Source organism: Anabrus simplex, chromosome 4 (assembly GCF_040414725.1).
Source record: "Anabrus simplex isolate iqAnaSimp1 chromosome 4, ASM4041472v1, whole genome shotgun sequence".
In the NCBI taxonomy this organism is placed as follows: Eukaryota; Metazoa; Arthropoda; class Insecta; order Orthoptera; family Tettigoniidae; genus Anabrus; species Anabrus simplex.
Window position 1 is genome coordinate 427,427,165 of NC_090268.1, and position 144,179 is coordinate 427,571,343.

The following is a 144,179-nucleotide window of genomic DNA, read 5'->3' on the forward strand; positions in this document are numbered from 1 at the left end:
AATTAAAATCCAGTCAATTTGAGCTTAGAATTTTGGTTGCAAAAGAATTAATCCAAGTTTATTTCGTTGGCAAACTTACAAAGGCCATTCAAGAATTAACGAGCGGGAGGATATCAAATGAAAACCTAACCGTTATTTCAAAAGTATTGCGCAGCACTCTTGAGGCACTTTTCCCACGACGGCACAAGGTGATGAAAAGCCGTCTCATAAAATTCATAGGGCTGCGTTGCGAACCAGCTCCGAACGTATTGCTTGACGTCGGTGTCCGTGGTAAATGGTTTGCCTCTCAGAGCCTTCTTTAGCTCACATCGGATTCTTTGGGTGGCGACGACCCTGTATGCTTCCACTGTAAACTTCGTCGTTCTGACTCGAGTCCGAAGAGATGACACCATGTCTCGTCTCCAGCGACCACGCGTGACAGGAACTCATTCCCTACCTTGACACAGAGCAGCAGAAGCTCAAGAGAGAGGTCCATTTGACATGCTTCCTGTGCTGATTGAATACTCTGAGTCACCCACTGTGCGCACTTTTAGCGAAATTTCTATCTGTCCTTAACGATGGCGTGAACACTTCTGACGCTCACTACGACCTCTGCGGTAATAGCTGCTACCGTAACTCGCCCGTCTTTCATAATGAAGGCATTCACCTGCTGGACAACGGCATCGGTAATGTGGTGTGGCGTTCTAGAGGGTGCATCATCGGTCGACGACATGCGTCCTTCTCTGAACCTCTTGTGCCATGCCTTGACCCTTGCAACGGGCATGCAGTGCTCTCAGCACATTTCTACAATTCTTACATGAATTTTCATTGCTATCAAACTGACGTGGGACTCGGTTATTCGCATAAGTCCAAGGCTTGCTGAAAACGTTCTGAGCGTGTTCGTTGAAAATTTAATAAAGCAGAATGCTACCACTACTTACATACCGCATAGTCCCAGTGAGGACCTCTCCTCTAACCGGTTAGGGACAACCGATGGATGTATAGTCCTAGCCGTCTAAGCAAGAGGAGGGCCATGACACATAATAATTCCGAGATGCCTACTCCCATTCCATAGCAACTAATATACCGACCTTCAGGACCGTTTACTAGGCCATTCACCCGTTTCCCATGGTTCACGAACTAGGACATGACTGCAATAATCCATACCGCGAACCATTAGTTTTGATTGATTTTATTTTGTGAAGCATTTTATAAAACACCCTAGTTATTAATGATCAGTCAATCCGAAGAGTTCTGGAGAAACGTAATAAAGTCATGGAGACTCTATTTGAGCCAGAGTAAAGAGGGAAACACAGAACAGTTGATGCATGGGTATAAGTACAGATATAAAACAGCATATTGAAGCTATTCATAAAAGTGAGAGCCATTACACCAGGGCTAATATTGATGGATGTATAGATGGAGGCAAGTCACTTGCTGGTATTCACCGGGATTATGCTAAGCAAGAAAGGAATCAGATGCAAGCTATGCAGTGTTCCATCAGGTGTTCATGGGAGCGTACAGTTTATCTTATTGCGTGTCTAAGCAGGATTGATGAGCAACGAGCATTGTCTACAGGAATGCGATGAAATGTGATGAACATTAGATTGAGAAATATTTGTCCAGAGCAGAAACGAATTTCGATAAAGACAACGTCGACAGTACAGTGGCAGTATATGAACTCAGGCTGTCGTAAAGTTCCCTACGGGTGCTGTTTGTGCACTTTATTACAAATCAAAATTACACTGAAGAAAATGGAAATTGCTCCACCCAGGATGAGTCGTGCTACATTGCTGCACTTAAACATGCAGGACGGGTGTTCGGTTGTGATTCGATGATTACACTTTCAGGTCCCTCTGACCGCAAGTTTGGACAACAATCAATACAGGATATGCCCACCACGAGCTGCAATACATTGATGAATCCGTCGAGGCATGGAGTCAATAAGGCCCTGGATCGCTTCCTGAGGAATTGTGGCCCATTCTTGCTGCACTGCACCGAGCCAGTTGTTCCAGAGTTGTGGGTGGCTGAGGACGGTTGGCCATTTGTCGACCCATCATGTCCCGCACATGCTCAATAGGACTGAGGTACGGGGATCTGGCGGGCCATTCTAAGGTTGTGATGTCGTGGAGAGCTTCTCTGGAGATGCGTGCAGTGTGAACCCGGGAATTGTCGTGCTGAAACATCCCATTAGCAATGTTCGCCATCATAGGGACAACCACTGGATTGAGTACCCTATCAACGTACTGTCGAGCAGTCACAGTGCCCTCAACAAGCACTATTTGTGATTTCACATTAAAGCCAATAGCTCCCCAGACCATAATGCTTGGTGTTGGCCCTTTGTGTCTCTCGACAATAAGATCTGGGCGGCCCCTCTCCCTGGTACGTCGGCGCACACGATTCCGGCGATCACTGCGGGCAAGACAGAAGCGCGATTCATCACTAAAGACGACCCTATGCCATTCGTCGACCCACGTCGATCTTTCTCGACACCAGGCCAGCCTTACACGTGGCTGTTGTGGGGTCAATGGAACATCTTCTGCAGGGACACGGGGTCGTAAGCCAGCTGCACGCAGGCGATTACCAACTGTTTGTTGTGTAACGTGGGGTGCCACAGCTGCTCGAATTTGCGCTGCTGTTGCATGGGGATCCATCCGGGCCATCCGAATGATGCGGCGATCCTCTCTCACAGTTGTCCGTCGCGCTGAGCCTGTGCCAGGTCTACGAGTGTGGGTACCTTCATTTGACCACTACTGCCATAGACGTACCGTAGATGCCTGTCGGTCAACAGGTGCATCGACAGTCCTTAGCGATAATCCAGCCTCACACAGCCCAATTATCCGAGCCCTCTCAAACGGCGACAGTTGTTGATAGCGTGCTCTTCTCTGTCGTTGAGGCATGTTTGACGGGGAACACTTCACTGCACAGACTGCAAGTCAACTACGCTACACCAGAGTCCGTATACTGGAGTTTATTCATCCGCGACCAATCACGTGGGTTGACCTGTAGCAACAATCCAATGGGTCTGAAACTTTGATCGTTTACATACCTACATGGCATCGTTCCATATCTTGAAAATCAACACAAACGACCAATGCCTTAATGGTGGTGCAATTTCCATTTTCTTAAGTTTAAAAGACTTAAACTTTACTATTCATGACTTCAAGACAAATGCATGTGATTGATATGTATGGGATGAGTCCAATGGTCATTCGGAAGTGGATGAATTAGGTTCAGGCGTGTCAATAAATTTCAAACAGAAAGCTAACACAACCGATGGTAATGTCACCTTCTATCCTGATAAATGTGTCGGCCAACAACATTACTACATTTATGTTGGGCCTGTATTTTTATGTCGCTCTTTCTGTTGGAATGAAATCCATAACAAACAAATATTTGATCAAATGCCACAATAAGATCTCATTCCGTGATTGAGAGACATCTATACTGTGTTGTAATTTTTATTAGCTTTCTTACAATTTGCATAACGTCGCACTCACACAGATAGGTCTTATGGTGACGATGGAATAGGAAAGGGCTAGGGGTGGAAAGGAAGCAGCCGTGGCCTTCTTTAAGAATGAGCCCCAGTATTTGCCAGGCGTGAAGTAGTTTACGGTAAACCAACTTCAGGGCTGCCAAGAGCAGGGTTTGAACCCGCTATCCAAAAGGTTCATAGCTGCTAATCGAGCTGCAAAGGAACAGGGTGAATGTTTTCATGTGCATAAATCATTCTATGAAGACTTTTGTGACATGAAACACAATTTCTTCTGTGGTCAGTCCTCTTAATCTGACATCAATGAAACTGCAGATGTGAATCTTAAAGTGTGATTCACCATATTCTGTTTTGTTCTATTTTATTTTTAAAAGACTTTCTACAAGCCAGGTTTTACAATATGTAACTCTGTTTAAGTAAAGGAATATAATTAAAGACATGCCCCATAAAACCACCATTTTTCCAAACCAGGCCTAGCTCCTAAGAAGAAAGAAGATCTTTAGGATTTACTGGCGAATTATGCTATGGCTGAACAAAAACGAGTTTCCTCATTACTAGTTTTGTTCAAGAACACATGACCGTGGTTCAAGAACGTGCACGTTACAGTGACTGTTCGCAGATCACATGAAACGAGTGATCACATTCTCTGTTAGCAGTCCCCATTGGAAATCCATTCAGCGCCATACAATTACTTGGTCCTGATGGCTCACCCGGGTACCAGCCGAAGAAGTCCGTTGAGTTCATCTGTTGGCCTGTGAATGGAAGAAGATTCAGTTCTTATCTCTGTTCCAGATGGCATATTTAAAATTAGGTCTTGCCTGAAAGAAGACTGGGAAGTTTGGTGTGGTTGTCAGGTTAAGAAATGAATACAACTCCTTATTACATCTATAACCACTGTAAACTGCAAAAGCATTTGTCATTAGACTTTGCTTTGTAACAGGACAAAATTTATTGCTGGCTATCCTAACTCAGCAAAGTGAAACACGACATGCTAATGCTTTCGCAAGTCATTCGGTTATTTCTTAAATGACTCTTCATGAAGAAAACAGTCAACTTTGGTTAAGATAAACGTTCCTTTATGGGACACTTCAAGAGTTGTCATGAAGTGAAGCCAAGTGGATACACCTAATCTGAGTATAATTCCGCTTATATTTTTCCAGTGTAGTTTTTATTACCAAACTTTTGCTCTCAACAGTACAAGGTGTTCCGAACCCAGGACACATTATGATACCTACTTCCCATGATAGGTGTTACCAATAGCATAGGAAGAGCGAAAATTCTTCCTATCAGTTTCATGTCGTTTGTAGACATGATAAAAAGCTTTTCGGCTTTCGCCTAGTCAGAAAACAAGGTGAAATTCTTTACGTTTAACAGACAAATTTGCTCCACGTCTTCAGAATAAAATCTTATCTGTTCACGAGCAAGACATCTCTAATAATGAAGTTTTAGATTTGAGAATGCTTTACCGTTGGTCTGTAGTAAGTGTTGCTCTCGTTCGTCACTAGATGGCTCGCCGTGCGCTAGCCTTCCAAGATCCAATTGTTCCACAGTATGTGCGTGAGAAGTAATTAGCAAGGTCATCATATGGATCAGGGACGAATGAGGTAGAAGGTATAAAATAAAATGAAAAAAAATTAAAATGCAGCGAAAGACTAACAGGATAGAAGAAAAGAATAGAGCTGAAGATTTAAAGAAAATAATGTAGCAGATAAAAAAACGAGAACACGAGTACGATTCAGACGACATGATGTTGTAGAGAAGGCCGTGGGAGTGAAAAAAGTAAGAATAAAACATAAACAGGTGTATGGAGGTTATGAATGTATGACCCAAAGGAAGCCCGAAGTCAACAATCTACTGGTGAGGAATTTAACAACGAAACGAAATAACAATAGTGAAAGAACAGGGAAGAAACAGCCTACGGAAATCCTTAATGGCTGGCAACCACGTAATACATAACAGATAGTCAGTGTCCCTGTTGACATTATTAGGAATTTTACGTATTTCCACAGTTTCCCGTATAATCCTAGACTTGTAGTGTTCAGTATGGATAAGAGCTCAAACATCTTGGAACACGACATCATGACCCGTTGATAAGGCGTGCTCAGCTATTGTTGACTTGCCTGGCTGATTGAGAGTGACATTTCCTCGGTGTTGCCTGGTACGAGTGCCAGTGGACCAGCATGTTTGGCCAATTTATACTTTGCGGCAAGTACAGGGAATTTTATACACCCAAGGGTGCAATAGTGGCATAACATGTCCTTGCTTTAACTGTGAGCTATTTTCGTGACGGTCTCAAATGCGAATTTTTTATATTGTGCTTGCGGAGGACCTTGGCAATTGAGTCTGTGGTATTGTGGATGAAAGGAAGGTAAGCCGTTCACTTCACGTCTTCGTTCTGTGAGTTTCACTTAGCCGCCCCCCCCCCCTTCTCAGGGATGCAGGGCTCTATGAATCTGTATATCGTTGTAACCAATACTCTTGAACGTGACTTCAGTGTGTCCATCTCCTCCATTACATGTGTTGGCTCACAAATCCGTTCCACCTTTCGGGTGAGTGTCGTGAGAATGCTCTGTTTTTATGCTGGATGGTGATGAGAATGTGCATGGAGATAGCGATTTGGTAGGCTTACGACAGACTGTATGTCCTATGGAACCGTCTAGTTTTGTTCTTACTAGAACATCCAAGAAAGGAAGGCCTCCATCCGACTCCATCACCATTTAATTGAACGTTACCGCTGATTTAGGTGGTTTAGAAATAAGTGAAGTTTCTCCAGACTTTCTGTCCAGATTACACATGTATCATCAACATATCTCCTCATATAGCCTCCTCCTCATAAAGATTCATAAAGAAATTATGCACTACCAGTGAAAGTGGACTTCCCATTGCCACACTATCCGTCTGTTCATAAAAATTGCCCATCCCAGAAGAAATAGCTTGAAGTCATGCCGTGGTGAAATAGCTTAGTAATGTCCTCAGGGAACTAATGCCCAATGAGAGACATGACAGAGCCAATCGGCACTTTAGTGAACAAGGAATCCACATCGAAACTCATCACAAGTGCGTTGGGTTGAAGGGTTATGGTTGACAACTTTTGAACGAAATACAGAGAGTACCTAACGTATGATTCAGTACGTCCTATATGTGGCTGAAGCAATAGATATTTAGCCAGAGCATACGTAGAACTTACCGCACTAACTATTTATCCGAAGGGGAACGTATCCATTATGGATTTTTGGTAGGCCATATAATCTTGGCGGTACTGCATTTCCGGATCTCAGATGTTTAGCCTCGTATTTTGAAATTGGGGACTTCCTCAAAAGCTTTACAGTGGCATTGAACACACGTGTGGCAGGGTCACGTTATCTCAGTCTGTAAACAGGCTCTTATAACATACGCGGGATCTTGTTCTTATACTTTTACTTGTCCATTACCTCCGTCGCATTACACTTATCAGCTGAGAGAATTGTCAGTTCAGAATCATGTTTGAGTTCTTTCAGAGATCCCCTCTCGCCTCGTGTTCAGTCGGACGTTGATACCACACAGGTTCTTATCAGACTTACCTCCTCAGCCTCATTCGTAGGTAGTTTGTGGATGGTTGCCTCTACGGAAGTAATTAATTCCTCAGTCAGAATTTTCGAGGTAGCAAAAGCGAAATTCATTCCCCTAGCCAGATCTGCCGTTTGGTTATCTTGAAAGAATCTCTTGGAAAGATTGACGGCAATTTTACTAACATTAGGTTTCGTGCGAGAAACTGCCTGTTTCTGAGCCAATCGAAGGTCCTTAGATTTGTGCCTGAATGCCACCTTGTTGAATTAGCGTTCGGCTTGTGTAGCAGTAATGCTATCGAAAGACAACCATAATTCATGCGAAAGCTTTTTGCTTTAAATGAGGTCAAAATAAAATAATTCTCGGAATAGTGAGCCAAGTTCCTTACGAGTGTGATGTACTCTCCCGATCGAGAACAGTTTTTCCCACCAACGGGATTCAAACCGGCTAACGACAGTGTTGGTCCATATAGATAGAGGTGTATGGTAAGGTAAGGTTATTGAATGGCATTGTAGAGGGTAAGGGACATGGAGGACATACGATAGTATAATTTGGCATAAATTATTTTGAATGTGAGAGGCGCGGGAGACGAAATAAATAGAAGAACAATGGGATAGATTAATATTGAACCCCTTTTCGCTTGGGATGCAATGCCACCACGAAAACTAAAGCTAAGTATCCTTGACAACAGATGTGGCAACGCCAAATGGCTGTGCAGGTTTCGAACGCACACTTCTTCGCACATCTAATCTTGATTACCGGAATTGTCGAGATGGTTTATTCGAGTCTCGAAATTTATATCCGCATACAGGCTTAAGGGTGTGGAGGAAAATTCAGGACGCTCTATGATACGCCAAAAGATATTTTCCCTAAATGAGCAAACTCATATTTAATGGCCTTGGAGACAAACAGAATAACTGTAAAATAAACTGATACATATCTTTGCATAGGTCATTAAGACAATATTTCGGAGTATGTGACAATCCGAAATAAAGAACTAACATGAGGAAATGATTTTCAGAGAATTACTGAACCCTTGAACTTACCATTCCATCGTTGGTCGGCCACGGCTGCTACAGTAGAACAATATAGAACTCTTAAATCATGGGTCGTTGCGGGAATAAATTCGGTCACGATCTTAACCAAACGATGGGGTTCAGAAGAGAGCCTAACTACTTGAAATGATGAGCAAATATGTGCTTACTAACTTTTATTAAAATCGAAATGACACGACATTATTATTTTAATATAAATCCTTGAAATAACAAAAATTATAAATTATTTATTATTGAATGTTTCAAACGCAGTCACATTGCATAGCGTTGATTTATTTCTCACAATATCGAAGAGTTGCTTCGGAGAAATTAGTACATTAGTGGACAGCGAAACTGAAAAACTGAGAAAGGAAAGACCTGAAAACCGGGCACCTATTACTCCAAACGAGAACTGAGAATTAATCTACACGATCCGTGGAAAATCTGACTTTCAACAAGTAGAACGCCAGATTTCCTCTCAATTAAGGTTATCCTCCAGTCGAATACCGTTTACGGATACGGAACACCCGCCGAATGGAACCTTAATCGAACCAAATTGACTATCAGTTGCTTTGGATAGGTTGCGAAATATTATGGGAAAGCATGGTGTTCACTACGAGTTAACAGCATCATTCAAAATTGAAATAAAATTCCACCATGTACTTGTCATTCATGACACCCTTAAGTGATAAGGTAATCCCGATGCTAAATGTGCATCACCCAAACAGCTGTTCGGAAGGAACCAACAACAACATGATCCGCGAGGATCTTACGTTACGTCGTTCTAAAGGAACAAAACTGCGAAATGCAGGAAACACTTATTCATCACGCATTTAGGAGAAATGCCAAACACTGAAATTAATTAAAAAGTGGTAAATCACTTGAAAAGTATTATTATTGAACCGATTTTCAGGTTAGAAATGGTGATGTTACGTTTAATAAAATTACCAGTCCACATTGAAAAATACTACTTTAAGGAATTCTTTCCTTTGAAAAACAATGACTACCATTACAGATCCATCTACTTATTGTCTGTCCCAACACACTACCTATAAAGTGATTACTTAATCGAATTCAACTACGAATAAAATGAAAGTACGACAAAGATTGAAAATAAAATAATATTATTGGCTGACGAATCGAAACCGCATTCGCAACTCAAGTCTCACACTAATACACTGAGTGTCAATATGCACACTATCAAAATGAAACGGACGTTAGAACGACAAAACAATTAAGTCCGTAAAATAAAATAACATATTGAAGTCATTAAAACTCAACACGCATGGAGAATTACAGTAAAAATGTTTAATCTCCATCAGGTCGATATCCAATATTTGGGCAACCCTCATTCGCCGATAGCGGCCCCGTTATCTTAGGGAACACCTTCCAGCTGTTGGAGCTACGCACTAGTTGGCCTCATTATTATCGATATAACCCTCTTCATATTTCATATTTTACTGCAGATGCTACCTTCGCCCAGGTCACTTCGCAAAAACAAAAGAAACATCTAATCTGAGACTTGAGTATGTACAGCTGACATCCCAGACCTATCGTCGGGCTCACTTAAAATCTGTACATCCTAACACTAATCTCTATGTACACGATACCTTCCAAATTCTATCGTCGGGCGTGAACTAGGACGTCTCATCATCAGTAACTCCAAGGATAACACGTGATGTCCTAAATCTATGGTCGGGCGGAAAAATTGGTCGTACTACGCATCCCCTAGCATATCAGGCGAACTAACAATTTCAAACCAACTCTGACATTTCAATACACATGGAACCACGTCTCTTACTATTAAACCAATGCAAGTCGGAAAATGCAGTAAGTCTCCATCTCGCTACAATACGTGAACGCGAAAATAAATATACGTGACGAACAATTCTCCAACTCAAACACAATCTCAGCCTGTGCAATGCGTTTTTAGGGAAGCAATGACAATTCCCAACACACGTCGACCATTTAGTGGATGTATTCAAAATAATAATCATCACTATCGCATTAGAAACTCTCAAATCGCCTACCGTCAATTCCAAATATTTATACCAATGACATATCGAGTGAAACGAAATTCAATACAACACCAACCATGTATTCTAAATGCTCTTTTATCCTTGAGGTCACATTATCTTAATATTCATACGGGCTTTACGTAACTAGTCACCTGACTTTTACTACCAAGATTTTTAACCTTTACTAGAGTCGTTTTCACTTGGGATCTTACTAGAAATCTACGCTGCCTCACACAGTAGTCGTCTCAAATTTCGGATTGGTAGCGGAATACTCCACAGCCTGTCACAATACAGCCTGTCTCACAAATACTTCCTCGGCAAACATAGCCTGTCTCCTCTCTCCTCGCCTTATCCCAGGGGTATCACTTAAAATCCAGGCTTCCTTTCCCCTTCAATATTCCTATCCCTCTCATCTCCACATATATAAATTCTTCGCTCTCAATCCATTTTCTTATATTTCCAAGACCCTTTTCGTTTTTTAATCCTCTAGTGAAAACAACAACCATTATAAATTACACCTCTTTATTTTACTGTTACTACTACTTTCGGACCTCGAGAATCCAAGAACACACCGCGATTTTCCGTATCATCGACATACACGGTGTCACAAAATTTTACTTCCCATGAACAAATATAACTCTACCGAATTTCACTGGAATTATCTAAATGCCTGCGATCCTTGTAAAACACACTGGTTAAAATGCACTTTTAATATAGGAAAATTTTATCCCGCAGTAGACATTATTATTATTATTATTATTATTATTATTATTATTATTATTATTATTATTATTATTATTATTATTATTATTATCGACAAACATTTCTGAATTCAACTGACATTTGAAATTAAGACATTCGCCACGACTATTTTACCATTATAGCTTTCCTAATTTTCCTCACTTTGGACAATATCTCATAGAACATTAACACCAGATTTAAACGTCGCATTTTACAGTTTCTTGACGTGAAATTTACAAACTAAAATTTTCACATGCTGACCAAAATTATAACACTTTTCCCCTGATAATTGCAAATATCAACCCGACAATCATCTTGAAAAATTTGTTGGGACAGACAATGAAATCTAACTACAACATAATACAAATATAGACAGACCTGCAAATGGAGTCATCCTCAGTATTTGGCTACATTGTCGCCAGATAACCTCGTGCCTTTAGCCGTACATTGGTACAAATAACATCATATTCTTCAACATATCAATCTTACAAACACTGCCTTTTTCACACGATATTAAATTACAACACAAATCACGCACTTTCCCCGTTATAATTTGCACCACGAACCTCCCTTGTTCTGCAGTCAACTGCGACTGTCTGCTTTCTTCCCAGAGTTGTCTCTCTCTGTCACCCACATATATAACAGGTGTTCACCAGATAACGAAAACAGAACTACTCTGACTAGCTTCCCAACTCTCTTAGCACTTTCAAACGCACATGAGGTGATACAATAAAATTTTGCTGTGTACTTTAACAGACGCCTATACTTTCACAGTTTGTCGGCAAAAGTTCAGAAATTTTCTGTCACCTTCCCTTTCTAACCGAATATGTGGACCTCAGCCACGAACATGTACTAAGTTGTTTGTAGATCAATCTGGTACAATTTTCTGCTGACGACGGGCGTAAGCTACCGCCGCTTCAAAACCCAGATCGACACTGAAAAATATGCAGTGGGGTTCCTTTTATAGTCTTATGAGGGACGCTACACACACTACTAAGCTTGATTGCGTAATCTGCTAATTTCGCGTCCAATAGACCGATTTTTATGAGACTTGTCCCAGAATTCCGGACAGACTTGTAATTATTTTAGATGTTAAGCTCATAATTTTACCACACTCGCAACAGGTGAAATAAATTATTTCTGCCCGGGCGTTTCGCGGGTTTTCTTCATCCATTGACCTTGGCACGTGGAGCTAGTCCACTGATCTGACGCTGACATGTACTTAGGCTTAACTGCATTTATAATTTACCCTGAGGGTTCTGTCTTCACGTAGGGTTTAAGAATAATTTAGATTATTTATTTCTTTATTTACTGTATTGCCAAAATCTCTCGTGACGCAGAATTCCGTGAATTTAAAGAATTATGGGGCACTCGAAGTCCGCCGAGGTTTCACGGTATTTCACGAGCTTGCCGCGGGTGAGTTCTTTCCCACTCGACATCGAGGCTCTTAGGAGCACAAAATGGCTGCCCTCAAAAATAAAAGTAGCTTGTTGATTTGAAATAAATATTGAGAAAAATAAAAATATTTTTCTCATCGTAGAATTATGGGTTCAGTACATCTCCATAAGTGATCTAGTAAAGTGTTGTAATTTCAAATGCGTCAGTGAACCTTGTATTACATTCCCTTCGACACTGGGAACAAGGTTAAAACTAAACAAGAATAATACTTCAGGCTAACTGCCTTGTTAATGCCCACCTACAATTTACAAAAAAAAATGAAGTTATACACTTAAATAGAATGATCCAAATCTTGGCCCGAGAAAATACGAACCCAGAACCATTACGTGAGTAAAGCCGGAACTTACTCACTACAAACAAACCAAACCACACATATCAGCAAAGAAAGAAACAACAAAACAACTACATGCATACATAAATGCGTACATACATATATACATACAGCATTATAGACCTTTATGCCTTTCAGCGTTCAGTCTGCAAGCATCTGTGAATTGAGTAAACGTCGCCACAATCCTCGTTTTGAAACCAGTGATGTGGCTTCCTTTAGTTCTACAACTCTTATCTTTAAATCGCTAGAAAGTGAGTCAAACCATCGATGTCTTGGTCTCCCCCTACTTCTCTTACCCTCCATAACAGAGTAAATTATTCTCGTAGGTCACCTATCCTCCTTCATTCGCCACGCATGACCCCACCACCAAAGCCGCTTAATGCTTACAACTTCATCCATGGAGTTCTTTTCTAATTTCGAGTACCCTCCTGCCATTATTCCCTCCGGTTTGTACCGGCAATCATTCTCGCTACTTTCCATGTCATTTACTTCTAACTTATGAATAAGATATCCTGAGTCCACCCAGCTTTCCCTCCCGTAAAGCTAAGTTGGTCTGAAAACAGACCGATGTAAATATAGTTTCGTCCGGGAGCTGACTTCCTTCCTACAGAATACTGTTGATCGCAACTGCGAGCTCACTGCATTAGCTTTACTGCGCCTTGATTCAATCTCAGTTACAATATTACCATCCTAAATAATTGAAATTACCGACCTGTTCAGGCTTTGTATCACCAATCTGACATTCAATTCTGTTGAATTTCTTACCTACTGACATCAATTTAGTCTTCGGAAGACTAATTTCCATACAATAGTCATTGCACCTATTTTCAAGTTCCAGGATATTAGACTGCAGGCTTTCGGCAGTATCTGCCTTTAAGACCAAGTCGTCAGCATAGGCCAGAATCCTTACTACATTTCTATCACTGGCTGTGTGTACATGTATATCCAGGTCAAAGAAAAACCCTGGCGAATTCTCATTGGTTTTGCCGGGATTCGAGTCATGTATCTTCTGCGGTTATGGCGGGTTGCTGAATAGAAAACCCTAAATACTTTATTTATGAAAGTGTTTCCTACCAGCTACATTCGTTAATTAATTACCCTGGTCCTTACGGCCGAACTCTTTCCTGGTATTTAAAACAAACTTGAAAATGATTTAAACCTGCCTTGTGGAATCTAAATACGGACTTGCACAAAAGTAGCTCCTTCGCCTAACCGACGATCGTCACGCCCCTAAGGAAGGACATTCATTAACATTGACAGCTGAGGGTTTACACATAATATACATGTCCACCGTTCGCATTTGTGGCGCAGTCTTTCACGACACAAAGCCCTTTTCAAATAACAGCTCTGCATGAAAACCTCATACAATACTTAAAACGTCTCGTTCTATTGAGAACATAATCTCTTAAATCCCTTCTCGCACAAATGTCGCTCCCAGTACGTTTGGCAATATAAAAAAATCGCAACATGAAATAATATCTTTAAAAGGGATTTTCTCGCTATCAAGTTCCTGTTGACACAGTCTTCAGAAATAGAGGCCGGAATTCATGACCTGAGCACGTCCAAGGAAAAACAACACTCTTAAACTCAAACGACCTGTCATATTAAACGAATACTTCTTTAAAATTCAGGGGAGACGGGGAAATTAATAAGATAGTGCTTCCTAACGGAAAGCTCCATCTAAATGGGGATTCGAATTCCAGCGTCGTTCAGAGTTCACCATACAGCAAATCTGCAACCATGGACCTTATGCTAAAAAAACTTCTACAAATTTTACATAAAAAAGTATATCGAGTGCATTCCTGATCCAACAACAGGCTTTAAAGACATGCATTAAGTAGACTCTATTTACATACAATCATTACACCATTATTTACCAACACCTTACTTAACTTTAAACCTAATTCACTCACAAAATGAGTCAAGAATTCTTAGCCTAAAACTTTAATTATTTTACGTTCCCAAAAATTAAGGTACTCGATGACTGTAAAATAAACTCATAAGTAATTACAAAGACGTCTTCGTGATTTCTTGCTAAATTTATCTAAATTAACTCGGTTAAAAGCTTCCTATACTAAATCCCTAAATAGGGTAAATAAACATCCTAATCTGTTAATAAATTATTTCCAAGTTACGCATTCATGGTTACTTATGATGGGATTTTGCACTTATCTGATTACTGCATTGTGCTTTCCGTTCGAGCCTCTGGAATGCCCATGTTTAGAAGACTTAAAATTCCATTACAGCGGTGATAGTCCTTGGAACATCCTAGGTCCAAAACTGAGTCGCTGTTTGTTGGTGGATGGTTCGAATTTCTTTCTCCACTGAAGAAAGCTGTTGTTTCAACACAGAGTATTAGCCACACGTTCACGTAACTTCAAATCAAATTCTACAGTGATATCAAGGCCATCGTCCCGCACTGAATTTAAGCCCGATTATTACATAATTTTAATAATCACAAATCCGTCTCGAAATGTTAAAGGAATTATTCGAATTTGGGCGCTATCCACCGTGAAATGTTTCCGAATAAGACTTTATATACCTAAGCACAAAATTTCCGCTTATTTTCTCAGATTATTACCGCACAAAGAGACTTATTTTCACGATGAGCCACGTGGAGTGAGCCCTGCGACTATCCCCAGATGCCGGGTGCGAATTTGTCTGCCCCATTTATTTAAAACTGACACAAGTTGGCTGACCCTAGAAACCTCTCCGGGTGGATATCAATCTATTCCATTGATATCACGAATATCAGTGAAGCTGTGCATTCGAGAGGTATCTAAGGTGATCTCGTGATTTTTGATTGTATGCGGAAATGAATTCGATCGCAAACTTCCTGCAATCGCCCAAAGCATCATCCCTTCATTTGAAGCAATTGGGGAATTCCCGTAGAAGGTCATGTGTTCTGCGTATCACGTGGGAACGCTTGCTTTATTTGATGGTATCACGACTGAGTAATTTTCATTACTCCGGAATATATAGCACACCATTTCCGCTCTATTTTTCTTCTAAATTCTGGAGACACATACAGTGTCATTTGTTATCCTAATTTAAGCGTAAATCGAGGTGAAAATTAATTTAACTCCACTTTTTCATCCCGGTAGACTGGTTACCTATATAATTTTTGTGTGCTGGGTGTTGGCTCCGTGCGATTTTCACCCCCATGGCATTATCACGTGGTACGCGCTCGAGTCCTGCCCCCTACTCTTCCTGTCCCACAATTATCTTCATCATATTCGCTCCTTGCGTAGAAATTTCTAAACTAACAGTCCTCACGCTTCACCCTCTCGTATCTGCACGCGCCTAATGCAGAACATGTTCAATAAAATTGTAAATAAAAGTGCCTGACTCACTAATTCATGGCTCTAGTATGAAAGTGGACATTCATATGACTGTTTTCGGAGTTATTGGTTGAATTAAAAAAATGACCGTAAATGTTTCATGAAATTTGTGTTTTGTTCTTCGAAACGACTCTCAATGAAATTCGTTGCTTACCAGCGCTCAGTAGACAGAAGGTCTGTTTCGTCCTTGCTCAAGGATGCTGAAGAATAAGACACTACAAATTCACGAAGATGTCAAAGAATAATGCAAATGTCTTGTCTGAAAAACCTGCTTGGAAGACTGCCATGCAGATAATATCCCCCTTCTCCAACCCCACCGTCAACTGGTTAAATTAAAGTCCCCTGTCTCTACCTAGAGGAATGGTGGATATTCAATCCACAACACTTATTGGTTTTCACCTTACACGCCAAACGAATAGGTTAAACCACTTAATATGTGGACTTGGTAGAGCAGTATCTACTCTACACAATTAGGGATGGTCATATTTTCCTTGTAGTGACGTTGGTGGGATTCATTAGAAAGAGAAACATATCGTACAACAATATCCACCTCTAGCTTTCCAAGGCAACATAAAGGACCACAACTCAACAACACCCGGGTCAATGGAGAGGATAAGTGGATTGACATTCGCCTGTAGTTCAGCCTGCAGTGTACATACTCACTGTGGAAATACATTTCTACAGGCTATACTTCAAAAACGTTCCAATATTCATTGAGCACGCAACAAACGAATAGTCCTACAAACATAGGTCACAGTAGTTAGGAGTTATGGTCCGTTACCACTACTATCAACGGTCACGATATCCCAATAATTCACGGAGGGTCGTATGACACAAAAGATGGAAATACGTTTCTAGCTAAACATTGGTCGAAAACTACTACAAATGTGGTACATGCGTTATGGGGCATCGGCACATTTTATCCTAGGGTTAGGTGACACTAGACGCGGCTTTATACTGAACGATAAAACATTGGCTTACCTGTTCGCCTGATCTTAACCTTTTAGAGTTTTGGATTTGGGGACATGTAAAGACCAGGTGCATGCTGTCCCCATACATTATGTGTATACACAACGAGAACATGTGTTCCAAGGAATGCGACGTAGGGTAGAAGGCTGCATTGTAATGGATGGTGGTCACATCGAGCACTTGTTGTGAGGAGCAGATCAAAGGCAGTGGTAGTGAAGATACTGGGTTTGCGATCAATGCTTATGGGATCTTTTATTCTTTCGTTTGTTGGGATCTTCCTCCTCTGTAAATACTGGAACATTTTCAAGGACGCCCTGCATATGAGTTATTAGAAGAGATTAATTTTTATTTCTCTTTCGATGTTTTTACGTTTCGTACTAGCTGTATAATTAGTTTGTAAAAGATTATGTATACACCACACACCATATAAATAAATAAATAAATAAATAAATAAATAAATAAATAAATAAATAAATAAATAAATAAATAAATAAATAAATAATAAATAAATAAATAAATAAATAAATAAATAAATAAATGTATCAGTCTTCTTCTTCTTTTACTTCAGCGTTTGTCGCTCCTGCTGGGGGTACGCTACATGGATTCGTTGTCTCCATTTAGTTCTGTCTTGGGCCATGTCAGGGTGGAGACTGATACTTTTCAGATCTTTGTGAAGAGTATCTTCCCATTGCTGTTTTGGTCGTCCTTTTGGTCTCCTACCGGCGACTTCTAACATGCAACCCGTCTTCGCGATAGTGTTCGCGTCTGCTCCTACCACATGTCCTAAAGATCGTAGACGACTCTCACGCATTTTTTCTGTCCGGCTCATTGGCTGAATGGTCAGCGTACTGACCTTCGGTTCAGAGGGTCCCGGGTTCGATTCCCGGCCGGGTCGGGGATTTTAACCTTCATTGGTTAATTCCAATGGTCCGGGGACTGGGTGTTTGTGCTGTCCCCAACATCCCTGCAACTCACACACCACACATAACACTGTCCTCCACCACAATAATACGCAGTTACCTACACATGGCAGATGCCGCCCACCCTCATCGGAGGGTCTGCCTTACAAGGGCTGCACTCGGCTAGAAATAGCCACACGAAATTAAATTAAAACGCATTTTTTCTTGAATCGGTGCAACGCCAAATCTCTCCCTGACTGATTCAGTGGAGAAAAATAAACGCATAAATGAATAACTGTTATAGAAATTAGACGTTTAGAAAAAAATTCAGCATTACTCTACAACTATACAATCACTTCAATATATTCCACTTAATTGACCATCCTTAGCCAATGTGCATGATACTATTACTGTAAGCTTTTGTTATTTGAAACCCCTTCTCCTTTACTTGATGCTCTCTTACTTATTGTCTGTATCCGAAACGTGATAACCCTTGCCCAACATCAAACAGTACTTTGGCTGTGTATCTCTTTAAATAGTTTAACCTGCTTTTGGTAAAATATATGTAATGATGGCTCAAGTACAAGCGCTTTAATATAAGTAACTAATTAAAAACTAAATACAAATACGGTATTTAAGAGGATGAGTAATTAAGCCAGAAAATCTGTATTGTTTGAAACATGGGTTAGATATTGTCGTCATAATCAATTGTAAGTTGCCGCACTTACCTAATACATTAACCCAGGGTCCAGAAGAAAACTCACGACGTACTCCAACCCACGGACAACATCCAGTCCACTCCAACAGAGTCTCAATCTCTTCCCGCGACTCCACGAGTAACATACGCGTGCCTTCCTTCCGGCAAGCCTCAACTGCTTCTCTCCAGGTCATATCATTGGGAAGAAGTTTGTAATATCCCATACCGGGAAAATTACGGTAGCCAGGTAGCGGGACAACTGTTGATGTAGAGAGGTCATGATTGATAAATAGATCCAGTTAAAGATAATTTTGAGTTACCTTCCTTTCTCTTCTCTGCTACGATATAGTTCACGTTGAAAGTTGTTCTCTACCCTTTTCATAGAAACAGTCTACTAGGAATGATTCACTCAGTTACATCGTATTCACTACATCTCTTAAGTAAAAATGATTTCAATTTTTACAATTGGTTTTTTAAGTCCTATGGCAATGATGAGATAGGAAGGGGCTAGGAGTGAGAAGTAATGATCTGTTGCATTAATTAAGGTATATCCGCAGCATTTGCCTGGTGCGAAAACGGGAAACCATGGAAAAATTACCATCAGGGCTCACAGCTGCGCGACCCTAACCGCATCGCCAACTCGCTTGGTTTAAATGATTTCCTTCCTTGTAACATTTTCAGCCATGAATGACACAATCCTCAGTTACTGAATTATGATGAGGGGAAATCATGGGGTTCTTATTCGCACGATCAAAAATACGCGAGATATTAGCAATTTTAACATTTCCATCCAGGTCTGTGTGCTATTGAGGACGTTAAACAATGAATTATAAATATGTTTACATAATATACGAGAGCGTTGAAACGATGGAGGTTTGAACGACACATTTGTTGGTCGGTTCCTTTTGATGTATTACTCTTCCCGTTACCTAAGTTCATCCGTTCATGGCTTACCATAGAAACGATATACACATTAAGGGATGGTAATTATTTTACATTGAACACCAGTTAAGAAATGCGTCTTGCCAGTTCCACAATTGTACTGACACAAGTTTTATGTAATATATATAAAATGAGAGTTTTGTCCGCACATTGTTCAGAATTAAAAACGAATGGTATTTCTGTATCGGTTAGATCCACTGTAACAAGGAAATGCACTTTTTAATTTTCCGTCATGTCTATCTATCTGTCTCTCCCTCTGTACGTATGTACGCGCATCACGAAAAATTGGCTCAAGAAAATTTACTGAAAATCGGCATTTAAAGTCGGAGAATAAGCACTACATCCTAGACCAGGGCCTCTCAAACGCCCAAAATCTCACGCGTGCAAACAGCGGTGCAGCGTTCCTGTGCACAGTGCATCAGTCCCGCACGGCTCGGCTCGGACCAACGCTTCGTCTCTGGGCTACTCGGCTAAGCTCGGCTCAACTTGGCTCAACTCGGCTCGGATTTGGAGCGCTACGGAGCAAGTGGCGAACAGGGAGACAGAGGGAGCGAGCGAGACAGGCGTGGGGAAAGAGAGAGACAGCGCTATTGCTCCAAATCGAGGAGTGGAGGTCTGCACTCTGGTCAACCAAGCGAAGTCGTCTTTTGCAACGTGCACAGTGGATGCACCAGGCGTATGCACCCTGAGAGGCCCTGCTCTAGACTATACATAATTGTATTCACCCTGAGTGAAATGGTAGTTTAGGCGATGGCCTGAAATATATTTCTCAAAAAAGCTAAGTTATTAGTGGTCCTATCGATAAATACTACATAACTAAAATTATATAGAGTTAAATTCCTAATACATTTCACCGCAGCGGATATGGAAATAGGGATATTCATGAATTTCGATTTTAGTTTCTAAGTCAGTATCACTGCCGAGGCACGAGAAAATAGTTGAACATAATTAACTGTAAATCGATCTGTAAAGTCGGGGGATAAATCACTACGGTACAGGCTATAAGTAAATTTATTCACGCTGGATGAAATGGTAATTCAGGGGGAGGCGCTTAAAATTTATTTTTTAATACCTGTGTTCTTGTACACTTTAATAAAATCTCATTCACAACGCGTACACGACTTTATCTAGAATTCCGTAGCGATGCACGGGTACACAAGCTAGTATTTTAATACAAAACTATTGCCATATTTTGCAATACCAAATTAACTAAAACATAAATTAGAATATCACTTGCTTTTGTTAAGAAACGTCGTCAGTTTCTAGGAGACATTTCTTATCATATATGTCACTCATTCGGTCTATTATATTACTTATTTTATTCACTCCTTACATCCACTGGGGTTCGTAGTTGTAGAGAAGTTTTGGAGACACTGAAGTGTACAAATATATGGAGTACCATATTATCGCATAGATTCCCGCCTCTATCTCATGAGCAAATCTGAAGGACAGTCACCGTAATTCTTAAAAATCCAAGTGCATATTGAATTAACTGAAATCATACCAACTACATTAGTTCCTTATGCTTTATATGAGAATATCTTATTGTTTGTTTCAGAAATTCTCAGTAAATGTTCCCAGGGCATGAATACCTAACATTGGTCCTATGTGTCCCTTACACAACCTAGTAATGTATATCGTTCTTCATCCATGACAGTGCCATGTTCATGTTATTGTCAAATGAAGATTACTGAGATTGTCTTGTTTCTAGGTTTTATCATCAAACATTAACATTTAATTCCTCTGTCAGACTTTGAAAACAATGTTTTAATGGATGTTGTCTGGTGAACAAATAAAAGTGGCTTCATTATAAAATATCAACTACGATCAATTTTTCCGGCAGAAGTTAAATTTTGCAGTACATGAATGTAGATGGTGAATTCCCTTGGGTAATTTCTCAGTGATTATTTAGTTTTAATTCTGTTTTCTTGCTAGGTACCGCCCGTGGCGAAACTGTCTTCACCTTCCTTGGAATGTCTAGGTAAGATTGTGTTGGCCCGTTTTCTACTACGGTCTCGGGAAAAATAATGGGCTTAACATTTTCTTGGAAGGCAACTAAAATCTATGTACTAACAATCAATAGAATAAATACATTTTTACCGGGCGAGTTGGCCGTGAATTTAGGGGCGCGCAGCTGTGAGCTTGCATCCGGAAAATAGTGGGTTCGAACCCCACTGTCGGCAGCCCCGGAGATGGTTTTCCGTGGTTACCCGTTTGGACACGAGGCAAATGCTGGAGTTGTACCTTAAATAAGGCCACATCCGCTTCCTTCGCACTCCTCGGCCTTTCCTATCCCATCGTCGCCATAAGAACTATCCGCATCGGTGAGACGTAAAAACGAATTGTAAATAGAATTAAGTCATTTCGGGTGTTAAGATTACCTTAAACCTTCTGAGAAAAATCTATTTCCCAGAAAATATTGTACACAGTCGAAGAAAATAATTTGACGCGGTTTGTAATAAGTACAGTAATAACAACCAAACCCCAAGGCACTACAGACCTTGAAGGGCCTTGGCCTACCAAGTGACCGCTGTTCAGCACGAAGGCCTGCAGATTACGAGGTGTCGTGTGGTCAGTACGACGAATCCCCTCGGCCATTATTCTTGGCTTTCTAGACCGGGGCCGCTATCTCACCGTCAGACAGCTCCTCAATTCTAATTACGTAGGCTGAGTGGACCTCGAACCAGCCCTCAGGTCTAGGTAAAAATCCCTGACCTGGCCGGGAATCGAACCCGGGGCCTCGGGTAAGAGGCAAGCACGCTACCCCTATACCACGGGGCCGGCTATAAATACAGTAATAGGCGATTTAATTTAATTTCACCTCGTTTGAGCATGATCACGGGCAACTAAGTTCTATAATTCCTTATTTCCTCCCTTGTAAAACTAGAGAGAGCATATCTACAATATGATTTCCCTCTTGATGTTATTCATTAGATCATTAACATCGCTTTGTGTCTGACGGGCCGATGACCTAGACGTTAGGCCCTTTTAAACAACAAGCATCATCTTTGCGTCTGCAATTAGTGTTAAACAATTGTGGTTATACTTCCACCCAACGAGTATATTATACAACGAGGCTATAATTGCAATTATTACGCCGCCAGTATGTTAACGGACGAGAGTCTTAATAATCATTATGGCAAGATTCATAAGATTGTGTTTGTTTGCCCTTAATCTATGATTAATTGTTACAGTTGGTTTAAAATCACACCGACACAGACAGTTCTTATGGTAACGATGGGATAGGAAGTTTGTTATGGTCTGACAGCGTAGGTAACCGGTTCGATTCCCGATCGTCGAAAATGTTTTTACCATCAGACATTTGGCCGGAAGGGTAGGGGAGGTTGTGTTATACGAGGATTGGGGCAAAAGTCATGGCATCTATATTTTTTCGTGTAGATATGTGAGCGGATCACAAATGTATGTGTCGTGTGGAAGTTCTGCAGGCATAGTGTTTATGCAGAATAACAGATGGCTCTGTGATAGCTGGTAGTAGCGCAGCGAGGGCTGTGAAATCAGTCAGTTGGTGAGTGTCGTGCGAGATGGAAGTCCGCGGAGTGGCGACATGCTGGATCACCAAGGAGGCAGAAGGTCCGTCAGAATTCTTCCCCAGTCAAATTGATGGTGATCGTCGAGTATGACGTCAGGGGTGTCATTGTTTGCAATGGCCGAACAGTGACCGCTCAGTACTACAGGGACTTCCTGGTGCGACAGGTACGACGTGGCATTCGGGAGAAACGTCCGGATCTTGTGGACAGTGCAATAATCCCAGCGGTGAGAGGCCGGCGCGTTCCCGCCTGAGCCAAGGAGGCCCACATAATTATATACTAGTTCTAATATAGTGTCATGGACAACTTCCGGGGGATGCCTGCATTGTGAGGGTTGGAACTACGATTACAGGTATAATCACTCAATTGACAAATGTCTCCACATAATGTCATGTTTTCATTGCGCACTCAACAATTCACTAATGGTAATTTCACATGAAGGCCAACAACTTCCAAGATTGTAATATTTGAGGATTGCCAAATGTTTCCCTCTGAAGTAAGTCCAGCGTCACCCCAGTACGACACCAGACATTCCGGCAACGACAAGCACTTAACACTCGTCAGCCCAGCCGAGCTGTTCACGATACCAGAACTACCTCTCCCTTGAATGTTGTGGATCACGGGATCGTGCGATATTAGCAATTTGTTTGTCAAAAACATTCGATTCCACAGTAGTCTCAATGTCCGCTACCCTTGTTTGGTATTTTTTCCCATTACATTCGAATAACTCAGCGATCTTCCCGGACAACTGGTGGGCCTGTCCTAGGTTTCTACACTCTTTGTACCGTGGATTATTTCGGCCACCTCCGCATAGATAACACACTCTCACGCAAGCAAATTAACTGAGTCCTTTGAAACGGTGACATATGTTGATAAGCTCCTCGAATCTTTGACTAAGGTGTGTTTCTTACGTCACCGTACCTCACAGACGACACGCTTCGCATACAGGAGGTGTCTATTTCGTGACCTAGCATGTGAATAATCCGACTGGCCTGAAACCGGTTTCTTTTACGTACGTAGCTAACACCATTTCATATCGTAAATATTATCAAAACCGATATTAATGCTGTTTGTTCTACCTCCCACTAACTAATTCTGACGGTTTTCGGATACGCTAGAATTTTGTTCCGCAGGAGATCGTCTACGTGCCATTAAATCTATCAACACGAGGCTGACGTATTTGAGCACCTTAAAATACCACCGGAATGCGCCAGGATCTAACCTGTCAAGTTCTAGTAAGAAGGCCAGCGCCTCGGCAATCCAAGGCAATCAGCCCGGCATTGAAAATTGAAATAACTAAACAGAGAGGTACCATGTTTTACAAACCGATACATTTATTTAACCGACATTTACAGTTAATCACAGGTGTGATTGCCACAGTAAACACGAATGGCCTATTCCTTAGTGCTGTTGCTATTTCTATTTTCCCTCGAGCAGGAACGACGAACCTATGACACAACTTCCGTGGCTCGTCAGACAACATACTAACATATCGGAATGGTTATATCATGTAATACATAGGTCGTAAATTTAGCAACAAAAGGATATTTTAACATTATGCTGTAATAAAGAAATGTGTCTCAAGTAATTCTATCGAGACATAGAAGCACATGTACAGCCACCTTAAAAGCTAAATCTCAGTTGTGTCATGAGGAGAATGAACCAGGCAGTGGATAATCCTGACACATGTAAACCGTTGAATTTCACTTGACTAAGCACAGGAGAATGGCGGCCTTCCCCACTACTGTCTAGCAGGGGGGGGGGGAGGTGAGAGCATCTGTTACTGGAGGGGGAGGGATCCTAGCTTACAGGTATTAATGCTAGGTCAGGAGAGATAGTGGCTCTTACTAGCGCTGTTAACGGAGCGGTTGTTTACGGAGCGGAGGCTCCGGGCGCTTTCAATCGTTTGCCTCCGGAGAACCTCCGATTGAATTGCAAGCGTGTAGTTTGAACTTGGCACGGGAGAAATGAACGAGCATTTGTACAGGAATTTATAACTTGTCGCTATTAATGTGAAAAACTACGCCCCTCCGTTAATACTTCAGTTATTTGGCGATATTACAAATAGGCCTAGCATTCTTACGTACGGACATAATAATTATGTAACAGAACCTCCGATTGAATGACAAGCGCGTAGTGTGAACTTGGTACGGGAGAAATGGAAAAGCATTTTCTCAGGAATTTAAAACTTGTCGCTACTATTGTGCGAAACTAGGCCCCTCAGTTAATACCTTAACTATTTATCGATATTACACATAGCATTCTTACGTACAAACATATGTATTTTATTAAATATAAACATGTTATAATTTAGGCCTTGTCCGTGACTGTAAATTACTTCGTTATGAAATAATTAATACTATTATCATTGCATGCCGGGCTGAGTGGCTCGGACGTTTGAGGCATTGGCTTTCTGACCCCAACTTCGCAGGTTCGATTCTGGCTCAGTCCGGTGATATTTGAAGATGCTCAAATTCGTCTGCCTCGTGTTGGTAGATTTAATTACACGTAAAAGAACTCCTGCGTAACCAAATTCTGGCATCACGACGTCCCCGAAAACCTTATAAGTAGTTAGTGGGACGTAAAGCCAATATTATTATTATTATTATTATTATTATTATTATTACTAGCTGATGTACCCGTGCTTCGCTACGGGATTCTCAGAAAGACTGACTTGGTGGTTTTCCTAACTGAATTCAACATAGGTCATTACAAAAACGTCAGTAGGAATGTAGCGATTGTAAGCAATGTTATCATATAAAATACTCGATCAAATGAAAAACCGCACACTTTCTCACTTTCAACGAACAGTACTACGGTGCCGATCTAAGAGTCCAAAGTTCCAGAACTGGAATAACCAGGTCGCAGACTGCCGTGACCACTCCTCTGTCATTATTTCGTTAAATATGCACACTACTCATTCCAATCAGTGGCTCAGAGTAGGGATTTTATAGCTCGAATACAATGATGAACCAGTGTGTTACGTACCAGATATATCAGAAAATGTATGAACCAGAGGAATGGCATGCTAAAGAAGAAAGTTATCTTGCACCCCAGCTACTTCCCACCAATATACAGGCAGGCTGTTACAGTCGGTACGACCAAGCGAGTTGGCCGTGTGGTTAGGGGCGCGCAGCTGTGAGATTGCATCCGGGAGATAGTGGATTCGAACCCCACTGCCGGCAACCCTGAAGATGGTATTCGGGAGATGATGAGTTCGAGCCCCACTGTCGGCAGCCCTGACGATGGTTCTCCGTGGTTTCCCATTTTCACTCCAGGCAAATGCCGCGACTGTACCTTAATTAAAGCCACTTCCTAGACCTATCCCATCGTCGCATAAGACCTATCTGTGTCGGTGCGACGTAAAACAACTAGCAAAGAAAAAAAACATTGAATGACAAGCGCGTAGTGTGAACTTCATACGGGAGGAATGAACGAGCATTTTCACAGGAATTCATGACGTCGCTGTTTTAGCGCGAAACTACACTCCTTCTTTAACTTTTTTTAATGTTATTTAGTAGTATAATTGGATGGTTCTGGCGCCTCCTCCTCCTCCGGCTCTCGGGAGAGGCCTCCTCCTCAGCCAGTGGCCTCCTCCTCCTCCTCAGCCAGTGGCCTCCCAGTGGCCACCTCCTCCTCCTCCTCAGCCAGTGGCCTCCCAGTGGCCTCCTCCACCTCAGCCAGAGGCCTCTTCCAGTGCTGCCAACTTAACCTAACTAGCGCGAGATAAACAAAGCCACGTGCTTTTTGACAGACAACAACGCACCGCTAACCTCAGTACTGCCATCTTGACGGGCCTAAACCTCAGTAGTGCCAACTTAACCTCACAAGCGCGAGGTAAACAAAGCCACGTGCTTTTTGACAGCCACGTGCTTTTTGACAGATTTGTAAACAAAGCCACGTGCTTTTTGACAGCTGTCATCGACAACAACGCATCGCAAACCTCAGTACTACCATCTTGACGGGCCTAAACCCCAGTAGTGCCAACTTAACCTAACTAGCATGAGGTAAACAAAGCCACGTGTTTTTTGACAGCCACGTGCTTTTTGACCGATTTCTAAACAAAGCCACGTGCTTTTTGACAGACAACAACGCATCGCAAACCTCAGTACTGCCATCTTGACGGGAATAAACCTTAGTGGTACCAACTTAACCTAACTAGCGAGAGGTAAACAAAGCCACGTGCTTTTTGACAGCTGTCATCCGCCATCTTTAAACCACAAAGCACTGTGCTGCCCTCTTTATCGCAGTAGCTGCAAAATTCGTCACCTGTCATCCGCAGTGCTGCCATCTTGACGGGTCTAAACCTTAGTGCTACCAACTTAACCTAACTAGCGTGAGGTAAACAAAGCCACGTGTATTTTGACAGCTGTCATCCGCCATCTTTAATCTATAGAGCACAGTGCTGCCCTCTTTAGCTACTTACCTTTGAAATGTGGTGGCGGATAATTTGAAAAATGCTTTTTGACAGCAGCCATATTTGTACACCGTGCTGCCCTCTTTAGCTAGATACCTGTGGTGGCAGACAATTTCACGTGACAGCAGCCATCTTTAATCAAGAGAGCACCGTGCTGCCCTCTATGTGGTGGCGGCAATTTGAAAAATTCTACATTCTCTTGTTTGGAAACAAACCCATGCGCTTTTTTTTTGACAGCTGTCATCCGCCATCTTTAATCCAGAGAGCACCGTGCTGCCCTCTTTAGATACTTACCTTTGAAATGTGGTGGCGGCAAATTCTACGTGCTCTTGTTTGGAAACAAAGCCATGTGCTTTCTTGACAGCTGACATCCGCCATCTTTAATCTATAGAGCAGAGTGCTGCCCTCTTTATCGTAGTAGATGTAAATTCGTCACAGCTGTCATCCGCAGTGCTGCCATCTTAACGGGCCTAAACCTTAGTGCTACCAACTTAACCTCACTAGCGTGAGATAAACAAATCTACGTGCTTTTTTTGACAGCTGTCATCCACCATCTTTAATCTATAGAGCACAGTGCTGCCCTCTTTAGCTACTTACCTTTGAAATGTGGTGACGGATAATTTGGAAAATGCTTTTTGATAGCAGCCATCTTTGAGCACCGTGCTGCCCTCTTTAGCTAGATACCTGTGGTGGCAGGCAATTCCACGTGACAGCAGCCATCTTTAATCATGAGAGCACCGTGCTGCCCTCTACGTAGTGGCGGCAATTTGAAAAATTCTACATGCTCTTGTTTGGAAACAAACTCACGTGCTTTTTTCTGACGGCTGTCATCCGCCATCTTGCATCACAAACCTCTGTGCTGCGCTCTTTAGCTAGATACCTTTGAAATGTGGTGGCGGCAATTTGAAAAAATCTATGTGCTCTTGTTTAGTAAACAAAGCCACGTGCTTTTTTTTGACAGCTGTCATCCACCATCTTTAATCAATAGAGCACTGTGCTGCTATCATGCGGGTAATTTCATCACCTGTCATCCACCATCTTTAATCTACAGAGCACCGTGCTGCTCTCTGTAGTAGCGGGCAATTTGAAAAGTTCTGTTAGCTGTCATCCGCCATCTTTGAGCACCGTGCTGCCATCTATGTGGTGGCGGTAAATTCCACGTGCTCTTGTTTAGTAAACAAACTCACGCGCTTTTTTGTCAGCTGTCATCCGCCATCTTACATCGCAAACCTCAGTGCTACACTCTTTAGTTGAAATATGGTGGCGGATAATTTAAAAAGAAAAATTCTACAGCAGCCATTTCTCGGCGCTAATTGCACAAGATGGTGGCTATACATGACTCATTAAAGGTGCTTATGCAAGATGGCCGCTATACATAGACTCCCTTGGGATGCTTGCGCAAGATGGCGGTTATACATGGCTCCTTTTGAAATATGGTGGCGGATAATTTAAAAAGAAAAATTCTACATCAGCTATCTCTCGACGCTAATTGCACAAGATGGTGGCTATACATGACTCCTTAAAGGTGCTTATGCAAGATAACCGCTATACATAGACTCCCTTGGGATGCTTGCGCAAGATGGCGGTTATACATGGCTCCTTATGAGACGCCCTAGAGATGCTTGCGCAAGATGGCGGTTGCTCTTATGAGGTGGCTTAAGGGTCCTTGCACAAGATGACTAGAGACGCCCTAAGGATGCTTGCGCAAGATGGCGGACGCAAGATGGCGGCTATACACAACTCCTTATGAGACACTTTAAGGGTGCTTGCGCAAGATGGCTGCTGCTCTTAGCTTAGAGGCTAACGTGTCGTGCTAGTTCGATTCATTAAATTTGGAGGCTTAAATGCAAAATGTTAAAATTCTCGAAAACGATGCATCGTAGAGCAAAACGGACAAAATTTTTCTGACCAATGATTTAACAGCTGCTGTTATGCATGCGGTGGAGGGCAATTTGAAATTCTATGTGCTTAATCAACAGAGCGCCCTGCTGCCCTCTTTAGCTGAAATGTGGTGGTGGATAATTTGAAAAATTCTTTTGACACCTATCATCCTTAAACAATGGCGACTATACATAGGCTGTTAAGGCCTTATCATGCTCCTCCTCCTCCTCCCTGCCCTCCTCCTCCCCCCCCCTCCTCCTCCTCCTCCTTCTCTACCTCCTCCTCCGCCTCTTATGTCAAGGCATAGCTTTATATCGAACAAGTTTAAACCTGCATCGCGAAGGCAAGCGCGTGCAGCGATAACATTATTGTGCATGTTTAGACTTTCGAAACATAAGAAGAGTAGAATCAAACGCTGTACTCGATACGACATGTGATCAGAACATTGATTGATGCGTTCAGAAAACAAAATAAGTGATCAAGACTAGAATCGAACACTGTACTCAATACATCATGTGTTTAGAATATGTCAGGGGATACGCTTGTTCTAAGAAGATCAGATTGAAACATAACAAGACTAGAACAGAACACTGTAATCGATGTTGTTAACTTCAACATGTGATCAGAACATTGATTGATGTGTTCAGAACACAAAATAAGTGATCATGACTAGAATCGAACACTGTACTCGATACAACATGTGATCAGAACATTGATCGATGTGTTCAGAACACGAAATAAGTGATCAAGACTAGAATCGAACACTGTACTCAATACAACATGTATTTAGAACATGTTAGGGGGTACCCTTGTTCTAAGAAGATCAGAATGAAACATAACAAGACTAGAATCGAACACTGTAATCGATGTTGTTAACCTCAAGATATGATCAGAACATTGTTTGATGTGTTCAGAGCAAAAGTACAATTTTGATGATTTGCGCAGCTAACTCGCTCGGTAAACGATGTGGCCAAAGTATAACTTCAAATTATTTACCTTCCATCATTCGTCTTGTGTGTAAAAATCAGTCGAACAAGTTATCGCATAAACATAGCTGAAAAAAAATCGTGATAGGGTATGGAACCCAGGGGTTACATCTTGTCAGAAGAGCAAAAAGGATGAAAGGACTCTTCCTCCTCCTTACCGCACATTCCTTGGCTAAAGGGCTAATAGGCTAAAGGGCTAATGGGCTAAAGGGCTAATGGGCTAAAGGGCTAAAGGTGCAACAACCTCGTCGATCGCTATCAGCAAGAACGCTTGTACTTTGTAGAAAATTAATCTTTATTTGTAAATGGTTTTATGTTCAGAACAAGGAATGGAACCTAGGGGTTACGTCTTACGTAATAAAATCCCCGAGGTGCGATGAGTTACGTTTTTCGAACTAGTGTTTGGAACACTGAACTTTTCAAGATGATAGCAGAGAGTTTAGCAATGTTCTGTTGTTGGATTTTAAATTCCGCGCTACAACATGCATAAGGTGGCAGCCTTGAGGTTTACCGCCGTAAAGATGGCAAGAGTGAGGTTAACAATGTTCTGTTGTTGAATTTTAAATTCCGCGCTATAACATGCATAAGGTGGCAGCCTTGAGGTTTACCGCCGTAAAGATGGCAGCAGTGAGGTTAGCGACGCTCTATTGTCCTTCAAAGTGAGGTTAGGGTTCGTCAAGAAGACAGCTGTCAAAAAAGCACGTGGCTATGTTTACCAAACAAGAGCACGTGGCTGTGACGTCACGGTCACGTAGTATGCCGCCTCAGCATGCAAAGTTTAATGTCTACAACTACGTAGTAAACATTCTGCTATGTTCACAAGATTTTTTACACATAACTATTCTTTATGCTTTAAGTTCATTCACATAGGCTATGCTAAGATAGCAGCGCAAACACATGCGAACTTTGTACATTCTAATGGAATAAGTTTAGTACTATGTGCATCATGGATGCATGATGTGTGCACGCATTTAAACTTGACTATACGTAATGCTGCTGCTTTGTTTACAAGATTTTTATACATTGCTATTCTTTATGCTTGAAGTTCGTGCACACACAAGCGATAGTCGTACGCTCTGGCAGGAGAAGTTTAGTACGACAGTCGATGCATACATTATCGATAGGTGATGTGTACACGCTTTAGAACATAGCTCATCTTTATGCTTTAAGTTCGTGCACATGGGTTTGGGATACACAAAAGCGATTGCTACATGCTCTAGCGGAAGAAGTCTAGTACGATAGTCGATGCATGTAAAATCGATAGGTTATGCTAAGATAGCAGCACACTTACATGATTTTAGCACAATCTAGTGGAAAAAGTTTAGTATGATAGTCGTTTCGTGCAAAATCATTAGGTAATGTGTAAACGCTTTGAAACAAGGCTATTCTTTGTACTTTAAGTTCATGCGTACAGGTTATGCTAAGATAGCAGCACAATCTAGCGCAAGAAGTTTAGTACGAGACATGCAAAATCGATAGGTGACGTGTACACGCTTTGAAGCATGGCTATTCTTCGTACTTTAAGTTCATGTGTATGAGTTATGCTAAGATAGCAGCACAACCTAGCGGAAGAAGTTTTGTACGAGAGTCGATACATGTAAAGTCGATAGGTAATGTGTACACGCTTTGAAACATGGCTATTCTTTGTACCTTAAAGTCATGCGTATAGGTTATGCTAAGATAGCAGCACAATCTAGCGGAAGAAGTTTAGTACGAGATTCGATGCATGCAAAATCGATAGGTGATGTGTACACACTTTGAAACATAGCTATTCTTTGTACTTTAAGTTCATGTGTATGAGTTATGCTAAGATAGCAGCACAACCTAGCGGAAGAAGTTTTGTACGAGAGTCGATACATGTAAAGTCGATAGGTAATGTGTACACGCTTTGAAACATGGCTATTCTTTGTACCTTAAAGTCATGCGTATAGGTTATGCTAAGATAGCAGCACAATCTAGCGGAAGAAGTTTAGTATGATATTCGATACATACATTATCGATAGGTAATGTGTACACGCTTTGAAACAAGGCTATTCTTTGTACTTTAAGTTCATGCGTCTTAGTTATGCTCGCGATAGTCGATGCATGTAAAATCGATAGGTTATGCTAAGATAGCAGCACACTTACACGATTTTAGCACAATCTCGGGGAAGAAGTTTAGTACGAGAGTCGATGCTTGCAAAATCATTAGGTAATGTGTACACGCTTTGAAACAAGGCTATTCTTTGTACTTTAAGTTCATGCGTCTTAGTTATGCTAAGATGGCAGCACAATCTATCTGAAGAAGTTTTGCATGAGAGTCGATACATGCAAAATCGATAGTTGATGATTACACGCTTTGAAACATGACTATTCATTGTACTTTAAGTTCATGGGTATAGGTTATGCTAAGATAGCAGCACAATCTAGCGGAAGAAATTTAGTACAAGATTCGATGAATGCAAAATCAATAAGTAATGTGTACACGCTTTGAAACATGGCTATTCTTTATACTTTAAGTTCATGTGTATAAGTTATGCTAAGATAGCGGCACAACCTAGCGGAAGAAGTTTAGTACGATATTTGTTGCATGCAAAGTCGATAGGTAATGTGTACACGCTTTGAAACATGGCTATTCTTTGTACCTTAAGGTCATGCGTATAGGTTACGCTGAGATAGCAGCACAATCTACCTGCAGAAGTTTAGTACGAGAGTCGATACATGCAAATTCGATAGTTGATGTGTACACGCTTTGAAACATGACTATTCATTGTACTTTAAGTTCATGGGTATAGGTTATGCTAAGATAGCAGCACAATCTAGCGGAAGAAATTTAGTACGATATTTGATGCATGCAAAATCAATAAGTAATGTGTACCCGCTTTGAAACATGGCTATTCTTTGTACTTTAAGTTCATGTGTATAAGTTACGCTAAGATAGCAGCACAACCTAGCGGAAGAAGTTTAGTACGATATTTGTTGCATGCAAAGTCGATAGGTAATGTGTACACGCTTTGAAACATGGCTATTCTTTGTACCTTAAGGTCACGCGTATAGGTTATGCTAAGATAGCAGCACAATCTAGCGGAAGAAGTTTAGTACAAGAGTCGATGTGTGCAAAATCGATAGGTGATGTGTACACGCTTTGAAACATGGCTATTCATTGTACTTTAATTTTATGGGTATAGGTTATGCTAAGATAGCAGCAAGATCTAGCGGGTGAAGTTTAGTTCGATGGTCGATGCATGTAAAATCGATAGGTCATGTGTACACGCTTTGAAACATAGCAATTCATACTGCTGCTCTGTTCCCAAGACTTTTAAGCATAGCTAACCCTAATACTGCTCTTAACGACGTCGAGCCAAGGATTGATTACGTGACCGTGACGTCACAGCCACGTGCTCTTGTTTGGTAAACATAGCCACGTGCTTTTTTGACAGCTGTCTTCTTGACGAACCCTAACCTCACTTTGAAGGACAATAGAGCGTCGCTAACCTCACTGCTGCCATCTTTACGGCGGTAAACCTCAAGGCTGCCACCTTATGCATGTTATAGCGCGGAATTTAAAATTCAACAACAGAACATTGTTAACCTCACTCTTGCCATCTTTACGGCGGTAAACCTCAAGGCTGCCACCTTATGCATGTTGTAGCGCGGAATTTAAAATCCAACAACAGAACATTGCTAAACTCTCTGCTATCATCTTGAAAAGTTCAGTGTTCCAAACACTAGTTCGAAAAACGTAACTCATCGCACCTCGGGGATTTTATTACGTAAGACGTAACCCCTAGGTTCCATTCCTTGTTCTGAACATAAAACCATTTACAAATAAAGATTAATTTTCTACAAAGTACAAGCGTTCTTGCTGATAGCGATCGACGAGGTTGTTGCACCTTTAGCCCTTTAGCCCATTAGCCCTTTAGCCCATTAGCCCTTTAGCCTATTAGCCCTTTAGCCAAGGAATGTGCGGTAAGGAGGAGGAAGAGTCCTTTCATCCTTTTTGCTCTTCTGACAAGATGTAACCCCTGGGTTCCATACCCTATCACGATTTTTTTTCAGCTATGTTTATGCGATAACTTGTTCGACTGATTTTTACACACAAGACGAATGATGGAAGGTAAATAATTTGAAGTTATACTTTGGCCACATCGTTTACCGAGCGAGTTAGCTGCGCAAATCATCAAAATTGTACTTTTGCTCTGAACACATCAAACAATGTTCTGATCATATCTTGAGGTTAACAACATCGATTACAGTGTTCGATTCTAGTCTTGTTATGTTTCATTCTGATCTTCTTAGAACAAGGGTACCCCCTAACATGTTCTAAATACATGTTGTATTGAGTACAGTGTTCGATTCTAGTCTTGATCACTTATTTCGTGTTCTGAACACATCGATCAATGTTCTGATCACATGTTGTATCGAGTACAGTGTTCGATTCTAGTCATGATCACTTATTTTGTGTTCTGAACACATCAATCAATGTTCTGATCACATGTTGAAGTTAACAACATCGATTACAGTGTTCTGTTCTAGTCTTGTTATGTTTCAATCTGATCTTCTTAGAACAAGCGTATCCCCTGACATATTCTAAACACATGATGTATTGAGTACAGTGTTCGATTCTAGTCTTGATCACTTATTTTGTTTTCTGAACGCATCAATCAATGTTCTGATCACATGTCGTATCGAGTACAGCGTTTGATTCTACTCTTCTTATGTTTCGAAAGTCTAAACATGCACAATAATGTTATCGCTGCACGCGCTTGCCTTCGCGATGCAGGTTTAAACTTGTTCGATATAAAGCTATGCCTTGACATAAGAGGCGGAGGAGGAGGTAGAGAAGGAGGAGGAGGAGGAGGGGGGGGGAGGAGGAGGGCAGGGAGGAGGAGGAGGAGCATGATAAGGCCTTAACAGCCTATGTATAGTCGCCATTGTTTAAGGATGATAGGTGTCAAAAGAATTTTTCAAATTATCCACCACCACATTTCAGCTAAAGAGGGCAGCAGGGCGCTCTGTTGATTAAGCACATAGAATTTCAAATTGCCCTCCACCGCATGCATAACAGCAGCTGTTAAATCATTGGTCAGAAAAATTTTGTCCGTTTTGCTCTACGATGCATCGTTTTCGAGAATTTTAACATTTTGCATTTAAGCCTCCAAATTTAATGAATCGAACTAGCACGACACGTTAGCCTCTAAGCTAAGAGCAGCAGCCATCTTGCGCAAGCACCCTTAAAGTGTCTCATAAGGAGTTGTGTATAGCCGCCATCTTGCGTCCGCCATCTTGCGCAAGCATCCTTAGGGCGTCTCTAGTCATCTTGTGCAAGGACCCTTAAGCCACCTCATAAGAGCAACCGCCATCTTGCGCAAGCATCTCTAGGGCGTCTCATAAGGAGCCATGTATAACCGCCATCTTGCGCAAGCATCCCAAGGGAGTCTATGTATAGCGGTTATCTTGCATAAGCACCTTTAAGGAGTCATGTATAGCCACCATCTTGTGCAATTAGCGTCGAGAGATAGCTGATGTAGAATTTTTCTTTTTAAATTATCCGCCACCATATTTCAAAAGGAGCCATGTATAACCGCCATCTTGCGCAAGCATCCCAAGGGAGTCTATGTATAGCGGCCATCTTGCATAAGCACCTTTAATGAGTCATGTATAGCCACCATCTTGTGCAATTAGCGCCGAGAAATGGCTGCTGTAGAATTTTTCTTTTTAAATTATCCGCCACCATATTTCAACTAAAGAGTGTAGCACTGAGGTTTGCGATGTAAGATGGCGGATGACAGCTGACAAAAAAGCGCGTGAGTTTGTTTACTAAACAAGAGCACGTGGAATTTACCGCCACCACATAGATGGCAGCACGGTGCTCAAAGATGGCGGATGACAGCTAACAGAACTTTTCAAATTGCCCGCTACTACAGAGAGCAGCACGGTGCTCTGTAGATTAAAGATGGTGGATGACAGGTGATGAAATTACCCGCATGATAGCAGCACAGTGCTCTATTGATTAAAGATGGTGGATGACAGCTGTCAAAAAAAAGCACGTGGCTTTGTTTACTAAACAAGAGCACATAGATTTTTTCAAATTGCCGCCACCACATTTCAAAGGTATCTAGCTAAAGAGCGCAGCACAGAGGTTTGTGATGCAAGATGGCGGATGACAGCCGTCAGAAAAAAGCACGTGAGTTTGTTTCCAAACAAGAGCATGTAGAATTTTTCAAATTGCCGCCACTACGTAGAGGGCAGCACGGTGCTCTCATGATTAAAGATGGCTGCTGTCACGTGGAATTGCCTGCCACCACAGGTATCTAGCTAAAGAGGGCAGCACGGTGCTCAAAGATGGCTGCTATCAAAAAGCATTTTCCAAATTATCCGTCACCACATTTCAAAGGTAAGTAGCTAAAGAGGGCAGCACTGTGCTCTATAGATTAAAGATGGTGGATGACAGCTGTCAAAAAAAGCACGTAGATTTGTTTATCTCACGCTAGTGAGGTTAAGTTGGTAGCACTAAGGTTTAGGCCCGTTAAGATGGCAGCACTGCGGATGACAGCTGTGACGAATTTACATCTACTACGATAAAGAGGGCAGCACTCTGCTCTATAGATTAAAGATGGCGGATGTCAGCTGTCAAGAAAGCACATGGCTTTGTTTCCAAACAAGAGCACGTAGAATTTGCCGCCACCACATTTCAAAGGTAAGTATCTAAAGAGGGCAGCACGGTGCTCTCTGGATTAAAGATGGCGGATGACAGCTGTCAAAAAAAAAGCGCATGGGTTTGTTTCCAAACAAGAGAATGTAGAATTTTTCAAATTGCCGCCACCACATAGAGGGCAGCACGGTGCTCTCTTGATTAAAGATGGCTGCTGTCACGTGAAATTGTCTGCCACCACAGGTATCTAGCTAAAGAGGGCAGCACGGTGTACAAATATGGCTGCTGTCAAAAAGCATTTTTCAAATTATCCGCCACCACATTTCAAAGGTAAGTAGCTAAAGAGGGCAGCACTGTGCTCTATAGATTAAAGATGGCGGATGACAGCTGTCAAAATACACGTGGCTTTGTTTACCTCACGCTAGTTAGGTTAAGTTGGTAGCACTAAGGTTTAGACCCGTCAAGATGGCAGCACTGCGGATGACAGGTGACGAATTTTGCAGCTACTGCGATAAAGAGGGCAGCACAGTGCTTTGTGGTTTAAAGATGGCGGATGACAGCTGTCAAAAAGCACGTGGCTTTGTTTACCTCTCGCTAGTTAGGTTAAGTTGGTACCACTAAGGTTTATTCCCGTCAAGATGGCAGTACTGAGGTTTGCGATGCGTTGTTGTCTGTCAAAAAGCACGTGGCTTTGTTTAGAAATCGGTCAAAAAGCACGTGGCTGTCAAAAAACACGTGGCTTTGTTTACCTCATGCTAGTTAGGTTAAGTTGGCACTACTGGGGTTTAGGCCCGTCAAGATGGTAGTACTGAGGTTTGCGATGCGTTGTTGTCGATGACAGCTGTCAAAAAGCACGTGGCTTTGTTTACAAATCTGTCAAAAAGCACGTGGCTGTCAAAAAGCACGTGGCTTTGTTTACCTCGCGCTTGTGAGGTTAAGTTGGCACTACTGAGGTTTAGGCCCGTCAAGATGGCAGTACTGAGGTTAGCGGTGCGTTGTTGTCTGTCAAAAAGCACGTGGCTTTGTTTATCTCGCGCTAGTTAGGTTAAGTTGGCAGCACTGGAAGAGGCCTCTGGCTGAGGTGGAGGAGGCCACTGGGAGGCCACTGGCTGAGGAGGAGGAGGAGGTGGCCACTGGGAGGCCACTGGCTGAGGAGGAGGAGGAGGCCACTGGCTGAGGAGGAGGCCTCTCCCGAGAGCCGGAGGAGGAGGAGGCGCCAGAACCATCCAATTATACTACTTTATTTGTTCGGGGCGTCGACCTATGAAGATCCTTTGCCCCTATTTGCACCATATATGAGGAAACCTGCGTGTATTATGTAAATGGCGGTAGGGTAAAGTGTTGAATGCGAGGAAAGGAACATTAAGGATGACACAAACACCCAGTCCCCAGGCCAGGGATATTAATAATTTACAATTAAAAAAACTGACCGTGCCGGGAATCGAACCCGGGGCCGCGGGGTGACAGGCGAACGCGTTGCCACCTACACCGCAAGACCAATGGTTAGGAGTCGTTTGTGCCATGTTTTACACAGCAGCATTTACAGATTTGAACCACTTGAACTCCTCTCTCCGCTCGTAAATAATCATCCCTTACTTCTGCCACGTCTTTCACGTGTTTTACATATGTCCAGAAATTAAAAACGAATTCAAATTTAACTTGAAATTACTGTATTCTAGCGCCAATATAATGGGAATATTTCCATAATAATGATAATAATAATAATGAACGAACCACTGTGTAAGTTCTGCACAGGTAGGGCCTGTACTTTTCTGAGGAACAACTGAACCTATTACGATATATTGTTTGTTGTATCTACAGGGTTTATACCTACAGGTATATGGGGTATGTATTATATGTCGATATAATTGCATTTTCTTGATAACAAATGAGAGGATGCATTAATTATTCTGAACGACTATACGTTCTTTGTTAAGGGGTATTGTATGGAATATCGGTGATATATATCAATTTTTGTTTATGTAGGTAACGATTTTTATAGGGCGCCTACATTCATGGACGTAAGTTTGAAATTACAGCCCACTAAGTCCTTACACTCGGAGCTACTGTTGCGAATAGAGCTGGGAACGGAGCAGTTGCTCCTATGATTGCAATCGGTAGTGCGAGTGAGCGCTCCCTCCGGTATTCTCCGGTAGTAAACTGTTGCTGGGAAACCAATCGGTGCTTCGGCACGCGAGCGGAGGGCGAGCGGAGGACGGAGCAACAGTACAGAATGTGTGCCTCGCTTGCCGTTCCATCCGTGGTGCGCAACGGATGTGCTAGCGACATAGTAAATACTGCTTTATAAGTATGACGAAGGAGAATATAGGAAATATATACATTCTCATTTATCGTTCGTGTTTCATTTGTCGATTACTTTTGTAAAAATTTGCTTTACGTCATGCCGTCTTATGACGACGATGTGATAGGAACGGCTAAGGAGAGTAATTTCTAGGCGTGAAAATAGAAAACGACGTAAAACCATCTTCAGAGCTGCCGACAGTGGGGTTCGAACCCATTTTCATCCGGAAGATAGTGGGATCGAATCCCACTGTCGGCAGCCTTGAAGATGGTTTTCCGTGGTTTCCCACTTCCTCTCGAGGAAAATGCCGGGATGGTACCTAACTGAAGGTCACGGCCGCTTCGTTCCCACTCCCAAATCCCATCGTCGCCATAAGACTTATCTGTGTCGGTGCGACATAAAACAAAACCCAAAGTCTCACGCTCCAGGACACTGTCCTTGAGGCGGTATAGGTCCGAGGGAACACCCAACCCGGGAGGGTAAATTGATGGAAGGATTATTATTATTATTATTATTATTATTATTATTATTATTATTATCATCATCATCATCATCATCATCATCATCATCATCATCATCATCATCATCATCATCTGTTTACCCTCCAGGTTCGGCTTTTCCCTCGGACTCAGCGATGGATCCCACCTCTACCGCCTCAAGGGCAGTGTCCTGGAGCTTCAGGCTCTTGGTCGGGGATACAACTGGGGAGTATGACCAGTACCTCGCCCAGGCGGCCTCACCTGCTATGGTGAACAGGGGCCTTGTAGGGGGATGGGAAGATTGGAAGGGATAGGCAAGGATGAGGGAAGGAAGCGGCCGTGGCCTTAAGTTAGGTACCATTCCGGCATTCGCCTGGAGGTGAAGTGGGAAACCACGGAAAACCACTTCGAGGATGGCTGAGGTGGGAATCGAACCCACCTCTACTCAGTTGACCTCCCGAGGCTGAGTGGACCCCGTTCCAGCCCTCGTACCACTTGTCAAATTTTGTGGCAGAGCCGGGAATCGAACCCGGACCTCCGGGGGTGGCAGCTAATCACGCGAACCACTACACCACAGAGGCGGACTATTATTATTATTATTATTATTATTATTATTATTATTATTATTATTATTATTATTATTATTATTATTATTATTGTACTCCCATAACCACTTCTGTGGTTTTCTGTGACGTTAAGGTGCCGACATTTTGTCCCACAGGAGTTCTTTCACGTGCCGGTACAGTAGCGGCGACTGTCCCCTCTCGCCCCCCTACTTTGTGGAGAAAACTTTGCATTTGTATTCCATTTTAGCTGGATGAAACAAGGTATTATAGGAATTATTAAAATAAGCAATTTGTACAAGCCCTGTTGTCTTATCGGCTAATTATTTGCTTTAATTAATAACGAAATTATTAGCGGAAATACGCAACAAAGTCGTTCATGCGGTTAACCGATTTGTATAGCGCCACAGCGAGTACTGTAGTGGAGACTTTGTATGTGCTGTGTGGAAGGGTACGCGTGCATTCGTTAGTCTGGCAGTCTATTTAGTGTCAGTTAGTTTTTTTTTTTAGTTTGTAGTCAAATACTAAATGATTTTAATTATATTTAATTGTCTATTACGTCTATTTAATTGTAATACATGTGTAATATTGTTCCTCTCGTGAAAGTTTTATTGTATAGTATTGAATCAAAATCTCAAATAAATATTATCAACACAGGTAAGTTGGTAGGTTGAGAATCTTTACCTCTCTGTCGAAATTCCATTTAGTAGTTTTTTTTTCAGTTTTAATGTATAACGTATATACATATATCCCACAAACTGGGGTATTTTGTTGTCTTTACATTTTTCCCCCCTACTTCTAATTCCCAATCGCCGCTACTGCCGGTACACCTGACCACCTTCAGGTACCGCCGAGCAAAGTCGGAATTGAAACCGCAAGCTTGAGCTCAGAAGGCCAGCGCTTTACCGTCTGAACTACTCAGCCCGGTACAGCATATAACCAGTTTCAATCAGTTCGTACTCTTCAGTAAAAACTGAAATGGCGTATGACTTTTAGTGCCGAGAGTGTCTGAGGACAAGTTCGGCTCACTAGATGCAGGTCCTTTGATTTGACGTCTTTAGGCGATCTGCGCGTTGTGATGTGGATGAAATGATGATGGAGACGACACATACACCCAGTTCCAGCGCCAGCGAAATTAGCCAATTAAGGTCAAAATTCCCGAACCTGCCGGGAATCGAACCCGGGACACCTGTGACCAAAGGCCAGCACGCTAACCATTTAGCCATGGAGCCGGATGTACTGTTCCGTAATAAATGAGCTACGTGTATAATTAATGTAAGAACATCGTATATAATACATGTTTACATGCAATGGAATATAATTACCACTTAAACTATTTTACTACCAGTATTAATAATATTGTTAACGCATTTGCAACAGTATAATATATGCCAATATTCAATCTACAGTATTCTATCCACCTGCACCTATTGCAAACTGAACGTCAGCAGATCAAAATCTGTTATTCATAACGTAACAAATAATGCGGCGATCTTGAAACGACTACATCATTTGAATGACAAACGTTGGGGAACACATGCATCTGTGGAATTAGTACTAAAATCTAAATTGTAATTCCTCCTAAGATCACCGTTGCAACATTGCCCACATCTAAGCATTTGAATTTTCCGCCAGTGAATTCAATCGGAGGACTACCGGAGGTCTCCGGAGGAGCGCTGTAATCGTATTATCCGATTCAATCAACAGGAGGTCCGCCTCCTCTTCACAGCGCTAGCTCTTACATGATCCTTGGTGTTACACATGCCATCACTTACAGTACGCGAACTTTTTCTTGAGCCCTGAATTCCATAGTTCTGAATGGGAACCAGGGCTCAAGATAAAGTTCGCGTACTATACCCAGGAAATAGGGAGGTAGTTAACCTTATACTTCTTGTTGCCGTTTTGCCAATATTTTGTTTTTGGTTTTGTGTTTCAGTTTTGTTTTGTTTACTTTTGGAATTTCTATTTTCTCCATAGAGATCGTTAGGTTCAAATACTGTATAGATCTGGAGGAAATAAAGGTTTACTTACTTACTTACTTACTTACTTACTTACTCACTCACTCACTCACTTACTTACTTACTTACTTACTTACTTACTTACTTACTTACTTACTTACTTACTTACTTACTTACTTACTTACTTAACTGACTGACTGACTGACTGACTGACTGACTGACTTACTTACTTACTTACTTACTTACTTACTTACTTACTTACTTACTTACTTACTTACTTACTTACTTACTTACTTACTTACTTACTTACTTACAATTAATTCTATGGTCATATTTAAACTTAATTAGGTTTAAGCAAAAATACTGTTAAAATTCGCCTGTTTGGAATAACGTAATTTTCAATGTTGTTTGCAAAATAAAGTCATGAAACATCCAGTCGAATGGATTTTTGTGCATTGCAAACTTACACCTAAATGAAGTCAGATGATGGGTTTCATGATGATTTTAAACGAAACTAGCCGATAGCAGGATAAAACACAATAAATAAGACCGTAACTGACACGCTAGTCGATAAATGTTTGCTATCTCTGCCAGACTGCAAACCGCTTTATGTCCACCTCTGAACAAAATTGAGTTTCATGTTTTCAATATTTATATAGAACAGGCAGTAAAGAAAAACAAAGGTGACTTTGGAAGAGTAAATACAACCCACAGCCTCCAGGGCTCAGCCGGCAATTTGCCGGCCTATCACCGCAAGGTTTCGTGGTTCAAATACCAGTCAATCCATGTCCCCTTCAGGGACGGAATCACAAACATTTCAGTAAATAAGTGCAGTCGAACGACGACAGGTGGTGAAGGAAATATTAGAGTATGAAATTAAGTAAGGTGGGCATAAAATGCAGACTGGCTCAAGCACGGAAGGCCTTTCATAAAAGAAGAAATTTGCTCACTTCGAACATTGATTTAGGAATTAGAAAGATGTTTTCCAAGACTTTCGTCTGGAACGTGGCACTGTACGGGAGTGAAATATGAACGATAACTAGCTCAGAAAGAAAGCTAATAGAAGTCTTCGAAATATGGTGTTACACAAGAAAGCTAAATGTGAGGTGGGTACATCGAATCACTAATGAAGAGATACTAAAGCGAATTGGTTAGAGGAGATCGCTTTGGCTAAACTTGACGAAGTGATGAGATAGAAATCAAAGCAAAGTCACCTCCGTACAGGCCTTGAAGGCCCTTAGAGGAGTGTTAAACTCGGCACGTGATGGGGTAGAGTGGTTAGCTCTACGCCCGGCCGCCTTCCCCCCAGGAATTAACCTGGTACTCATTTTTGGTGTAGGCTGAGTGAACCTCAGGGCCATATGCACCTCCGGAAGTGGAAATCTCGTTTCTTAAATTTTACGACTTCCTGACGGGGATTCGACCCCACGTCCTTCCGGGCGAACCGAGCACGCCTTTACCGCCTCGGCCAGGCAGCCCCTAGATGAGATAGAAAGATAGAGCAAATCTTAAGACACCAAGGACTTGTTCAGTTGGTTTTGAGGGAAGTGTAGGCGGTAAAAACGGTACGAGTACACCAAGGTATCAATATGACAAGCAAATTAGAGCAGATGTGGGATGTGGTGTTTTCGTAGAAATGACTGATGTCTAAAACAACAACAACAACAACAACGATAAGAATCTTTTCATATAATTTTGCATGCATTCTTTCGTGCAGTTAAATCAATTTGGGTCAAACTGCTTTGAGTCTTAGTGAAAATGAAGCTCAGTTGTCGTTGCAAATGTATTGTTCAGCGCAAAACGTGTTAAGTCCGCGGATACATTCTGTCACGTTGAATAGAAAGGAATGTTGGTTTCTATGAAGATTAGGCGCCAGTCTCTAAACACTGGGCAGCCTTACTTGTATTAACGTCTCAAGATGGAGCACGATATTAGTGTAGGGGAGCATTCTGAAGTGAGCCGAAAGGGACAGAAGAAAGAAGACAACGCGCTGCAGCTAAAATCAGAGGAAAGGTCGTACGAAGTGCAGAAGCCATGGTAATTGGTTTTACGATAGACTCCTATAACACAGAAGTAAATTATTAGACATGTTATTTCAATCCAGGCCATATCAGTTATTTAAATGGAGACGCAATGTTCTCAATATTCACTCTAGTATTGGTATTTCTTTTCATTTAAAAAAAATTGTGGTAAAGACCCTTGCATGAGCACATTTGAGCCACTGCTTGGAGCCCGACCGAGGAATGTAAAGTGTAAAGTTTGTCAAACGAACCCTTAAGCTGTTAAAAATGATGGTGTGATTTTGCACTTTAAAATCTGTATAAACACGCATTATGATATGCATGTAGCAACAACAGTGATTTCTTTTTAATTATAAAGGAATTTGATAAATTACCTCACTGTTTATTATTCTTCTTCTTAATCTGTTTACCCTCCATGGTCGGTTTTTCCCTCGGACCCAGCGAGGGATTCCACCTCTACCGCCTCGAGGGCAGTGTCCTGGAGCTTCAGACTTTGGGTCGGGGATACAACTGGGGAGAATGACCAGTACCTCGCCCAGGCGGCCTCACCTGCTATGTTGAACAGGGGCCTTGTAGAGGGATGGGAAGATTGGATAGGACAGGTAAGGAAGAGGGAAAGAAGCGGCCGTGGCCCTATGTTAGGTACCATCCCGGCTTTTGCCTGGAGGAGAAGTGGGAAACCACGGAAAACCACTTCCAGGATGGCTGAGGTGGGAATCGAACGCACCTCTACTCAGTTGACCTCCCGAGGCTGAGTGGACCCCGTTCCAGCCCTCGTACCACTTTTCAAATTTCGTGGCAGAGCCGGGAATCGAACCCGGACCTCCGGGGGTGGCAGCTAATCACGCTAACCACTACACCACAGAGGCGAACAATGTTTATTATTCTTAAAATACGAATGCGACATTGTGTGGATCAAACCGTGTTATATCCGGAACGTTTCTCCAGTTTTCATGAATTCTTGATACACGGCTGACGTAGTTACACTCCCGTTTGAGTGTTTAGAGCTAACTTCTATTGTTTGCTAGGAATCAGTTTTTGTTCAGTTCCTGTCAAATTCTGTTCTGTGGACGTAACACAGTTCGCAACAATACTCCTCACACGATACTGAAGTGGCTATTGATAAAATAAAATGACCAGACTTTTATAAAACACTATATTTCGCCCACTTCTTTGCATGCGTGGAATTTGCGTACATTCATATGCTTAAAGAATATTGGAAATTAATCTAAAATTGTGCAGGAGACTTCTTTCGAAACGGTAGATCGTGCAGACACAATCTCTACTGGGAAGGAGACATTCTGAAGCTACAATGAAGTCTGCTGTTTTTTTGGTATACTGTGCAACGTTGTAATTGAGTAATTGAGTGTTTGAGTGACCTCTATTATATAGGAAGAAGGTTGTGGTGTTATAACTTGAAACTTACTATTACTGGGTTTTTGAAAAATTACTCTTCAGAGTCTCTAATTGCAGTGTAAAAAGGATAAGATCAGACATCACTCTTGGACTGTGTAATAATTTAGGCACTCTTGAAAACCAGTGTTTTGCAAATTCAGGGAGTATAACTTATAAATATTTAGGTGAACATTTTGTATCGCTCATGTTTAGGATGCGTATGAAGATTTTGCTTTTCTTTGTGTTTTGTTTTTATGATGAGTACCTGAAACTTCCAAGGCTAAAACTATGCCCGTTTACTTATCTTTCAGCGAGAAATGCCGATGAGCAGGAAAAACTTGGTTTTTTTTTTACTGGCCGGGAGAAAATCGTTCTCGCTGGGAGGCGATACTCGCCTCCCGTCAGAGAAGAAACCCCATCTTGACTGAGGCAATGGGGTTTAATTATTGTGTCGGTGAGCTATTGGAGGAGTAACTGGGGGGGGGGGGGAGAGCTCTCTTCTTAACAAACGTCCCCTTTCAGGGTTTTAATTTTGAATTTAATTTGTGAGACAGGGACATTAAATTTTGGAAAGGCCGAATAACAGTTACGATTTCCTGTCAAAACAGTTCATAAGTGAGCCGAGGGTCGCAATTTTTGTAACGTGTGTTCGGCGTCTTGGTTCCTATGACCAGTTTTAAGGGTAGGATGCTAGGGCCGGTTGAATAGCGTAGAAGGATTCTAGTTTTGGTCATTTTAACTATTTTGTAAATCTGAGATCTAATTTGGATCTCATCTTTCTGGGAGTGGTGTGTCCGAAACAAGCTGAAAATATATCCTAGTAAAACTCAGGGAAATATTTTCACCAAGCGTCGGCCTAGATTTGGTCAACTTACTTTTAATAATGTCCCTTTGTGTTGGGAAAACAATATTAAATATCTCAGATTAATTATGTACAGAAATATATCCTGGAGATACAATATATGAGGGTTGGGCCAAAAGTCCTGGCAACTATTCTTTTCTTGAAGATACCAATCCGGTTGGAAAATGTGACATATACGGACGAAAGGACAATGTGCCGACAATGAATAGCACAGAAATATCCTAACGCACTAATTTATTACTGTAGTATACGGGCCAAATTGGCCCACCGGGTGCAAAAGAATGACAACACAGTACACATTAAGTTGACATGACAAACCTGGGCCTAAAGACAATCAATCAATCAATCAATCAATCAATCAATCAATCAATCAATCAATCAATCAATCAATCAATCAATCAATCAATCAATCAATACTGATCTGCAATTAGGGCAGTCGCCCAGGTGGCAGATTACCTATCTGTTGCTTTCCTAGCCTTTTCTTAAATGATTGCAAGGAAATTGGAAATTTATTGAATATCTTCCTTGGTAAGTTATTCCAATCCCTAACTCCTCTTCCTATAAACGAATATTTGCCCCAATTTGTCCTCTTGAATTCCAAATTTATCTTCATATTGTGATTTTTCCAACTTTTAAAGACACCATCCAAACTTATTCGTCTACTGATGTCCTCCCACGCCATCTCTCCACTGGCAGCTCGGAACATACCACTTAGTCGAGCAGCTCGTCTCCTTTTTCCCAAGTCTTCCCAGCCCAAACTTTGCAACATTTTTGTAACGCTACTTTTTTGTCGGAAATCGCCCAGAAAAAAATCGAGCTGCTTTCCTTTGGATTTTTTCCAGTTCCTGAATCAAGTAATCCTGATAAGGGTCCCATACACCGGAACAATACTTAAATTGACGTCTTACAAGAGACAAATATGCTCTCTCCTTTACATCCTTACTACAACCCCTAAATACTCTCATAACCATGTGCAGAGATCTGTACCCTTTATTTACAATCATATTTATGTGATTACCCCAATGAAGATCTTTCCTGATATTAACACCTAGGTATTTACAATGATCCTCAAAGGGAACTTTCACCCCATCAACGCAGTAATTAAAACTGAGAGGACTATTTGTGAAACTCACAACCTGACTTTTATCCCCGTTTATCATCATACCGTTGCCTACTGTCCATCTCACAACATTATCGAGGTCATTTTGCAGTTGCTCACAACCTTGTAACTTATTTATTACTCTGTACAGAATAACATCATCTGCGAAACGCCTTATCTCTGATTCCACTCCTTTACACATATCATTGATATATTTAAGAAAACATAAAGGTAAAATAATACTGCCTTGAGGAATTCCCCTCTAAATTTTTACAGGGACATATAAAGCTTCACCTACTCTAATTCCCTGAGTTCTGTTTTCTAGAAATACAGCCACCCACCCAGTTACTCTTTTTTCAAATCCAATTGCACTCATTTTTGCCAGTAGTCTCTAATGATCTACCCTATCAAATGCCTTAGATACGTCAATCGCAATACAGTCCAATTGACCTCCTGAATCCAGGATATATGCTGTATCTCGCTGGATTCCTAGGAGTCGGGCTTCAGTGAAATGACCTTTCCTAAACCCAAACTGCCTTCTATCAAACCAGTTTTTAATTTTGCAAACATGTCTAATATAATAAGAAAAAAATCCTTTCCCAAAGCTTACATACAATGCATGTCAAACAGACTGGTCTGTAATTTTCAGCTTTATGTCTATCACCCCTTCCTTTATATACAGGGGCTAGTATAGCAACTCTCCATTCATTTGTAAAAGTTCCTTCATGCAAACAATAATCAAACAAGTACTTCAGATATGGTACTATATCACAACCCATTGTCTTTAGTATATCCCCCGAAACGTTATCAATTCCAGTTGCTTTTCTAGTTTTCAACTTTTGTATCTTACTGTAAATGTCATTGCTGTTATAGGTAAATTTTAGTACTTCTTTAATATTAGTCACCTCCTCTATCTGGACATTATGCTTGTAACCAACAATCTTTACATACTGCTTACTGAATACTTCTGCCTTTTGAAGATCCTCGCATACACACACCCCTTGTTCATTAATTTTTCCTGGAATGTCCTTCTTGGAACCTGTTTCTGCCTTAAAGTACCTATACATACACTTCCATTTTTCACTAAAATGAGTGTGGCCACCAATTATGCTTGCCATCACGTTATCCTTAGCTGACTTCTTTGCTAGATTAAATTTCCTAGTAAGTTCCTTCAATTTCTCCTTACTTCCACAGCCATTTCTAACTGTATTTCTTTCCAACCTGCACCTCCTTCTTAGTCTCTTTACTTCCCTGTTATAATATAGTGAATGTCCGACTCGTTGGCTGAACGGTCAGCGTACTGGCCTTCGGTTCAGAGGTCCCGGGTTCGATTCCCGGCCGGGTCGGTGATTTTAACCTTAATTGGTTAATTCCAGTGGTACGGAGGCTGGGTGTATGTGTCGTCTTCATCATCATTTCATCCTCATCACGACGCGCAGGTTGCCTACGGGAGTCAAATAGAAAGACCTGCACCTGGCGAGCCGAACCCATCCTGGGATATCTCGGCACTAAAAAGCCATACGACATTTCACATTTCATATAGTGAATCTTTACCATTCATTACCACCTTTAAAGGTACAAACCAATTTTCACATTCATCAACAATTGCTTTAAACCCATCCCAGAGTCTGTTTACATTTTTATTTACCGTTTTCCACCGATCATATTTACTTATTAAAAACTCCCTCATGCCTGTTATATCAGCCATATGGTACTGCCTAACAGTCCTACTTTTAAGACCTTCCTTTCTCTCGCATTTATTTTTAATTACCACAAAAATAGCTTCGTGATCACTAATACCATCTATTACTTCGGTTTCTCTATAGAGCTCATCTGGCTTTACCAGCACCACATCCAGAATATTCTTCCCTCTAGTTGGTTCCATCACTTTTTGAATCAGGTGCCCTTCCCATATTAACTTATTTGCCATTTGTTGGTCATGCTTCCTGTCGTTCGTATTACCTTCCCAATTGACATTTGGTAAATTGAGCTCACCCGTTACGATCACGTTCCTTTCCTTATCGTTTCCCACATAGCTGATCATCTTATCAAATAATTCTGAGTCAGCATCTGCGCTACCCTTTCCTGGTCTGTACACTCCGAAGACATCAAGTTGTCTATTATCTTTAGATATGAGCCTTACCCCTAGAATTTCGTGCTTGTCATCTTTAACTTTTTCGTAGCTTACAAATTCTTCTTTCACGAGAATGAATACTCCCCCACCCCTACCATTCCTATCCTATCTCTACGATACACCCTCCAGTTCCTTGAGAAAATTTCTGCATCCATTATATCATTTCTCAGCCATGATTCAACTCCTATTACAATATCTGGTAAGTATATATCTATTAAATTTCTTAATTGTATTCCTTTCTTTACAATACTTCTACAGTTGAGCACTATCAGTTTTATGTCATCCCTACTTGATTTCCACTTCCCTGTTCCTTTAACACCGCTCCCTAGCGCACACTGTTTCCCTGAATGTACCTCCCTATAACCCTTATAAACAAATTTCCTAACTTATATGTACCACTGCGGTACTTGTATGTACCCCTGCTACTGACACCACACGCTGTCAACGATGTGGGAGGCGCTGAATACCATATGCCTCAGCATTTGCCGCACCATGTGTGAATCGGGTCACCTGTTGGCGCACAGCATTAGCAATGTCCTCTCGTGTCGCAAACCGCCTACCACGTAGTGGTTCCTGAAGCTTTCGAATGAGATCAAAGTCACAGGGCGAAATGTCGGGAGAGTACGGTGGGTGCTCCAATTCTTCCCTTCCCCAACGTCGCAGTAGCTGGCCTACACACTCTGCTTTATGTGGTTTTGCATTGTCGCGCAGGATTATTACACTGTCCACAAGATCCGGACGTTTCTCCCGAACGCCACGTCGTACCTGTCGCACTGGCAGGTCTCCCGAACGTTGCTCATCACTGGTTGACACACGTCCTTGCTGAAACTATCCTACCCACCGTGCTACTGTACGGTATGGTAGGGCATTATTCCCAAGGAGTTCCATTAATTCACTGTGACATTCCATCGCATTTCTACCTCGGGGAACGGCTATTTTGATGTAAGCGCACTGCTCAACACGGGTTACTTCCATCTCGAACGACACTCACCAACTGACTGATGTCACAGCCCCCGTTGCGCTACTACCAGCTATCACAGAGACATCTATTGTTCTGCATACACACTATGCCTGCAGAAGTTCCACACGACACATATACCTTTGTGATCCGTTCACGTATCTGCAAGAAAAAAAATAGTTGCCATGACTTTTGCCCCAATCTTTGTAGAATAAACCTTACAGCCTGCCACGGGGCAGATGAAACCTTTAAGACATCTGCTAGGAAATTAATGTACCTCTCTACAAGTACTAATTAAAATATTTACCTATCATGTATCAGGCCCATGCTGCTGTATGATTACTAAAAATCCACTTTTAAAATTAGAAGTTTTTCAAAACAAGACACTTAGAATGATGACCAAACCAACAATACTTAAATATAGAAGAAAGGTACGAACAGAACTTCTCCGCTGTTAGATCTCAGAGTAACAAAATAGTTAAGATGAAGATTTTGCGTTTACCATTCTATGCTTGGGGTTATTGCAGCCAGCATCCAACTGGTTTGTCTAGATCAATGACCTGCCTTGCTGCTAGGATACTACCTGTACGTGCTACTGCAGTGCTGGTTGACGCTTCCTCCTCAGGCCATTCGATACTACTCAGTGTTCTGAGAATGACAGCTCTAGTTCCATCACATTTCTCACTCAAGAGTTCGACCATCAAGGAAACCCCGTTCCTGCCAGACTCATCAGATTGCACGTCAGCCTGGAACAATAGTGAACAGTTCAGTGCCTATACACTACAATACCTTACCAGAAAGGAGAAAGCAGATACACCGCTCTCCCCCCACCACTCAGATATCGGAGACGGATGTTGAGGAAATACTCATCTTCTCTATTTAGTGTCATATCCACATTCGCGGTCTCTCATCTGACAAAGTTTCTTTGTGAAACATACCATGGTGCTAATAGAAGAAGCACTTTCTTAATTCTCAGTGGATTAGGAAGTGAACGTTTTCGGATACATTGGTCACTAGCAAAGAAGTTAATGGATTGAGATGTGGAGTTTATAAATGAGCAGTATACAGTGGTACGTCAAGAAAAGAAGAGTACTTATGGACCCAAGTCAATTTACGCGAAGATAAAATTATATCACCTGGAGTCAATGGCGGTTTACAGACTTCTACTGGGAGCTCGACGTGCCGTACCAAGTTTCCTTGAGCGTAATTAAATTCATGCAATCACCATACAATACCAAGTTTCTCCGGCTTACCTTCCTGTCTTACAAAATTAAATTGTGTGGCAGTGATAAATAAATCCTGCCATATCTTAAATCACCATCTCAGTACAAAAGTTTGAGTACGATTTGCTACAGCTGTTAGTGAGTATACTGAGTTCTATGGTGCTACGATCGTTGGAAGGCTGTTTTGTAAAATAAAAATTGGTATGAATAGAAGTTAACATGTTTACTGACTTATTTATTAGATAGAGTAGATGTAGGGCCGTTTTGTACTAATAATATAACAAATTGAAATAATTATAATAAGATAGCAATCGGTATAAACAACAATACTAAATATCGACAGTCAATTAACAACAATAAGAATGTAACAACAATGGCAACCATAACTAGCAAGAGTCGGTTACAGTGTTAGCAGGGAGGCAGGGCGCAAGAAAATGGAAACCTAGAGAGGACTTCAAAAGGAATCTTTTAGCTTCGTGTTTGAAGGATGCCAATGCCGGGTAGTTAGTTACCAAGAGTTGGCAGACGGTGGAAGATAGAGCGTTGTTGTAAGTTTAGGGCGGACGGGATACATCATGTGTTGCGTGTTGGGTGGGAGGGAACGTGTGTAGGAAAGCACGTTGGAAGGTTATTGCGTTTAGTAGAGCCATTCATTATTTTATGTAGGTAACAAAGATCGGAGAAATGCAAACGGCTTCTCAGGTCAACTATACTAAGGTAGTTCAAGATGTTAGATGCAGTTGTGTTCTTAAAAACAGGATTGCGATTCTTACCAATGAAAAACTTAAAAATACGATTTAGTTGAGATATGTTTGCGATAGCAAGTAAGGACCTAATAGGGAACAAAAGTCAATAATGGGGAGAACATAGGAAACGAAATATAATTTTAAGGCGTTAATATCATTAATTTCAGCGAAACGTTCAAGGCTAGCAGAAAGTAAAGTCATCGACTCGATATCAGCAGAGAAGGTCAGTTTACAGTCAGTTACAGCACCTAGGTCTCTTACCTGAGAAGCCCCTTGCAGTGTATTTCCCCGGATGTTACAATCAGTGTTCATTCCTTGCCTTAACAATGAAAAAGATATTGTGTTGCACTCATTACCATCCTGTGTTAGAGATCAGATTGTAATGATGATGATGATGAAGAAATCCCGCCAAAACTAAAATCACCACCCCAGTACAAATGTTTGAGTACGATTTATTTGTTTATAAACTACCTTTGCATTGTTCTGTACAGCACATCAAATATAATGGGCGATCGAAAAGTTTCTGTTCGACGGCCGTACAGTCCTGAACCGGGATGCCAATCTGGCAAAATCACCGTGAGCATCGAGAAACTGCCCCCACCGACGCACCAGGTTGAAGATCCCGGTGTGGTAAAACGCCACGACCTGCTGCGTGAAGAAGTCCGTGAACTCGTCGTCCAACTGGAAGCGTTGAAACTTCAAGGCCGCTTTGAGAGGACTGAAGGCGTGATAATCGAGATCAGGACTATAGGAGGGTGCTAGAGTTTCTCCCACTTGAGTTGGCGTACCTTGTGCGTGGCCTTCCATTTCGAGCAGCGTCTTGTGTCGCAACGTGACCCGCACGGAACTTGGTACATCATTCCACAAGGGTGGTTTTCGACTGACGTGCAGCATCATAGACAGACTTCATTTTCCGATGGATATCCACCGGAGTTTGTCCTTCGACAGCCAAGAACAGAATAACAGCACGTTGATCCTGTTTGGACGAATTTGGTAATAACGTCGCCATAGTTCACGTGGCCGCATTTTACGCACGCAGGACACGACTGACACACTGATCCCTTTGCCTACATGTCCGTGCTTATATACCCGCATTGCAGTCACGCAACGTTGCATGACAGCTGCAACAGCGCCCCAAACGGAAACGTTTTGATCACGCCTTATATATCCTGTGGATTTCGCTATAGTGATTGTTCGAAAAAGTTTGGATTTAATAAGTTTTCACTCGACTTGCTTCATGTAGACTCTTTTAATTCATATTCAGTAGGTATTAGTCGATTATAATATTTTCAGAATAAGCACATTTTCATATCTCAATCCGTTATTATTTTTATTAGTTACTAACTGATCTGGCAAAGCTCAATCTACTGTGAATAAATTAACAGGTTCTACAAAAGGAGTGGAATCGGAGATAAGGCTTTTTGCGGATGATGTTATTCTCTATAGAGTGATAAATAAGTTACAAGATTGTGAGCAACTGCAACGTGACCTCGAAAATATTGTGAGATGGACAGCAGGCAATGGTATGTTGATAAACGGGGCTAAAAGTCAGGTTGTGAGTTTTACAAATAGGAAAAGTCCTCTCAGTTTTAATTACTGTGTTGATGGGGTGAAAGTTCCTTTTGGGGATCATTGTAAGTATCTAGGTGTTAATATAAGGAAAGATCTTCACTGGGGTAATCACATAAATGGGATTGTAAATAAAGGGTACCGATCTCTGCACATGGTTATGAGGGTGTTTAGGGGTTGTAGTAAGGATGTAAAGGAGAGTGCATATAAGTCTCTGGTAAGACCCCAACTAGAGTATGGTTCCAGTGTATGGGACCCTCACCAGGATTACCTGATTCAAGAACTGGAAAAAATCCAAAGAAAAGCAGCTCGATTTGTTATGGGTGATTTCCGACAAAAGAGTAGCGTTACAAAAATGTTGCAATGTTTGGATTGATAAGAACTGAGAGAAAGAAGAAGAGCTGCTCGACTAAGTGGTATGTTCCGAGCTGTCAGCGGAGAGATGGCGTGGAATGACATTAGTAGACGAATAGGTTTGAATGGCGTCTATAAAAGTAGGAAAGATCACAATATGAAGATAAAGTTGGAATTCAAGAGGACAAACTGGGGCAAATATTCATTTATAGGAAGGGGAGTTAGGGATTGGAATAACTTACCAAGGGAGATGTTCAATAAATTTCCAATTTCTTTGAAATCATTTCGGAAAAGGCTAGGAAAGCAACAGATAGGGAATCTGCCACCTGGGCGACTGCCCTAAATGCAGATCAGTATTGATTGATTGAAACACCTACTTTTCCATTTGCCACTGATGCGCCTTTAGGGATGTCGCTGAGGTGGCAGAATCCATATCAATTGTTCATCTAGCCTTTTCTTAAGTGATTTCAGCGTGGCACTTTTACATTCACACTTCTCACTTTAAAATCAATAAACAGCTCTCTCGCTCTCATCTCTGTTACATTTTAACCTCGACCTTTGACTCTATTATTGTCCTTCTCCTATAACTTCACGGCTTTGTTGATAGAAATCAGTCCTACATATCTACTCATTGGAAGCGCTGTACTGCCATGTCCCCTCATGCTCATTTCAACAATTGTGTGCTAGAATACGAGAGGGAGATGACCCACAAATTGTTAAAAAATGAGTTATTGACATATTTGGATATTACTATTATATATTTATTACTCCTACAATATCTGCTTTTAGACATCCCAACGAACGTCAGTCGGGTGATGGTGGGCGATTTTTCTTGGCCGTATACCAAGGTACAGTCGCCTTTTAAAGCACTTACTGCGTCATCACTGCACGACTTTTGCAAAAACATATATGTGACAGGTATTTACACACTACATCAAACTGTCATACGGTTATGTAAAATGTACGTGCCAATTATAAGCTTTTGATTGGTTATGGAATTGAAATGAAATGGCGTATGGCTTTTAGTGCCGAGAGTGTCCAGGTCTTTTGATTTGACTCCCGTAGGAGACGTGCGCGTCGTGATGAAGACGACATATACAACCAGCCCTCGTGCCAGCGAAATTAACCAGTCAAGCGGATTCAAACCCTGCTCAGTCAAGCGTATTCAAAACTCCAACCATTCTAGCCTCGTCCAGCCCTGCGTATAAAACAACCACATAAGCAGCCCTTATGGCCCAGAACAGTGCCAAAATAAATAAATAAATAAATAAATAAATAAATAAATAAATAAATAAATAAATAAATAAATAAATAAATAAATAAATAAATAAATAAATAAATAAATAAATAAATAAATAAAATATCCCTCGACGTGAGGGCATTCAGATACATCGCCTGTGTGGATGATTCTCGAATTACCGGGCGAGTTAGCCATGCGGTTAGGGACGTGCGGCTGTGAGCTTGCATCTGAGAGATAGTGAGTTCGAATCCCACTGTCGGCAGCCCTGAAGATGGTTTTCCGTGGTTTCCCATTTTCTCACAAGGCAAATGCTGGAGCCGCATTAAGACCACTGCCACTTCCTTCCAACTCCTAGGTCTTTCCTGCCCCATCGTCACCATAAGACCTATCTGTGACGGTGCGACGTAAAGCCACTAGCAAACAAAAAAAAAAAGATTCTCGACGTACAAAATGCGAATAAAATGTACAGGCTCATGTGGGATTCCAACCCGCCTACCAAATGCAGCTGTATTAACAGCATCGCACTTAACCTACGACACACGGTGACTCCAGCGACTAGGTTTCCAGAAAGCCTACTAGATGAACTACTACTTCAGCTTCACAAATCCACACACGTTTTCTGTCGGTATGCCATCGCTTTTAGCTTTCATTTCATACTCTTCTGAAAGCTCATAATAGGAACGTACTTTTTACATAACCATATGACAGTTTGATGCATTGTGTAAATGCCTGTCGCATACGGTACATGGTTTGCAAATGTAATGGTGCAGTGAGTGATTAGAGGCGATTGGTGCTTGGTATACAGCAAAGGAGAATAGACCATAACGACACCAGTGACGTTCGATGGGATGCCTAACAGCATAAAACGTCGGGTGCGGCTGACTAAGCCGGTATACGAATACTAATTACAATCCACTTTTACTCTTCCACTGTACAAAAGAAAGATTTTTGGAATATCTCTTAAGAGCAATTTTCAGCGCGAGAGGGAGCTGAGTCAGCTAGTGGTAGCCAATGGCACACACGCTTGCTGTCACATATCTTAGTGTTGACATAACGACTGACAGTAACAGATGGCTGCTTAAGTGTCGGTGTGACTTGAACTTCAGACACCAATAGTAAAACTTCATGTCGAACAAAAAATTCATGTCTAAGTACATCTGAACCTAACTGCATTTTAAAACAAGCTGATCTTCTGCTGTATGAGCAGGGACTGAATCTTGTTGAAACCAATCACGCGATTTTTCTGCTTCCGTTAACAGATGGAAGAATGGCGTCAAAATGTCATCTTGGTAGCTTTCTGCATTTACTGTCGTCTCGAAAAAAGGTCCAAATATTCGTCTGCACTAACACCACACTAAACACCAAACTTCCTATCATAAGGAGGGACTTTCTGCGCTCCAGTAGTTTGAGTTATGACTGTTCACACGACTATTAAGATGAAACCAGAACTTTTATATACGAAAATACTTCCTCACTATGTTAACAGCTGAGATTTATACTGGCAACTCAAGCTTGCCAGGTCGAACAGGTGCAGGCTGCTTGCAAGGTCAAGGAACTGCGCGCGCGGCTTCCATACTGCAGCTGGCGTAGCCGAGAGTACAAGCACCATACATTCGGTCTGAGTTTATATGACAGACCCTTGTACTTAGCATTTGGTATTAATAAATATGATGATGGATTATTTTGAGTCTTAGGTACCACACAGAATTCAAATTCTTTACTAAAATATCAGGTTGTGTTACAGAGACACTTATTTGGCCCTTATTATTAACCCTGTCATGGCTACATTCGCTACTTCCTGGAAGAGACTGATGAGTCAGACGACCGGGAAGATCCCAGGCGGCCTGGAGGGCATGGGCGGCCTTTCCGTGTATTGTTCTGTTCCTCAGATTCTCCGTGCGTTCTGTTAGTTACAACGAGGGTGTTCCGTCTCTAGCCACATCGCGAATATTCCGGTACACATCATTCGAAGTATTAAAAGGAGGCTACCCTCGAACAGTCAGTCAGTGTTGGGCTCAGAGTTGGAGTCAGTGTCTTGGGGTGTTGAGGTGTTGTCTGTCGCCAGTGTCCAGCTGGAGTCTGATCGAGGAGCTGTTGTCGTGTCGGAGTGTCGAGTGAGTAGCTGAACTGAGGACGGCTGTATTAGCAGTTGGCTGCCGATAGCACCCTACGGAATTGAGAGTATCGTCACGTACGTAACGGACTACACTTTGTACTGCCTAAGAGTGCTGTGTATGTGTGTGTACTTCTATGGCATGAGGACCGTCGTGAAGTCAGTGATTGGAAGATGTATTGTGAGTGTGATTGGAACAGTGTTAATGGTGGTTGTTATGAGGAGTGTTGTCTTGCTGTTTAACACTGTTGAGCTGTTGCACTTTAGTTGTTCACTATGTTTTACTGTGTGAAATACTGGACTAACTCTGGAGTCGAACCAAGGAACAGACATCGTGTGTCGTGTGACCAGTAGTCAAGTGTTCAAACATAGCTGTATGCATAGAGCGGCTGTGTGAAGTGGCTGGGCTTGGAGAAGCGAAAATAAGGCGAGCCTCTCCATCAGGATTACCGTCTCCCAGTTAAAACCTACGAGCCGGACTCCCTGCTGTGTGAAGAGGACAAGGACTCGCAAATAGGAACCAATTACCGAGTGTGGCCATTTAAGGCTGAACGGAATTGTGAGTTCATTTATTGTGTCGTCATGAAATAAATAAATTAAAGTAGTAAACAGACGGTGTTTCATGCATAACAATGCATTAACGGTGGTTTATTTACGAACAAAATACAGTGAATAATAATATGTGGATATATATTAGGTATTTGCTATTAATAGTGCGCCCTTCCTGAGTCCAGCAACGACGCAAATAAAAAATATCCGACTGCTCTATTATATCTCAGAGGAAGATATTCTTGCATGTAGTCCTGTTTTACGTGAATTCAGAAGAGAAGTACAAACACAATAACTCCCTATTAAATGTCAGATGGACGTCTTCATCCCTTCACACTCTACCTCAATGCTTATAATGTCATAAATCGCAAAAACTCACCTTAACACTAAACTATTCTATAGTATCAGACTACAAATTAATCAATCACACATGTAAAATCTAGATCAACAAGTTTATTAACTTAACATAATGCCTAGGAAAGGGAAAGTAATTATCTGAAATCTTTGATCCATATATCAGAAACTAAAAATTAATATAATCCATCGATTTCATTTACATCAGCGCTGATTAAAATTGTTCATTCTCAATCTTGACATGAGCTAACACCTTATCTTCAGTCCCTATTCTATATTTAAATACCTTCCTTAGTTCATCACATGTTAAAATATTAATTAATTAAAAATTCAAAAACATCACTGCCTAAGTAACACATATTTCTCATATTTGAATTTTTAATTATAAGTTTTGAACTCTAAATTGTTTATTTTTCATTGCTTCATCAATATTTATCTCCACTGAATGACGTGCTAAGCTTACTAATACCTACTGCCACTTACAACCTTGGCACCTACCATTCCAGTCGTACTACATTTAATCACTTGAAAATCGTCATATATCTTTCTAAAATAAAAATAATTAAATCTCATTTCTACCTATTCTCGTTCTTAATTAATTATAATTTCGGCCTCTTATTCCACATTTGACTCTAAACTAAGTCTCATTTGCTTCGAAAAGTTAAGTGACTCCTTTCAACTTAGTACGATAGCTCATTTATTATCTCAGATCTCAACACTATTCATCACAGCAACATATACATATCTGTTATGTGAATGATGTTGATCCACGAAACATCACTGTAATATTTTTCACGTAATATTTGTCACAAATGGAAGATAATAATTGCTTTTACTCAAATAAAGTCTCAAATCGGAGGCTGATTAAGAAATACCGTCGTAACTAGCAAGAAATATGCATACGTATTTACTGGCTGTAAACAGAATTCCATTACGTTGCATTCCGCTGCTCGCGCCGTCTATTGTTTCTTTCTTGAGGTCCAGGGCTGGCACCGATGAATGGGAGTGCTATGTCTGTGAATTCTCATTATCTTTGTCCACATGTCTTGCATTCCGCTGCTCGGGCTGTCTTTTGTTTCTTCTTGAGTTTCAGGGCTGGCACCGACGAATGGGAGTGCGCGTATTTTGTTGAAAGAAAAATAGCATGATCCCTGGACCAATAAATCGTTTAATGAATCGATTAGGGCACATGAAGTGACAGCCCATCAAATTGCATCGAATGAGAAAAATCAATAATACGACACCAAAGAACTTCAGGGAGCAAAGACATCACACACGACAGTGTTACATAAACAAAACACTTACGGAAGCGCTGCGGCGAAGCAGAAATAGTAGTTGTGAGGCAGTAAAGTATGTATTCTTTAAAATAAAATATTTCGTATTATTTCTTAATCAACCTGCGATTTTAGACTTTATTTGAGTAAAAGCAATTACTATCTTCCATTTGTGACAAATATTACAGTGATATTTCGAGGATCAACATCATTCACGTAACCATACATATCATCCATTAATCCGTCCACTACCTCTATATGACATTTGATATGGGTATTTCCTGAAAAGCAACCTTATTTTAGATATAGCAAGAATCATTTGCCTTGACATATGCGTTTGGGTTAGCCATGCCTACCGTATCTTACCATAATCCTTCGACGATAAATCTATCCATGCACTAGCTTCATATACTGACCCAGAAATTGAATATTCGCATTCAGCATCCATCATTACATCACCTATGCATCAAATTTCATAACAATTCACTTCAATGCCGTCTCATTTCTCCATTATATTATGCATATCGTTCAATTCATTAATTAATACTTCTTAACATAACCATCTTTCTAAATATCATAACCTCTTCTCATATAAAATGTTTCCCACGACGTATTAATATTCATTGAATCTATATTCGCTTCACTGGATCATAATTCATCTCTCAGAATAAAATTTAACATCTAGTATACCATGATACTCCTTCATGACGAACATCGGCAAGGAATAGTTCATAGTATCTACATATCCTTTCCATATCATACCATTACGATGACCAATAAGCATGTTCGGCTTCCTAACCCATTTAAGAAATCCTTCACTTACGCATGCTTTTATTTTGATGTGTGAAATCTACACACCTTCTCTCAAATAATCATAAATTCCATACCTATCATAATACACTCAATATATATATATACGGTTACTTCTTCGAGATACATCGATTCCAGCATAACTTAAACTTAAAATGCTTACTTCATACATTGCACTGCACTGAGCACTTGATATCTTAAATACAATACAATAACTAACAATTTCAAGAGTTTGCTACATCCTAACTTAATTAAGAATTATAATTTAGTAAACTTGGCTTGTCATTTTCTGGCTCATGACGATTTCGTAGCTGTCTGAGCTACAACACTTGTCTTTGGCCGTCTGGAAACCTTGGATCAGCTGGTGTCTACTCCTTCATCAGGTTGGTTGGCTGACCGGTGACATACTCATCTCCTGGTCGGTCCAGTGCGAATTTAGCAACCCATATTCATAATTTTCTTTGTTGCACTATGTTTAACATAAAGAAATCCCGATATGTAAAAGTTCGTATCAATGCTCCCAGTAGTCTAAATATCTTGTTAATGCTCCTCTTATATGCTTGCTTATTCAGCTGACAACTCTCAAAACATTTAACACTGGGTTCAGTGTATTTCCAGTATTATTTCTGCCTTAATTTTTTATGTAATTCAGATAATAATTCCGTTCTCTAATGCACTTGAATATATTAATTCTGTTTCCATGATAAGATTCTTGACTATTTTCTGTCCGCCGATCTCTAATTTCAATAGCCTTCGACGTTACGTTATGGTCCTTGTCTGTCCAGTTGCTTCGCTTATTTAATTTAAATCTTCTTATTTTACGCCGCAATTCTGTTCTTATGCGCTGAATATATTATATTACGCCGTATCTTCCTCTCACAAAAAGTAATTTCGGTGTCTTTTACTTGAAATTGAGTTATTTCTTTCTATTTGTACGCAGCTAATGACTTCAGTGACCATCCAGTATCTCCGCAAATTAGTTGTATAATATTATTATACTATAATACCATCTTGTTTCTTTTTAAACAATCCATATGACAGTTTAATATTCTTTACTCACAGCCTTCGAAATTATGCTCTCTTTTGTCGACCTTGGCCTCATGTGAACTTTTAAATCTTAGTTCATTTTATATAATTCTGACATGCGTGGGCTATACATCTACTCTGACGCCATTTTATAACATGTCAGAAAATGCAATGGGCAAATTTTCTTCCCCTAGTTGGATTAAATATATTGCGTGCAATATATTTATTCTTTTTATTTTTATTTTCCAAATGTGACTGCTTTTTCTGGTTTCTCTTTCTTTGCTCCGATATTCCTCCCAATTTTGTCAATTAATTCCAAATCAATATTATTATGATTCTGTATTACATCCAGTCCTCGGTTTTCCATCGAGATGTTTTCCACTTCCTTTCCATCTATCTTCAGATGTTCATTAACGTCCATGGTTTTACTTAATTGTACTCTTTCGACCGATTTCATTCCATTATCTTCCACTATTGGGAATCTGACCTACTGTTTCTCCATATCGCTGGTCATTCGAGTCGTTAACATAAAGTCTATGCCGAAAATGAAGTTGTATTTTATCTTCTTCATTACGATAAATGGATGTTCAATTTTGTGTTTCCCTATTATTACCTTAAGATATGCCTGTATTTAACATTCCACTGTCCTGTCAGGAATTATTCCTCTTATCTTCACACCAGGTACAGGTATTGTAGGTAAGTGGATCTTTTCATCTACCTCTTAACGCATGTGACTTCACACTTATACTTGCACCAGAATCTACCAAACATTGAATTTTCATTCCTGCGATTCTCACGATTATTACTGGTAAGCTATATTTCTGCTTTTTCAACTCTGTTGTATTAACTTCCCTTAGTTCATCCGGTTGTATATCCCAATAATCTACTTGCGCTATAATCCACCTATGAATTTTGCTTGCTTTCTCTTTCCTATCGTTTTCTTCATTCTTGCACAGTTCGTAATCGGCGTTTTTCTTCCTCAGACGCCTCTGAGTTCACGCTGAATTCTGGGGTATTCGGGTTTATCCTATTTTCTTCAGCTTTTCTGCGCTTATACTTTTGCAATTCCAGGCCTTCCGCGCATTCAATATCCCCATTGATGTCTTTATCTCGAATTGAACTCTCCCATTTTTCCTTATTCTGCGTCGTTTCTTGCAATTCTTGAATATATCTTCTGTTATCATAACCTCGATCGTATGTTTTAATGATGTTTATTATCGCTGAACTACCATTGCGAATATTTCCAAACGTTACATCATTACTTTGCCGATTTGATTCTGCTCTTCCCGTTGATGTGATTTCCATTTCGCTAATTTATAACTCAATTGCCTTCTACTACTCGTTATAGCTTGACATTACGGATCTCCTCATCTGATTTTCCGTCCGTATTTCTTGCATTTCTTTCCTAATTTGCTTTAATCCCCCTTCTGCTTTCTCAATTCTTTGATTGGTCTGATTTATACTATGATCCATTTCTTATTTTATTATACCTATTTTGTCGGCTATCTGGTCTCTGGCTACAACAAAGTTTACTTCCGTTGACCGGTTAGTGTTTTCAGTTCCTCCGTTCAATTTAATTAGCTCCTCCTGATACTGCTCCCATCTCTGCTGAGAAGTGATTTTTAATCCTTAAATGTCATTTGTTAGTACCTTTATTTCTTCCTTTTTTAAGGTCTGGATGACTTTTCTGTTATCCGTTAATCCTTCTCTGATTCTGTTGACTTCCTCGTAAACTTCCTTATTCTTAGTTTCCATAATTTCAGTCATCTCTGTACGCATATTTATTATATCATCCTTAATTTCCTAAATTTCTAATCGAATTTTACCAATATCGACTTTTACCATCTCTCTCTGTCTCTCTTCCATTCTTCCTGTTTGCTCTAATTGCTTCTGTTGAAATTACTCCTGTCTGTTAAGATCTTCCCTTCTTTCTTTTCATAATCTCAACTAATTCTTCTTGTTTTTCCTCCTGATTCCTGACAATCTCTTGCTGCTTCTCTTCATGCTTCCTAATTATTTCCTGCAGCAAATCCTGCTGTCTCTCTTGATCTTCTCTCCTTTCTTTTCTCCTTTCCTCCATCATTTCTTCCAACATTTCCTGTTGTTTTTCTTTATCTTCCCTTCTTTCTCTTCTTCTTTCTTCCAACGGTTCTTGCTCCTTTTCTTCCTGCTTTCTAATTATTTCTTGCAACAATTCTTGTTGTTTTTCCTCCTTCGTTTGCTCCTTTTTCTTCCTGTTCTTAATTATTTCATGCAGAATTTCTAATATTACTTTCTGCTCCTCTCTCGTTTTCTTTACGTCTTCCTGATTATTTATTATTTCATCTCCCCTCTGTAATTCTCCCTCCTGCTCTCTTTGGAACTGCTCTAGTTGAGCTCTCACTTGATTAGCCACGTTTTCGTATAATTATTGTATAATTTCTCTAATATCCTATCAAATTCTATATAAATTTTTCTAAATTCTCTACTTTTATAAGCAATTCTAAGAAAAATCTTGTAAATTCTCCAATCACTTATGCCTACTTACAACTAAAGTCAAACTCATCTTCTAACAACTTGTTTTAACTTCCTTATTTATGGATATGTGGGCCTTCCTAGAGATCAATATGACCATATCAATCCAACCAACTCTGATTTAAACAATTTAGGTTCTGTTCCTGTTACCTCATCTCAAGATGATTGTTTTCAGAAAAATTCTCATCGTCTAGTTAATCTATTAATAACTTATATACTAAGAAAAATATAATATCAACATCTAATTCTACCACATTTCGAAATATATTTAAATTCATTTCATTATTATTTTCAAAAAATAATAATAATCTCCTTCGTTACTTCTTGCTTTCCTTCACTTCTTGTTTTCGTATGATACCTGTTAATTACTATTCTCCTTCTCTTCTGATTCCCTTATTCAGCAATCCCAATTCTCCAATGGTATCTTTCTCCTAAAGTCTCGCGTTGGAATGTAAAAAAAATATTTTTGGCGGTGTCTCTAACTTCTTTCAGAGCCCCGCGTTGGAGCGCCATAAATATTTATTTGTGCCCATCCTGCGTCCAGCAACGACGCAAATAAAAATTCTCCGACTGCTCTATTATCTCTCAGGGTAACATTTTCTTGCATGTAGTCCAGTTTTATGTGAATACAGAAGAGAAGTACAAACGCAATAACTCGCTATTAAATATCAGATGAACGTCTTTATCCCTTCACACTCTACCTCAATGCTCATAATTTCATAAATCGCAAAAACTCACCTTAACACTAAACTATCCTATAGTATCAGCCTACCAATTAATCAATCACACATGTAAAATCTAAATCAACAAGTTTATTAACTTAACATAATGCCTAGGAAAGGGGAAGTAATTATTTGAAATATTTGCTCCATATATCAGGAACTAAAAATTAATATCATCCATCGATTCCATTTACATCAGCGCTGATTAAAATTGTTCATATTAAATCTTGATATGAGCTAACATCTTATCTTCAGTCCCTATTCGATATTTAAATACTTTCCTTAGTTCATCACATGTTTAGATATTAATTCATTAAAAAAATCCACAACATCACTGCCTAAGTAACACATATTTCTCATATTTGAATTTTTAATTTCAAGTTTTGAACTCTAAAGAGTTTATTTTTCATTGCTTCATCAATATTTATCTCCACTGAATGACGTGCTAAGCTTACTAATACATACTGCCACTTATAATCTTGGCACCTACCATCCTAGTCGTACTATATTTAATCAATTGAAAATCATCATATATCTGTCTAAAATAAAAAATTTAAATCTCATTTCTAACTATTCTAGTTAATAATTATTTAAAATTTTGACCTCTTATTCCACATTTGACTCTAAATGAAGTCTCATTTGCCTTGAAAAGTTAAGTGATTCCTTTCAACTTAGTACGATAGCACAATTATTATCTCAGATGTCAATACTATTCATCACAGCAACATATACATACCATCTATTAATCCGTCCACTACCTGTACATGATATTTGATATGGGTAATTCCTAACAACGCAACCTTATTTTAGATGTAGCAAGAATCATTTGCCTTGACATATGCGTTTGGGTTAGCAATGCCTACCTTATTTTACCATATTCCCACGACGATAAATCTATCCATGCACTGGCTTCATATACTGACCCAGAAATTGAATATTCGCATTCAGCATCCATCATTACTTCACCTCTGCATCAGATTTCAGAACAATTCACTTCAATGCCTTCTCATTTCTTCATAACATTCTGCATATCATTCAATTCATTCATTAATACTTCTTAACATAACCATCTTTCAAAATATGTTGATGCATTTGAAGTGTAAAGACCAAGAAAGGATAGCGCTGACATGGATTCAGAATTATTTGATAAGACAATCAGCTATGTGGAAAACGACATGGAAAGGAATGTGATTGTAGCGGGAGATCTGAATTTACCAAAGGTCAGTTTGGAAGGAAATGCCAACGACACGAAGCATGACCAACATATGGAAAATAAGCTAGAATTGGAAGGAAAGCTGATTCAGAATGTGACGGAAACAACTAGAGGCAAAAATATCCTGGACGTGGTGCTGATAAAATCAGATGAGCTCTATAAAGAAACTGAAGTAATATATGGTATTAGTGACCACGAAACTGTTTTTGTCGTAGTTAAAAATAAATGTGATAGAAAGGAAGGTTTCAAAGTAGGACTATTAGGCAGTACCATATGGCTGATAAAGGACGCATGAGGCAGTTTTTAAAAAGTAATTAATATCTGTGGAAAACGGTAAATAAGAATATAAACAGACTCCGGATGGGTTTAAAGAAATTGTTGAGGAATTTGAAAACATGTTTGTAGCTTTAAAGGTGGTACGGAATGGTAAAGACCCACCTTATTATAATAGAGAAATAAAGATACTAACAAGGAGGTGCAGATTGGAAGGAAATAGAGTTAGAAATGACTGCGGAAGTAAGGAGAAACGCTACTCTTTTGTCGGAAATCACCCAGAACAAATCGAGCTGCTGTTCTTTGGATTTTTGCCAGTTCTAGAATCAGCTAATCCTGGTGAGGGTCCCATACACTGGAGCCATACTGTAGTTGGGGTCTTACCAGAGACTTATATGCCCTCTCCTTTACATCCTTACTACAACCCCTAAATACCCTCATAACGATGTGCAGAGATCTGTACCCTTTATTTACAATCTCATTTATGTGATTACCCCAATGAAGATCTCTCCTCATATTAACACCTAGGAACTTACAATGATCCCCAAAAGGAACATTCACCCCACCAACGCAGTAATTAAAACTGAGAGGACTTTTACTATTTGTGAAACTCACAAGCTGACATTTAACCCCGTTTATCAACATACTATTGCCTGCTGTCCATCTCACAACATTATCGAGGTCATTTAGCAGTTGCTCACAGTCTTGTAACTTATTTATTACCCTGTACAGAATAACATCATCCGCAAAAAGCCTTACCTCTTGTTCCACTCCTTTACTCATATCATATATATATAAGAAAACATAAATGTCCAGTAATACTGCCTTGAGGAAATCCCCTCTTAATTATTACAGGATCAGATAAAGCTCCGCCTACTCTAATTCCCTGAGATCTACATTCTAGAAATATAACAACCCTTTCAGTCACTCTTTTGTCTAGTCCAATTGCACTAATTTTTGGCAATAGTCTCCCATGATTCACCCTATCAAATGCTTTAGACGTCAATCGCGATACAGTCCATTTGACCACCTGAATCCAAGATATCTGCTATTTGCTGGAATACTACAAGTTGAGCTTCAGTGGAATAACCTTTCCTAAAACCGAACTGCCTTCTATCGAAACAGTTATTAATTTCTGCAAACATGTCTAATATATAATCAGAAATAATGTCTTCCCGAACTTAAATGCAACGCATGTCGAACTTACTGGCCTCTAATTTTCAGCTTTATGTCTATCACAGTTCCTTTATACACAGGGGCTACTATAGGAACTCTCCATTCATTTGGTATGGCTCCTTCAACGAAACAATAACCAAATAAGTACTTCACATATGGTACTATATCCCAACCCATTGTCTTTAGTATATCCCCAGAAATCTTATCAATTCCAGCCGCTTTTCTAGTTTTCAACTTTTGTATCTTATTGTAAATGTCATTGTTATTATATGTAAATTTTTAATACTTCTTTAGCCTTAGTCTCCTCCTCTATCTGGACATTATCCTTGTAACCAACAATTTTTGCATACATCTGACTGAATACTTCTGCCTTGTGAAGATCCTCACATACACACTCCCCTTGTTCATTAATTATTCGTGGAATGTCCTTCTTGGAACCTGTTTCTGCCTTAAGATACCTACTACTAGTTTACTACATCCTATCTTAATTAAGAACTATAATTTAGTAAACTTAGCTTGTCATTCTCTGGCTTATTACGATTTCGTAGCTGTCTGAGCTACAACACTTGTCCTTGTCCGGCTGGAAACCATGGATCAGCTGGTGTCTACTTCTTCATCAGGTTGGTTGGTAGGCCGGTGACATACTCTTCTCCAGGTCGGTCCAGTGCGAATTTAACAACCCATATCTTAATCTTCTTTCCTGCGCTGAATTTAACATAAAGATATCCCGATATGTAAAAGTTCATATCAACGCCCCCAGTAGTCTAAATATCTTGTTAATGCTCCTCTTATATGTTTGCTTTTCAGCTGAAAACTCTCAAAACATTTAACACGGGGTTCAGTGTATTTCCAGTATTATTTCTGCCTTAACTTTTATGTAATTCAGATAATAATACCGTTCTCTAATGCACTTGAATCTCATAATTCTGTTTTCTTGATAAGATTCTTGACTATTTTCTGTCCGCCGATCTCTAATTTCAATAGCCTTCGTCGTTACGTTATGGTCCTTGTCTGACCATTGCTTCGCTTATTTAATTTAAATGTTCTTATTTTACGCTGCAATTCTGTTCTTATGCAATGAATGTGTTGTACTACGCCGTATCTTCCTCTCACAACAAGTAATTTTGGTGTCTTTTACTTGATATTGTCTTATTTCTTTCTATTTGCACGCAGCTAATGACTTCAGTGACCATCCAGTATCTCGGCAAATTAGTTGTATAATATAATACCATCTTGTTTCTTTTTAAACAATCCATTTGACAGTTTAATGTTCTTTTACCCACAGCCTTCGAAATTATGCTCTCATTTCTCGATCTTGGCCTCCTGTGATCTTTTAAATCATAGTTCAGTTTACGTTGGTGGATCAAAAGGTTAGTTGCACTAACGCGCCGCAGCAGCGCACTGTGTGTCGCAAACGTGGGCACAGCGGAGAAAGGGACAGAGACTGCTCACACGTCTGTTAGGCAGGTCGTTGTTGCGTCTCGTCTAGTATTGTGTGAATAGCGGCCAAATGCAATTACCGCGTCAACTGGACGTTCACTCCAAATATGAGGTGCGTGCGACAATCCGATTCCTATGGGCCAAAAGGAAGAATTGCACGGACATTCCTTGTGAAATTAGTGCTGTGTATGGGGAGCGGACGATTTCTCGGCAAGGTATCGTAAAGTGGTGTCGGCAATTCGAAGCCGGACGCACGGATATCACGGACAACCAGGACCCGTGCAAAGGTCAACAGTATGAATGCGATCATTAGACAGAACTGGCGCATTCAACTGAGAGAAATCGCGACGCAGCTGAACATATCGTATGGCACTGTGTTCGCCATTGTTCACGAAGACCTTGGATATCGTAAGCTGTGTCAAAGATGGGTCCCACGTCTTCTCACCGGTGAGCACAAGGGTTAACGTTTCCAATCCTCCCTGGCATTTTTGCAACGCTATGCCGCAGACGGCAACGGGTTTCTGCGGCGAATCGTCACAGGCGACGAATCGTGGATCCACCACTTCACCCCCGAAACGGAGAGAACGTCATGGAATGGGTGCACCTCTCATCATCACAACGAAAGGAGGCCAAGTTTCAACCTTCAGCCGGTAAAGTTATGGCGACAGTGTTCTTTGACATGGAGGGTTTGCTGCACGTGGAATTCATGCCGAAAGGAACGACGATCAATGCGGCGTCGTATTGGCAAACGTTGCACCGGATGCGTAAAGGGATTAAAGAGAAGCGCCGGGGGAAATTGAGCGCGGGTGTGATTTTGTTGCACGATAACGCAACACCTCACAAGGCCCGCCAAACGGGATAACTGCTGCAGCGTTTCAAGTGGGAGGCCTGGCAACATCCACCCTACAGTCCTGACCTAGCGCCATGTGACTTCCATCTGTTCGGTAACCTAAAACGGAGCTCGGTGGTCGACGTTTCCAGACCGATGACGAGGTGAAGGCCGCTGTCTCCGAGTGGTTTCAGAACGCTGGAGGAAATTTCTATGTATCCGGCATCGAAAAATTGGTTGTGCGATCGCAGAAATGTTTGGAGTCACTTGGAAACTATGTGGAAAAGTGACGTTACAGTGTATGTCGTTATAGTCGTGTTGCTGTTGTATAGGTGGTGTAATAAATCGCCATAACTGGGAAGTGCAACTTATTTTCTGATCTGCCCTCGTATATAATTCTGACATGCGTGGGCTATACATCTACTTTGACGCCATTTTATAACATGCCAGAAAATGTAATGGGCACAATAGTCATGAACCATCAAGAGCACAGTATACTCACCGCTACAAGCCGATGACCTGACTCATTTCTCCAGCTGGAAACCGAGAATTTCAAACTCGGAACTTGTTCACACTGCCTGGAGATGGCAGTAGAATCCAGAATCATCGCAGACAGAGTTAACAAGAGCAGCATGCTGATAGCTGTTGGTAGCACCAGAAGAAATAAATTTCATAATTAATGCGTACTGTCGGCCTCAGCAAGATGTAAGGTCTTAATAATTGAGTGACTCCACATTTACAGTACAATACAGTACAATGTTATTCCTTTCTACTTTATTTTAAAAAGGGGACATGTTTCGTCCCTTCCTTGTGAGACATTTTCAGCCTAAAAATATTACAATTATAAACGCATGATATTATTAACACTAAAACAATGACATCCTTAAAATGGTTAAGAGTCCAGATGACTCAGTCTGCCTTATGTAAACACAGTTTTGAAAAGAGTTCGTTTTGTTAAGATATATAGATTTATTTGTAATCAGCAGGTTATTTTCCCAATTGAAGATGATTCAATAAAACATTATATACGACAAATGCACTTTAAATAAATAACTCTAATTTCCTAAAATAATAACCATTGTCTTAAGACCAATTCCTGAATGATGAAAGTCCCATTGACACACAAGCCGGCCGGACGAGAGAGAGAGAAAAACAGGGAGCAGAAAATCTTTCATACACCAATAATATATGGATCGCTCGAATTGTCCGGCTACATGACCAATTTATTGAGTAACTCCACCTGGAAAAACAAACCCTTTTTAACCAGACACATAAGTATTCAAGCTTCCAACCTGAGATGACATAGATTTAATTTCAAGATTTCATTCCGATTTTAGAATATTGTGATCATAATATTAATTTTTATTTTGAGTATCAAAAGCAATGGAATTTTCATTATTTAGTAATTGGTCTTAAGACAATGTGTAATACCATGTACTGATTTTAAAACTGTGTTTACATATGACAGATTGAGTCGTCTTGACTCTTAAACTTTTTAAAGATAAGTCAATATTGTTTAGTGTGAATATCATGTGTTTATCATTATATTTTTATGCTGAAGATATCCCATAACGAAGATACGAGACATTTCCCCTTTTTGAAATAAAGTAGAAAGGAATAACATTGTACGATATTGTACTGTAAATGTGGAGTCACTCAATTATTAAGACCTTCTATCTTCTTAGTAACGTTAACAACGTCTTACTAAGAAATGAGAGGATGGAACTTAAAATCCTAAGCAGGAACCTTTACATTCTATAGGAATATTACCAAGATATACGCATCAAAAATAATTTTTAATCACCCCTGTTTGTCTTTTAACTGTTTTGCTATATTGGCCCGTCCTATGCAGACCGAAAAGACGACCCTTACAATATTTGTGAATGTACTCACAGCTGATCTTACCCCAACTCACAAGCAGAACATCACACACAAAAATTATTTCAGATAAAGTTGCAGCACTGGTGTGCAAGAATTAGTGGAGTGTTTTAAGCAGTATAGGGGGCGTCTAGTATGTGCAGTTTTGACATGTGAACGTATACGCTTGATCATAGTACGTCAAATATGGATACTCAACAAGTACTCGACGTGTGAGCCATAATCAATATTGCAATTTGCTTTACGTCGCACCGACATAGAGAGGTCTTATGGCGACGACGGGATAGGAAAAACCAAGGACTGGGAAGGAAGTGGCCGTGACGTTAATTAAGGTACATCCCAGCATTTTCCTGGTTTGGAAATGGGAAACCCCGGAAGGCATCTTCAGGTCTGCCGACAGTGGGGTTTGAATCCACTGTCTCCTGGATAAAATTCACAGCTGCATGCCCATAACCGCACGGCAAACTCGCCCGGTAGTTAGGAATTGATACTTGCTTGCTTTGTAGTGTACCTGAGATCGTATTATGCACAAATTTTGCAAAACATTTAACGTTTGTCACACATATTTAATCGACAAGAATGCATAATGCCAATAAGAAGGAGGTGTTGTAAAATCAGTCACCTCAGTTTCGAACGAGTTCTCTTTGCGCTAAGTAAAAAAAAACTTAAAATTTGTGCGTTTTGATTTTTTGAGACTTTATTTAAACATTATTTAATTTTGTACGTGGTACTGGCTCAGTCCGGTGGTATTTGAAGGTGCTAAATTACTCCTCAGTCTCGTGTCGGTAGATTTATTGGCACGTAAAAGAAATCCTGCGGGACAAACTTCCGGCACCTTGGCGTCTCCGAAAAACGTCAAAGAAAATTTAGTGCGACGTAAAAACAATAACATTAATTTTCTTTGTATACTTTTCTGTGTTTTAGTAGAATACATGATTATAACCGAAGCTTCGGTATCGGTTATAGAGTACGATTCTGTAGTTACTGAAAGAAGAAACCAATTAAAGTTAAGAACATCTAAGTGGTCCATGGTTGGAAGTTCAACAGCTCAGCCGTTAAACCAAGGAAGAGGGCAAATACAACCTATTAAATATATATATAGAGTTATTCATATGTTTTACATTGTGTTTGACTGGGCAGGATTTTTTATTTTGGAACGTGTGTCCGTATCAAATCTGTTACGCCCCTGATCTGAAACAACTGAGAAAAATCCTCCGTCACAATCGGACAGTATTGCATCGCGTTAGTACCGACACACCTGGTCTATTCCCTAGGCGAGAAGAGTTTTGTTTGCGCCAACGTTCATAAGTCGACAAAAATAATTACTAACAATATATGTTAATTAACTTTTAATTCTGATTATTTTCGGTTAAGTCTAGCCTGTCCTATAAATACTCACCAAGAAATTTAGAGATGATAACTGTAGAATATGACGAAGGTCCTCAATGCTTTATCTTATATATTGAAAGCAGCGTGTCTTGAATGTTCCCCGCAGTGCGCGAGAGAGAATATCATCGGCTGAACTCCTTATCACGGTCAAACGAGAGCGAGGTCATAGGGTGTTCATCTTCGGAGGCAATGAGTTCATCCGTAATGCAAACCGCAAATTTGTACACTTCCTGAAAACATCTGTGTACACACAGGAAAACGCTGTAAAAGGGACAGGTTTGTATTTACAGCCTGCACAAAAATAGGAAGTTGTTGTGCCGTAATATTATTAAATTAAATAAACCAGGTAATGTGAAAGGTGTGTGGTGGCTTTCCGTGGTTCCCATTTTCATACCAGTCAAATGCGTGGGCTGTACTTTAATTAAGGCCATTGTCACTTTCTATCACATCGTCGCCATGAGACCTCTCTGTGTAGGTGCGACGAAAAGCTAATTGTACAAGATTAAAGTGTGTAGACGTTGTTACCGTCTTAAAACTAACAATGATCTGTAATATACACGTCTCGTGACGCGGTGCAGTAGGTCGTAGATGGTAAGAGATGGCGAACCAGTATTATATGTGACACGTTCGAGTCCGCGGCATGGATACTATTTTTTAGTTGATTTACTTTTTTAACATATCTTATGTACGTGATATTTCCACTTGCACGCACATGTTCACTAAAGCGAAGTGTAAGTAGCCCTAAGAAAGGCCGATATGTCATCAGGATAGGAGGAAGACGCGATGGAATTTTGGGGCAACAAATCTACAATAACAATGGTTACTTACGTTAGTAAGATATCGAGGTGATGACTTGCTTTCTTTATGCACATCTGACGACGCTTCTCATTGGATATTCTGGTGCTTTGTTATTGATCTGCACGTTTTAGCGATGAATTGTCGAAGGCGGTTGGGAATTTCTGGCCGCTGGATATAAAATGTTTGTTTCAAATGCCCCCACAGGGAGAAGACTGATCGGTATACATCCGGTGACATAGTGGGCCAAGAGACAGATCCTTCTCTTCCTACACATTTTTCCGAATGTAACTCATTCAGATCGGCTATCTTAAAGGACCTAAACCTCAATGCTGCCAACTTAACCTCACTAGCGCGAGATTTGAATCGGTAAACAAAGCCTCGTGCTTTTTTGACAGCCACGAGTTTTTTGACAGCTATCATCGATAACAACACATCGTTAACCTCAGCGCTACCATCTTAACGGGCCTAAACTTCAATGCTGCCAACTTAACCTCAGTAGCGCGAGATTTGAATCGGTAAACAAATCCACATGCTTTTTTGACAGCTGTCATCCACCATCTTTAATCAACAGAGCATCGTGCTCCCCTCTTTAGCTACATATCTTTGAAATGTGGTGGCGGATAATTTGAAAAATGCTTTTTGACAGCAGCCATCTTTAATCGACAGAGCACCGTGCTGCACTCTTTAGCTACATACCTTTGAAATTTGGTGGCAGGCAATTCCACGTGACAGCAGCCATCTTTAATCAAGGGAGCACCGTGCTGGCCTCTAAAGCTACATAACTTTGAAATGTGGTGGCGGCAAATTCCACGTGCCCTTGTTGGGAAACAAACCCACGTGCTTTTTTGACAGCTGTCATCCGCCATCTTTCTTCAACAGAGCACAGTGCTGCAATCCTTAGCTACATACCTTTGAAATGTGGTGGCAGCAATTTGAAAAATTCCACATTGTTTTGTTTGGAAACAAATCGACGTGCGTTTTAGACAGCTGTTATCCACCATCATTAATCAAGAGAGCACCGTGCTGCACTCTATAGGTACATACCTTTGAAATGTGGTGGCGGATAATTTGAAAAATGCTTTTTGACAGAAGCCATCTTTAATCTACAGAGCATCGTGCTGCTATCTTGCGGGAAATTTCTGTCACAGCTGCCATACGCCATCTTGCATCGCAAACCTCAGTGCTGCACACTTTAGCTACTACCTTTGAACTATGGTGGCGGATAATTTAAAAAATTCTACAGTAGCCATCTCTCTACGCTAATTGCACAAGATGGTGGCTATAGATGACTCCTTAAGGGTGCTTACGCAAGATGGCTGCTATACAAAGGTTCTTATGAGACGCCCTTGGAATGCTTGCGCAAGATGGCGGCTATACATGGCTCCTTATGAGACGCCCTAGGGATGCTTGATTAAGATGGCGGCTGCTCTTATGAGACGGCTTAAGGGCGCTTGCACGAGATGGCTTGAGATGCCCTAAGGATGCTTGCGCAAGATGGCGGACACAAGATAGCGGCTATACACGACTCCTTATGAGATGGCCTTGAGGGTGCTTGCGCAAGATGGCTGCTGCTCTTAACAAGACAGCTAGGTTAGAGGCTAACGTGTCGCACTAGTTCGATTCATTAAATTTGGGGCTTAAATGCAAAATGTTAAATATCTCGAAAACGGTACGTTGTAGAGCAAAGCGGACAAAACTTTTCCGCCCCATACCGAGGGTCGCAGTATGAGGAACATGATGGCATAAGACAAACATAGTCTAATGATGAGATCAACGGTTCGGTTCCTAAATACGCCCTTTGGCATTTGCTCTGTTTTAGCTTGTATTGAAGCAAGTTTTTGTAACATGATCAGGCCTAGCCATGGTAGAGAGTATAACGTGCCCGTGCCGGTTCGATTCATTAAATTTGGGGCTTAAATGCAAAGTGTTAAATATCTTGAAAACGGTGTATCGTAGAGCAAAATGGACACACATTTTCCGCCTATTACCGAGGTTCGCAGTATGGGGAACATGATAGCATAAGAAAAACCTAGTCTAATGATGAGATTAAAGGTTCGATTCCTACTTAGGCCCTTTGACATCGACGGCTATCTAATTCTACGGGATGGCGGCTATACATAGCTTCTTATGAGACAGCTTAAAGGTGCTTGCACAAGATGACTGCTGCTAGTATGAGACTCCGTAGGGATGCTTACGCAAGATGGCGGACACAAAATTGTGACTATACATAGCTCCTTATGAGACAGCCTAGGGGTGCTCGCACAAGATGGCGGCTACTCTTATGAAGAAAGCTAGCTTAAAGGCTACTGCGCAAGATGGTGGCTGCTGTTCTGCATGCGGTCGAGGGAAATTTGAAAAATTCTATGTGCTTAATCAACAGAACACTGTACTGCCATCTTTAGCTACTACCTTACGTACGTGATAGCGGGTAATTTAAAAAATTACACGTGCTTTTCTGACAGCGGCCATCTTTAATCAACAGAGCACAGTACTGCTATCTTTAGCTACTTACCTTTGAAATGTGCTAGCAGGCAATTTGTGGCAGCTCTCATCTTTAATCAACAGAGCATCGTGCTGCTATCTTTACAGCACTAAATCTCATACTTTTGAAATGTGGTGGTAGGTAATAAAAAATTCTTCGTGCTCTTTTAACAGCTATCAGCGGTCATCTTTAAACAATAGAGGTTATACATTAGCTGTTAAGGCCTCTTCTTATGTCAAGGCATTGCTCTATCGAACAAGTTTATACCTGCACCGCGAAGGCAAGAGTGTGCAGCGATAACATCATTATGCATGTTTAGACTTGCAGATGACAAAAGAAACATAACAAGACTAGAATCAAACGCTGTACTCGATATAACATGTGTTTAGAGCATTGCTTGATAAGTTCAGAACACTAAATAAGTGATCAAAACTAGAATAGAACACTGTACTCGATACAACATGTGTTTAGAACATATCAGGGGATGCCTTTGTTCTAAGAAGATTAGATTGATACATAACAAGACTAGAATTGAACACTGTACTCGATGCCGTTAACCTCAACATGTGTTTAGAACATTGATTGATGTGTTCAGAACACAAAAATCGAACATTCAACGCGATCTTATGCATAAGGCAGTGCACATACTGCGTAACCAACTCGATCGGTAAACGATATAGCAAAAGTACAACTTCAAACGATTTACCTTTTATCATTTGTCTTGTGGGAAAAGCAGTCGATCAAGTTATCGCGTAAATATGTGACGTGAAATATCAGTTCGGAAACCTATTGTTTCAATCTGTTACAAGCATGTAGCTCATGCGTAAAGTAAAATTAAACAGAACGCTTAGTAATATAAGAAATACACCGCTTACATTTAAGTCCCTAGCAGTTGAACAAGTTATCGCATAAACATGTAACATAAGATATCGGTTCGGAAACATATTATTGTTTCACTCTGTTGGCATGGGTTACAAGCATGTAGCTTGTGCAGGCGAGGGCTACTCCACAAAATACTGAACCGAGAAGTAATCGTGCAACACACATGATAGGGAATGGATCCCAGGGGTTATGTCTTACCAGAAGGGCAAAAGGGATGAAAGGACTCTCCTTCCTTCCTTGCACATATTCTTTGTAGAGCTAAAGGCTAATAGGCTAAAGGGCTAATGGGCTAAAGGGCTAAAGGGCTAATGGGCTAAAGGGCTGAAGGGTTAATGGGCTAAAGGGCTAATAGGCTAAACGGCAAAAGGGCTCCTCTACTATCTTATCAAGCCCTCCTCCTAGAAAGAGTTAGCTGAAGTAGGTACATTTTTAACAGCAGCAACACCCTCATCGATCGCTATCAGCAAAAACGCTTCTACTTTGTTAAGTGTAGCAAATTAATCTCTATTGGAAAATGGTTTTATGTTCAGAACAAGGAATGGAACCTAGGGGTTACGTCTTATCAGAATTACCTAATAAGATCCCCGAGGTGCAATGAGTTGCGTTTTTTTCTAACAGAAATCAGTATCCACTCGATAGTTTTTAGTGTTTGGAACACTGAACTTTTGAAGGAGGCAGCAGTGAGGTTAGCGATGTTCTGTTTTTGGAATTCAAATTCCGTGCTACGACATGCATAAGGTGGCATCCTTGAGGTTTAGCGCGTAAAGATGGCAGCAGTGAGGTTAGCGATGTTCCGTTGTTGGATTTTAAATTTCGCGCTACAACATGCATAAGGTGGCAGGCTTGAGGTTTAACGCCGTAAAGATGGCAATAGTGAGGTTAGCGATGCTCTAGTGTCCTTCAAAGTGAGGTTAGTGTCCGTCAAGATAACAGCTGTCAAAAAAAGCACGTGGCTTTGTTTACCGATAAGAGCACTTGCTGTGACGTCACGGTTACGCGGTATGCTACGTCAGCATGCGAATTTCAATGTCTACACCTACGTAGTTAACACTCTACTATGTTCACAAGATTTTTACACATAACTATTCTTTATGCTTTAAGTTCGTGGACATGGGATATGTTAAGATAGCAGCAGATGCAAGCAATTGTCGCACGCTCTAGAAGAAGATGCATGCATTATCGATAGGTGATGTGTTCACGCTGTTAAACATCGTTATTCTTAATGCTTTAAGTTCGTACGTATAGGTTATGCTAAGATAGCAGCACACTTACACGATTTTAGCGCAATCTAGCGGAAAAAGTTTAGTACGACAGTCGATTCATGCAAAATCAATAGGTAATGTGTACACGCTTTGAAACATTGCCATTCTCTGTACTTTACGTTCATACGTATAGGTTATGCTAAGGTAGCAGTACAATCTAGAGAGAAGAAATTTAGTACGACTGTTGATGCATGCAAAATCGATAGGTGATGCGTACACGATTTCAAACATGGCTATTCTTTGTACTTTAAGTTCATGCGTATAGGTTATGCGAAGATAGCAGTGCAATCTAGCGGAAGAAGTTTAGTACGATAGTCGATGCATGCAAAATCGATAGGTGATGAGTACACGCTTTAAAACATGGCTATTCTTTGAACTTTAAGTTAATTCGTATAGGTTATGCCAAGATAGCAGCACAATCTAACGGAAGAAGTTTAGTACGAGAGTCGATGCATGCGAAATAGATAAGTGATGTGTACACGCTTTTAAACATAGCTATTTTAACTGCTGCTTCGTCCCCAAGATTTCTAAACATAGCTAATCCTAATGCTGCTCTTAACGACACAGAGCTAAGAATTGACTACGTGACCGTAACGTCACAGACACGTGCTCTTGTTGGTAAACAAAGCCACGTGCTCTTTTGATAGCTGTCATCTTGACGGACACTAACCTCACTTTGAAGGACAATAGAGCATCGCTAACCTCACCATTGCCATCTTTACGGCGGTAAACCTCAAGGCTGCCAACTTATGCATGTTGTAGCGCGAAATTTAAAATCCAGCAACAGAACATCGCTAACCTCACGGCTGCCTCCTTGAAAAGTTCAGTGTTCCAAACACTAAAAACTATCGAGCGGATACTGATTTCTGTTAGAAAAAACGCAACTCATTCCACCTCGGGGATTTTATTAGGTAATTCTGATAAGACGTGGCCCCTAGGTTCCATTCCTTGTTCTGAACATAAAACCATTTTCCAATAAAGATTAATTTGCTACACTTAACAAAGTAGAAGCGTTCTTGCTGATAGCGATTGATGAGGGTGTTGCTGCTGTTAAAAATGTACCTACTTCAGCTAACACCTTCTAGGAGGAGGGCGTGGTAAGGTAGTAGAGGAGCCCTTTTGCCCTTTAGCCTATTGGCCCTTTAGCCCATTAACCCTTCAGCCCTTTAGCCCATTAGCCCTTTAGCCTATTAGCCTTTAGCTCTACAAGGAATATGCGCAAGGGAGGAGGGAGATTCCTTTCATCCTTTTTGCCCTTCTGATAAGATTTAACCCCTGGGTTCCATTCCCTAATATGTGTGTAGCACGATTATTTTTCGGTTCATTACTTTGTAGAGTAGCCCTCGCCTGCACAAGCTACCCCATGCCAACAGAGTGAAACAATAATATGTTTCTGTACCGATATCCTATGTTACATGTTTATGCGATAACTTCTTCAACTGCTAGGGACTCAAATGTCAGCGGTGTATTTCTTATAGCACTAAGCGTTCTGTTTAAATTTACTTTACGCATGAGCTGCATGCTTGTAACCCATGCCAACAGATTGAAACAATAGGTTTCCGAACTGATATTTCACGTTACATGTTTATGCGATAACTTGTTCCACTGCTTTTCGCAGAAGACAAATGATAAAAGGTAAATCATTTGAAGTTGTACTTTTGCTATATCGTTTACCGAGCGAGTTGGTTACGCAGTATATGCACTGCCTTATGCATAAGATCGCGTTGAATGTTCGATTTTTGTGTTCTGAACACATCAATCAATGTTCTAAACACATGTTGAAGTTAACGGCATCGAGTACAGTGTTCGATTCTAATCTTGTTATGTTTCAATCTAATCTTCTTAGAAGAAAGGCATCCCCTGATATGTTCTAAACACATGTTGTATCGAGTACAGTGTTCTATTCTAGTTTTGATCACTTATTTAGTGTTCTGAACACATCAAGCATTGTTCTAAACACATGTTATATCGAGTACAGCGTTTGATTCTAGTCTTGCTGTGTTTCCTTGTCATCTGCAAGTCTAAACATGCATAATGATGTTATCGCTGCACACTCTTACCTTCGCGGTGCAGGTTTAAACTTGTTCGATAGAGCAATGCCCTGACATAAGAAGAGGCCTTAACAGGGTATGTATAACCGCTATTGTTTAAAGATGACCGCTGATAGCTTTTAAATAAGCACGAAGAATTTTTTATTACCTACCACCACATTTCAAAAGTATGAGATTTAGTGCTGTAAAGATAGCAGCACGATGCTCTGTTGATTAAAGATGAGAGCTGCCACAAATTGCCTGCTAGCACATTTCAAAGGTAAGTAGCTAAAGATAGCAGTACTGTGCTCTGTTGATTAAGGATGGCCGCTGTCAGAAAAGCACGTGTAATTTTTTAAATTACCCGCTATCACGTACGTAAGGTAGTAGCTAAAGATGGCAGTACAGTGCTCTGTTGATTAAGCACATAGAATTTTTCAAATTTCCCTCGACCGCATGCAGAACAGCAGCCACCATCTTGCGCAGTAGCCTTTAAGCAAGCTTTCTTCATAAGGGTAGCCGCCATCTTGTGCGAGCACATCTAGGGCGTCTCATAAGGAGCCATGTATAGCCGCCATCTTGAGCAAGCATTACAGGGGCGTCTCATACTAGCAGCAGTCATCTTGTGCAAGCACCTTTAAGCTGTCTCATAAGAAGCTATGTATAGCCGCCATCCCGTAGAATTAGATAGCCGTCGATGTCAAAGGGCCCAAGTAGGAATCGAACCGTTAATCTCATCATTAGAGTATGTTTTTCTTATGCTATCATGTTCCCCATACTGCGAACCTCGGTATTAGGCGGAAAAAATTTGTCCGCTTTGCTCTACAACGTACCGTTTTCGAGATATTTAACATTTTGCATTTAAGCCCCAAATTTAATGAATCGAACTAGTGCGACACGTTAGCCTCTAACCTAGCTGTCTTGTTAAGAGCAGCAGCCATCTTGCGCAAGCACCCTCAAGGCCATCTCATAAGGAGTCGTGTATAGCCGCTATCTTGTGTCCGCCATCTTGCGCAAGCATCCTTAGGGCATCTCAAGCCATCTCGTGCCAGCGCCCTTAAGCCGTCTCATAAGAGCAGCCGCCATCTTAAGCAAGCATCCCTAGGGCGTCTCATAAGAACCTTTGTATAGCAGCCATCTTGCGTAAGCACCCTTAAGAAGTCATCTATAGCCACCATCTTGTGCAGTTAGCATTGAGAGATGGCTGGTGTAGAATTTTTTAAATTATCCGCCACCATATTTCAACGGTAGTAGCCAAGGAGTGCAGCACTGTGGTTTGCGATGCAAGACAAGGGATGACAGCTCTGACGTAAAAATTGCCCGCAAGATAGGAGCACGATGCTGTCAAAAAGCATTTTTCAAATTATCCGCCACCACATTTCAAAGGTATGTACCTAAAGAGTGCAGCATGTTGCTCTCTTGATTAAAGATGGTGGATGATAGCTGTCAAAAAAGGACGTAATTTTTTTTTCCAAACAAGAGCACGTGGAATTTTTCAAATTGCCGCCACCGCATTTCAAATTATGTAGCTAAAGAGGGCAGCATGGTGCTCTCTTAATTAGAGATGGTGGATGACAGCTGTCAAAAATGACGTCGATTTGTTTCCAAACAAGAGAATGTGGAATTTTTCAAATTGCCGCCACCACATTTCAAAGGTATGTAGCTAAAGAGTGCAGCACGGTGCTCTGTTGATTAAGGATTGCGGATGACAGCTGTCAAAAAAGCACGTGCGTTTGTTTCCAAAGAAGTGCACGTGGAATTTACCGCCACCACATTTCAAAGGTATGTAGCTATAGAGGGCGGCACGTTGCTCTCTTGATTAATGATGGCTGCTGTCACTTGGAATTATCCGCCACCACATTTCAAAGATATGTAGCTAAGGAGGGCAGCACGATGCTTTGTTGATTAAAGATGGCGGATGACAGCTGTCAAAAAAGCATGTGGATTTGTTTACCGATTCAAATCTTGCGCTAGTAAGGTTAAGTTGGTAGCATTGAAGTTTAGGCCCGTTAAGATGGTAGCGCTGAGGTTAGGGATGTGTTCCTGTCGATGATAGCTGTCAAAAAGCACGTAGCTGTCAAACAAACACGTGGCTTTGTTTACCGATTCAAATCTCGCGCTAGTAAGGTTAAGTTGGCAGCATTGAGGTTTAGGTCCGTTGAGATGGCAGCACTGAGTTTTGCGATGCGTTGTTGTCGATAATAGCTGTCAAAAAGCACGTGGCTTTGTTTACCAAGTCAAATTTCGCGCTAGTAAGGTTAAGTTGGCAGCACTGGAAGAGGCCCCTGGGAGCGGAAGAGGACGCCCCTGGGGAGGCCCCCCGTGCGGAGACGGAGGAAGAGGCCCCTGGGAGCCTGGCAGAAACGGAGGCCACCGAATCCCCCTATTTAACTACTTGGGTACCTGACCTGACATTTGCGATCCGTTGTTCTGCCATTCCGTTAGGTCCGAAGACTGTAACAGTGAACCTGGTTGCGTAAAATATACAGTTAAAACAAACGTTAGTGGGATTTTTCTTCGTTAGTTACGTCATCAAGGAATTGAAAACTTATTCTGCTTTTCCTTTTCCTGATTTGGCAAGTCTCGTAAATTTCAGGCCAGAATCCTGGTATGGCACGACGGCTTGAAGATCACTGGGTTAATAAAGAGTAGAAATTTACAACTCTCTTGCAGTACGTCCACACTTTTGAATAATCTGTCTCCTTGTTTCCGACCGGAATCCTGTTCTTGTTCTCAAGATACGGCTCTATCTCCTCTGTGTGACTTTTCGTAACGTTTTTTCGGGTTCCATGTTCGAGCCTGGGGTAGCCTGTATGAAATGAATATGCTCCATAAATTTGACCCTGGTGTGTTTGCTGATAGGGTAGAATACGAAGTTGTAAAACTGTTCGTTCGCACATTTAATACGGTAAAAAAAGATGCTGTACATTATATGTGAACAGCCCTCACATCTTATAGAAACCATTCATTAAACCTTTCGACGAACATGCGTCCGAGGTGGAGGTGCCTTGCTGCCAACCCGAGGAAAAGAAAATTCCAGCGCGAGCTTAAAATTTCCTCCTTTGAAGAAGGCGATGGTGCTGCGTCCTATCGGGTCAGTCCTGCCACCTCGCCGACACCTGCACTAATCTACTCCAAATGTTCGTGTTAGAAACCAGATGTCAATTAGCAAAGGTAAATAACTTACTAAGGAAACAAATACACAGGCTGATGTAGTTCCACTAGGTTCGGCAAACCTTCTTTTTTTAATACCAATATAAATGGTCCGTTATCGGACATTATAAATTTTCCAGCTAACGCTGGCAACCAGGAATGAGTTAGCTTGGCAATTTATAATGTCCGATAACGGACCATTTATATTGGTATTATAAATTTACTCATTCGGAACAAATATTTCAGATTCCCTATGGGAATCAACATCTATATAATTTCACCTTCTTATCAATCCAAAGAAAAGCAGCTCGATTTGTTCTGGGTGATTTCCGACAAAAAAATAGCGTTACAAAAATGTTGCAAAGTTTGGGCTGGGAAGACTTGGGAGAATGGAGACGACCTGCTGGATTAAGTGGTATGTTCCGAGCTGTCAGTGGAGAGATGGCGTGGGAGGACATCAGTATACGAATAAGTTTGAGTGGTGTCTTTAAAAGTAGGAAAGATCACAATATGAAGATAAAGTTGGAATTCAAGAGGACAAATTGGGGCAACTATTCGTTTATAGCAAGGGGAGTTAGGGATTGGAATTACTTACCAAGGGAAATGTTCAATAATTTTCCATTTTCTTTTCGATCATTTAAGAAAAGGCTAGGAAAACAACAGATAGGGAATCTGCCACCTGGGCGACTGCCCTAAATGCAGATCAGTAGTGATTGATTGTATATACCGTACCTATGTCAGTGTAATAATCACATTTCCTCGTTAGCTGGTCTAAGAGTAAGCTATTACGTGATTTTTCGCAAACAAATTGGCAATTAATATGTTACTCTTGTGTAAATTTTGGAATAAAACTTCCTAGGGAACACATACATATGTTTCACTCGGATCCGGTTGAAATTTGGTAACATATTCGTGAAATTAAATGTACCGCAGGAGTATCGGGTTGGGGCGGAGAGGTAGGGAGGAGCGAAGCAGCGGACGTGAGCCAACAGGGCTGTGTCGAGCCGCGCCAGCAGGCAAGCAGCGTAGAGTTAGCGCGTTCCCCGTAACTCCCCGATCAGATGTGCAAAACGTAAATATCGAAACAGCACATGAAACGATTGTCTGCAAGGACGATGTTTAAACGATTCCAATAAGGTTTGAAAAATTCACGCCCGAGTTCTCTGTCTTTCTTTCTTAATCTGCTTACCTTCCAGGGTTGGTTTTTCCCTCGGACTCAGCGAGGGATCCCACCTCTACCGCCTCAAGAGCAATGTCCTGGAGCGTGAGACATTGAGTCGGGGGATACAACAGGGGAAGATGACCAGTACCTCACCCAGGAGGCCTCACCTGCTATACTGAACAGGGGCTTTGGTGGGGGATGGGAAGATTGGAAGGGATAGACAAGGAAGAGCGAAGGGAGCGGTCGTGGACTTTAGTTAGATACCATCCCGGCATTTGCCTGGAGGAGAAATGGGATACCACGGAAAACCACTTCGAGGATGGCTGAGGTGGGAATCGAACCTACCTCTACTCAGTTGACCTCCCGAGGCTGATTGGACCCCGTTCCAGCCCTCGTACCACTTTTCAAATTTCGTGGCAGAGCCGGGAATCGAACCCGAGCCTCCGAGGGTGACAGCTAATCACACTAACCACTACACCACAGAGGCGGACCCGAGTTCTTTTTACTCGTTGTAATTAGTGCAATAGTGATTGTTTACAAAAAAAGTGGACAAGGCACAGATACTGTGTGCACCATGCACATCTTACAGCGCTGTCGCTTTCACAAGTATTACATTGATTATCGGAAGGCTCTTCTTTGACTGGATTAACAAATTGTGAAGGTTTCTTGTTAACATAGCCACATTTGTACCAACTGCTACACGCTACGAAAGCGCGGAGAGGAGAACTGGTTGTGCGTCAAAGATTTGCACCTTTAAAAGGTTGTTCCTTAAATGTACGTTGATGTCTAACGAGTAACAAAATTAAATCGTACAAAAGACGAATAAATTGCTTCCAAATACGGAAGCCCGAAATGTCTAACGACTGGATAAGTCCAGAGGATCCTTTCGGAATCATTTGGGCATTGATGATATTCTTACTGCCAACTTCAGCATTTAAAATATTTTCTTCTTTCTGCCCAGTCCACGAATCGAGAACTAAAACACTGTACTCTGGTACTAGCTCACAACAAACATCCCGTAACCATTTCTGCACAAGTTCTTTGGTCAGTTTGCCAGATTTTGAAGGCAAAGTGTAAAAATTTGGTGCGGTAAATAGTTTTTTCTATATTAGGACCAAATTTGACATTTTTTCTTTCAACACCACTAGCAACTTCGGTAGGAGTTGACCATCTGCCGAAATTATTGGCTGTATTGTGTAGCTATGAGTTAATGAATTCATAGACTGTGCTTCCGCTAATACGACATTTTCTCCTCGTTAATTATGGGTCCTGCCAGAATGGAACTATTCATGAAAACCAGACTGTATTAAACACGCACTTGGGTCGTGACTTTCTATTAATTGCGACACTTCTTCCACAAACACTGTCGCGTTACAATTAGTATCTCCTTGTTCAAATTGGTATTTTTAGATACATATTTGCAAATCTTTCTTGATACAAATTTAATTTTCTTTTTACAACTCATTACCTAGGAATGAGACGCTCGAAACTTGTCGTAGCTAACTAGACGAGCCTAGTCTAAAGCCCAGCGTTTAATATTTATACCGTAAATTTTTTTTCGTTGTCTGCTTTCCTTAAACTTATGATAAGTCTTGTTCGTAAGAGTTTTATTTTTTTCTCCCATTGTGTCACTGTTTCCCAATTGTTGCTCCCATCTCTAAAGCTCTTCCCGGCACTTTAATTTACGAAACCTGTGTTTCACTGATGCGAAGCTCCTGTGTTTCCCACCTTTGTTTCGTCAATATTCGACGACCGTCTTCTTATAAGTTATTGGGATTAGGCATCGTTCAGCCGTTGTTGTGGATGCAGGGTTAGAAGCAACATTTTCGGAGACGGGTTCAAATATCGGTGTTTCAATACGTCTTCCTCGCAAACAAAGTCGTCATCTGACATATTCAATGTGCTTGTTTTTCTCTCAAACATAAATAGATATAAATATATTGATCTACTTACGATATAATTCCAAACCCAAATTCCTTTCATCTTCAGAAAATCGGGTGTCTCTTTGGTCACACACTGAAGAGTAATTCTGAATGCACACTACTACATTCGACGGATTGAATGAGTTCTGGAGTGGGCGTTTTGTTGTGTTTAGGTGTAAAGAATCAATTACCATTCGTAAAAATGACTATAAGAACGTCAGATTTTATCTGTCCTTGTAAGAACGTTGTATCATAGGACGACTAATCAATGTCCGCCTCATACTCTGCTTTGACGTTTCTAATCGGGAAGATACGAGGTATGTGCGAACTGCGGTGCAGTTAAGAAGATCTACCGAGAAGGGGGGGTTCATTTCATTCGATTCGGCGAGCAGCACGACTATAACCTGCCTGGCTGATGGCGTGGCTTGATATAGCCTGGCTGGCTCACGTCTCCTGCTTCGCTCCTCCCTACCTCTCCGCCACAACCCGACAATCCCGCGGCTCTTTTAAATTTACGACTGATTATTTGTTCAATGTTGGCGTTCAAACTTGCGCCGGGCACATGCAGTTTTCACCTTAGCATTCTACTGCCTCCCACGAATATTCGTACCCAATTTCAACCAGATCCGAGTGTAACACATGTATGTGTTCCCCTGTTAGTTACGTGACAGATCTGAATTTTTTTTACCATCATTTCACTACATTTCGCCCAGCTGTTTAGAAGTGATGACCTTTCAGAGAGCATACAGACAGAGATACAGGCGCAGAGAAAGAGACGCTTCCTTCCATTTTTAAAACAAGTTACCTTGATGATAACAGATGGTAGTTCTAGTGTTTCAGTAGAGTGATTATATTTCTACCGTGAATAACTTGAGTTTCAGAAAGCCTGAGTAGTCTCGCTCTAATAAAAAGGTTACTTTTTACATTTTGTATCTAACTGTCTACGAAAGTTTCGTTGTCGTTCTTCTCCAAATGAAGTTGTTTGTGGCCTTGAGTATATACTTCAATAACATCAAGAGCTCCATGGCTACTGCACTAAGTGTATAGTTATTAATACTCTAGGTATTAAGAAAGCCCCATTAGAGTAAATTCTCGATATGTTTATAATTTCACATCTAGCGAAATATGTATGTGATACATTTTTGTGAATATATTGGACAGTTGTTTGAACAGAAATTATACATATTTCTATTTAAATATATATATAGTGATGACAGTCATTCGGGTTTGAAAATAAAATTTCGTTACATTTATATCAGCATAAACGTTTAGTTTAATTTCGTGTTATGCTTTGAAATGAGAAATTTCTGCCTTTATATTTCAGCAATGAGAAAGCAACGTTCTCATTATTTGTCCGTATATAACAAAATTAGTCTTTTAATCAATATACAAATTTTATGTGGCTATGACTAATAAACAATGAAACTTCCAATCCGGAGTATATTCACTGCTACAACCCGATGACCTGACTCACTCCTCCAACTGGATAAATTTGTGGACCGGTCACAGTGTACGGAGAAGGCCCACGACTCAATAATCATCGCGAACAAAACTGGAGAGAGCAGCATGGTGTTGCCTGAAGACAAAATCAACATTGTTTCACTTGACATTGGTCAGGATGGAATTGAAACCCCTACAAGACGGGGAAGAAGAAATTACGGATACATCTGAGAATTACACTCTCGTTATTAAGAACCCTCTGAAGCCGCCTCAAAATTCGTCTCGAAACACCGTACATCAGTCCCAACGCTCGTCCTTCTTCAGTTCCACCTCGTGGGGTAGTCGGCATGGGACCTTGATACACTGTAGACTGTCGCATCACCTTTTAGTTGTGTGATAGGGCGTTGGATTTATGATCACAAGTTTGCTGGATCGATCCCCTTCGATGTAGTCGATATCTGAAAGACGATCAACAAACTTGTAGCGGGCTTGTGAAGAAGAAGGAGTGTGTGATGTACAGAGTCGAAAGTTTTGGACAGATTACATTTACTGCTATCATATTTCTCCTCCACATAACCTTGGTTGTTGCTGGCTTCAATAGGAAGATTTCTTTTTTAATGTGAGAGCTGGAAATAAATCTTCCGTATATCCAGTGAGTCCCAGGGACCTACAATGTGTAAATTTGATTTACCCAAAACATTGCACTTTCCTTTCCTTTCTGAGATTTCTATTTCTGTCCAGAAGTGTTCTCCTGTCGAATTACTAAGCTTTTACTGTTTATTAACGAAATCTTTCCGAGTTTCATTCTTGGACTCTAGCCTTACTTCGCATTTACATTCTGCGCTCACTTCATCATTCTGCCAAGAAGTTTGCTGTTTCCTCATCTTCACACACAGATGTTTCGTATACCCCACTTATTCGTTTTCTATATCCTGATGCTTCTAAATCCATTTTTGGATCATTTCGATGTACAACTGTGTGATTTCTTTGACCTGGAGGTTCCCTGAGCTCATGTGTCTGCAGACAAAGTTCACTCTTCCTAATCCTATTCCTAGTTCACCTGATGAGAAAGGGATATTTCTACCCAGAATACTCGCACAATTTTATCTTAATGCCCGAACTCAAATTAGGTTATGATAGAATTGATTGATCTGACGCTCCTACAATCTCCCCTGCTCCGGTGAATAGACTTGTGATCAAAAATTGAAATATCAACAGCTAATCCCAAACTAGCAAAGCTTCCACTTCCTGACAGCTTCCACATCTTCTCCACAGTTACTCATAACCATCTGATATCCTTCGATTCTATTTCCAAAAGTGCAGTCGTCCATCATGACTCTCCTATCCTTGCGTTTGATGGTAACTACGATATCAATGAGTACTTCTTACGATTTTTCGACCTCATATTCATCTGCATCCTCAAATTTTAAGAAACTGAGACAATTTCCTTACTCATTACCCCAACTTATGAATATGCCGAGAATATTCTCTCTTTTACGTGCCTAACAGGAACTACGTTGCGTACTATGATGTTTATCTCACGTTCTGCCTTTCACGTTTTATCAGCAGTTCATTACATATATAATATAACTCCCCTCAATTCCGCGTTATACCCCTATAACCCAGCTCTTTGAGATTGATCCTCTTTGATGAATCGGCCAGTCCTACGTTCCTTTCTTCAATGATCCCCGTAATGCTTATATCTCCCCACCAAATACCATTTGGTTTGCAGCTTCCAAAGGGTCCTTGATGTATCACAAATGAGTCCAAGGCTTGTTTAAATAATTCTGAGCGTTTTCGGTTGTGTGAAGTTGGATGCCCATGTAGTTAAAGTTAGGATCTCTCCTCTAAAGGTCAGTGACCACCTGTGGGTTATACAGTCCGTGTACAAGGAGGACCACGACTCAGTATATATCCGACGAGAGCACTCCCATTCCATAGCAACTGGTATCCCGGCATTCAGTCTGATCATTAGGCCACGTGGTTCATTACTATTACGTCACTACAATAGAAATGTACACCGGAAAATTTGTATACAGCGGACTTTTCGCCCGATATCTTCGTCTAACACAGGGCCATCCAAACTGCGCTCCCCGAGCGCTACCGCTCTGGCCGCGCTCTAACACAGTGCTCCGAGCGCTTTGGAGGAAGATAGTTACAGTACTGGTGGGAGGAGCTTGGCTGGCTGAAAGAGCAGTCGATCCATCAGTCGCTAGTCTTGTCTACAGTGACTCAATATGTATATGTCTAGTCCAATGGGCTTTGTGGACAGCGTGTAACTAAATCAGTTTCGCAGTTGTCATGACTGAACATCATACCAAAAGAAAGAAGTGGTGAAGCAGCATTTAAAGCAGAATGGAAAATTTCAATTTTCTGTACAGCTTATAAATGGCTTGCCAAATTTTAGTGTGCCGCCGAGATTTTATGTTTAAAACATCAAAATTTGGAACGGCACTACAGTGCCAACCACAGGGATGATTACGGTGATTTGACAGACGCCAGTCGCCAATCGAATTGAAAGAAAATTTCAAGCAGCACTGTTTTGTAATAATTATTGTTTTAATTTTTAAATGCTTGTTTACAAACGGGAATGAAGAAATGATTGAATTATCTGAAGAACACTAAAATTGTGACTTGCCGTATTTTTGTCAGACAAGAGATTGATGAGAGTGAGGTTGGCGGACCCATTTTACGAACAAGCTACAAATGTTCGCCGCGGATTGGCAAAGCCGGGAAACCTTTCACGGAAGGGAATGTAATCAAGAAGTACCTAATGGACGCGGTGGCATGTATTTGTCATATGGAGCTACTTGAGAAATTTGACAAAATCTCTCTTTCTCCTCAAACGACATGGCCGTTGATATGGAACAGCAATTAATGAAGAAGGCAGCAAATTTTGTATCCTTTTTCCATCGCCCTCGATGAATGAACCGACATTGCGGACACAGCTCAACTTGTTATTTTCATTCGAGGGGTGGATGACGATCTTCGGGTCACCGAGGATTTCCTAGACTTGGTGGCTCTCAAAGACACCACTACCAGTTTCAATATTTTCCAAGCAGTGGAGGGTGTTTTTGAGACAATGGAATTAAAATGGGAGCGGTAGACGAGTGTAACGACGGATGGAACTCCTGCTTTACGTCGTCTACGCACGGGGTTCCTCAGATATGTAAAATTAAAAATGGCTGAGAGCGGTAGTACCCTAATGATGGTGATCTAGTGCTTGATACACCAGGAGTCAATCTGTGCAAAAGTCGCCAAGCTTAAAGACGTAATGGGAACAGTTGTGCGAACGGTAAATTTTCTTCGCTCCCATGGACTCACGCACCATCAATTCAGAGAGTATCGGGCGATGTGGCCGTGAGGTTAGCGGCGCGTAGCTGTGAGCTTGCAATCGGGAGGTAGTGGGTTCGAAACCCACTGTCGGCAGCCCTGGAGATGGTTTTCCGTGGTTTCCCATTCTCACACCGGAGAAATGCTGGGGCTGTACCTAAGTTAATACCTTAATTAAGGCCACGGCCGATTCCTTCCCATTACTGGGTATTTCTTCTTCCATCGCCGCCATAAGACCTATCTGTGTCGGTGCGACGTAACGCAAATAGCAAAAAAAAAAAAAAAAAATTCGAAGAGTTCTGGATAACATCGAAGTTAAGTATCCAGATATCCCGTACCATGCAGAAGTAAGATGGCTGAGCAAGGTGAAGGTGCTTCATTGAGTCATTTGCTTGCGGAATGCAATATATACCTTTTATGACATGAAAGGACGGCCCGAAGTTCTTTTGCGTGATCCTAAGTGGGTGGCGGACTTGGACTTTTCAAGTGACATTACTGTCCATCTGAATACTTTGAACATCTCACTTCAGGGCAAAAAGCACAATATCTGCGATTTGGTGAAAAAATTCAAGCGTTCAAAAGAAAATTGATTGTGTGGGAAAACCAGTTACATGCAAGGAACACAGGACATTTTCCATTGCTTGAAATAGCGAAATAAGGTGTCGACTTTGATGAGTACTTGCAGGTGATTCGCCAGTTACAAGAAGATTTTGAAAAGAGATTTTCAGAATTATCAGAACTTCAAGCGGTGTTAGATGTATTTGTTCGACTTTTTTCTCTTAGTGCAGACAGTGCTCCACAGCTATTTCAATTAGAGTTGCTAGAACTGCAGAGTAATGTTCGTCTTAAAGACCGCTTTCTAATGTCACGAAGTTTAGAAGAAATTTACAGCGGCTTTCCGCAAGAAGAATACCCCCTTTTGTATAAACATGCATGTAAAGTTCTGTCAGTTTTCGGCTCAACGTACATTTGTGAGCGTTTCTTTTCGGTTCTTAAGCTTACCAAAAGTAAACATCGTGCAACGATGAGCAATAGAATCTTGCGCAATTGTTTAAGAATAGCTGTACCCAGAAATATTGTAGGCCTACTCAATTTGGAGAAGATTGTTTGCTCCAAAAGTAAAAGTTCGTAAAAACAATTGAGCAAGTCACGCAAGGTCTGCACTCTCTGTTCATATTGGTAAAATTTTGTTGAATTTTCCCTTCAGATATGTTCAAATTTCCATTTTGAATAAATCACATTACTCTATTCTTTACCTAACTCTTGATTTCGTTTCCTGCATATTCAATACATCGTCGTACCTTTCGATTTGTATATGCAGTTTATTTGTTATGGCAAAACAGCACCATCAATATGAAGTCAACAAACCTACAAACGCCGTCGGACGCACGACTGTACGTAGGTATCAAGTCAGTGCGGTCCGAACGTCGCCTTTTTGTCTCAGGTCTTCTCGCTGCCACACTGTAGCGCTAGTCTGACTGCCCAGTGCTCTCCGAGCGCGGGCGCGCTCTCGGAGCGCAATGGCTGGATGGCCCTGGTCTAACACAATCGAGCAGAGTCTGACTAACCTAAAACATTAATCTGCGATACAGAAGAACTCTCACGATATACTCCAATACATGAATGATCTTCACGCCACTCGTAGACAGCGTCGAGCTCTTCCTGAGACACCTGGAGCAACATACGTGTACCTTTCTTCCGACAAGCCTCCCCCTAGTCTTTCCAGTTCATTGGGTTTGGAAGTTTTTGTAATATCCAGAGCCAGGAATATGATGACAGCCCCTAAGCGGAAGAACTATTACCAGAGAGAAAATACATGGGTTATTGGTTAGTGGAGTAAGCACTGAATAACGTGACATAGCTAGGGTTCAGATGGGCCGGCAATCAGCTCGTCAGATGACTTATTACGGTCCCTCTCTATATTCCCAGCAATCGGCGGTACTCCGTCAGTCTTATTACTACTGGAACCATATATCCGCAGATTTACCTTACCAGATAGAAAATACATTCCGGCATACAGGGATACAGCCAATTTTCGATGATCGGCATTTAACCTGAGTGACAGCTAAGCCCTCAATTCGATCGTAAAAATAATAGTCACGAATCTGAATACGTTTAAGCTGATTAACAAGAAGCTCATCAGTTTCTAGAAAAATAATTACTGATGTGAGCTCTTCAGTACTTGATTCAATCGAAGACGCAGACTCCGCAACATCAATTCCCTCAAATTCAGGAAACATAACGAGCTGACTCAAGGCCTCCTTAACACTGGGTATATGAGCATTAACAGTGCCACCAGATTGTGCCTTTCTAATTAGAAGTTTACAAAAACAAGCTCGTACTTACTGAGTTAGCATAGATCCAGCACTTCCCGAGAAGCTAACAGGAAGAAAATTGGAAAACACCGACATTTTTAGAGATTCAATTACAGAATCTCTAAATCTGATCAAACGATGCTTCTTCGAAGCCTGTTTATACACGCTGTGATTCCACATGTTAATACTTACAACGATAGCAGAGGAAACGGAACGAATAGGCCTAGGCAACTCGAAAAATAACCACAAAAAGATTTAAAATTTTTAACATATTCCCAAAATGATTGTTTTTTTTCAGTTCTAGTATTTTATTCCAAAACCAATAACAACAATAACCAGAATAACAATTAGAAGGGAATTAACAACAGTGAGGTTCAGAGCCAAATAAGTAACAGGTGGGAAGATGCTCCCATTTTACAATAGAAAATGTGTTAGTCTCGAAAACTTCTTTGGTATGAAGAGAGTCTTTGTCTTTTACACAATGAGGAAGCTTAAGCTTCCGGTAGCATATGTTTTCCTTCGGCAGCATAATGAACCATTGTCTTCCGTTTACAATGGCCGTATCGAGTGCCAACCTTCTAACAAGTGCAATTCTCTACCAATCAACACACTTTCCAAGCCCATAGGTGGGACTCCAAAATATAAAGTAGTGAAATTTATTTACAAACTAGCAATTGTACCCGTGCTTCGCTACGGTATTCCAGATTGTATACGGATATCGAAGTAAATTACTGTACATGAAGTTAATAATAATTTTTAAATTGCATGTAAATTGGCGTTATCCGAGAAAAAGCATAGGGAGGTCCGCAGACGATGTTTCCAATGTAAAGTGCGAGTTGTGGAGTTGTGATGATAACGACAGGTGCACTTGTCTACCACAATTCATTATGTTGTAGAAAGGTTGAATGGGGTGAAATTTGTGTAAGATTGTCACACAGTGCATTACTTTTCAGATACTTATGCGACAGCTTCAAACATAGAATTTGGCTCACATATGGCTACTGGGTGGGCCAATATTCGTGTAGAATTTGATGATGCCATCTTTCCTATAAGTGAATCAAACCATCAATTGTACGTGTGCAAAGTGAAAAATTTAGGTAAATCCAGAAATAGAGAAAAAATTAATGTATAAGGGATAGAGATACGACAAAAGGTCATAGGACCGAAGTTGTAGATCACTCTAAATTGAACGGAGATTGTGCCATCCGTTTTGTGATACGACTTACCGTTTAGCCAAGAAATACATCGAAAGGAAGGACTGCACCGTCATTAAAATTGCCTCCATATTTCGATATTTTTCGGGGGTAAAAAATAAAATTTTTAAACATCTCGTGAATTTTCCGTCTGTTACATGCTAAAAGCTATAAATTTGCAGAATTTCAATTTTCTAACTTGTCTGGGTGATTGTGCTGCGATCTTGATATGGGGGAGTGGGTTAAAAATCAGGACTTTAAGGAAACTTTTAAGCCCATAAAACCTGTAGGTTCTGGATAAATATCACCTACTGTGTTCTTATGCAGGTTTGAAACTCCCAGCATGTACCCCTCAGAGAATTATGAAAATTTGAGATTTTTCTAGGGATCCTGAAGTCATTACGTTGTCTGGACCAAGTTTTAAATTTCTAAGATGCCTAGAATGGTCTCACTAATTTACGTCTGTTTTCATTTTTATGCCTTAATTTATATATATATATATATATATATATATATATATACATATAGTACAGTATATACAGATCGCGCCAAATAGACTTCCATTTATTAGTGTGGATAATATTTTACCTGTTTCCCTAGTGGTTCTAGGGGCGTCTTACTCCCACAGTACGTATTCCAGGTAGTAAGTCATACTGGAAAATACACACGTCCATTATCTCGGTCATTTGTGACCATTTATTTTTTCACCCTTTCTCACAACCTATGCCAAAGGGGGCTGAAGTTAGACTTTAAACATCCGGAATGTTACTATTCATCTCAGCGACCCCGAAAAGTATGGATTCGACACTACTTTCGATGATTTGTATATCTCAGTCCCCTTGCCCCCCTCCCGCCCCTAAGGGATCCTGGGGTGTTTTACCCCCATGTGGTTTGTCTCCTGATACCAAAAATTCGGAGTGTCACTATTCACCTCAGATACTATGTATTCGACACTATTGTTTCTATATATCATTATTATTTCTATATATCACTCTCCCATCGCCCCCCACCACGAAGGAGGCTGAATTTGGACTTTAAAAAATTCCGAAGTGTCACTGTTCATCTCAGCGACCCCAAAAATATGGATTCGACATTATTTTCGATGATTTTTATATCTCAGTCCCCTCGCCCCCTCCTGCCCCTAAGGGTTCCTGGGCTGTCTTACCCCCACGGGGTTTGTCTCCTGATACTAAAAATCCGGAGTGTACAATTCACCTCGGCGACCCCGAAAACTATGTATTCGACACTATTTTCGTTTAATTTTATATATCACTCCCCCTCCCCCCACCCAAAGGGGGTTCAACTTCAGCTTTAAGAAAATCCGTAGTGTTACTATTCATCTCAGCGATTCCAAAACGTATGGATACGAGAGTATTTTCGTTAATTTGTTTATCTGACCCCCCTACCCCCCACCCTAAGGGTTTCTGGGCTTTCTTACCCCCACGTTGTTTGTCTCCTGATACTAAACATCCAGAGTATACAATTCCCTTCGGCGACCCCCGAAAACTATGTATTCGACATTATTTTCGTTTAATTTTATATATCACTCCCCCTCGCCCCCCATGCGAAAGGGAGCTGAACTTTGACATTTGAAAAATGGGGAGTGTCACTGTTCATCTCAGTGACACCGAAAACTGTGGATTCGGAATTTTCGATTATTTTTATACCTTGCGCCCCATGACCCCCTACCCCTAAGGGAGCTACGGATGGCTTACCCCCACAGTACTCGTCTCCAGATAGTAAATCATAAGTGTACCAAGTTTGGATGAAATTGCTCCAGTGGTTTAGGAGGAGATGTGTCATTTACACACACACATACATGCACACATCAACTTTTATATATAGTAAGAAGAAGATTATGCTTGCTTTATTATTACATAGAGAAATTTTATTTTGAACACTGCAGAGATCTAAACTTAAACTGTATATCCGAAGAAATTATTCGAATCCGAGGAATGAATATTACTTCGCTCGCGGCATGGCCAATCATGAGAATGGCATCAATAATATTAGTCATCAGTTTCAGAGTCGTGTTCATGGCAGAGAGCAGGAATCTTATTCTTAAGAAGGATAATTGGTGCCACAATCGTCCGCTCTAAGATGTTCGAGGGTACTCCAGGTGACTCCAAGTCTTTCGGAGCTCTGCTGTGTGGTCGATAGACTTGTAACTGTGTAGAACATCGGGTAATTCTTGTAAAAGTTACTTGTTGAAAGAAATGAATGACATGATATATGATAGCAAGAATGAAGAGGATGAAACCCGGCGCCGGCACATATGCCACTTCTCTCGAATAGCTCAAGACTTAACGTCCCGATCCGACGGACGAATCATCATCAAAACCGTCATATGCCCTCACACCATATAAGACCAAAAAGAGCTTCTTATGTCCTGGAAGTAAATGGCTCCTTGAATATTGTGTTCTCTACCTATCTTATGCACGTTGCCTATCGACAGCGACTCTCATGCATTTAATCTTGGTGACAGCACGTTGGATTGTCATATTCCAATGCACGTTTTCCGATGGTTTTTCGTTCATAACTCATCAACGAAAGCGAAAATGAAAATTCCGGCTTCGAGGTGCATTCGGACACCTTTCCATCTACCTATGTTCAAAATTTCAGATCTCTACGTGCTGTAGAGTTTGCTGGGCATCGCGCACAGACAGACAAACACTTCCTTATATATATATACTAGCAATTGTACCCGTGCTTCGCTACGGTACTCCAGATTTTATACGGATATCGAAGTAAATTACTGTACATGAAGTTAATAATAATTTTTAAATTGCATGTAAATTGGCGTTATCCGAAGAAAAGCATAGGGAAGTCCGCAGACGATGTTACCAATGTAAAGTGCGAGTTGTGGAGTTGTGATGATAACGACAGGTGCACTTTTCTACCACAATACATTATGTTTTAGAAACGTTGAATAGGGTGAAATTTGTGTAAGATTTTCACACAGTGCATTACTTTTCAGATACATATGCGACAGCGTCAAACGTAGAATTTGGCTCACATATGGCTACTGGGTGGGCCAATATTCGTGTAGAATTTGATGATCCCATCTTTCCTATAAGTGAATCAAACCATCAATTGTACGTGTACAAAGTGCAAAATTTAGGTAAATCCAGAAATAGAGAAAAATTTAATGTATAAGGGATAGAGATACGACAAAAGGTCATAGGACCGAAGTTGTAGATCACTCTAAATTGAACGGAGATTGTGCCATCCGTTTTGTGATACGACTTACCGTTTAGCCACGAAATACATCGAAAGGAAGGACTGCACCGTCATTAAAATTGCCTCCATATTTCGATATTTTTCGGGGGTAAAAATAAAATGTTTAAACATCACGTAAATTTTCCGTCGGTTACATGCTAAAAGCTATAATTCTGCAAAATTTCAATTTTCTAACTTGTCTGGGAGATTGTGCTGCGATCTTGATATGGGGGAGTTGGTTAAAAATCAGGACTTTAAGGAAACTTTTAAGCCCATAAAACCTGTAGGTTCTGGATAAATATCACCGACTGTGTTCTTATGCAGGTTTGAAACTCCCAGCATGTACCCCTCAGAGAATTATGAGAATTTGAGATTTTTCTAGGAATCCTGAAGTGATCTGGTTGTCTGGTACCAAATTTTAAATTTCTAAGATGCCTAGAATGGTCTCACTAATTTACGTCTGGAACATACACACGTCCATTATCTCGGTCATTTTTGACAATTTATGTTTTCACCCTTTCTCACCCCCTATGCCAAAGGGGGCTGAAGTTAGACTTTAAACATCCGGAATGTTACTATTCATCTCAGCGACCCGGAAAACTGTGGATTCGGCAGTATATTCGATTACTATTATATCTCACTCCCCCTTCCCCCACCCTAAAGGGGGCTACACTTTGAGTTTTAAAAAATCGGAATGTTACTAATCATCTCAGCGACCCCGAAAAGTATGGATTCGACACTACTTTCGATGATTTTTACATCTCAGTCCCCTTGCCCCCCCCCCCGCCCCTAAGGGTTCCTGGGTGTTTTACCCCCATGCGGTTTATCTCCTGATACTAAAAATTCGGAGTGTCACTATTCACCTCAGCGACTGTGTATTCGACACTATTATTTCTATATATCATTATTATTTCACATTCCCATCGCCACCCACCACGAAGGGGGCTGAACTTGGACTTTAAAAAATTCCGGAGTGTCACTGTTCATCTCAGCGACCCCGAAAAATATGGATTCGACACTATTTTCGATTATTTTTATATCTCAGCCCCCTCGCCCCCCCCCCTGCCCCTAAGGGTTTCTGGGCTGTCTTACCCCACGTGGTTTGTCTCCTGATACTAAAAATCCGGAGTGTACAGTTCACCTCGGCGACCCCGAAAACTATGTATTCGACACTATTTTCGTTTAATTTTATATATCACTCCCCCTCGCCCCACCCCAAAGGGTTTGAACTTGAACTTTTAAAAAAATCCGGAGTGTCACTATTCATCTCAGCGACCCCCAAAAGTATGGATTCGACGGTATTTTCGTTAATTTGTTTATGTGACCCCCTCGCCCCCCCCCCGCCCCTATGGGTTCCTGGGCTTTCTTACCCCCACGTTGTTTGTCTCCTGATACTAAAAATCCAGAGTATACAATTCACTTCGGCGATTCCCGAAAAATATGTATTCGACATTATTTTCGATTAATTTTTATATATCACTCCCCCCTCGCCCCCCATGCGAAAGGGAGCTGAACTTTGACATTTGAAAAATGGGGAGTGTCACTGTTCATCTCAGCGGCCCCGAAAACTGTGGATTCGGCAGTTGTTTCGATTATTTTTATACCTTGACCCCCCTGAACCCCCACCCCTAAGGGAGTTACTGATGGCTTACCCCCACAGTGTCCGACTCATTGGCTGAACGGTCAGCGTACTGGCCTTCGGTTCAAAGGGTCCCAGATTCGATTCCCGGCCGGGTCGGGGATTTAACCTTAATTGGTTAATTCCAATGGCACGGGGGCTGGGTGTATGTGTTGTCTTCATCATCATTTCATCCTCATCACGACGCGCAGGTCACCTACGGGATGTCAAATAGAAAGACCTGCACCTGGCGAGCCGAACTCGTCCTGGGGTTTCCCGGCACTAAAAGCCATACGACATTTCATTTCATATCCCCACAGTGCTCGTCTGCAGATAGTAAGTCATAAGTGTACGAAGTTTGGATGAAATTGCTCCAGTGGTTTAGGAGGAGATGTGTCATTTACACGCACACAAACATGCATACATCAATTTTTATATATAGTAAGAAGTAGAAGATTATGCTTGCTTTATTATTACATAGAGAAATTTTATTTTGAACACTGCAGAGATCTAAACTTAAACTGTATATCCGAAGAAATTATTCGAATCCAAGGAATGAATATTACTTCGCTCGCGGCATGGCCAATCATGAGAATGGCTTCAATAATATTAGTCATCAGTTTTAGAGTCCTGTTCATTGCAGAGGGCAGGATTCTTATTCTTAAGAAGGATAATTGGTGCCACAATCGTCCGCTCTAAGATGTTCGAGGGTACTTAAGGTGACTCCAAGTCTTTCGAAGCTCTGCCGTGTAGTCGATAGACTTGTAACTGTGTAGAACATCGGGTAATTCTTGTAAAAGTTGCTTGTTGAAAGAAATGAATGACATGATATATGATATCATGAATGAAGAGGATGAAACCTGGCGCCGGCACATATGCCACTCCTCTCGAATAGCTCAAGACTTAACGTCCCGATCTGACGGACGAATCATCATCAACACCGTCATATGCCCTCAAGCCATATAAGACCAAAAATAGCTTCCTACGTCCTGGACGTAAAATGGCTCCTTGAATATTGTGTTCTCTACCTATCTTATGTACGTTGCCTAGCGACAGCGACTCTATGCATTTAAACTTCGTGACAGCACGTTGGATTGTCATTTCCCACTGCACGTTTTCCGAAGGTTTTTCGTTCATAACTCACCAACGAAAGCGAAAATGAAAATTCCGGCTTCGAGGTGCATTCGGATCCCCTTCCATCTACCTATGTTCAAAATTTCAGATCTCTACGTGCTGTAGATTTTGCTGGGCATCGCGTACAGACAGACAGACAAACACTTCCTTTTATAATATTATAGATAGATAGATTAAGAAAACTAAGTGATTTTCATTAGGTTCCAACTGCCCTAAGTTGTATAAAGTGTTGCCTACCACCAGGGAGGCACTACTGGTATATTTATTACTATTATTATGATGCCATCGAACGATGGTAAGGGGGAACAACCAAAGAATCTGGACTCGCTCTCTCGTGATCCGATCCCAAAGATATTTCCATGATTCTATTCTATCCCCTGCAGCGGGGAAGATTACAAAGGAAGAGTCCATTGCAAGAATGATGCATGTCAATGAAGCACGCTTTTCCAGGAAATGAATTTCTAAAAGCAAAGACTCTTCACTGCTACAAGAGGCACTTCGAAGATCAAATAAACCATTGTCATGTCTCATGAATTGTAATGAAAACGTACAAATCAAAGCAAATAATGCAACTAAAATAAACATTATGAAGCTTATGAACTTATCGAAATACACTGACTGACAGAGCAAATGCAACACCAAGAAGGAGTGGTCAGAACTTTATGCCAATTGCAGGGTAGACTGACGTCACTGAGGTATACTCATGATGTGAAATGCGCCGCTGTGCTGCGCACGTAGCGAACGATAAATGGGACACGGCGTTGGCGAATGGCCCACTTCGTGCCGTGATTTCTCAGCAGACAGTCATTGTAGAACGTGTTGTCGTGTGTCACAGGACACGTGTATAGCTAAGAATGCCAGGCCGCCGTCAACGGAGGCATTTCCAGCAGACAGACGACTTTACGAGGGGTATGGTGATCGCGCTGAGAAGGGCAGGTTGGTCGCTTCGTCAAATCGCAGCCGATACCCATAGGGATGTGTCCACGGTGCAGCGCCTGTGGCGAAGATGGTTGGCGCAGGGACATGTGGCACGTGCGAGGGGTCCAGGAGTAGAGTAGAAACAAGAAAGCTGGACCAGCTTTTCGAGGCAAGAAAGCTGGACCAGCTTTTGGAGAGAAGAATTCTGGACCAGCGGCAGCCACTGCGCATGCCCCGTGTGCTTCACTCCCTGAAGGGGCCTCTCACTTAGGCGCCTCTCGCTGTCAAGGCTACACACAAGTGTGGAATGTCGCTCCTTGCGGTAGCTTACTACTGCTATGCGTTGGGGGGGTGATAGGTGACATCACTAGTTTTGGTGCGTAATTGAGTATCTTTTTACTGAAAGGTATTGTAAGAGCAAAACAAGTTCACTATTAACCTTACTCTTCTAGTAGAGATTTAAAAAAAAAAACTCTATTGAGTGTAATTAATTATTGTAATTATCAAATATATATATATTCTACCCTACTTGCCTATGTGATTACCTCTTGAATTGTTTATGTTGGTGACAGGAAAGACATTTAGACAAAAATCATCATGTTAGATATGGTAATAAATTTATATTTTTTTTTTTTGCTGATGTCTTTTTACTTGTTAGGGTGCATGTAGGAAATGTTAACTACACTTCCCCAGAGGTCTTTATGTAAGAGGTAAATATTTCTTGAAAGGCAAGGTGCTGTGAGTAGATTTGCTCCTAAAAGTTACGTGCTGGAGTTCCTCTCACTGCTCAAGGTGAGACAGCTACATGTTAAATAATTGCAGCAACTGGATTTGCTTCACAAGGTTACTTGCGGTCGAAAGGTGAACAGGATATGAGATTTTTTTTTGTAAAAAAGAATCGCTCCTCTCCTCCTGCTCAGCGGAGTGAAGGTTAGGTACTAACGACTCTAACCAACTGGTGATGAGTGAAAGCGCAACACAAAAGTGCTTAGTTTAATTAAATAATAAAAATATTTTTCTCGACTACTTACCTTGAATTATTTTTTCGACAGGATGCACATCTAGCTGTATTTCTTGACGATAGATACACGCATTGTTTACTAACCTTACATCAATAAATGTCATCAATGAAATATCATTGTACTAGGTAAAAAACAAATTAAAAAAAAAACTCAGATAAAGTCTGAAATCAGAGGTTGATTAAGACATTCCGTTGTTACGAACGCGATAGTATGAATTTTTACATACGGAATAAAACACATCTCGCCATTTTTGTTGGATACGTCGGCAACTGTTTGTACTCATCGAGGTCAAACAGCCCATACATGAGAGTGTCATGTCTGTGATTTCTTATTATCTTTGTCCAAGATGGCTAACACAAAAAAAAATGCATTATGATCTCCGAACGAATAAATTAGTTAGGCTAACACATGATGTGTCATCTCATCAAAAATTATATCGAATATATATGATTAGCAGGGAAGATGAAATAATAAATCGTCTAATGAATCAGTTAGGGGCGCGTGAATTCACCGCAAAGAACAACAGCAAAGAACTTCAGTGACCAAAGACATCAAACACGACAGTGTTTTAACAAAAGAACGTGCTGCCACGTAGCCGAAATATTGGTTGAAAAACTGTAAAGCATGGTTTCTTTTAAAATAAAATATTACGGAATATTTCTTAATCAACCTCTGAATTGAGACAGTGTGTGAGTGAAAGCTATAATTTGTCACACCTACACAGGTTGTTGATTTGAGGATAGAAAAAATAAAATCTGGTAAAGGATTCAAGGTTATAGCATTTGGTTGGTGTAAAAAAAAATACGTGTATGCATATATAGGTTAGGATGAATTATTCAAGCAACTCGAATAATAAGTAGAACATCACACTGTTTTATTTACCTGTTAGTTCAAAATACATGATTAAATTCTTTCTTACATGCTTCACAGTCTTTAATCATTGGATTCGCTCCGTCAAAACCATCAACCTCGTCTTGTCCTCTGTAGCAATAATGTCTGACACATGGGCTGCAGACTGCTATTTCCAGTTTTGCTTTTACATAGTAGGGTAGTTTCTCCCATGCTTCATCTAAATCTTTAGCGGCATATGTTGAGAGAAACCCAGATGGTAAATAGCGAATTAGATGTTGTGGCATTCGAAGTAAACTGCCATGTGTATAGTATGATGTAATAGCCTCACTTACTAGTGAGAAATATATTGTACGTAAAGGATCAGGTTTAATACTTGGTGTACATAGTTCACATTTACACTGGATGTTACGGTTTCTCTTCTCACCAAACTCATTCTTTACTTGTCGCTCCATGACTGATGACACGCACACACTGTTGTCAACAAAGACATTACCTTAATATTTATTCACACACTTTTTTAAATAGTGTGCTACAGTTTACGTTACGTCACACTGACATGGCGTATACTCCAGTTAGCTTTAAAGTACACTTCTCTTAGCAGTTGCCTAGTGTGAAAATAGCGAACTAGAGAGAATAATTTTATGATTGCCAACGAGGAGGATCGAACTTGTACTCTTCTAGATGTGAGCGAATTCACTTGCTTTATATATAAATTTTAATGCTAGGTGTAAGATAATCTCACATTATATTTACCAGACGCGACTTTATTGTGTGTAAAATTATTATTTTGTAGACATATGTTTGAAGTAGAACATTCCTTTGTAGTGTATATCTATCCCGGATGTTTTCTGCAAGCAGCTTTCGCATAAACCGGTTAACGCCTTACTTCTTTCGCGGTCATTGCTGGTCATGGTCGTGCTTTGACCACGGTTTCATCAAGGCTACAAAAAAAAGGATGCTTGAACTTAAATCCGGGTCGCGGCTTACTAGCAGATGTTGTATCCAGGCAGGTTTTTTTTGAAACTAGTTGTTGTTTCAAATTACATATCGCCGTTAGAACAGGTATATATACTGCGATTCGGTTGCTGTAGGTACGTTAAAGTTTAGAAAAATGACTGCTGTACAACGTAGCCTTGTAGAAAAGCTAGTGGCGCTCAGGGATGTAATCAGACTACAAGAAGAATGTGAATTAAACAATATTGCGGAAGTAGAGGGTGGCTTTGAACGCGCCATTGTGAATAGAATGAGGGAGTTCACTGACGAAGAGTTTCAGCTCTTTATTAGTGTGTACTCCGACATTATATCACGGCGCAATAGCCCTTATTTCCACCTATTTTTAATTCATAAATTTAATTACTTTCTCTGCTGCGCGTTATTAGCTGAGCTACGAGCGATGATAGAAGAAGAAAGTAACGAAGATGTTATTGGTGAGTTTCAACTTTTGTTTAATTTTAAGAAATTCGTTTACTGTAGGATTGCGAAAGATTTTAATTTTACATTATCTTTTTCTTTAATATAGTATATGAACAACAACAAGTAGAAGAGCCTGTAAGACCAGAAGAATTAAATTTCTTTGAACCGATATAGGTGAGTGTAAAAAAATATGTTTTTTTTGCTTTCATTTTTTTTTCTGCTCTTAGGAAGATAAACTAATTAAATATAATTTTTTTTACGTCGCACTAACACAGATACGTAAAGGAGTAGGAAAAAGGATGGAATTTAATATTAAAAAATTACAAGAGGTTATCTTTAGTTAAATTTTGTTTATTATAATTTATTAAGATACATGTTACACAAATGTTTCGAATTAATTATGCAGAGTTGAGGTGGAAATATCTTCTTGCTTGAGGTAATGTCCAACGTTGTCATCAACAAAACAAACAGCACAGTTTCTTGAGCAAGGGAAGTCTGCAACAATAGAGAGAGGACACTATAAGATGGTAAATCTATCAGACATTAGAGTAAAAAATTAAAAATATATTATACTAGCGTATTTACTATTGATTTTTTTAGAATACATATTCCTTCGGAATCCATGAATTATGCGTGGCGTCGAATCCTAGCCACGATACGAAAACTTTGTCGTTCTTTCTTTTTAAAATTTTATCAATGAGGTATATTTTAGGATGTTTTGTCTTCTGCAGTTCTTGTTCATAGAACGCACCAAATATTGGTTTATTTTGATAGTCGTGAAGCAAGTAAGTTCTCGGTGATGTTTCTTTTACTTTTCTTACAGTAAATAATTCATTACTCCAATTAGGAGTATAGCCCTTTGTAAAATATCGCTTAATTTTACTTATTCGTACTGTGTCACCTACTTTAAATTTTGGTGGATAAGGTGACTTCTTTTTCTTCATTTCCCGTAATTTGTACACAGTAGCAAGTTGTTGTAGATTGTTTGTGACGTCTATAGGTTTCATACCAATCGTACGATGTTTTCGATTATTATATTCATCTAATAGTTTTGGTAGCATGCGAAGCCAGTGGTATGATCCGCACGCCGAGAATTTCCTCCACATCCACTGCTTCAGTGTTCGATTGAAGCGTTCAACTACGCTTGCCTTCAAGCTGCTCCCTGTCGAATAGTGCTTAATTTTTCTTATTGTAATCCACTGTTGAAAAATCTTATTATAAAATTCTTTTCCCCTGTCAGTTTGCAGATGTTTTGGATAGCGTTTACATTTTGAATAGATGCGTTCCATATTCTCCACTACTTCGTTTCCTGTTTTTGTTTTAAGTGGAACTGCCCAGGCATACTTTGAATAAACATCAATAACAGTTAACATGTATTTATATCCACTATTAACTTTCGAAAACAGAGACATATCAACAAGATCCGCTTGATGTAAATCATCTCTCCCCCGGCTAATAACGCTCCGTCTTTCAAAATTCTTTCGCACTGGAGCGTGGAGTTCTTTCGCTATTTCTTCTCTGATATTGTTCATAAAGTATAGGTAAAAGAATTCGTTCTGTGTCGTCTATTCGTTTCTTGAATCGCAGTCGATCTATAGCCAGTTGTTGCCAGTTGCTTCTTCTGTCTTCACATCCAATTTCATAGATTACTGAAATATCCTTTGAGAATCTAACCGCTTTAAATATATTTGCGAACGGAAGTTCGTCCCACCGCGCAGTGTTCATTTATTCGATGTACCTCGACTTTCGAAGTTCTTCTTCGATTGACAAGATTTCGTTTTCGTGTGACGAATGACCAGCACTTCTAGATGCTATTAACTTTTTCAGTCTCTCCACTAGACTGTTTGGATCATTCCAGTGAACTAATTCGATCTTCTTTCTTTGTTCATTTTTCCACTTCGCTACTTTTGATCCTCTTCCTGTACGTTTGTATTTGTGTACACTTACAAATTTTGGTGTGCTCCTTCCTTTTTTCACTTTTGCATCTTCTACTAATGGCTTGATAATTTTTTGAAATTTGAGCGATTTCGTGCCTCTCATTGGCTTGCCTGCGTCATACTGTTTCCTGTGCACGTTAGTGTAATTTAATATATGACTGTAAGCTGACAGATCCTTATCATCATACAACTGTGCGTCCGGATCTTTCTGAAATATTAATTCAAGGAGACCTTCAGTTAAAGGATAGTTAAAATTGTCAATTATAAGATTGTTATCGCGAAACAGTACTTTTTTACTCCCTAAATAGTGTTCTCCATGAACTACTCGAACCCCGAATATTCTATCAACTTTGTGTCTCAATTGTGGGTTAAGATAATTTTGCAGGAGAGTTGTAACCTTTCTGTCCAGAGTTTCTTCTTCTTCTGATTCTTCTTCTTCCTCATCACTTATATAACTATTCAATTTTCGATTTTTCTTTGCAATTAATCCATTCGAGTTAACTGTAAGCTGCTGTAGTTTATTTAATGGTGCAGTTATCGGTTTAAATGTTTCTTCTAACTTTAGTTGGTTTAAAGCCATATCTGCTTTAAGAGAGTTATATTTTTTTTTACATCTTTTCTTAATTTTGCTAGTTTGTCCTTTACACGACTTTTTTCCACTATGTTCGCCTGCATTTTTTAAACTGAAGCGTAACGTCTATTGTTTTACTCATATATAGTATATTCAAAGAGTATATGGAGCGGAAGATCGTTAGTATTCCATTGTTCTGGGTCTTTTAGGCGGAATTGAATTTCATCACCTTCCTTTACAGCAATTGGTGTACCTACTTCTAATTCGATTGGATTGTTCACGTGATTAATCATCGCATATACCAGAGAACCACGTGTACTTGTTAACGGTGTAAGTGTACCCGTGTAGGGAAGCTTATACATAAGACGACAGTTTTGTAGCATATATATTGGTGACTGATTTGACGGTAGACTGTTAATTTGAAAAAGAGCTTTTCTTGGTTTTTTGTGCAGTTCCTTTTTCATCACTTCAAACTCTTCTTTTGCAGTAGCAAACGTTTCTAAATACTGTTTGTTAACAACATCTTGCTCGTGGATAGGTGAATCAACATTTGTAATTCGTTTGTTCTTCATATTTAATTCTCCGTTAGATTCTACTGGTAGAGAATTTTTCTGAAGTTTAGATACGACAAGTTTTAACTCGTCAACTTCTCTCCGCGCAGCTGCATACTGTTCTACAAAGACTTTATTTGCAACATCTTTCTCATTTAACGGATTATGTACGTTAGTAATTCGCTTATTTTCCATACTCAAAGTACCACCCACATCAACGTTTAGTTTCTGTTGATTGCTTATTTCATTCTTCAGTTTTTCGTGTTCTTCACGCGCTGCTGAATGTTTTTCTAGGTATGCTTTATTAATCGCATCCGTCGAATGAATAGGTTTACCGATGTTTGTTACTCGTTTATTTTGCATATCTATCGATCCATCGTCATTCACTTGTAGTAGTCTACCTTTTGTATGCTTTTCTAAAAATAAAAGCGAAATTGCATCTTGTTCCTCTTCAGGATCTGCCACACCCGATATTCTCTTGTTGTTCATGTTGAGGTTATTGTCAGTTACAGGAAGGTGATCATCCACAATATCACGTAAAAGAGAATCAACATATTCTATGCGTGCAGAAACGTCGTTAACTCGTTTCTCTAAATTTCTCTGCACATGGTTAGTGTGCGTACGCATTGTGTCAAGCGAAACTGCTTCGTTTCCATTCATCGCTGGAGCTATTCCTTTCAGCCTTTTGTTCTTAAAATCAACTGCATCCTCTTCTAGTTCACATATGTCATGTATTTCATTTTTAAGATCTAAAATGTCACGTTGTATTTCTTCTTTATTAATACTGTCCTTAACGGTTTTTAACACATAATTTTTATTACAAGCATCCTCCATGTTTATAGGATTGCCGACGTTCTTTAAACGTTTACCATGAATACTTAAGTTTCCGTCAGATGTTGATGTTACGTAATTTGTATTAACCATCATTTTTTCATCTACATATGATTTAGTAGCAATATCATGACGTGATGATGGTCGCGTTACATACACGTTACTGGTTCTGTTGTTTGATGCCATCGTGATGTTCTTTCTCTACTCAACAATTCGAAAATGAGTTCGTTAATGTATACACTCTCGTATTTATATCACATAAAATATATCGAATCCATTTCGATATCGACCTTTGCTTATTTCGCTATCCTTATCGATAACGAGAAAGCTGAATTTCGACTGCGACCAACAACGATAACATAAATCAGTGAACTGGTTGTAACTCATTTTGTAAGTCGATTGGGTTTTCGAACTGATCTTCGAGTACGACAGATATATGTTGAATAACACTAGTGTTTACCGGTAAGAAGCTTATAGTTGACGGTTGAACTACGATAGGATAGCCTGCTGGAACAAGCGGTTTAAAATTGTATAACGAATGTGTTTGTTTACCGTTGACGTAGGAACCAGAACCTAACACGAGATTACAACATACACGAATCGAGTTCACGTTATTAATTTTAATAATCTCTCCTGAAATATGTAATTTATTAGCATCATATTTTCGGCGTGAAAATCCTAACAAATCAGCAATTGAATCGGAAACATCAAAGTCTACGTCTAGGTTGGACGACATTTTACAGCGAAGATAGGTCTTTTCGTAAGTAATAGTAATAAGTTTACTATCTCCATCTAGAGGATCATTCTCCTCTTCGAGAATAGGAAAGTTGTTAATTATTGCTTCTTGAACTAGAGCTCCTATTTCCGAAAAAGTGTAACTACCTTCCGGTAATGTGAGTACAGTTGTTTTGTCTCCCTTCATTTTAATACCAATCTGGTTATTTGTGCTATTAACGATTACGTTACCTATTTCATTCAGCTGTGATTCATGGTTAGCATATTTCTCATATACATTTAACAGATAACCTAAGCTAGTGCCAACACTGTTCGGTACATTGAAATCAATGTCAAACGGAGAATGCATAGTAGGTTTGTTGTTAATAGTCGAGATAAAAAAACTAAGTTTTGGAGTGTACTCCCGCAGAAATAGTTTCACATTTTTAATAGTTAGCAAACTTTCTATTTTGGCAACAAGATCTTCGAATTCATAAATGCCTTCTGCTACACTCAAAAGAATTTTTTTACCATTCAAATATATAGCAAACTTATTATTTTTACTAGTGACATTTCGAATACTATTAGATGTAAATAGTGCGGCAAGACCTATTTCATAGAAAGAAGCTCTATTCAAATAAATCGGAGTTTCTAATACTACATCAATCTTCGAGCCTCTACCCTCGAGTGTAATCCGTCTTTCATACGGCATCGTGCACACTGAACACAAATACTAAGGTCTTGCTTTATTTATACAGTATAAAAATAGTAAACACAGATGACCACAAATTGATGAATTAAAAGTTTGATAAGAATGAAAATTATATCGAATGTAACAGTTTCTTAAATAATCTATTACCTCTTTAGGGGGACGTAAATTACCAAAACTATCGAAGTAGTAGGCATACGCACCTCGTTTACTGAACGCAACCCAGTGCGAACCAGATTTACTTATCGGATCTAAATTCAAAATACAACTCTCATTTTTACGAGAAATTTTCGGTAACGTATCTCGCATAAACACACCTCTGAAGTAGGGAATTTTTAAACGATATGCATAACGATACAGATCTATGTTAGTTAATGCTCTATTCGGCAGACCTTCCATTATCTTTTGTATGCTGGAGGATTTAAGTAAATGCCCTTTCCGTTGTTTCGAGTAGAAAGCCCTTTCCCACGCATCGCTTCTAGCATTCGATTGTGGCGCTTCATTTCTTTTAATTCTTCCTGTGCGGCTTTCGCCTTGTTTACAGCCGATGCTATGCCCGCAGCTCCACTTGCTAGACCGCCCAAGCCCGACAAGGCTGCAAATATCGGAAGGAGTGGAAGAAAACCACCTTTCTTTTTTTTACAGCATGTTGTCTTTTTTTGGTTTTTCTCGTTCTCTTCGATGTTTTGATTTTCTTCTTCGTCTACCACCACCTACTTTAGTTTTCGCTTTCATAATACTAGTGCTAGTGCAGCTGCTCTTTCTCCTAATGATGCGTCCTGAGAGTTTACACGAGACCAAGCCTTAGAGGCTAAGATTTCATCTGCTTCTTTCCTTCTGTTCTGGTCTTTGTATGTAGCGTAAGCGATATCGTGTTCTTTACATGCCTTATCTAATGGATTTATTCCTTGATCACCACGCTTAAGTCGTTTTTCTAACTTGTCCCAGGTCCACAGAATTCATAACCTGGTATGTGCTATTCTACTGGTAAATTATCTATAGCTTTATTAAGAACTTTGCCTATTATTCCTCCTTTCCCTACTCGTTTACATGGAGCTGCTACAACGTTGCGTCTTCGACGCAGCATACTCAAATAAGAGCTCCTGCTATCAAGCGTGTTGTTATATACGAATTACATTTTTACACGATGTGCAACTGTTGAGTACTAAAAATGTATGTAAGTTTATTTTTTTTTCTTTTTCTTTTTTTTTCTGAAAGGTAGAAGGATATATATAAATACGAGAGATATTTTTCTGCTCTCCTCATTTTACAGCGACATGGCGTACATTCCTCGTCCGTTAAATTTAAAATCTGAGGTAGATCGGGTAAGGACTTTCGCTAGATGGCGTGTACCGTGGATAGACCCCTTAAGTTTAGCTAAAGCTGGATTTTACTTCACGGGATACCTAGACGCAGTTAAATGTATTTTTTGCGGAATCGAATTATTTTCGTGGGATAAAGATGATGATCCGTTAACAGAACATAGAAAATGGTCGCCTTCTTGTCGGTATATGAGAGGTTGTGAAGTTGGCAACATAGTATTAGATCACTATAACAGGACAGCTCTTCCAGCACTTCTTAATACTACGTGTAGTGTGATGCACGAACCATTTTGGAACTAGATAAGTAAAACAGAAGGTAAAAAAAAAGTTCGTGTTTATTTAGTAATCAACAATAACTTTGAGAAAAAAGAAGCCCACTGTGCACTCGATCGTTGAAAATTATCATCATCAAAAGAAAGTGATGGTGAAGACAATAAAACAATCGATATCTTTACCTGTTGCAAATCTGAACGACACAAAACGTTCAGTAGGAAAGAAAAATAAACATAGTAAACTGTTGCCGGACACAATACGCTGTCTCATATGCGGACCATCGAATGCAGGGAAGACTAATGTAATGATTAATTTGTTATTGCAACCGAACGGGTTACGTTTTGAGAATGTGTATGTTTACTCAAAATCATTGTCGCAGAAGAAATATATTGAGCTAGAGAAGCTTTTAAAATCTATTAAAGAAATAAAATGCGAGTTTTACTCTGATCGTGAGCAAGTAATACCGCCAGAAAAAGCTCAAAGAAATTCCGTGTTTATTTTTGACGATGTAGCAAGCGACAAACAGCAGCACATGAAAGACTACTTTAGTAGAGGTCGACACCATATCGTGGATGTTTTTTACTTATGTCAGACCTATTCCTGCATTCCCAAACAACTTATTAGAGACAACGCTAATTTCATTATTCTGTTTAAACAAGATGCAAGAAATCTTCGGCATGTCTACGACGATCACGTGAACACCGATATGAGTTACAACCAGTTCACTGATTTATGTTATCGTTGTTGGTCGCAGTCGAAATTCAGCTTTCTCGTTATCGATAAGGATAGCGAAATAAGCAAAGGTCGATATCGAAATGGATTCGATATATTTTATGTGATATAAATACGAGAGTGTATACATTAACGAACTCATTTTCGAATTGTTGAGTAGAGAAAGAACATCACGATGGCATCAAACAACAGAACCAGTAACGTGTATGTAACGCGACCATCATCACGTCATGATATTGCTACTAAATCATATGTAGATGAAAAAATGATGGTTAATACAAATTACGTAACATCAACATCTGACGGAAACTTAAGTATTCATGGTAAACGTTTAAAGAACGTCGGCAATCCTATAAACATGGAGGATGCTTGTAATAAAAATTATGTGTTAAAAACCGTTAAGGACAGTATTAATAAAGAAGAAATACAACGTGACATTTTAGATCTTAAAAATGAAATACATGACATATGTGAACTAGAAGAGGATGCAGTTGATTTTAAGAACAAAAGGCTGAAAGGAATAGCTCCAGCGATGAATGGAAACGAAGCAGTTTCGCTTGACACAATGCGTACGCACACTAACCATGTGCAGAGAAATTTAGAGAAACGAGTTAACGACGTTTCTGCACGCATAGAATATGTTGATTCTCTTTTACGTGATATTGTGGATGATCACCTTCCTGTAACTGACAATAACCTCAACATGAACAACAAGAGAATATCGGGTGTGGCAGATCCTGAAGAGGAACAAGATGCAATTTCGCTTTTATTTTTAGAAAAGCATACAAAAGGTAGACTACTACAAGTGAATGACGATGGATCGATAGATATGCAAAATAAACGAGTAACAAACATCGGTAAACCTATTCATTCGACGGATGCGATTAATAAAGCATACCTAGAAAAACATTCAGCAGCACGTGAAGAACTCGAAAAACTGAAGAATGAAATAAGCAATCAACAGAAACTAAACGTTGATGTGGGTGGTACTTTGAGTATGGAAAATAAGCGAATTACTAACGTACATAATCCGTTAAATGAGAAAGATGTTGCAAATAAAGTCTTTGTAGAACAGTATGCAGCTGCGCGGAGAGAAGTTGACGAGTTAAAACTTGTCGTATCTAAACTTCAGAAAAATTCTCTACCAGTAGAATCTAACGGAGAATTAAATATGAAGAACAAACGAATTACAAATGTTGATTCACCTATCCACGAGCAAGATGTTGTTAACAAACAGTATTTAGAAACGTTTGCTACTGCAAAAGAAGAGTTTGAAGTGATGAAAAAGGAACTGCACAAAAAACCAAGAAAAGCTCTTTTTCAAATTAACAGTCTACCGTCAAATCAGTCACCAATATATATGCTACAAAACTGTCGTCTTATGTATAAGCTTCCCTACACGGGTACACTTACACCGTTAACAAGTACACGTGGTTCTCTGGTATATGCGATGATTAATCACGTGAACAATCCAATCGAATTAGAAGTAGGTACACCAATTGCTGTAAAGGAAGGTGATGAAATTCAATTCCGCCTAAAAGACCCAGAACAATGGAATACTAACGATCTTCCGCTCCATATACTCTTTGAATATACTATATATGAGTAAAACAATAGACGTTACGCTTCAGTTTAAAAATGCAGGCGAACATAGTGGAAAAAAGTCGTGTAAAGGACAAACTAGCAAAATTAAGAAAAGATGTAAAAAAAAAATATAACTCTCTTAAAGCAGATATGGCTTTAAACCAACTAAAGTTAGAAGAAACATTTAAACCGATAACTGCACCATTAAATAAACTACAGCAGCTTACAGTTAACTCGAATGGATTAATTGCAAAGAAAAATCGAAAATTGAATAGTTATATAAGTGATGAGGAAGAAGAAGAATCAGAAGAAGAAGAAACTCTGGACAGAAAGGTTACAACTCTCCTGCAAAATTATCTTAACCCACAATTGAGACACAAAGTTGATAGAATATTCGGGGTTCGAGTAGTTCATGGAGAACACTATTTAGGGAGTAAAAAAGTACTGTTTCGCGATAACAATCTTATAATTGACAATTTTAACTATCCTTTAACTGAAGGTCTCCTTGAATTAATATTTCAGAAAGATCCGGACGCACAGTTGTATGATGATAAGGATCTGTCAGCTTACAGTCATATATTAAATTACACTAACGTGCACAGGAAACAGTATGACGCAGGCAAGCCAATGAGAGGCACGAAATCGCTCAAATTTCAAAAAATTATCAAGCCATTAGTAGAAGATGCAAAAGTGAAAAAAGGAAGGAGCACACCAAAATTTGTAAGTGTACACAAATACAAACGTACAGGAAGAGGATCAAAAGTAGCGAAGTGGAAAAATGAACAAAGAAAGAAGATCGAATTAGTTCACTGGAATGATCCAAACAGTCTAGTGGAGAGACTGAAAAAGTTAATAGCATCTAGAAGTGCTGGTCATTCGTCACACGAAAACGAAATCTTGTCAATCGAAGAAGAACTTCGAAAGTCGAGGTACATCGAATAAATGAACACTGCGCGGTGGGACGAACTTCCGTTCGCAAATATATTTAAAGCGGTTAGATTCTCAAAGGATATTTCAGTAATCTATGAAATTGGATGTGAAGACAGAAGAAGCAACTGGCAACAACTGGCTATAGATCGACTGCGATTCAAGAAACGAATAGACGACACAGAACGAATTCTTTTACCTATACTTTATGAACAATATCAGAGAAGAAATAGCGAAAGAACTCCACGCTCCAGTGCGAAAGAATTTTGAAAGACGGAGCGTTATTAGCCGGGGGAGAGATGATTTACATCAAGCGGATCTTGTTGATATGTCTCTGTTTTCGAAAGTTAATAGTGGATATAAATACATGTTAACTGTTATTGATGTTTATTCAAAGTATGCCTGGGCAGTTCCACTTAAAACAAAAACAGGAAACGAAGTAGTGGAGAATATGGAACGCATCTATTCAAAATGTAAACGCTATCCAAAACATCTGCAAACTGACAGGGGAAAAGAATTTTATAATAAGATTTTTCAACAGTGGATTACAATAAGAAAAATTAAGCACTATTCGACAGGGAGCAGCTTGAAGGCAAGCGTAGTTGAACGCTTCAATCGAACACTGAAGCAGTGGATGTGGAGGAAATTCTCGGCGTGCGGATCATACCACTGGCTTCGCATGCTACCAAAACTATTAGATGAATATAATAATCGAAAACATCGTACGATTGGTATGAAACCTATAGACGTCACAAACAATCTACAACAACTTGCTACTGTGTACAAATTACGGGAAATGAAGAAAAAGAAGTCACCTTATCCACCAAAATTTAAAGTAGGTGACACAGTACGAATAAGTAAAATTAAGCGATATTTTACAAAGGGCTATACTCCTAATTGGAGTAATGAATTATTTACTGTAAGAAAAGTAAAAGAAACATCACCGAGAACTTACTTGCTTCACGACTATCAAAATAAACCAATATTTGGTGCGTTCTATGAACAAGAACTGCAGAAGATAAAACATCCTAAAATATACCTCATTGATAAAATTTTAAAAAGAAAGAACGACAAAGTTTTCGTATCGTGGCTAGGATTCGACGCCACGCATAATTCATGGATTCCGAAGGAATATGTATTCTAAAAAAAATCAATAGTAAGTACGCTAGTATAATATATTTTTAATTTTTTACTCTAATGTCTGATAGATTTACCATCTTATAGTGTCCTCTCTCTATTGTTGCAGACTTCCCTTGCTCAAGAAACTGTGCTGTTTGTTTTGTTGATGACAACGTTGGACATTACCTCAAGCAAGAAGATATTTCCACCTCAACTCTGCATAATTAATTCGAAACATTTGTGTAACATGTATCTTAATAAATTATAATAAACAAAATTTAACTAAAGATAACCTCTTGTAATTTTTTAATATTAAATTCCATCCTTTTTCCTACTCCTTTACGTATCTGTGTTAGTGCGACGTAAAAAAAATTATATTTAATTAGTTTATCTTCCTAAGAGCAGAAAAAAAATGAAAGCAAAAAAAACATATTTTTTTACACTCACCTATATCGGTTCAAAGAAATTTAATTCTTCTGGTCTTACAGGCTCTTCTACTTGTTGTTGTTCATATACTATATTAAAGAAAAAGATAATGTAAAATTAAAATCTTTCGCAATCCTACAGTAAACGAATTTCTTAAAATTAAACAAAAGTTGAAACTCACCAATAACATCTTCGTTACTTTCTTCTTCTATCATCGCTCGTAGCTCAGCTAATAACGCGCAGCAGAGAAAGTAATTAAATTTATGAATTAAAAATAGGTGGAAATAAGGGCTATTGCGCCGTGATATAATGTCGGAGTACACACTAATAAAGAGCTGAAACTCTTCGTCAGTGAACTCCCTCATTCTATTCACAATGGCGCGTTCAAAGCCACCCTCTACTTCCGCAATATTGTTTAATTCACATTCTTCTTGTAGTCTGATTACATCCCTGAGCGCCACTAGCTTTTCTACAAGGCTACGTTGTACAGCAGTCATTTTTCTAAACTTTAACGTACCTACAGCAACCGAATCGCAGTATATATACCTGTTCTAACGGCGATATGTAATTTGAAACAACAACTAGTTTCAAAAAAAACCTGCCTGGATACAACATCTGCTAGTAAGCCGCGACCCGGATTTAAGTTCAAGCATCCTTTTTTTTGTAGCCTTGATGAAACCGTGGTCAAAGCACGACCATGACCAGCAATGACCGCGAAAGAAGTAAGGCGTTAACCGGTTTATGCGAAAGCTGCTTGCAGAAAACATCCGGGATAGATATACACTACAAAGGAATGTTCTACTTCAAACATATGTCTACAAAATAATAATTTTACACACAATAAAGTCGCGTCTGGTAAATATAATGTGAGATTATCTTACACCTAGCATTAAAATTTATATATAAAGCAAGTGAATTCGCTCACATCTAGAAGAGTACAAGTTCGATCCTCCTCGTTGGCAATCATAAAATTATTCTCTCTAGTTCGCTATTTTCACACTAGGCAACTGCTAAGAGAAGTGTACTTTAAAGCTAACTGGAGTATACGCCATGTCAGTGTGACGTAACGTAAACTGTAGCACACTATTTAAAAAAGTGTGTGAATAAATATTAAGGTAATGTCTTTGTTGACAACAGTGTGTGCGTGTCATCAGTCATGGAGCGACAAGTAAAGAATGAGTTTGGTGAGAAGAGAAACCGTAACATCCAGTGTAAATGTGAACTATGTACACCAAGTATTAAACCTGATCCTTTACGTACAATATATTTCTCACTAGTAAGTGAGGCTATTACATCATACTATACACATGGCAGTTTACTTCGAATGCCACAACATCTAATTCGCTATTTACCATCTGGGTTTCTCTCAACATATGCCGCTAAAGATTTAGATGAAGCATGGGAGAAACTACCCTACTATGTAAAAGCAAAACTGGAAATAGCAGTCTGCAGCCCATGTGTCAGACATTATTGCTACAGAGGACAAGACGAGGTTGATGGTTTTGACGGAGCGAATCCAATGATTAAAGACTGTGAAGCATGTAAGAAAGAATTTAATCATGTATTTTGAACTAACAGGTAAATAAAACAGTGTGATGTTCTACTTATTATTCGAGTTGCTTGAATAATTCATCCTAACCTATATATGCATACACGTATTTTTTTTTTACACCAACCAAATGCTATAACCTTGAATCCTTTACCAGATTTTATTTTTTCTATCCTCAAATCAACAACCTGTGTAGGTGTGACAAATTATAGCTTTCACTCACACACTGTCTCAATTCAGAGGTTGATTAAGAAATATTCCGTAATATTTTATTTTAAAAGAAACCATGCTTTACAGTTTTTCAACCAATATTTCGGCTACGTGGCAGCACGTTCTTTTGTTAAAACACTGTCGTGTTTGATGTCTTTGGTCACTGAAGTTCTTTGCTGTTGTTCTTTGCGGTGAATTCACGCGCCCCTAACTGATTCATTAGACGATTTATTATTTCATCTTCCCTGCTAATCATATATATTCGATATAATTTTTGATGAGATGACACATCATGTGTTAGCCTAACTAATTTATTCGTTCGGAGATCATAATGCATTTTTTTTTGTGTTAGCCATCTTGGACAAAGATAATAAGAAATCACAGACATGACACTCTCATGTATGGGCTGTTTGACCTCGATGAGTACAAACAGTTGCCGACGTATCCAACAAAAATGGCGAGATGTGTTTTATTCCGTATGTAAAAATTCATACTATCGCGTTCGTAACAACGGAATGTCTTAATCAACCTCTGATTTCAGACTTTATCTGAGTTTTTTTTTTTAATTTGTTTTTTACCTAGTACAATGATATTTCATTGATGACATTTATTGATGTAAGGTTAGTAAACAATGCGTGTATCTATCGTCAAGAAATACAGCTAGATGTGCATCCTGTCGAAAAAATAATTCAAGGTAAGTAGTCGAGAAAAATATTTTTATTATTTAATTAAACTAAGCACTTTTGTGTTGCGCTTTCACTCATCACCAGTTGGTTAGAGTCGTTAGTACCTAACCTTCACTCCGCTGAGCAGGAGGAGAGGAGCGATTCTTTTTTACAAAAAAAAATCTCATATCCTGTTCACCTTTCGACCGCAAGTAACCTTGTGAAGCAAATCCAGTTGCTGCAATTATTTAACATGTAGCTGTCTCACCTTGAGCAGTGAGAGGAACTCCAGCACGTAACTTTTAGGAGCAAATCTACTCACAGCACCTTGCCTTTCAAGAAATATTTACCTCTTACATAAAGACCTCTGGGGAAGTGTAGTTAACATTTCCTACATGCACCCTAACAAGTAAAAAGACATCAGCAAAAAAAAATATATAAATTTATTACCATATCTAACATGATGATTTTTGTCTAAATGTCTTTCCTGTCACCAACATAAACAATTCAAGAGGTAATCACATAGGCAAGTAGGGTAGAATATATATATATTTGATAATTACAATAATTAATTACACTCAATAGAGTTTTTTTTTTTAAATCTCTACTAGAAGAGTAAGGTTAATAGTGAACTTGTTTTGCTCTTACAATACCTTTCAGTAAAAAGATACTCAATTACGCACCAAAACTAGTGATGTCACCTATCACCCCCCCAACGCATAGCAGTAGTAAGCTACCGCAAGGAGCGACATTCCACACTTGTGTGTAGCCTTGACAGCGAGAGGCGCCTAAGTGAGAGGCCCCTTCAGGGAGTGAAGCACACGGGGCATGCGCAGTGGCTGCCGCTGGTCCAGAATTCTTCTCTCCAAAAGCTGGTCCAGCTTTCTTGCCTCGAAAAGCTGGTCCAGCTTTCTTGTTTCTACTCTACTTCCAGGCGCAGCCCGAGTGACGTCAGCACGCGAGGATCGGCGCATCCGCCGCCAAGCGGTGGCATCCCCGCACGCCACGTCAACCTCCATTCTTCAGCATGTGCAAGACACCCTGGCTGTTCCAATATCGACCAGAACAATTTCCCGTCGATTGGTTGAAGGAGGCCTGCACTCCCTGCGTCCGCTCAGAAGACTACCATTGACTCCACAGCATAGACGTGCACGCCTGTCATGGTGCCGGGCTAGAGCGACTTGGATGAGGGAATGGCGGAACGTCGTGTTCTCCGATCAGTCACGCTTCTGTTCTGTCAGTGATAGTCACCGCAGACGAGAGTGGCGTCGGCGTGGAGAAAGGTCAAATCCGGCAGTATATGTGGAGCGCCCTACCACTAGACAACGCGGCATCATGGTTTGGGGCGCTATTGCGTATGATTCCACGTCACCTCTAGTGCGTATTCAAGGCACGTTAAATGCCCACCGCTACGTGTAGCATGTGCTGAGGCCGGTGGCACTCCCGTACCTTCAGGGGCTGCCCAATGCTCTGTTTCAGCAGGATAATGCCCGCCCACACACTGCTCGCATCTCCCAACAGGCTCTACGAGGTGTACAGATGCTTCCGTGGCCAGCGTACTCTCCGGATCTCTCACCAATCGAACACGTGTGGGATCTCATTGGATGCCATTTGCAAACTCTGCCCCAGCCTCGTACGAACGACCAACTGTGGCAAATGGTTGACAGAGAATGGAGAACAATCCCTCAGGACACCATCCGCACTCTTATTGACTCTGTACCTCGACATGTTTCTGCGTGCATAGCCGCTCGCGGTGGTCCTACATCCTACTGAGTCGATGCCGTGTGCATTGTGTAACCTGCATATCGGTTTGAAATGAACATCAATTATTCTTCCGTGCCGACTCTGTTTTTTCCCCAACATTCATCCCTTTCGAACCACTCCTCCTTGGTGTTGCATTTGCTCTGTCAGTCAGTGTACATATTGTGGAATTCCAGATTATGCGACCTCCTTATTAGCAGCACAATATGTGTTGCTCAGCTGCCAGACACTGAAACAGTGTAATCACTTAATTTAACGTCGCATTGGGCCTACTGGCCAATATCAGAGCAAGACGGGTTCGCTTCTTTATTCATTATATGTTTCTTAAGACGGGCTGCACAGACAAGAATTTAGCAGTATATTATATAGAGAAAAATCATTTTAGCTCATTAAATATGGCCTACATGAATTTGATTATAAAAGCATTCATCGTTACGTATTTTAATACGTTCATTAAGTCTGGATTGTTCATCACATTGTTTCGGTGCTTCATCATATAGATGTTTAAGTAAGTTCTTCGGACATTAATATCAATAACAGACACATCAACATATACGGGACCATACTGAGATTATTATGCATTTTAGCATTAAGTTTTTAATTATGTAGCAATGAAGTAACAGCACATGTTGATCAATTTTAACTTGGTCTTCGGTCCTAAATGTAGGGATGTTTTGCAGGCCTTTTTGACATCGCTGATGAAGAGAATGGTTGCTTTTTCTCGAAACATGCATGGTACAAATAATAAATAATGTAGTTCAATTATGATTTTTTAAAATATAGAGAGGGAGGTACCCGTAAAAATCCATTGAATTTTAATTTGACCACCTAACTCCTGTGGGCATTTTATCTGTTGGTGCTACAGTAGTGCTGATTGACTCTTGTTCCTTGTACTGTCCGCTACAGCACAGTGTCTTCAGGATAACAGCTCTGCAGTAATTACACTTGTCAGAGATCATGTCCCCAGCCAGGGAGACGCTATCCTTGTACGACAACACATCATGCAGCCCAGTCTAGAACAGTGATAAAGAGGAAAGCCCTGTTACTTTTATCACATGACATAGAACAAATAGGTGATGAACTCTTCCAACCAGGTTGCATAAAGTCGTGACGAGTTGTTTGTTGAGGGTTTGTCGCTGAGGGAACAGAATTGTGTACCATTTAAAACTAGACGAATTTCTTTATTGACAAAGAAACTACTGCCCAACCAGCGACTTGGCCTTATTTCCAACTAGGAAATGTACCCATGGCAGGCTACGGTATTCTACCTTGTACGCGAATGTCTACGAAAATTATTTTGCACGCAATGGGTGAGATTATATTAAATTATATGTCTCATAGTGGTATCCAAGAAACACCACGGGAAGGAACCCCCACAGTGTTTCCGACGTAAGGTGCACGTTGGGTACTCTGGTGATAATGGCAGGCCATGTTCCCTACAGCCATTCACAATAGAGTTAGGGAGTTTCTACAATAACGGCAGGCTCACTTACCTACTGTCATTAACAGTAGAGATCTGGAGTTTTCATTAAAAATACAGGGACCTTTTCATAATGCCATGCACAATCGAGTTGGGGAGATTTTATTATAACTAGGGCTCGGATCTTTATGCAGTAATAGATTAGAACGCAAACTTACTGGAGCGAGTAATAAGTAGAGTCTACCCGCACGACGGTAATGCTATGAGGTTTGCATAAATATTAGGGGTTTGGCCCATTATAACCCCTAGAATTTATGTTACTCCCACTACATTACGTTAGAGCGGGCAAGTCGTCATATCCTACTAAGTAATGTTATTGCTAAATAATTTTGTCAGTAGGAAACTATTAATTTCCTCCGTCATTTGAATAGTAACACTAGTATAGTATAGTATAAGAGGAAATTGAAAAATGATCAGTTTTGTTTTCCCATAAATACCCAGTCTGTTGGGTGGTTTCTAAATACTATGCATATATACACCGGCTCCTGGATTAGTATACTGTAAATATGACGCTTAGTCGAGGACTGTTCAGCCATCTGGCCGTGATGGTGCAACAGATCGACAGACAAGGGGACAGACACGAAAATTTAAAACCACCGATACGGTCTTGAGTTGATCTAAAACGGAAAAATATTTGAAAATTTGGCAAAAGGTACGTAAATACAGACAGCTGACCACTCAAAACTTCATTATGTAGATCTTCATCATCAGTATCATCCGAAGAGGTAACTAGGCCATTTGACGTGTTGTTGGACGTCCAATAATGCGCCCTCCTCTGCACCTCTATTGTAAGAACTGCTTTGCGATTCCATCCCTTGAAATTCTGTTCACATAGTCTTCCTGTTCTTTCGGTACCTTCCTATTAATTATGTCATTGGTCCTACCTTCAGTTCTATCATCACCTCGTCGTTCCTCTTGAGGTCCCATGGCGTGTATCCTGCTGTATATCGCATGAATTTCGTCTCAAAAGCAATGATTCGGGATTCATCCCTCTTCTTGGTTGTACATGCTTCACCTCCGTACAATAAAGTGGTCTAGCTGGTGTTGTGTGTAGTCGTGTGCTTGTGTGGACTATGGACGGTTTCATGCCTGAATTGATAATAGCCTTATTTATATTTATATTTATATTTATATTTATATTTATATTTATATTTATATTTATATTTATATTTATATTTATATTTATATTTATATTTATATTTATATTTATATTTATATTTATATTTATATTTATTAAATTTTGCAATTTTTTATGGACGTGTTTCCATTGTTTACTATGTTATTCGGCTTCACTACCACTCATACCACCCTTCTAAGCGGTAAAAATGAAATGTCGTATGGCTTCTAGTGTTGGGATATCCCAGGACGGGTTGGGCTCGCTAGGTGCAGGTCTTTCTATTTGACTCCCGTAGGCGACCTGCGCGTCGTGATGAGGATGAAATGATGATGAAGACGACACATATATCCAGCCCCCCTGCCATTGGAATTAATCAATTAAGGTTAAAATTCCCGACACGGCCGGGAATCGAACCCGGGACCTCTGAACCGAAGGCCAGTACGCTGATCGTTCAGCCAACGAGTCGGACTTCTAAGCAGTTAAAATTTGAGACAGTCTGTATCTAATCTGTAATATCACAATATTCTATATGTATCAGTTTATATTAATTGTTTTTGATACGACATACCATCTAGCAATCTAATAATTCATAATAAAAATCATTGTGTATAATTTGTGTGAAATTTGAATATTGTTTCCTAATGCATGCTGAGGACATATCGTAAAGTTTGCAGCCTACTACTGCAAAGCTACGCAGAGAGGAGTACACTCGTACAATAGCTTGGACGGCCCCCACGTGATGGTACAACTTATTGCTCCACTTCCTTGTAAGGGCGCTTGTACAGTTCTTTGGCAGGGTAAGAGTTTCTTCCGCTTATCCCAACTGTTTCTCTGGTTGCTGGAGCCACTCAGCATCATTTTTATTTCGGCCGGGCCACGTAATTTTCGAAATTGAAATCACAACGCAGAATCTACCGGGATTTGAACACAAGTGTTCCCTTGATAAGATATTTGAGGAAAATTGCGGACGTCGAAGATACGAATTAGCTGCTTCATTTGGTATTGCCATGATTTTTCGACGTCTCAGAAAAAAGAAAAATACGATGCTGCAAAAGAAGTTGATGGACTCTACCATGAATTCAAAAACATGATGAAGATCTTACTCAATAACGAGCCGCTAATCGAGGAATCAGAATCTTACGAAAAATTATTGAGAATGAAGTTCAATTCAGAAAGTTTGTAAATTTGTGGAACCTCAAATCCAATATGAGAGAAAGTGATTAGGCTACAAGGATCTACGTGTATGGTATCTAAAATACTCTAATAATGTTATCATATTCATACTTCATTATTACAAAAAGTTATTCCCAAATTACTTAATATATTGGCAGTAGTTGGAAAGCACCATGTGTTCTGAAGAGAGCTGCATTGCTGGTCGCTCCCTGGCTGGATGTTCCTTAAAACTACTTAAGATTTTCGAAGAACTAAACTGAAGGTTTGTACAATTCGTTCTTTCCTGAAACACTAAGATATGCCTCATACGTGATACGTAAATCTTTCTCTTGAATAATTATGTAACTTATTAACTGTCGTTGCTTCGTGGTCTGGATTAGTGGAGTTAATTCCCAGTTCGTGAACCATGGGCAAAGCTGAGTGGCCTACTAAGTGGTGCTGAGAGTCAGGATACAATTTGCTATGGAATAGGATTGGGCACTACGGACTTATTATGAGACAAGGCCCTCCTTTTGTTCAGGGGGCAGGACTATACAACGATGGTCCCTAGCCCGTTAGAAGGGAGAGAGTCAATGGGATTTTATTGTGGTACGTATGCACCTTGCTGCACAGAATTTTACCAAGTTCAGAATATTTTAATCAAGGCTCGGACCTATAGGAGCAACGGTGTCCTGCTTTCATTTGACAGACGAAGGACTCCTTGGAAGTAAGTTGGAGAACGGTATGGCAACAATGTCCTTGGTTCATTTCGGCGAGAGTCCACAGTCCATTGCACTTCGTTTGTACCTAGACATTCGCCGCCTTTTGTCTTGCTCGCAGTGGTACTCTGCACTCCAGTGATGTAATGTTAGCTCATGTACTAAAGACAGATTAAGTTATCGATATCCGACTGGCAAGGTCTATTTAGGTTGTATCTTTGATAGCTGAAAAATTTAATTTAAGCGTATAAATTATCAATCAAACGTCTATAAGTCTCTGAAGGTAAGCCAAATATTTTCAGAGTTCAAAGCTCCAAGACTCCCGACAAGTTCGTCAGGATGGGGAAAATTCCTGAACTGTTCACTATCACTGACCTTGTCTCAATGTAGGCCTATTCGGAACTCGGTACTCGAAAACGAATACACGATTTCACCATTTTCTCATTAACCTTCCGACGATAAGTTAAGCTTTTAATAACAGTGTCTTAGTAACTTTCATATCTATGATAGTTACTGACTTATAATTCTAATGTCCAAAATTTCCAAACACATTTTAACTTTCCTAATAACAAAAGTAACTAACCCTATTCTGACTAATTACTTTGTAATACCAGCCGACATATTCTCCGTAATGTAGACACTTTTTATGTCAAGACTTCCCGGATCACATAACACGCTCTCTTTACTTCCAATGTTTATATATTATTTTACATTGCCGCTATGTCGATTGCACAATTAGAGTCCCAATTCGGTTTCAAAGCAACCACTACTCAGATATCGAAGTGACACTAGTATTCATTGGACATAAACGTCCGCATTTTTCTTTCCGGGTTAGCGTGAAAATTTTCATTTTAGCCTCCAAAAAGACACAGAAATCAATTTCCAAGGCACTTGTCTTCCAAAATCTCAGAAAAGGGTTCAATATTTTTTCCGAGAATGTGCATTATCTTTGGGGAATGGAAATGTTTCCCGAACCTGTGCGTTATGATTTTTCACTGTGACTGGAAAAGTACAATCCTTTCCTTTCTTTTAGAAAATCTATTTCCTAATCTCCCATTAGTATTCTATTTTACAGGGGCGCAAGTAGTCCGCCGTGCCTTTTAGTTTTTGGGTCATAGGCCCATAGTCTGGTTTTACGCAACACTCCATGCCAACATCTCGTGTGCTAAACGTTTCATTTCTACCTAACTACAGCCTACATCTGCTCTGATCAGCTTGTCACATTCAAATCTTGGACAACTCGTACCATCTAAAAGCCTACATTTACCTCGAAAACCAACTGGCCAAGTCTAGGGATTATAGTTACCGGTATGTCTGATCATCCTTCTTCTTATCAAATTTATGAAAATCGATCACCTCTCACCAATTCGATTTATTAGCTCTTCATAAGTATTTTGATCTACCAATCTCACCCAGAGCATTCTTCTGTAACACCACATTTCAAAAGATTTTTTACTCTTTACCTCCGAGCTAGTTATTGTCCATGATTCACTTCCATACAAGGCCAAGCTCAACACGAAAGTTTTCGAAAACATATTTTTAAGTCCTATATCAATGATCGTAGTGATCAAACTTCTTTTCTTAAGAAAATCCCTGCCAAATGCTTGCTATATACTCCATATTCCATATTTAATATTATCGATAATAATGTTATTTACAATAAATTAATTACCTCTTTGTTAAAGCCAATTAGGGCTCAATATTGAAGATGTTGACTTTATTTCTAGATAATACGTATCAAACACTATCATTTCATTAACAGCCAGATATCCTCTACATTTTCCGTGGAGTCACCAACTGCCTGTAAACTCACCGCTCCAGGCCGATCACCTGACACATTTCTCCACATAAAAACGAATATTTCAAACTTGGAGATCGGTCACACTGTTCTGAGCTGGCCTGAAGTCCCAGAATCAAGGTACAGAGGATGAATAAGAGTAGCCTGATGAAGCCTGAAAACAACATCCACATCGCTTTACTGGACAATGGTCAGGTTATAACTTAAATCCTACCATGAAAACGGACAGGGTGATGTTTTCCTACTGGACGTTATTAGTGAGATCACTGTTTCACAAATGTTCAAATCTTTGAAGCTGCCTTAAATAACAGTGACTAATATCGCTAACACTAAAAAATTTCAAGCAAGTTATTGTAAATATTTTTAGAAAATCTGCCTGGTTTCTCATCCAGAAGATTTGTTAGAAAGAACAAGAATTGTAATAACAAATCCGAACGGACGGTGGATCGTAAAGAAGAATAAAGGTGCAATTCTTACAGGATTTAGGACATGGTACTACACCCATATTATCTGGCTACTCAGCCGGAGAACGAGAGTCTCAGTCGTAGACCGTTCGTTTTCTGGCTTTGCAAAACGTTTTAGGGCGGGAATATAAATAAGGACTAGCGACAATAAAATCAACATTAAATATTAGGTTTTAACATTTATTATAACTAAGCACTCTTAACAACAAATTTAAATTGAACAAAATCTTGGAATTTATTTTATCTTCTCTGTCCGTATTTTCGGTACAACGTAAATATTCTTCCCATAATTCTGGTGACATAATTTCTGGAAATACACAGACGAGTATTATCCCATATCTGATGTAATAAATTAATAAACGTAATTTTATGAGAAGACCTTTTTCTAATGTTACCAGGCTTGTTTACAAATTTAAAATTTTAATAAATAATTTCCTGATTCATTTCTTGTCAGCGATTAAATTATCCCTTCCTGTTTAATGTTTTAAATTAACTTAATTCCACTAGATTGAAATGAGAAAAATTTAAAATAAAATTTTCCTGTCGAAATTCCATTCAACATGTCTTTCTGAGATTTAAATTTATAAATGAAAAATTCTCCATAATTATTATCTCAAAATTTTCCATAATAATTACATAAATTAACGCAATATCCTTCTTCGATATTACACTCATTGAGAATTTTTAGCTTTGTAGGTTTTACAATAAATTATTCGTGACACCCCTGTCTACGGACATGACCCTTGCTTATTCATTTTTTTTGACATTAAACCCTTCTCTATCTAATTTTGGAATAAAATCCACTAAAGATTCACTTCTCAACAAATGGGAGCAACACAAATAACGATATTTTAATCAAAACACACGCAACGAACAAGTGATCGAGTCAAATTGTAATCATAAGAAATATCACAATCCATAGAAATAATGACTAACCACACATACAACATTCACACTAGGGTACACGGTAACAGTTTATAATATTTATGGCGATTCCTACTCCATGATTATTATTTTTTTAATTTTAATCTATGTTATAGAAAATTTCTGGTGACGGTATCTGGTAAAGAAATACCATTACAACAACTAGGAATGTGATGATGTGAGGATTATCACTTAAATGAAGAAACTAGGTTCAACAACGATGTTCGTGAGAATATCAGTTATAGATATCATCGGAAAATTATCGTTACAGAAACGCACATAACGCAGGTCAAATATAGACGTACACGTTTATGGTTCATGAGTCACGACATTATAATTATTTAAGTACCATGGCTATCAACTAACACGTGCTCCACTCGAAGAAATTATGTTCAACAACATATTCTCTTCACATGAGACTCAATAAATGGATTCACAAGTCAAACACATAATAACTGATCCATTCCCAAGTCCATAAATACAATAAATAATCCGTCAAGATTCGACCGTCTTCCAGACTCGCATTTATCCTACTAGAGCACATATTAATATTTCACATAAGAATAAACAATATTTACACTCATGACCCTTATTTCCTTATGTAACCCGTGATGAAGTTCAATTATTTTCATTATTATTATTATTAAATGTGCGAGATCACAAATTCGCGTAAGCTAAGGTTCGATAAAGTTACCAGATGACACTAACACGCTTGAAATCCACCTAAAGACCGTAATAACGTCTAGAGAAACTTCGACGTAATAAAACGTACCGATAATCTGTCCCACATGACTTCAAAAATAATAATTATAATTTTTTTCAAAATTAATGTATTATTATCGGAGAGGTCAATTATTTTTAAATTACTCCTATACTGTTGAATGGGACAGTCAGAATAAATATCGAAGACACTTACACATCACTAACTATTTAATAGGAACCAATAATCATTCACACTCGATAACTAACTACCTTACACCATGGAAAGAAGAAATGAAATGTCAAACAACTGCAAGACTAGAAGAAAATTATGCCAAATGAGTAAGGAAGCGTAATGTCTATATTGTGTTTACAAAGATGAATAGATAGATATTATAACATTGTACTTAAATGATTTATGAAACTGGATTTCGGCCAATGACCCTGGACATGAGCTAGGTCACCCACCGCCAGTCGTCATCTCCTCCATGTCGGAAATTGCCTTCCATTTTAAAATACCACTGTAGCTGCGATGATGAACATGGAACAGTAGTAGGCTTCCTCTTCCCGATGTAGTGGCATCTTCAATTGTCTCGATCTGCACGTAGAATTTATTCCTCTTGTCTCTTCCCAAGTAGTAGAAGCTGGAACTGACAAATAAATTTTAAGATGTACCCAGTACACACACACGATGAATGATATTTCTGAATAATACATAACTTCTTCCGTAAATCTGCTAAACTCGTAGATCTAGGATGTGTAATGAGTCTGTTCTGCCAAGTGATCGAACTCAAGAGTGTCTGCGACGTGAATGTCAGCGTAGAATTTCCAAGACAATCATCCAAGAAGACTCAAAACAAAAAGAGGCCCAAATCAAAAGAGGCAGTTCCTTCGGGAAGCACCGATATATAATTATCTTAAGATGAGGGTGTGTCGCCGTAATCGTCTGTAATTGGTCAATAACTTGCACCTGATAGGCTGTTACATTTTATTAAAATACTTTCAGGTGTAGAGCGGCCTTGCTCGTATTGATCGGGCGGCCTTGGTTTCTCCCAGTAGGTCACGATGTAGCAGCTCACCCCTCGCTTGGAAAATCCGGTTTCGAGCGAGCTCTTCTTTCTGTAACACGGAGTTGGGAAAAATTTCCTCTGTTGCTAATGAAATAATATTCTTACACCCGTAGATATTACAAATATTCCTTATATACCAAATTTAAAGGGGACAGTATAAACCCATATGTACAGAATTCAATTCATCAGACTTACATTACGACGTCAGTGGTTTAGGTAGTTTTATGTATTTTCCTAACCATGAAGTATTTTTGGAGATGTACAATATGTGGTGAAAAGAAGGAGCTATGATACAAGTTTCTGAATTGTCCTGAATGATCAGATAAGTTTTTATTTATTCATAAAAAGTTGTGTCTTAAAAAGTGCTATTACGGTGAAAAGTTAACAATATTTATGAACAATTCATATACTATATATCATGTTGCCCTGTACTGCGAAGTGTATTATGTGAAGATGTCCAATATTTTACTTTACCAATCGCACAATCGTCATTGTTTCTGTTAAATTCTTTGTTTATGGTTCGCCCTAATTTTCCCTGTGCTGATCTGAATTGCTCTGTGTTCCGAATATAAGTTCATGGCGCAGTCTTTAGAAATTTACTGCCCACCTTATTATAAAATAAAGTACTGTTCTCCTTTGAACAGATTTTTATTTGGTCTCTTTTTTGAACACGAGTTTCAAGTGCTGTCTTGAGTATTATATGGTTCGATTTGCAACAAATATCGTCCTCCTTTAGAATTGAATTGAACTGCTGTCCTGATGGGGGCGAGGGTGTGAATTTCTAGCACTGTCCTGAGTATTTTTTGGTTCGCCTTACGACAAATGTGGATACAGATTGCCCCCTATTTTAGGAGATGCGATTTTTTGGCGTTTCCTTCAGTTAACCTGTGTTCTAAAGCACTTCATTGTAAAGCAAGAGCTGGAGACAATAGCAGTCGCAGAATCAAAACCATATGGAACACTTCAACCCTACGGAACGAAAGTGAATCCCACTATACAGATGAAAATATGGGAGGAGCATTTTTCAAGTATATATCAAAGGTCCCAAATAGCCGATATACAGACTCGAACCTCGAAGCAGGATCCAATCGTGCCAATCACAGTGGAAGAAGTATGGAATGCATTTCAAGGATGTAAACAAGGAAAAGCGCCAGGTCCGGACAACCTCACAAACGAGCTTCTAAAATAATCAGTTTCTCTAACTGCAGTTATATGGACAGCAATATTCAATGAATGCATCGTACAGAGGAAAATCCCTAGGAGGTGGAGGGAATCTACAATCCAGGTGCTATATAAATGGAAAGGGCCAAAGGACTCACCAGATTCTTATCGTGGGATAGCCCGCGAATGTGCTCCTTTTAAAGTATTTAGCAAGTTAATATTAGATCGCATCCTACCACAAGCCATGATGTACGTATCAGAAGAACAATATGGATTTACTGTCGGTAGATCAACAATACAAGCAATTGAGAGGGTACTTAGCGTCATATGGGATGCTACGAGCATAACTGGAGGCTTCGTTTACGCTATCTTCGTGGATTATACTAAAGCGTTCGATGGAGTTAACAGAACCATTCTATGTAGGAAACTATCTTTATCTTAGGACCAGGGAATCCACAATTGCACTTATTGGAATACTAGCTGATGTACCCGTGCTTCGCTACGGAATTCTACATTGTACACAGAATTCTAGGTTAGGTAGTGTACACGTTCTGAGCAAGACTGTCTTAAATTGTATAGCTCTTAACGTTACCCTAGAAACGCGACGGGAGTTCACCAAACATATTTTCTCATATGAAGACTGAGGGAATTTTCACTGTTATGGTAGACCCAATTTCATACCATCAGTCACAATCAGGTTGGGATGTTTTCATTATAATGCCTTTTTACATCCTCAGAAAGACTGTCCTAGTTTTTTCCCAACTGAAATGAACATACAATGACGTCAATAGGAATGGCGCGATTAAAAGCAATGCTTACGAAATACTCGTTCAAATGAAATACCACACATCTTCTCACTTTTAACGAACAGGACTACGCTGCCGATCTAACAGTCCAAAGTTCCAGACCTGTAATGACCAAACCACAGACAGTCGTGATCCGTGAACACTCTTCGGCTTTTTTCGGCGGGGAGAGGGTCGAACAGTGGAGACTCCCAGGGCAAAAACTAAGCCCAATTACTATTCTGTTTCCTAGGAGTACCCGATGAGTCGGAAAATATCAGTTCACTACACTGGCGGCGGAAAAATCTATCTGACTTGCAGGCAAATTTTTCCTCCAAGCCAGAAGAGAAACCCCCTCTTCACTGCTAGTTTGGAATAAATTGAATGTGGAATTTAATAAAAGTGAAGAGAAAGAAGTTTTTTTAAAGAAACTGCTCTTTTCAGAGTTGAATTTTGAGTTATTTAGTGAATATTGTGGTGCTATAATTTGGAAAATGCCTAAATTGTTATTCTAGACCAGGCAATGCTACTATTACTACTACCACCACCACCACGAAGTGAGGCTCTGCCTTAAGTATGCACACTGCTCATTCAAAACAGCGCGTCAGAGTAGGTATCGAATAGCTGGAATACTATGGTGATCCAGTGTGTACGTACCTCTTGTATCAGAAAATGTATGAACCAAAGGAATGGCAGGCTAAAGAATAAAGTTTTCTAACTCCCCGGCTATTTCCCGCCAATATTCAGTTAAGCTGTTATACACGGTACGCAGCAGTAATACCATCTATCGGAGTTGAGAGGCAGCATAAGAGACAAAGAACATCACAATAAACAATGGTCAATGTAATGTTATTGTTGATCAATGTTATGCACTTTCGATATTATAGGCCTTCACATTTCGTTTTCTTCCGACTCTGAAGTACCACTGTTATCATAGTCGGTACGATAAAGCTAAATAAAAGATAAATGATCGGATATTGTTTTCTCTATAACTTTTTTATATAGTACTTTTCGATAGGACCAATAACATTGTTATTTAAACATTACATTTTAGGCATCTTCCCCTAAACTACAATTTTATAAAGGACGAATAAAATTGTTTATAGTTTAGACTGTAGTTTCTTATTCCCCGATTGATTGATTGATTGATTGATTGATTGATTGATTGATTGATTGATTGATTGATTGATTGATTGATTGATTGATTGATTGATTGATTGATTGATTGATTGATTGATTGATTGATTGATTGATTGATTGATTGATTGATTGATTGATTGATTGATTGATTGATTGATTGATATATACCGATTTTAATTAAATTCTGTTAACTCATTTTCTCGTGGCTCGGTGTTGATATGGACTTAGCAACAAAAATACAAATTCATGAATATCTATGTTATAGCCGGTACGGTAAAAATGTATAAGATATAAATGGTCGGAAATTTAATTCTCTATAACTTTGGTTATGTAGTATTTATTCTTTCTGATTATATTAGACATGTTTGTGAAATTAATAACTGGTTCGATAGAAGGCAATTCGGTTTTAGGAAAGGTTATTCCACTGAAGCTCAACTTGTAGGATTCCAGCAAGATATAGCAGATATCTTGGATTCTGGAGGTCAAATGGACTGTATCGCGATTGACATGTCTAAAGCATTTGATAGGGTGGATCATGGGAGACTATAGGCAAAAATTAGTGCAATTGGACTAGACAAAAGAGTGACTGAATGGGTTGCTATATTTCTAGAATGTAGATCTCAGGGAATTAGAGTAGGCGGAGCTTTATCTGATCCTGTAATAATTAAGAGGGGATTTCCTCAAGGCAGTATTACTGGACATTTATGTTTTCTTATATATATAAATGATATGAGTAAAGGAGTGGAATCGGAGGTAAGGCTTTTTGCGGATGATGTTATTCTCTATAGAGTGATAAATAAGTTACAAGATTGTGAGCAACTGCAACGTGACCTCGAAAATATTGTGAGATGGACAGCAGGCAATGGTATGTTGATAAACGGGGCTAAAAGTCAGGTTGTGAGTTTCACAAATAGGAAAAGTCCTCTCAGTTTTAATTACTGCGTTGATGGGGTGAAAGTTCCTTTTGGGGATCATTGTAAGTATCTAGGTGTTAATATAAGGAAAGATCTTCACTGGGGTAATCACATAAATGGGATTGTAAATAAAGGGTACCGATCTCTGCACATGGTTATGAGGGTGTTTAGGGGTTGTAGTAAGGATGTAAAGGAGAGTGCATATAAGTCTCTGGTAAGACGCCAACTAGAGTATGGTTCCAGTGTATGGGACCCTCACCAGGATTACCTGATTCAAGAACTGGAAAAAATCCAAAGAAAAGCAGCTCGATTTGTTCTGGGTGATTTCAGACAAAAGAGTAGCGTTACAAAAATGTTGCAATGTTTGGGTTGGGAAGAATTGAGAGAAAGAAGAAGAGCTGCTCGACTAAGTGGTATGTTCCGAGCTGTCAGCGGAGAGATGGCGTGGAATGACATTAGTAGACGAATAGGTTTGAATGGCGTCTATAAAAGTAGGAAAGATCACAATATGAAGATAAAGTTGGAATTCAAGAGGACAAACTGGGGCAAATGTTCATTTATAGGAAGGGAAGTTAGGGATTGGAATAACTTACCAAGGGAGATGTTCAATAAATTTCCAATTTCTTTGAAATCATTTCGGAAAAGGCTAGGAAAGCAACAGATAGGGAATCTGCCACCTGGGCGACTGCCCTAAATGCAGATCAGTATTGATTGATTGATTGATATATACCGATTTTAATTAAATTCTGTTAACTCATTTTCTCGTGGCTCGGTGTTGATATGGACTTAGCAACAAAAATACAAATTCATGCATATCTATGTTATAGCCGGTACGGTAAAAATGTATAAGATATAAATGGTCGGAAATTTAATTCTCTATAACTTTGGTTATGTAGTATTTATTGATAAGACAACTAATAATTTGCATATTTGAGAATTACATTTAGGCCTTTCCCTAAACTACTATTTAACTCAGCGTAAATAAAATTACTTACAGCTTAAATTGTAGTGGCTCATTCTCCGACTTTGGATACCAATTTTGAATGAAATCGAACCACTAATAACGTAAATATTTAAAAATGAAATTTTAGGCCTTTCCCTAAACTACCATTTCACTCAGCGTGAATAAAATTTTTCATAGGCTAGATTGTAGCGAGGTTTTTCTCGACTTTGCATACCAATTTTTATGAAGATAGGACTACTAAACACATAAATATTTGAAACTTACATCTTAGGCCTTCCCATAAACTACCATTTCTATCAGCGTGAATAAAATTATTTATAGCCTAGATTGTAGCGACTTATTCCCCGACTTTGCATACCGATTTTCATTAAATTCTGTTTGGCCGTTTTCTAGTTATGAGTGTACATACATACATACATACAGACAGACAGACAGACAGAAATTACGGAAAAGTAAAAAGTGCATTTCCTGGTTACTGTGGACATGACCGATACAGAAATACCATTCTTTTTAAATTCTGAGTAATGTACAGACAAAACTCTTATTTGATATATATAGAAGATAGAAGCTAGATAGATATACTAAAACTAATGGCGTAGACCCTCTGAGCCCAATGCTTTTTAATCTGTTGACTCACGATGTCATCAGTGAGTTGGCCTCGGAAGATACTGCAATGTTCCTGTACACTGATGACATGATATTGCTATCAGAAAAACTGAAAATCCCTGCAGCAAGGACTCAATAAGCTAAACGAATGGTCTTTGAGAAATGTTCTAAAGATAAATACCAGCAAGACAAAAGTTATGAAATTTAGGCGAGTAGGAAATATCTCTACAGAAGATGTCTTTGAGTACGGCAATAACAAACTAGAGCTGGTAAACTCGTATCGTTATTTAGGCTTAACCTTGCAAGTAACTGGGAAGACGTTTACTAAACACATAGAGGAACGTTGCACTGCAGCGATCAAATCCATATTTGAAATAAAGAGCAATGAGAAACGATTAGTAAGAACCGCCCTCATTCTCTTTAACATTAAGATAGCTCCAATAGCCTGCTATGCCATCAGCAAAATATGGACGCACCAAACTATGGCCAACCTGGGGAAACTGGAAGCTGTGAGAGCCACCTACTTGAACAGAGCATTACGGCTACACAGAACAGTTCGGACACGGTTAGTGTACAAATTGGTAGACACGACTTTTTCATAAGGGAGGTAATGATAAGCAATAATCTAGAATCCACCCCAGCGTATGAGGCCCACATCGAACAAAGACAGCAAAAGCTTGCAGCAATACATCCAGACTTCTATGAAACTCCTGCAATGAACACAGATGTATGGAAAGATTCGAACTTTGAACTCCGACATGTCTTCACGCGGACTGCAGCGCATGGCTTTCACCACAAAATTTGTCACCAACGAGGTTACCATCATGCTTCAACCCAGTGTTCCTGTACGCTCTGTGGCTTGTATTGCCCTCAGTACCACTTGATTGATTGTAAGGAGAGGATAAATTCCCTGAATTTCTATGCAAACGATGATAACTTTCAAGGGACCTTATAACCATTATTTGTTAAAAGTACACAGTGTGTTTAATAAATCTATATATAAAGAACGGTTAACTTGTTACGAAATAATTTACTTCACCAAAATACTCTATGTAAATACCTAGGTCATAAGTAAAGTTGTTCTATCCCCGTTACTTCTAATCATTCGCTATGTTTTTATAATGATATCTATAGTTCTCCTTCTTGCTGAATTAAATTTTCCGAGTGATGACTTAATCCAGCCCCAATTCTTCAAATCACGTAGTACTAACGTCACTTTTCGTCAGTAGATAATGCCGCTTTCTTCGTCCTGACGTCATCGTCTCCTAATACAGAACGCTGTTAATTGGGGAAAATTTTGTCTTTTCGAGACATAGAATGTAGATCTCTTACTTATAAAGTTACCTCCCATAAAACATAGTACACATTTCCCTTAGCCCTGATACCACATGATATCTATATATGACTTCCTTTCTTTCTTTCTTTCTTTCTTTCTTTCTTTCTTTCTTTCTTTCTTTCTTTCTGTCATTCTTTTGTTCTTTTTTCTTTCTTTCTTTCTTTCTTTCTTAATCTGTTTACCCTCCAGGGTTGGTGTTTCCCTCGGACTCAGCGAAAGATCCCACCACTACCGCCTAAAGGGCAGTTTCCTGGAGCATTAGACTTTGGGTCGGGGATACAACTGTAACGAGGACCAGAACCTCGCTCAGACGGCCTCACCTGCTATGCTGAGCAGGGGCCTTGTGGGGAGGATGGGAGGATTGGAAGGGATAGAAAAGGAACAGGGAAGGAAGTGGCCATGGCCTTACGATTGATACAATCCCGGCGTTTGCCTAGAGAAGAACTGGAGTACCACGGAAAACCAGGATGACTTGGGATGGAATCGAACACCTCTCTACTCAGTTGACCTCCCGAGGCTGAGTGGATGCCGTTACAGCTCTCGTACCATTTTTTCAAATTTTGTGGCAGAGCTGGGAATCAACCCGGGTCTCCGAAGCTTATCATGTTAACAGCTACATCACAGAGGCGGACATTTATAAAATGCTTAATGATGTCTGTCATTCGCAGCGATGTGAGTAAACGAGAAAGTTTGAACAGCTGCAATTGGTACCAGTTAGATTTCTATAGAAACATACAATGAACCACTCACGAACACGACTTTTGTACTTTTTTAAAGAAACGTTGGTTTTTGTCAGCGAAGGTCGCCATGATGACGTAGGTACACAGCTAAATGTATCGGCATGAGTTGGAACTACGTACATCTTGACTTCTCTTGCCTTCCAACTGGTACCAGGTATTGGTTATAAGAATAATGCAATGTGGCGATCATACTGTTTAGTGAAAAATTCCATCTTTCAGTAAAATAAATACTTTTTTTCCATTTAGGGGTATGAAAACCATCACGTCAATCGACAAACACTAAATCAAACGGTCTGTCTGTGGCGGTAGTCGTTACAGCGTTAAATTAAGTTTCTGACGCCGGTGTTATCCGGTTCGAATCCCATTGCTTGGAAGTATGTTTACTAACAGAATTTTTGCCCCAAAGTTAGGGACGTGGTGATATACAATTGCTAATCACTAGAATGCGTGCGAAAAGCTCGGGATAAATAAATTGCAAACCTCTTTGCAGAGCTCCTATAGGGTGAGGGCGTCTATCAGTATATCTAGAAAAACCCCACTCTGTCTGTCATTCAATCATATTGAGAAAACGGGAATTTTCAACAGCTGAAACTGGTACCAGTTATAGACCGTTGTGTCTACTTTACGACAAAAGTACAATTCACCTCTCACGACCAAGACTTTTGTTTCAATAAGCGGAGTTACAGCCTCATCACCATTTGGTACACAGCTGTATCTATCGGCATGATGTAGAAATATGTCCGAATTCTGTTGCTTTCCACAGATTTATTGAGAGAACGGTAATGTTTGACAGGCTTAAACAGGTACAAGGTATGGGTTACAAGAACAATCATATATGAATTGTTCTGTGAAATATACTCTCTTTCAGTGAACTGGATGAATAATTTCCTCTATTCTGGCACATGAAATCACAGTATCTCTAAGCAAGCAGTAAACCAGACTGTTTGGTATTGTATATATTGTATGAGACTGTGCTCCGACATTTCGCGTCACATTCGTCGAGATTAATTTTACCATCAGAATGTTGGCTGGTAAGGTTGTGTGCCAAAAAGCCTGTAATAAATTACAACCCTGTACGCACTGCTCGTGTGGCGTAAAGACATATGACGCTGTTGATGGTGATTCGTCAATCGGATGGGGACGTAACTCCTTCAGCGGATCCCTTGGTGCTATTCGAAAGGACTTCATCCTCTGCCCGCCTGCTATCATATACCACGTCATTTATTTCAATTCTAGATCATCAAAGGCTGTATGAAATTCGTGTGTTAAATCAATTGTTTTTAAATGCAACGCACGAAAACTCGACGAGGAAGACGAAAAGATTAATCAAAGGCAAAAGTGGCAAAGATTAAATATGCAGTTACAGAGTGAAATAACCGAAGGTAAAACGATGTGTTTGAAGAATGATGAATTGAATTAAGTTACAGGACGAATATGAGAATGTCAGGAAACGCAGAGCAAATAAGACAGATTTTGTTAAGCATATGGGACGAGGTAAGCAAGGTTCCTCTTCGCGCTCCTTCAACCGTAAGGTCAGCTACTTACCACGAATAACAGTTCACTTTTCGCTAGGAATGTGATCTTGCTTGGTGCACGCTTCGGACAATGTCAGGTAATAATTCGTTCATGCAGAAATTCAGATGGACTGAGCTTGAGAAAGAAACTGCTTTAATCCAGTAATAGATTTAGCTGCGTATTGAACCCATAATTCTACGGTGAGAAATTTTTTTTTCTCAAATATTTATTTGGTATTAAGAAAGTACTTTTATGTTTGAAGGCAGCCATGTTGCGCTCCTACGAGCCCCGATGTCGCGTGGGAAGTTTCTTACTCACGGCGAGCTCGTGAATTGCCGGGACACCTCGGTGGGACTCGAGTGCCCGACAATTCTCTAAATTCATGGAATTCTGCACAACGAGGGACTTTGACAATATAGTAAAGAAAGAAATAAATAAGCAAAATTATTCGTACACCCTCCGTGAAGTTAGTGACACCAGGGAAAACTTAAAGGCAGTTAAGCCTAAGTACATGTTAGCGTGAGACCAGCGAACTAGCTACACGTGCCAAGGTCAGGGCAAGAAGAAAACGCGCGAAACGCACGGGCAGAAACAATTTATTTCTCCTGCTGTGAGTGTAGAAAAATTATAAAATTAACACCTAACATAAGTGCAAGTCTGTCCGGAGTTCTGGGACAAGTCTTATCGAAATTGGTCTATTAGACGCAAAATTGGCAGATTACACAACCAAGCCTCATAGAGGGGATAGCGTCCCTCCTGAAATTATAAAAGAAACCCCCCCACCGTAGATTTTTCAGTGTCGATCTGGAACTTGAAGCCGCGGGAGCTTGCGCCCGTCGCCATTGGAAATTCGCGCCAGATTGACCGACAATAATTAAATACATGTCCGTGGCTAAGGTCCATATACTTGGTTAAGAAGAAAAAGTGATTGGGAAAGTTCTGAACGTTTGCCGACGAATTTGGAAGGTGTAGGCTGGTTGAAATATACGCAGCAGGTTTTATTTGTATCATCTTGTGTACATTTGAAAGTGAAGCAGAGTCTTGGGGGAAGCTATTCAAAGTAGTTCTGCTCCCTTATCGGCCGAACACCTGTTTTTATTGAAACAACGGAGAGAGAAACCACTCTGGGAACGCATCGGACAGTTGTAGTCGACTGCAGGACGAGGGAAGTTCGTGGTGCAAGTTACAGAGAAAGTGCATTATTTATATGGTAATTTTAATCTCGTGTGTGTGTGAAGGGTAGTGTTGATAAGTGAGATTTTGGAAATGAAATGTCATCTGTGAAAATGAGTGGCTAAGCCCGAGGTTAGCTGCTGACGATGTAACCAGAATGCTGGGAATGTCACCATTGTGCAGGTCTGTCTATTTTATATTATGTTGTAGTTAGTTAGTTACTGTCTGTCCTAACCAACTTTTCCAGATGATTGTCGGGTTGATATTCGTAATTATCAGGCGAAAGGCGTTGTAATTTTTGGTCAGCGTGTGAAAATTTCAGTGTGTAAAGTTCATGTCAAGAACGGTAAATGCGACGCCTAAAATTTTGTGTTGAATGTTCGATGAGATATCGTCCAAAGTGTGGATTGTTGGAACGTTATAAGTGTAAATTTGTCATGGCGAATATCTTAATCTCAGATGTCAGTTGAATTCAGAAATGTTGGTCGATAATAATAATAATAATAATAATAATAATAATAATAATAATAATAATAATAATAATAATAATAATAATAATAATAATGTCTACCGCGGGATAAGGAAATTTTTCTATGTTAAAGTGCATTTAACCAGTATATTTTTACAAGGATCGCAGGCATATTTAGATGATTTCGGTGAAATTTGTTAGAGTCACAGTCATTAATGGGAAGGAAATTTTGAGACATCGTGTATATCAATAATACGAAAAGTCGTTGGGTGCTCTTGGACTCTCGAGGTTCGAAAGTCGTAATAATAGTAAAGTAAGAGATGTGTTTAATAATGGTTGTCGTTTTCACCAGGGGATCGAAGTATGAAAAAGGGTATTGAAGGAAAAGGAATTGAGAGCGACGAATTTATATGTATGTGGAGATGAGAGAGATACCGCTGGAATAAAGCGAGGAGGAAGAATGTTGAGACAAGCTATATTTTTGTAGAGGAAGTATTTAGGAAACAGGCTGTGTTGAGGCAGGCTGTATTGTTTTCCGCAATCAATCCGAATTTGAGACGACTATGGTGTGAAGCATCGTAAAATTTATAGAAAGATTCCAAGTGAAAACGACTCTAGTAAAATGTTAAAGTCTGGGTAGTACACATCCAGTGATTTTTGGTTACGGAAAGCCCGTATGGATAATAAGATAATGAGCGACCTCAAGGATCAAAGAGCACTTTGGACCCATGGTTGGGTTGTATTGAATTTGTTCACTGGAGAGGTCATTGATAATATAGTTGGAATTGATGATAGACGACTTGAGAATTTCGAATACGGTAGTGATGATTATTATTTTGAAGGCATCTACTAAATGGTCAATGTGTGTAGGGAATTTTCATTTGCTTCCCTAACACTTCAGTGCACAGGCTGAGATTTTGTTCGAGGTGGAGAATCGTTCGTCACGTATATTTATTTTTGAGTTCATGTATTGTAATGGTAGAGACTTACTGTATTTTTCGACTTGCATTCATTTGATAGTAAGAGACGTGGTTCCGTCGTGCGTATTTTGTCTGACCAGATTTAGTACTAAAAGTCAGAGTCTGTTTGAAATTGCGAGTTCGCCTGATATGTTAAGGGAGGCGTAGTACGACCCACTTTGACGCCCGACGATAGATTTAGGACGTCACATGTTATTCTTGGAGTCACTGATGATGAGACGTCCTAGGTCACGCCCAACGATAGAATTTGGAAGGCATCATGTACATAATGATTAGTGTTAGGTGTACAGATTTCAAGTGAGCCCGACGATAGGTCTGGGATGGTAGCTGTACACACTCAAGTCTCAGTTTAGATGTTTCTTTTGTTTTTTTTGTTGAAGTGGCCTGGGGGAAGGTAGCAGTTACAGTACGATATGATTTTATGAAGAGGGTCAATGCGTAGCTCTCCATTGAGATAACGGGACAGCTGTTGACAAGTGAGGGGTGTCCAAGTGTTGGATATCGGCTCGATATAGATTAAATGTTTTTACTGTGATTCTCCGTGCGTGTTAAGCTTTAATGACTTCGAGATGTTAATTTAACTTACGGACTTTATTGTTTTCTCGTTTTAACGTCCGTTTTCGTTTGATAGTGTGCATATTGACACTCAGTGTATTAGAGTGAGACTTGAGGTGCGAATGCGGTTTCGATTCGTCAGCCAGTATTTTATTTTATTTTCAATCTTGTCGTACTTTCATTTTATTTATAGTTAAAGTAAGTAAGTAATCACTTTACAAGTAGTGTGTTGGGACAGACAGTAAATAGAGAGATCTGTACTGGTAGCATTGTTTTTCAAGGGAAAGAATTCCTTAAAGTTGTAGTAAATTTTAGCGTGGACTGGTAATTTTATTAAGCATAACCAACCCATTTGTAACCTGAAAATCGGTTCGATAATAATATTTTTCAAGTGACTTTCCACTTTTAATTAACTTCAGTGTTTGGCATTTCTTCTAAATGCATGATTAGTAATTGTTTCCTGCATTTCGCAGTTTTGTTCCTTCAGAACGACATAACGTAAGATCCTCTCGGATCATGTTGTTGTTGGTTCCTTCCGAACAGCTGTTTTTGGGTGATGCACATTTAGCATCGGGATTACCTTATCACTTAAGGGTGTCATGAATGACAAATACATGGTGGGTTTTTTATTTCAATTGTGAATGATGCTGTTAACTTGTAGTGAACACCATGCTTTCCCATAATATTTCGCAACCTATCCAAAGCAACTGATAGTCAGTTTGGTTCGATTAAGGGTCCATTCGGCGGGTGTTCCGTATCCGTGAAGGGTATTTGACTGGTGGATAACCTTAATTGAGAGAAAATCAGGCGTTCTACTTGTTGAAAGTCAGATTTTCCACGGATCGTGTGGATTAACTCTCAGTTCTTGTTTGGAATAATAGGTGCCCGGTTTTCAGGTCTTCCCTTTTTCAGTTTTTCAGTTTCGCTGTCCACAAACATATTAGCTTCTCCGAAGCAACTCTTCGACATTGCAAGAAACAAAGTGACGGAATGTAATGTGACTGTGTTTGGAACA

The 144,179-nt window shown here is 40.0% G+C and overlaps 1 protein-coding gene across 1 annotated transcript; it reads right to left on the bottom strand.

The window, feature by feature from the left end:
- Nucleotides 1-3,816: 3,816 nt before the first annotated feature.
- LOC136872795 (hemolymph lipopolysaccharide-binding protein) lies at nucleotides 3,817-73,402 on the bottom strand. Its single transcript, XM_067146634.2, has 5 exons — nucleotides 73,388-73,402; nucleotides 70,613-70,752; nucleotides 51,269-51,431; nucleotides 18,538-18,765; nucleotides 3,817-4,224 (listed from the first exon to the last, which is right to left on the bottom strand). The coding sequence occupies exons 2-5, from the start codon at nucleotides 70,742-70,744 to the stop codon at nucleotides 4,073-4,075; spliced, it is 675 nt and encodes a 224-aa protein (XP_067002735.2). The 5' UTR covers nucleotides 70,745-70,752; nucleotides 73,388-73,402; the 3' UTR covers nucleotides 3,817-4,072.
- Between the last annotated feature and the right edge of the window lie 70,777 nt (nucleotides 73,403-144,179).

Coding starts and splice junctions, on each gene's coding strand:
- LOC136872795 (XM_067146634.2), bottom strand. CDS start 70,744: ATGCTGCTCTTGTTAACTCTGTCTGCGATGATTCTGGATTCTACTGCC. Junction 18,766..51,268: donor CACTGCAGTAGCACGTACAG/GTAGTATCCTAG, acceptor CTACATCAACAG/TTGTCCCGCTACCTGGCTAC. Junction 4,225..18,537: donor ACCCTGGGTTAATGTATTAG/GTAAGTGCGGCA, acceptor TTCCATTCACAG/GCCAACAGATGAACTCAACG.